This window comes from Piliocolobus tephrosceles, chromosome X (assembly GCF_002776525.5).
Source record: "Piliocolobus tephrosceles isolate RC106 chromosome X, ASM277652v3, whole genome shotgun sequence".
NCBI lineage: Eukaryota > Metazoa > Chordata > Mammalia > Primates > Cercopithecidae > Piliocolobus > Piliocolobus tephrosceles.
In genome coordinates, this window is record NC_045455.1 from 71,976,013 (window position 1) to 72,120,191 (window position 144,179).

At 40.6% G+C, this 144,179-nt stretch overlaps 2 protein-coding genes and 1 non-coding gene across 6 annotated transcripts; 2 read left to right on the top strand and 1 right to left on the bottom strand.

Moving 5' to 3' along the window:
• Positions 1-25,206: 25,206 nt before the first annotated feature.
• On the bottom strand, positions 25,207-67,386 carry GPALPP1 (GPALPP motifs containing 1). 4 transcript variants are annotated; one of them, XM_023187328.2, is made up of 10 exons: positions 67,174-67,349; positions 53,062-53,275; positions 50,553-50,685; positions 48,688-48,798; positions 46,098-46,182; positions 39,887-40,018; positions 39,398-39,562; positions 34,718-34,816; positions 27,526-27,744; positions 25,207-26,272 (listed from the first exon to the last, which is right to left on the bottom strand). In XM_023187328.2, the coding sequence occupies exons 2-9, from the start codon at positions 53,273-53,275 to the stop codon at positions 27,526-27,528; spliced, it is 1,158 nt and encodes a 385-aa protein (XP_023043096.1). In that variant the 5' UTR covers positions 67,174-67,349; the 3' UTR covers positions 25,207-26,272. The 4 variants fall into 4 exon arrangements, with proteins under 4 accessions (XP_023043096.1, XP_023043099.1, XP_023043097.1 ...); XM_023187331.1 differs by lacking the exon at positions 53,062-53,275 and having other exon boundaries at positions 67,174-67,386; XM_023187329.2 differs by lacking the exon at positions 48,688-48,798.
• Positions 67,387-67,432: 46 nt separating this feature from the next.
• On the top strand, positions 67,433-120,894 carry NUFIP1 (nuclear FMR1 interacting protein 1). Its single transcript, XM_023187332.1, has 10 exons — positions 67,433-67,892; positions 74,205-74,287; positions 75,562-75,660; positions 76,437-76,499; positions 77,132-77,208; positions 91,375-91,467; positions 100,937-101,130; positions 110,366-110,482; positions 116,193-116,425; positions 118,822-120,894. Exons 1-10 carry the CDS (start codon positions 67,481-67,483, stop codon positions 118,936-118,938), a joined length of 1,488 nt encoding a protein of 495 aa, XP_023043100.1. The 5' UTR covers positions 67,433-67,480; the 3' UTR covers positions 118,939-120,894.
• A 20,300-nt stretch (positions 120,895-141,194) lies between these two features.
• Positions 141,195-141,266, top strand: TRNAE-UUC. Its single transcript has one exon. It is a non-coding gene; the product is annotated as a tRNA-Glu (tRNA).
• The last annotated feature ends 2,913 nt before the right edge of the window (positions 141,267-144,179 follow it).

A 144,179-nucleotide genomic window follows, 5' to 3' on the forward strand; every position in this document is an offset into this window, starting at 1 on the left:
GAAAGCATATAACAGGGAGCCCTGATTCAGCCATAGGGGTGGGGGTGAGGAGGTTTAGGGAACTGACTTTTTCCAGAGGAAATGATTTTGAGTGGAGATCTGATGGAGGTCACTGAATGAAGCAAAGAGGGTTCCAGAAGGAGGAACACTGCACAAAGACCCCAAAATGGGAAAGACAGGGCATGTTTGAGGAATTGAAAAAGGTTTAATTTAAGAAGAAGCATAGATGGGGTTTCTTCCCAAGGAATGGCTAGTGAAAGATATTCCAGCATGAGCACCAGCTCTCACAGATACCATTTGTTTTCTGTGGCTTGGAAACATCCCACGGTGGTTTGTCTGGCAGCCCAGAGAAAGCTGACATTGGTTCGAGAAGGTCTAATTATTCCTCGTGTAAGACTTGGGTAAATGAGTCAAGTCTTTGTGTGGGTTGCTTTAGAAGAATTTGGCAAAGTTGTGTGCCTCGTTTGTGTTATTTATAATTTTAAGAAAGCTTAGGAAACAGTCTTAGCATCTTGTCTATAATATATTGAAATGCAGCGGCTTTGAAAATCATTTGCCTTTTTGAATTAAAGGAACAGATCGGCAATTGAGTAATGGATCCACCCTGGGACGTGGGAGGTGAGAGCAAAAGTAGTTGTTGACTCATCTCCATGTATGTGTGGTAACACATGAAAATCAGTTTCATTACTTTATAGCTTCACCTCCTATTAAACCCTGTAAAGTGTGAGTCACAGGAAACTTGAGGTACTAGAATTTGAGAGAGCCCAGTATAAAAATTCATTAAATCTTTCTGCAACACTTACTCTACCTTTACTTATTGCAACTGGATAATTGTTTTTTTAAATTTTAATGTGCTTCTCCTTCGCTTTCCCAAGGATACAACCTCTACTTTAGCTGGCTCCAGGCGTCTGTCTGATTGGAGAAGATGAACATCTGTTATGGGAGGAAAGCCGAGAGAGAGACTGGGTAATTTCGAATTTTTGGTACTCAAAACCAGGATCAGGCAGCTGGCTTTCATCTTGAAGGTGGATTTTGCACTTCAGCATCTTTATCACACCCAGAAACCAGGGCCTGGCTCAGTTTAGGAAAGGGCAGTGCAGCGTAGAGAAGATACTCCTAAGGCGAGCTGCCAGAGAAGATGCAGAATGCCCAGTTAGATGTGAATTTTAGATAAACAATGAATAATTTGTTAGAATAAATATGTTCCAAATATTGCATGGAACATAATTACACTAAAAATTTTGCTGTTTATTTAAATATAACTGGGCATCTTGTACTTTTTTTTTTTTTGATAGGGAGTCTCACTCTGTCACCGAGGCTGGAGTGCGGTGGCGTGATCTCAGCTCACTGCAACTTCCACCTCCTGGGTTCAAGCAATTCTCATGCCTTAGCCTCCCGAGTAGCTGGGACCACAGGTGTGTGCCACCACGCCTGGCTAATTTTTTGTATTTTTAGTAGAGATGGGGTTTCACCACATTGGCCAGGTTTGTCTCGAATTCCTGAGCTCAAGGAACCTGCCTGCCTTGGCCTCCCAAAGTGCTGGGATTACAGACATGAGCCACTGTGCCCGACCTGTATTTTTATTTGTAAACCTGGCAATCCCACCCTAAGGTGTAGGACAGCTAGATAGGTACCACTCTATCTGTAGTGGGAAAATAAACCAGGAGGGAAGAGTAGAGTGTGCTAGTCACACTGGCAGGCCAGCCTTGAAAGCCCCTTTCTCTATTTGAGCAGAATCCATTCCCACTAGAGAATCAGAAAGTACCAGATCTTGCTTTTCCAGCTCCTTGAGCACAACTGAAGGCACATGTCAGTCAGGGACATCTTCCCTAACCCTGATTTATAAGAAATCAGGGGTTTGAAGAAGCAGGTGCAGGGCAGAGCAGAATACGGCAGTGACCGTAGCCGCATTATTCGTCACACGTTGTCAGTGGTGGAACCTGTGGGATCCAGCAGCCGTAGCAACAGAAGTGTTTCTAAATCCTTCTCGTGGGCAATTATTCCTGGCTGCAGAGCCTCAGTGCCTGGCTCTGGGTGTCTCAGGTTCTCTGCAAACCATCCAATATCCTTTGGATAAATTCCTTTGCTCCTTAAGTCCAGCAGTGTTGGTTCTGTTCCTTGCACCTAAAAACTCAGTGATAAATGAAATAAAAGCCTTTTGAGGACTGAGGAACTGTGGAGATAACAAGAGGAGTGAGATGGGAGCACAGAGTGGGCAGAAAAGTGCCTGGAGAGCAGGTGGTATACAGTAAATCAGGGGAGGATAGGGGCCTTCTTACAGGACGCCCCTGTACCATTCTTCACTCACAGAGCCACTTGGGGAGCTTGCAGCCACTTTTGATTCATAAGGACCAGTTTCCATGCTGATTGTATGGTGCTTGTACTTTACTGGATTTTAAGTGTTTCGAATGACTCCTGGGTGCACACATTTCACCTTGGAGAGTCTCTGAGTGTTAGTTGTCTAAAGCCTCCCTTGATGCCAGTATGTTACAGGTAAAATCTAGAGTTTAGCTGAGGAGTTTGACATGGTGGAGGAGAGGTAGTTCCACAGCAAAGAACGGTGCAGTGAACAGCACTAAAGCCAGGCTTGAATGGGAAACACAGACAGACTTCACTGTGGTAGGGGGCCCTGTAAGGGTTCATAGTCCAGGCAGCGCCCCTGGGCCGGGTCAAGCTAAGTTAAACTAGGATAGCCATGGACTTTCAGCCTCAAATGCCAGCACGGCCAGCATTACTCTGGAGGAAAGAGATGCTGCCTATGTTCCTGAAGTCCCCAACTCTTTTTGGCCGTCATGAAGTTTTAAAAACCATAATCTTCCATGATCCCTTAGGGAGAGAAGCAGAGGGCAAGGTGGGTGTAAGACACATACATGGACGTAGGTGACCTACATGGATGACCAAATTATTGTATTAGATATTTAGTCACTTCTGTGGCCCATGCCTGTAATCTCAATACTTTGGGAGAGTGAAGTGGGAGGATCTCTTGAGGCTAGGAGTTCAAGACCAGCCTAGGTCACATAATGAGACCTCTGTCTCTACAAAAAATTCAAAACTAATTAGCTGGGTGTGGTGGCACATGCTTGTGGTGCAGCTGTTTGGGACGCTGAAGTGGGAGGATTCATTAAGCCCAGCAGTTTGAGGCTGCAGTGAGCTATGATCAAAACACTACACTCCAGCCCAGGTGACAGAGCAAGACCCTGTCTCAAAAACAGAAAAGAAAAAATAAAAGTTTTCTTTTTGCACACCTGAATAATGACATGTATTAACCTTGGTAACCCTGCTTTCTCCACTTGCGAACCCATATCTTTTGCCCCAGCCATCATTCTCCAGACCCTGCACACGTCGCCTGTAGGGCTCACGAAGCTGATGGTCTCATGTGGAATTCGGGGTAGTGGCTCAGCTGCTGCTGCTTGTGGCCTGGGAAAATCAATGGTTTCCAAGGTGCCTCAGCATCGGAGCCTATGACCTCCTTTTCATTCTGTTGCCTCGCTGTGGAACTCTCTCTTCTACACTTGAAAAAACCCATTAGTCCCTCAAGAGCCAGACTGAATGTCACGACTGAGAAATTTCTTAAGACCTGCATTCCCTTTCTAGACAGAATGAATTGCAGCCCTCTTTCGCTGCCCTTTGCATTTGAAGGCTGCGTGGCTGTCTGCCTTGCTGGGCCAGGAGCATACGGAGGGCAGAGACCACATGGCTTTCATTGTTCCACCCAGCTTCCGACATTGAGCCAGCAAAGAGCTGGTCCCTGACAAATGTCAGCTGAACTAATTGAATGAGTACTCTCCTTTGTCTTCTCCTATTTACCTACACAGTCTCATATTGAAATGGCCTTTAATTGTGTTTGTCTTTGATCTAAATATTGGTAAGTGTTCGTTCCTATCCATTTATTACAGCATTTAGCGCAATAGCTTGTGCGTCATAAGTGTGCACATGGTGGTTGATTTAATTGGATGTCTTGGTTTAATGCCTTCATTCACAGGATGTGACTTTGAAGAGACCTTAGAAGTCATCTAGTACTAGCCGGGCACTGTGGCTCATGCCTATAATCCCAGCACTTTGGGAGGCCGAGGCGGGTGATTCACCTGAGGTCAGGAGTTCAAGACCAGCCTGGCCACCATGTGAAACCCCATGTCTCCTAAAAATACAAAAATCACCTGGGCATGGTGGTATGCACCTGTAATCCCAGCGACTTGGGAGGCTGTACCAATGAGTGTACATCACACACGTGGGGATACTATCTCTACTAACTTGGTCTAAGTTACGACATGGTCAGGTCTCTGTTCAGTTACACAGGCATTTGGTGTGTGCTTTCTGATGTTGATGGTGGTGATGATGATGGAAGGTGTTAGCTGCCAAGGCAGTTTCACTCTTGTCTCCTTGATAACAATATTAATATATAATATTTATTAAACATCTACTGTTGTCAAGAAATTTTGTGGGGTACTGACGGGACCAAAAATACAAGGACAACAAAAAAGTAGTACTTGTCCTTGAAGAACTAGTAAGTCTAAGAAGGAAAATAGATGAGTCCAACAATTATAGTACAAGCAGAGAATTGTTGGGTGAGAGTTTGTAAAAGGCACAAGGAAAGCCAGGCCTGTAAGGGAACGGGCGGTGGCAAAGAGGAAGTAGAGAATACGGGCGAGGAGTCTGCTGGATGAACACCCTAGGGAAATAGTTCCAGAGAGAAGGAATGGATGTGCCAAGTGGGGAGGTGTGAGAGACATGCTTGGGGCCATTCCATCTGGCCCAGTACTGTAGCCACAGTGCTAGAAAGGCAGGGGTTAGGGAGGTGGCCAGACAACTGGTGAGGCTGGAGAGAGAGGTGGGAGTCAGGTCATATGCAAAAGAATTGGTTTTCATTATATTGGCATTAGGGATCTCTGGCAATTTCGTGGAATGGATTGAGATGTATATTAGAAGGACCTCACTGGCATCCTTATGGTTGAGGCTTAAGGAGAAGGGAGACTGGTAAGGAGGTGATTTTAATATATTAGGAGAGAAAGGGTGCCTAAGGCAGTGGTGGAGGGCTCAGGACAAGGAACAGAAAGCTACACATAAGGGGTCGTGGAGATGCCTGTCAGAGGGCTGAAGGGCTGGAGAATGACTTCAGGTATTGTGACTTGGGCTTCTGGGTGGATGCAGTGTTGAGCTGAGAATGGGGAGCTCACAGATCATCCAGCCGAGATAAGTCAATTGCCATTTTTATCTATTGATGTGAATTCAGAATGGAGGTTTCGCTGAAGATACAGACATGATACTGACAGTGCCCAGAGAGAGGAAGAGCAGGTTAAGGGTCCAGAGGTTGCCCCAAGGTAATGATAGGCCATGAGGGAGGAGCCAGTAAAGGAGACAGAGAAGGAAAATGCAGAGTGGAAGCACAGAAGAAGGTCAGGCCAAGGGAGGTGAAAGTTTTAAAGGGGAGAAAGAGATTAATAGAGTTAAATGCTACAGAAAGTAGTGGGACTGAGACTTTTAAAAGGCCGTTTATTTTAGCAACTTTGGGGGCCACCGGGAGAGCAACTGCAGTAAAGTGAGGAAGCCAGACCTCAGAGGGTGCAGCACCCATGGGAGATGAATGGGTGGAGACAAGCACAGACAACTTGAGCCAGGAGCTTGGCTGGGGAGAGGAGAGAGGATAACAAGCAGAGAGATTCAAGTGGTGTTGAAAAAAGTAAGGTAGGGGCTGGGCGTGGTGGCTCACACCTGTAATCCCAGAACTTTGGGAGGCCGAGGTGGGCAGATCACTTGAGGTCAGGTGTTCGAGACCAGGTTTCACATGGTGAAACCCCGTCTCCACTAAAAATACAAAAATTAGCCGTCCTGGTGGCAGGTGTCTGTAATGCTAGCTACTTGGGGGAGGCTGAGGCACGAGAATCGCTTGAACCTGGGAAGCGGAAGTTGCAGTGAGCTGCACTCTAGCCTGAGCGACAGAGTGAGACTCTGTCTCAAAATAAATAAATGAATAAATAAAATAAAATTTAAAAAGTAAGACAGGACACTTCAGCCAAGTTCAAGAATGGGGAAAAAATATACAAGGCAGGATGGGCTTGCACCTGCTGACGTACTGAGAGGAAGGTGTCGAGTGAGAGGAAGGATTGGGGACCAGAAACAAAGGGGTAACTGAGGGAGCAAGGAACTTGAAGTTGACGTGGGAGGATTAGAGGAAGGCTGTTTTTCTCTTCTGAAACATGGACTAGGGGCTGATGAAGATGCTGGTTAGTGCAGGCAGATGTTGACATTGAACAGGAGACATCTGAGGGAGTTCGTTCATACCCGTTGGACTCTTTATTCACAGTGAACAATATCACTGGAGAAAGCCTGACTATTGAACAGTGGCTGAAAGGGCAGACTTTGGAGGCATTACTAGGGTTCAAATGCTTTTTCTGCCATTCTGTAGCTTATGACCTTGGGAAATTTCCCTAAACACCATGTGCCTCAGTTTTCTCATCTGTAAAATGGAAACCACCATGTGCCTCAGTTTTCTCATCTGTAAAATGGAGATGACAATAATCCTCAATGGACTGTGGTAAGAATTAAGTGAGTTAAAATATGTGAAGTGCTTAGAACAGTGTCTAGTATAAAATAGGCCTCATATAACAACTGTGGTTGTCATCATTGTCTCCATCATTTTCTGCTGAGACAGATGGTTGTTTGTTTTATTGTTGTTTTGAGATAGGATCTTGCTCTGTCACCCAGGCTGGAGTGCAGAGGTGCAATCTTGGCTCACTGCAACCTCCACCTCCCAGGCTCAAGTGCTCCTCCCACCTCAGCCTCCTGAGTAGTTGGGATTACAGGCACACTCAGCTAATTTTAAAATTTGTTTTGTAGAGATGGGTTCTCAGTAGGTCTCACCCAGGCCATTCTCAAATTCCTAGGCTTGAGTGATCCTCCCACCTTGGCCGCTCAAAGTGCTGGGATTACACCCATGAGCCGCCATGCTCGGCTGGTTTTGAATGCGTTGTTGGAAGTTGTACAGATTTAGACCACCTGTTGAGTAAACTAGGAGAAAGGGCTAAGAACACGAAAGACTGCCGAGTGATATTGGGAAGCAAAGATAAAACCAGAAGATAAAATTCTGTAGCAGTCTAAAGTTTCACAGTTGTGTGAAGTTGTCACTGAATAACCTAAAGAGATTGGTTTTATTTCCCCTTTAGAGATGAGGAAACTTGAGGCTTAGGAAGGTTTAATAGCTTGTTTAGGGTAACACACGGGTCAGTGGCAGGCACAGGTGATTTGACACTGCACTCTACCTTTTCACCACACTGGTGTTCAAAACACACAACAAAGCAGTTCCCCCAATAAACTGTCATCAAGGCCTTTGAACCTGTGGTTGCTGGAGGAGTGATGGGGTTGTAATGCACACAGGGAAAGAAGAAAATAAGTGGGACGGAGAGAATGGTCTGACTTTGTGAAGGACTTCTATGACATTGGAATAACAAACATTTCCTTCAGAATAAAGAAGTCTAGTTCTCATCTCACTTGCTGAAACCACAAACCCAAATTCTGACAGATTCTGGTAAAGAAGACTTGTGATAAACGGACCCTTTTATTCAGGATTTGCCTGAGCATTAAAGCTGCTAGGACAGACAATGTATATGAACTGGGCTATATACAGATAATGTATATATCTGTATACACCATATTGTATAATGTGTGTGATAGGATCCAGTAGAGCCCAGCACATCAAGGTGATTACAAGGTAATTAGCATGTGTCTGCTGAGTGAGTGACTGATTAAGTCATGACTCTGGAGGTGTGGTAAGAGGGTTGGGGAGAAAGATGTGGAGGATCCTTGAGAAATTAGTCTGACATGGGAAGCCCCATGAAAAGGCTTTCTCTCCAACATTTTAAAGCATTGGCAGTACCCAGAAATTACTTAAATGTCTGTAAAACACTCACCTAAACAATTGACATCACTTGACCATATTAACTAGGGCTAACAGTCTTTCTAATTGCCACAGCCCCACCAGCTTCTAGATGGTAATGGCCCAGCCGGTTTCAATGGGTCTCCATGGTTACACTCATGCTCTGGTTTCCATGGTTACATTTCCCGGTCTCTCATAGGAGTTAGATATGTGTTTGAAATTTAAAAGGATTTTTTTGTCTTTCTTGTCAGCCTACACAGAAATCTAGGGTTCAGAGGTCCAGGATGAAAGTTTCAGTGACCTCTTGGGAGGTTACCAAGGAGGAAATGGTAATAATATTTGTGACAGCTGTGATCTATCACGGAATGAGCACTCAATTGGGAAATACTGTGGAGCTAGAATGATAACCCAGTATTTTATGAGCCTTAGTGTTTAGCTTAATTAGAGGAGGCGGAAAAACTGGGCTGAGAAAACAATATCCTATTGTTTGGATGGGTGGCTCCCAGCGCTAGGAGTAGGATGTTGTGCAGAGTTGGGGCTGGGGGGCTCTCTATTGAAGTCCCTTTAATATGATCATTTCTTTACCATAACAGTGTTGTGGCCTCCCTGCATTCATTCCTCCCTCCGTCCTTATTTCAAATCATCTTTCTTGGCTTACTCGGCTAAAGCAGGCATCTGCTAAAAGGTATCAGCCGAGGCAAGACTTAGTTGGCTCCGGCTGTTCTTGGCGGAGGGAGACAGGTGGAACTCTAGTGCCTCCTTGTGGAATCTCTAACATTTCCAGGTCTACCTCACCTAGAAAAGAACTCAAGTTTGTACTCTAAAGATTTTAAGAAGTCTTTCTCCATTTCTTTTAATGTATCCATCCCTGCCTCCCTCCTACAAACTTCACTGAGTATCTATTATATTTCAGCTAGGCCCTAGAAATAATACTAATAAAAAAGATAGAATATTGCCTTCACACAGTTCGTAATCCGTTGCAAAACAAGTAAACAGCTCATAACAGTCCCAAGAGCTAATGGAAGAATGACAGTGGGGTGACCTACTGGCTGGGAAAGCTGTATAAGCTATCGAGCTAGAGGACTTTTTTTTTTTTTTTTTCTGAGACGGAGTCGCGCTCTGTAGCCCAGGCTGGAGTGCAGTGTCACGATCTCGGCTCACTGCAAGCTCCGCCTCCCGGGTTCACGACATTTCCCGAATAGCTGGGACTACAGGTGCCCGCCACCGCGCCCGGCTAATTTTTTTGTATTTTTGGTAGAGACGGGATTTCACCGTGTTAGCCGGGATGGTCTCGATCTCCTGACCTCGTGATCCTCCCGCCTCGGCCTCCCAAGGTGCTAGGATTACAGGCATGAGCCACCGCACCCGGCGCTAGAGGACATTTTTGAGCTGGGTGTTCAAGGATTCTGTCCCTCAAGGTTGAAAGATGAAATAATGCAATGTTTTATCAGTAGGGGGACTTTGTCATCAAAATAAACCAGAGGATAACATGTAGTAATTCCTGCCTCTATTTGGGCTCATATGCTTGCTACCTTCCAAACAGCTCTTCAGGCAGAAGCAGGTACACAGACAGTGCTGGCGGAAAAACCGGAGAAGCAGCTATCAGTATTAGACCACATACCAAAGCCTCTTCGGGACGTTTGCTAGCATCCAGAGCAGAGATAGTAGGCACCTCCTTGCAGGAACAGGCTCTTCACTGGGCAGGGGGAGGGAGGGAAGGAGTGTGAGGAGCGGGGCAGAAATCAATGACTTTAAATAGGGGAGTAATGTCATCAAATTTGAATTTTACGGATTTGTTTCTATGGCATTACATTCATAACCAAGTTCCAGAATGACTCTCCGGCCCTGGATTGGGCGACTTCGTTGTCTGTGCTTCTGATTCATAGAAAGAGGGAATATTAGGGGAAGAGGCTGTAACATGACAGCTACACTTACTGGTTTATTGTGCCTTCTCCCAGAGATATTCTTTGCTTCTATAGGCAGATTTTGATTTAAAGCAAATATTGAATTTTCCTTTGGTCCTGTTGTATGTGTTTCAAGTGCTCGCGGATCATCCAAGTGGAGAGAGCAGCAGCAAGTAGGCCCTCTTTACCTTTATTTTTGGAAACACATGATTCTACACTTCAGTATTCTTACTATATCTTGGAGATGGATATACAGAACTGACTCATTCTTTTAAATAGCAGTGTAGAATAGAGGTAGAATGGAGGTAACAATGTATTTAACCAGGACCCTTTTAATGGGCTTTAAAAGGCCACACCGCAGGATGCGGTGGCTCACGCCTGTAACCCTAGCACTTTGGGAGGACAGGCAGATCACGAGGTCAGGAGTTCGAGACCAGCCTGGCCAGTGTGGTGAAACCCCGTGTCTACTAAAAATACAAAAATTAGCTGGGTGTGGCGGTGGGTGCCTGTACTCCCAGCTATATATTTATATATGTATTTATATATATTTTATATATAAAATACAAAAACTAATTCTTCTGTATTTTCTATCAGACTTTTATGGTTTCGCTTGCTGCATTTATAAATGTTTAATCTAGCCACTTGCGGTGGCTCCACAAACCCAGCACTTTGAGAGGCCAATGCAGGTGGATCACTTGAGGTCAGGAGTTTGAGACCAGCCTGGGCAACATGGTGAAACTCTGTCTCTACTAAAAATACAAACATTAGCCAGGTGTGGTGGTGTGCACCTGTAATTCCAACTACTGGGGAGGCTGAAGTAGGAGAATCGCTTGAACCCAGGAGGCGGTGGTTGCAGTGAGTTGATATGGCGCCACTGTACACTAGCCTGGGAGACAGCGAGACTCTGCCCCAGGGAAAAAAGGTTTAATCTATCTGGAGCTTATTTTGATTTACAGAGATCTAATGTATTTTCCCCCACGTGTCTACCCAGTAGTCTCAACACCATTTATTTGAAATGCTGTCTTTATATGTGTGTCTGTTTCAGAGTTTTCTATGGCAGATTAGCTTTTTTTTCTGGATGAAGTTTTGTTATTGTTGCCCAGACTGGAGTGCAATGGCGTGATCTTGGCTCATTGCAACCTCCACCTCCTGGATTCAAGTGATTCTCCTGCTTCAGCCTCCTGAATAGCTGGGATACAGGTGCCCGCCACCACGCCCGGCTAATTTTATATTTTTAGTAGAGATGGGGTTTCACCATGTTGGTCAGGCTGGTCTTGAACTCCTGACCTTAGGTGATCTGCCCACTTCTGCCTCCCAAAGTACTGGGATTACAGGCATGAGCTACTGCGCCTGACCAGCAGATGAGCTTTAATTCCGTCTAACCTTGTCCTTGAAGCAAGGTTCATTGTTTCTGTTGTTTTGTTTTTGATGTGGGAAAGCCTTAAGCATGTTTGTATGTGGAGGGAGAAGAGCAGGTGGTCAGGGAGAGGTGCGGAGGAGATCCAGATGCGACCATGAAGGGAAGATGGCTTATGACAATTAGTGACAGATCCAAACAGCTGACGGATGTGCCCACCTCAGCAAGGGAGGAAGTGCTCCACATTTTTCCAGGAGTTTTTGGTATAATGTGAGGCAGCACCCCTTCCAGGTAACAAAGCCCTCTCTCCCAGTTTGTCAGTCCCCTCCTGGGCTCTCTTCTTCCCTACCTGCTCTGGAATTCATGTTAATCACTTCAATCTTTCCTAATGGGCATTCTGCTCTCTTAAATTCCCAGCCTGGATCAATGCTGCCATTCACCTTGGCACAGTTGTGCGGACAGGCATGTCACACACTGTTTCTAACCCAGGCCAGGAACTTTAGCTCTGCCGTCCGCTTCTCTTTGTTTTGGTCCGTCTCATTTGGGCTGCAGTATTTATTCCAAACCTTTAAGCACCCTCTGTCCTCCCAAAACCTTACTCTCAGCAAATGACCTGTCTTACCTGGGTAGAATGCAGCTTCTCCACCTCGTGTCTGTGGTTGGATTCAGCAGGTTGAGAAACTAAAATTATATGTTAAAATTTGGGTAATGTGCCTTTTTTTTTTTTTTTTTGAGATGGGATCTTGCTCTGTTGTCCAGGTTGGAGTGCAGTAGTGTGATCTTGGCTCACTGCAGCCTCTGCTTCTAGGTCTCAAGTGATCCTTTCACCTCAGCTTCCCAAGTACCTGGAACCACAGGCATGTGCTGCTACCCTCAGCTAGTTTATTTTATTTTATATTTTTGTACAGAGGAGGTCTCACTATATTGCCCAGGCTGGTCTTGAACTCCCAGGCTCAAGCAATCCTCCTGTCTTGGCCTCCCAAAGTGCTGGGATTATAGGCGTGAGCCATGGCTCCCGGCCTAATATGCCTTTTTGAGAGAAAAACATGACCGGGCGCGGTGGCTCAAGCCTGTAATCCCAGCACTTTGGGAGGCTGAGACGGGTGGATCACGAGGTCAGGAGATTGAGACCATCCTGGCTAATACGGTGAAACCCCGTCTCTACTAAAAAAAAAATACAAAAAACTAGCCGGGCGAGGTGGCGGGCGCCTGTAGTCCCAGCTACTCAGGAGGCTGACGCAGGAGAATGGCGTAAACCCAGGGGGCGGAGCTTGCAGTGAGCTGAGATCCTGCCACTGCACTACAGCCTGGGTGACAGAGCAAGACTCCGTCTCAAAAAAAAAAAAAAAAAAAAAAAAGAGAGAGAAACATGTGTAGTTTTCATCAGATTCTCAACATCTGGAAAGGCTAAAAATCTCTACTCCAACAAATTGAATATGCCAGGTCTGATCTCCCTTAACTTTCTGGTCCTCTACCTCCAAGCTTGTCACTGCCCATAACCATCTTTATCTGCTCTTCTCTGGGTTTGGAGGAGGTTGGGCTCCTCTCCCTGTTTATTCCGGGCCAACCCATTATACATCATCTCGTAACTCTAGCCTTCCTGCTGGATCTGTTTTCTCTCTTAGTTACTCCAGCTCTCGCCTTCCATTGCTTCTTCTTTTCAAACTGGCTTCTCTCACTCCTAAATGTACACATAACAATAGCAGAAACAACATCCATAGGTCCCTTTGTATTCCTCTCTCGTTCTGTCTGTTTTCAGCTCATCCCTAGCCATTCCTGGTGCCTCGCCTCTGTGACCTCAATCAGTGTCCTGTGCATATCTCTGTTCTCTGCTCACCACATTGCATAATCAGAGCTATTTCTGTGTCTCTGTCTCTCCCATTAGACTGTGAAGCTGAAGACCATGTCTTTTTTATCTTCAGACCAGTCTCACACATTGTGGAAGCTCGATAAATATTTGTAGACAAGAACTACTAATCAATTTAGTTGTTCTTCTCTAGATCTTCTTTTCTTACCATGTTTTTTCTTGAGGTATCAAAACTAGAATAAGAAACAGGTTTTTGTTTTTGTTTTTTGAGATGGCTTCTCATTCTGTCGCCCAGGCTGGAGTGCAATGATGCGATCTCAGCTCACTGCAACCTCTGCCTCCTGAGTTCAAGTGATTCTCATGCTTCAGCCTCCTGAGTAGCTGGGATTTCAGGTGTGAGCCACCACGCCCAGCTAATTTTGTATTTTAGTAGAGATGATGGTTTCTCCATGTTGGCCAGGCTGGTCTCAAACTCCTGACCTCAGGTGATCCACCCACCTTGGCCTCCCAAGGTGCTGGGATTATAGGCATGAGCCACTGCACCAGGCCAAGAAACAGTTTTCTAGATAGACCCACCATAGGTTTGTCCAAGTGTAGCACAGTTTTCTTTTCTTTTGTATTTCTTTTCTCTCTTCTGTTATCCAATATTCTACTAGCTTTTTTTTGGCTATAGCTACATCCCCCCCGCCGGCTTTTTTTTTTTTTCATTATGACTGAGAACTCAAAGCTCACACTCTAATAGGTATAATTTGTATTATTATTATTATTATTATTATTATTATTATTTTTGAGATGAAGCCTCGCTTTGTCACCCAGGCTAGAGTGCAGTGGAGCCATCTCGGCTCACTGCAAGCTCCACCTCCCGGGTTCACACCATTCTCCTGCCTCAGCCTCCCGATTAGCTGGGACTACAGGTGCCCGCCACCATGCCCGGCCAATTTGTTTGTATTTTTAGTAGAGATGGGGTTTCACTGTGTTAGCCAGGATGGTCTGGATCTCCTGACCTCCTGATCCACCTGCCTCAGCCTCCCAAAGTGCTAGGATTACAGGCGTGAGCCACCACACCCGGCTATAATTTGTATTATTAAATGCCTTAAATTAATGTCATTATTGCTCACACTGAAGTTCAACTGCTTACTAGGCAGTATAAACAAAGCTCATTTAGGAATATTTACCTATGTAAGAAAAAAATACTTCCTTTTTTTTTTTTTCGAGTCAGAGTCTTGTTCTGTCACCCAGGCTGGAGTGCAGTGGCATGATCTTGGCTCACTGCAACCTCCGCCTCCCGGGTTCAAGTGATCCTCCTGCCTCAGTCTCCTGAGTATCTGGGACTACAGGCATGTGTCACCATGTTTGGTTAATTTTTGTAATTTTGGTAGAGATGGGGTTTTGCCTGTTGGCCAGGCTGGTCTTGAACTCCTGACCTCAGGTGATCCTCCCGCCTCTGTCTCCCAAAGTGCTGGGATTACAGATGGGAGCCACCACACCTGCCCTTCTATTCTCTTTAGAATAATACATTTACAAGTTATCTAATGGCCATGTATGAGAGGCCAGCAAGATTACAGCATATTTGATTGTTAATTATATTATAAAAACCATTTATTAAATATCTACCTCTCTATAATGCTTTAAGAAATCCTTTTCAAACTACTCTATGTCAGGCTTTTTACTGATTGTACTTTCCTTTTTCCTCTTTATGTTTTGCCTACCCAGAATACGTTATCTTCTTTTGGTAACAATACCTCCAGTTTCCTTTAGGGAAACATTATGGTGCACACAGGGTAGAGAACTGCTGAGCAAGCTGAGGAATCCAGTGGCCTACCAGTGGCCTCAACCAATGATAATGGTTAGCTGGGAGTTGCTAACTCTAGGCCCCTTGGGCTCGAAGTGACGGCGAATCTGGTTTCGACTTTGGCTAACCTCTCTCCAAGCCTCTTGTCATTGGACATCTCATATCCAAGAGACACGATTAATTGGCAGAGTCAGGCAGACTTACTTGCTATTGATTGGGATGGAGCTGGTCATCCTTCATATTTTTTTCATTTCCCTGTCTTCTTCTTCTTTTTTTTCTTAGATTGAAAGGCTAAATAAATCATTTTGAATTGTACTGTGATTTATAAATTGCAGCAGAATGTGGTGAATAAACTGTGATAGCTCATTTCTCATCTACCTTGTTTGTGCTAAATGTACTTCTTGATGTCAGAGGATGTGATGGAAGCAAATCAAGAGGGAGGAGCAGGCATTTTAGAAACAGTGCCATCTTACTGCGCAGCACCTACCCTGGCTGAGTCATCTCTGAAGCATGTCGATGTGTGCATGGGCCCCATCCCCTCTGCACATGAAAATTCATAACCATGAGCCAGGATTAGCAGATATCGAATGAAAAGGGGGTTCACAATGGCCAGATGCTAACACTGGTAAACCCAAGATGAATGGACAGGTTAGGTGGGTGAGACCCCAATTTGGTAAACACAATGTCGGCATTCTCATTAGAAAACTGGTGGGAATCAAAGGTTGAGATGGAGCCATAGCATCAGATGTGTTTATCTTTATAGTATGTGTAATCTTTGTTTCCAATAATAATATTTCCACTTCCTTTTAGGGAACTACCTTACCAAGTTTTTGTTCTAGGTGGTTTAGATAGAGTTTAACCCAGCCTTTGGCTCAATGGGTGGAGATAGGAACTAGCCTGGGCTACTGGGTGTTTTATCTCCTGTCCATGTGGTTGATTTAGGGTGAACAAGCGACCAAAGGTGAACCGATCAGCATCAGTTCTTGGATTTGGCAGGAACTACTGGGAAAGAGCAGCTTTCTTTTCACTGGTTGGTTAAACTGGCAGAACATCACTTTAGACATGTTGCTATCCAGCTTGTCACTGTCTAGGAAGCCCACCTGAGGATGAAGTCCACACAAAGGAAGGCAGGCCGAGGAAGAGAGACAGAATCCTGTGATGCATTTTGGGCACCCAGATCCAGTTGTACCTAAAGCCAGGGCTACAGTCTGGACTTTTCTTTACATGAGTGAATAAATCTTTATCTTATGTTTTCTTCCTTTTTTTGTTTCTTTTTTTTTTTTACTATTTTTACTTTAAAAAAATCTTTTATTTTTAATTAGTTTTTTGAGAAGGGGTCTCACTCTGTTGCCCAGGCTGGAGTCCAGTAGCGTGAACATGGCTCATTGCAGCCTCAACCTCCCATTTCAGTCTCCCAAGTAGCTGAGATTACAGGCACACACCACCGTGCCCAGCTAATTTTTGTTTTGTTTTTGTTTTTGTTTTTTTGAGACAGAGTCTTGCTCTGTCACCCAGGCTGGAGTGCAGTGGCACAATCTTGGCTCACTGTAACCTCCACCTCCCAGGTTCAAGTGGTTCTCCTGCCTCAGCCTCCCAAGTAGCTGGGACTACAGGCGCCCGCCACCACACCTGGCTAATTTTTTTTGTATTTTTAGTAGAGACGGGGTTTCACCGTGTTAGCCAGATGGTCTTGATCTCCTGACCTTGTGATCTGCCCGCTTCTGCCTCCCAAAGTGTTGGGATTACAGGTGTGAGCCACCGCACCTGGTGCCCAGCTAATTTTTAAAATTTTTTGTACAGACGTGGTCTCCTATGTTGCTAAGGCTGGTCTTGAACTCCTGGCCTCAAGTAGTCCTCCTGACTTGGCCTCCCAAAGTGCCGGAATTATAGGTGTGAGCCACTGTGCCTGGCCATATGAGTGAATAAACTATGTTTTTTTTTTGATTAAGCCAATTTAAGTTGAGTTGCTATCACTCGCTGCCAGGAGTCCCAATACAGGAATCTTCTGAGGTCATAAGAAATAAGTGAGCCGGTTTACCAAAGTTGTCTGAGTGCATCTATTAGCCAGGGGGCTACAATAACAGCAACCATCATTTATGCTGGATTTTGTGCTGTTTAAATATGTCATCTCATGTAATCCTGGTAACATCTTGTGAGTTATTATTGCCCCACTTAAGAGACAAAGAAATTACAGTTGAAATAGGTTAAGAAACTTTCTCAGGTTTACCTAGCTAGTGTTTCCATAGGAGTTGACTGCAGGCTGCTGTCTCCAAAGTTTATACCATGGTTAACTGGCATGGTATAACTTCCATATGTTAGTCAGGGCTTAGTTGCAAACAAAGGAGTAAACTCCAATTAGTTTAAGCCGACTCAGAAATTATATAAGCAGGAATGTGTCCACCCACACTGCAATGCTCCTCTAGAGAAGCCAGTCTCACAGTCACAGCAGTTGACATCACTGATGCTTGGGACTGGGTGCCAGACATGCCACCTCTGTTGCTGTTGAAGATCTGTCCATGTCCACTAACATGCCCATCAGAAGATGATTCTGGGAATGCCAGCTTCTTCCCTTTTCTCCCTTGGAATACCAATTGCACGTGGGTGCATCTGATTGGCAGAGGCCAGGCCACATACTTGTGCTCTAGCAGCAACGGAGCCTGGGAAAATGAGTTTTACCTTCTGTCTTTTGAATCAAGAGGCTCAGTGGCCACAATCTGACAACCATCTAACATCTTTGATTCTAGAAATCTTAACCTCGATTCTATTAATCTTAACGTGAGACTCTAAACTGTGGTTTGACTGCAAACATTTTAAACTTTAAGAACCTCTAGCAATGTCATGTTCAGACCAAAACAAGTTGGATTCTCATACTTCAGGGTACACAGAATCACCTGGGCAGCTTGCCCAAAATAGATGGCCAAACCATCTATTGGGTCCAACCCCAAACCTATAGATGGAATCAAAACTTCTGATTGGCTGGGCACGGTGGCTCACACCTGTAATGCCAGCACTTTGGGAGGCCGAGGTGGGCTGATCACTTAGGACCAGGAGTTTGAGACCAGCCTTGCCAACATGGTGAAACCCCCGTCTTTACTAAAAATACAAACAACAGCCTGGTGTGGTGGTGCATGCCTGTACTCCCAGCTACCCAGGAGGCTGAGGCATGAGAATCGCTTGAGCCTGGGAGGCAGAGGTTGCAGTGGGCCAAGATGTACACCACTGCACTCCGGTCTGGGCAACAGAGGGAGACTCTGTCCCCAAAAAACAAAACAAAACAACAACAAAAAACAAACAAAAAAACCCTCTGGTAAGGTTAGGGCATCCATGCTTGTAATAAGCTCCCAGGGGATTCTGATGAACATCAAAGTTGGAAAGACATCGGTTTTGCTGACTAAATTGGGCATCATTTTTGTTCAACTATCACCTTCCATTCGCCTAAGCCTAGATATTGCTCATTTCTGGTAAACACTCAATAAAGATGCAGCTCCACTGTGTGTTCACATATGCTCACTGGAAAGACTATAAATGTGATTTTAAAAAGCTCTTTATGATTTGCTGGTAGAAAGAAATACTCTGAAACCATCTTTTCATGTCATTTTCTTAGAGGCAACACAGTAGAATGGATTGATTAACATCTTACAAACTGACAGGTTAAAAGATAGTTTTAAATCTTTATTGATAAACTGTCATTTGACTGCAAACATTTTAAACTTTAAGAACCTCTGTTTTCAAATATGACAATTTTATTAGGCAATATACAAGGCTTTTAGGGAAAAACACTAATTTAAATTCAGTTAAAATGAAGACTAAAGAATAACCACAATTTCTAGATTTATTTGCTGGACGATATTAAATTAGTTATATCTGTATCTGTTAAAAAATGAGCAATCTTAGGCTGATGATAAATTGCTTTTGTTAAGTGTATATAGTATGAATTAGGTATTATAGTATTATTTATCCTTAGGTGAGCAAAATGTGTTGCTTTCAGCCATCACCTAAAAAGACAACAATCATCATGTTATATACGTCAGCAACTTCATTTGTTCTTTTGTACCTAGTGATAAGAAAGGAACAAGTTTATTTTCATCTCAGAGCTCTGATTATATGAAGACAAAACTCTTTAGAGACGGGGCTCTCTGTCTCCCTGACTGGAGTGCAGTGGCACGTTCATAGCTCACTGCAGCCTTCAACTCTTGGAAGTGATCCTCCTGCCTCAGTTTCCTGAGTAGCTGGGACTACAGATGTATGCCATGCCACCATGCCCAGATAATTTAAATTTTTTTTTTTTTGTAGAGACAAGGTCACGCCATGTTGCCCAGTTTGGTCTTGAACTTCTGGCCCTCAAGTGATCCTCCTGCCTTGGCCTCTTGAAGTGCTGGGATTACAGATGTGAGCCTCTGTGCCTGGCCTTTTCTTTCTTTTTAACATTCTTTTACCTACTGTTGTCTTTTGTCAGCAAATACAGAAACTGGTATCTAAAAGTAAACTCAGTTGCTTCTGAAGTTAATACCTTAGCTGCCAAAGCACAGTTATCTAAGACCTCAAAGTAACATTAACTGGTTAATTCCCCCAAGGAAAATAGTCACAAGGTAGAGAACACTCTTTGCAGATTATCTATAGCCTACCAGTACTCCCTTTTTGTGCTCCCTGCCTTTTCAACGTTCTGCATTTCTGAGGCATTCAGTCATCAGGCATCCCTGGCCTCAAGTCAGCCAGGGACAAGGACCTTACAATCTGACTATTCCTCTTAGGGACTTAACTATTTTAAAAGGTGCTGAAGAGAAGGTAAACTGCAATGAAACTGAATTATCATTGGCGTAGAATGTTGAGCACTGTAGCAGCTAGTTGGTAGATGTTTGAAGGGTGAATGCTTTTAGGCATTCACTCAGCAGAAGTGACAATCCATTCTTCAAGAGGCAAGTATTGCTGGTACTGGTGTTTGTTGCTATGCAACGTAAAGTGATTATGTATTTAGGAATATATAATGGGAAAACAGAACATGTAACAAGGGAGAGGGGATTGCTTTTAGGAACACATGTAAGTGCAGTGGTTCTTTTTTTTAAATTTGATTTCTTTTTAGAGACAGGGTTTCACCATATTGGCCAGGGTAGCCTTAAACTCCTGGCCTCAAGCAATCCTCCCGCCTTGGCCTTCCAAAGTACCGTATCTGCAAGTAAGTGCAGTGATTCTTAAACTTGAATTTACAAAGAATGGGCTGGAATAATTGTTAAAAATGAAGATTCTCTGATTCTAACCCCAAAGATTCCTATTCAATAGGTGTGGGCCTGGAGATCTGCATTTAAATGAACTCCTAGGTGATTCCGTTAGAAACAGTTTAAGGATTACAAATTAAGAGACAGACTGATCTACTGTATTTTTCAGTCCCTAAGTAAAAACATCCTGCTATGTCCAGAATTCTAAAGACTTGAGTAATAATTGTTGAATTCATCTGGTGCTATTCAGTTCTTAAAAAGAATATAAATAACCCTCAATAACCAGGCCCAGGAGGAAACAAGTAATTTACAACTTCTGAAAAAAAATCTATTCTTAAATATTTATAGTTTTGATGATAAAATATAGCCTCACTGTTCAGTTTAATGTATTAATGTTCTGATAACTAATGGCAGTTATTAGTGGAGTTACATACAGGGTGTTTGCAGAGCAAGGGCCTAAGAGTGAATTCTGACACATTTGGGGAATTCTGGAAGGCCAGCAAGGTAGACCTTTGGTGTAAGAACCATCTGGTCAATTCCAATGTCATGTTTATAACTTGGTTAAGAAGTATTTTCCATTGGAGGCCAGGGTGGTGGCTCACGCCTGTAATCCCGGCACTTTCGGAGGCCGAGGCAGGTGGATCACCTGAGGTCAGAAGCTCAAGACCAGCCTGGCCAACATGGTGAGACCCCGTCTCTACTAAAAATACAGAAATTAGCCAGGTGTGGTGGCAGGCACCTGTAATCCCAGTTATCAGGAGGCTGAGGCAGGAGAATCACTTGAACCTGGAAGGTGGAGGGTGCAGTGAGCTGAGATCGCGCCATTACACTCCAGTCTGGGCGACAGAGCGAGACTCGGTCTCAAAAAAAAAAAAAAAAAAAAAAAAAAGTATTCTCCATTAGGAAGCTTCCTTTCACTTCCCAGGACTGGATTAGATGCTCCTATATAGGCTTCATAGTATCATTAGATACTATGAAGACTCAACCCTGAGCCATCATATTTCTCACAATATACCCACTACACTGGTGCAGTTCTTCCAACACCAAAGAACTAAAGCTGCAGGGCATTTGCATATGTGATCAGTCACTTTTCACACTGCTAGCTTTTCATTTTTTTAGGTTTCAGCTTAAATGACACATCTTCAGAGACTTCTTCTCACCCTAACTCGATAGAATGCACATCCTCAACTACTTGTTCTAGTCTCTCACTACCCTGTTTTCTAACAGCTATCAACAATATGCAGTTGCTTGATCTTTTTTACTCAGATCGTTTTCTGCTCTCCCACTAGAATATAAAATCACAAATCAAAGAATCTGCTTTACTTATCTGTGAATACCCTATAAGTGACCAGCACAGAATCTTCTTCCAGGGAGGAAGATTAGGCCTGCCTGGTTCACCATCGTGTCCTTAGCACCTAGCATGCACTGAGGCATTTAATAAATGTTTATTGAATAAATGAACAAACATATAAGCTCCTCAAGAAATACTTATTATAGGGAAATGATCTGAGAAAGCAAAGGTTCTCTTTTTGACCCTACATGTTCAGATTCCTATCATTCAATGCTTAGCTTTTATGTTGCAAAGCATCTCTTTTAGTCACTTTCAATTTGGGAGGTAGAGAGACCAAACCAAACCAAAGAAACTCAAACTCAAACAATCCAGAAAAACCTACCCACTGTTACAGGTCCTGTGATAGGAAGAACAATGGAATATTGGTTATAACCCAGTGCCACAGTGCTCTCAAGAGCATTTCCAGTTTGTCTGTCTCGTGTTTCTAAATAAACAGACAATATCAGTATAGTTACATTAGGATAATGAAAACCTGGCAAACGAGTTGTCTAGAGTTAAAGTTGTTGTTGTTGTTTTTTACAATAGCTTACAATGATCTGGTTGGCCGGAATAAACCTTTACAGAATATTATCTTTACCAATACTGCCTGCTTCAGAAAAGCTAATAATGTTAAAACAAAACAAAAATAAAAACTACAACTTCTCAGATATAGATAAAACTTTATTTATACGTAAAAAATTACATTCAGGAATTCTGTTCCTAAAAACATTCTCTTAGTAAAGCTCAAAATGAAAAGGTTGAAAGGGGCAGTGAACAGCTTTTTAACTGTGTACATACTGCAGTCACAAGCAGTTTTTTAAGCTGCAAAAATCACCTCTCCCAAGTAGCATGAGCTTTTGAAACTGCAGACTTAAATCTCACGATGGCATCAAAAGCCAAAGCAAAATAAATCAATATTCTCAAACAGAAGACTTGGCTGTCAATGTTAATTGGGTGCTATCTCCAACCACTTTCCATCATGTTACTTCTTCCTCTTAGTTGTAACTCAACAAATAACTTTTTCTAATAATACCTATCACTGCATGGAAAAAATGAAAAGAGAAGTGATAAGGGCCTCCTATTAGTAGTTTAATATTAACATTATCTACCCTCAATAAGAAACAAAAAATGCCATAATGTTTTAGGATAAAATTATTTATATAATAACCATTGATCTATTCTAAAACATGTAAGCCTTGGTACCATGCAAATCTCAACCTCACTTCTTTTTTTTTTTTTTTTTTTGAGATGGAGTCTCGCTCTGTTGCCCAGGTTGGAGTGTAGTGGCGTGATCTCGGCTCACTGCAACCTCTGCCTCAGCCTCCCGAGTAGCTGGGATTACAGGCGCACGCTGCCACCACGCCCGGCTAATTTTTTATATTTTAGTAGAGACAGGGTTTCACTGTGTTGCCCAGGCTGGTCTCGAACTCCTCAGCTCAGGCAATCCGCCTGCCTTGGCCTCCCAAAGTGCTAAAATTACAGGCGTGAGCCACTGCACCTGGCCAATCTCAACTTCACTTCTAAATAAATCATTAATTCAAAGAATCATTCAGGCCAGGCGTGGTGGCTCATACCTGTAATCCCAGCACTTTGGGAGGCCAAGGTGGGCAGATCACCTGAGGTCAGGAGTTTGAGACCAGTCTGACTAACATGGTGAAACCCGTCTCTACTAAAAATACAAAAATTAGCCAGGCGCGGTGGTGGGCGCCTGTAGTCTCAGCTACTCGGGAGGCTGAGGCAGAAGAATCGCTTGAACCTGGGAGGTGGAGGTTGCAGTGAGCCGAGATCACGCCACTGCACTCCAGCCTAGGCAACAAGAGTGAGACTCCATCTCAAAAATGAAAACAAAACAAAGAATCATTCGATGTTAAAATGATAAATTAAATGTCAAGTGGTTGCTACTTCTAAACAAGATTAAAAACTCTTAGATCAGGGCTTTTCTTTTTTCTTTTTCTTTTCTTTCTTTTTTTTTTTTTTTAGAGCAAGACTTAATTTACTATGTTGTGCCCAATACAAAAAGGATTTCATTTATCTGGTAAGGCAGTCTTACTAGGGGTGTACCCACCACCTCCCGTGTTTTGTTACATCCCTCCTTACTTCCCCACCTGCTAAACCAAATAATCCCACTATTTACTTACCAGTAATGTGGTTACTATTTGAAGCATCTAAATCTATTGGAGATGACAATTTAGAGAGCTGGACAAAATCATATAATTTCAAGTATAACAAACTTAAATGGCACCTTCGCTGGTAAGAACATTAAAAGTATCTGCTCCATTATATGAACTTAGTGCTGCTCTTTTTTTCTTCTTCATTTTTAAATTTCAAAAGAGGTCACATTCCTATGATACTTGGCCAAAAAATGTAGGAAATTAAAAAGTCCTTATTAAAATGTCTTCTGCCAGATGGAAAGGAGACTTGATTCAATTAGGTCTTTTGCAGCTTCAGAAGTGGGGAGGGGTGAAATAAAAAACACCTTTCCATCCTGTGCAATAACTACTTTGTCGTTCAATATTCTTGTATTGGGATTAGTCTCTCTGTGGGGCAAAACAACCTCTGAAACTGGCCTTACATTTTGTTAAAATTATCCGCAGGTTGGCACAAAAGAGCATTAGCTCCAAAGCCAGTAAGGTAGTAACTTCTGGAAGCATTAGGCGGAAAGCAGAGGTTTCTCTCCTTTATGCCAAGGTCATGGTCACTCCAAAGTTGAGGGATGAAACAGGAAATACATAATACAGAAATATCCCTATTCTCTTTAAATGAGGAAAACAAAGAAAAGTAAGTATCCAAAGATAACACTTTTACTTTAAAAAATACAAATTTCTCAAAAATATGTTAAGAATTTACATAACGAAGAGGAGCTAGAAAATACTTTTTCCTTTCATTGGGAAAAAATTATAACAAAATTAAATTAATGCAATGGAGATAGTCTTGTACAAAATTTTGTGTTCAGAAAATACTGTTCATTAAAAATGACATTTTTAGTCAAAAGGTAGCTCTGTTCAATTTTGAGTACGTAAGAAAGTTTTTCAATTTGCTTAGGATAATAATTCATCTATTTATTTATTTATTTATTTATTTAGAGATTGAGCTTCGCTCTTGTTGCCCAGGCTGGAGTGCAGTGGTGCGATCTTGGCTCACTACAACCTCCGCCTCCCAGGTTCAAGTGATTCTCCTGCTTTAGCCTCCCGAGTAGCTGGGATTACAAGCGACTGCCACCACGCCCGACTAATTTTTATATTTTTAGTAGAGACGGGATTTCACTATGTTGGTCAGGCTGGTCTCGAACTCCTGACCTCAGGTGATCCACCCACCTCGGCCTCCCAAAGTGCTGGGATTACAGGTGTGAGCCACCGCGCCCAGCTAATTCATCTTTTTAATAGCAACGCTCCTTTAGTTTGCTATGGTTTACACTGATGCCATGGAAAAACTATATTGCACTGCTATTATTAGAGGAAGAATAATTTGTACCATCATATAAATAGTTTACTCAGTTTTCATAAAGCTTACATGAACTAGGAATCAGAATCTTTTTCCATTAAAAATTTGTGTCTCAGTCGGGCGTGGTGGCTCATGCCTGTAATTCCAGCACTTTGGGAGGCCGAGGCAGATGGATCACCTGAGGTCTGGAGTTCGAGACCAGCCTGGAACAATATACAGTGAAACCCCATCTATATTAAAAAATACAAAAATTAGCTGAGTATGGTGGCGCATGCCTGTAGTCCCAGCTACTTGGGACACTGAGGCAGGAGAATTGCTTGAACCCAGGAGGTGGAGGTTGCAGTGAGCTGAGATCACAGCATTCTACTCCAGCCTGGGTGACAGAGCAAGATTCTGTCTCTCAAAAAAACAAAAATAAACAACAATAAAAATTTGTGTCTCATCAAAACTAGAATACTAGTGGAACAATTGGGATTAATCTGCAAGAAAATATAACTTATAGAATTGCCATTTATTTAACAATAGTTTAATAGTTTAAATAAAAGTTATCATCTTATAAATTTACCATCGTAAGAGGCAGTGCTTAAAGCATTACAAACTTATAATACTCCCAATTAGGAGGGTTATGATTATAAATTTTCCATTTTCATTTTTGTATTTAGGGATTATTAATTTTTTTAAAAAGGCTATTCATGATTGATATGACCCCCGTAAATTAGCTAAAAAAAAGGTTATGACCCCATATATTAGCTACAAACTGCTAAGTACAGTATATAAATAGTAAAGTAAGATTGTCCCAAAGCAAAGTTCCAGGACTCAGAAAGCTTTGGTTGAGATCACAGAGATTGAGTCTTACAGATTTCACACTGCTAACAGTTAATGGCATATCTTGTCCTGATTGCCTCCCCTAGAAATACTAACTATTAAAGTTGGAAAAACCAAAATAGTTTTTCCTTAGCACATGAGATAACCCAGAGATCTTTCTGACTTAAAAACAATTAAAAAAATTAAACAACAAATAAAAAGCCCTGAGTACTAAAACAAAACTGATTACAAAACAGGCAAAACCCATACCCTCTATTTTCAAGTAAATTTGTATTCACTGGCTGCAGTTTAAAGGGAAATAACAACACATTTCAAAGTCATGGATTTACAGGAAGGACTTGACACACTGACTCTAGGGCAGGTTAGGTATATTTCACGAGGAGGTCCAGGCTGTGGTAGAGATTTGGCAGTCAGTCCTGACCAGACCTTAGAGGGTACTTGTGAGACACCACAAAAATCAGGGGGAATGGAAGCCTCTTAAAATAATTATTTGAAGAAAAGCCCAAAATTCCCCATACTTCCACAGAAGCTAAAGGCACATAGAATATTCTGTTCTACATAAGAAACATTCGTTTTATGTTTCCACATGACCTTAAAAGGACACAAAGAACAAAGTAAATCTGTATGTTTTTTAAGATTAAAATAATCTCTAATCTTAAGAAGCCAAAAACAAAGAAATAAAGATGGACAAAGAGTATTCTTCAACTTTTCTTCATTGCACAGGGAAATCCCCCTGAGGTAAGAATAAGAAAACTCAGTAAGTTGGAAAATATTTATAAATTTAACTATATTTCCCTCAAAAATCACATTTGAATGTTGATATAGGTTTCATACAATTAAAAATCATAAAGATTTTAAGAAGCAACCTCAGCTTTTATGTAATTTCTTTTCTTTTTCTCTTTTTCTTTCATTTTTGAGATGGAGTCTCTCGCTCCTGTCACCCAGGTTAGAGTGCAGTGGCACGATCTCGGCTCACTGTAACCTCTGCCTCCCGGGTTCAAGCAATTCTTCTGCCTCAGACTCCCAAGTAGCTGGGATTACAGGCGTGTGCCACCACACCTGGGTAATTTTTTTTTTTTAATATATTTTTATTAGAGATGGGGTTTCACCATGTTGTTCAGGCTGGTCTCAAACTCCCGACCTCAGGTGATCAACCTGCCTCAGCCTCCCAAAGTGCTAGGATTACAGGTGTGAGCCACTGGCCTCTTTTTTTTTTTTTTTTTTCTAAAAAGACGAGGTCTCACTTTGTTGCCCAGGCTGGAGTGCAATGGCACAATCACAGCTCACTGCTGCCTTGAATTCTTGGGGTCAAGGGATCCTCCTGCCTTAGCCTGCTGAGTAGCTGGGACCGTAGGTGTGCTCCACTGCACCTGGCTAGTTTTTTGTAGATATAGGGTCTCGCCATCTTAAGCAGGCTGGTCTCAAACTACTGGGCTCAAGTGATCCTCCCACACTGGCCTCCCAAAGTGTTGGGATTACAGGCGTGCGCCACTGCACCCAGCTTTATGTAATTTCTTAATCACCATTCTGAACCCTTGTCAGATTGGGCTACGGATGAATATTGGAATAGTTTTGAACCTTAACGTATAGGGGACCTTTCTAAGCAACAAACATTTCCTAGTTGGGATTTTGTTTAACATACAAACTACCAGCAAGCCTTTCTTCATCTTTAATAAAGTGTGCATATTTACTAAGTATCAAACCACACCTTCCTTTGCCATTTCTCATAAGCTGAATTTTTATTTTAACATTTTTAATAGCAATGCCCTATTAGGTTATTATGAAGGAAAGGCTATTTTTCCAGTAAGCCATATTTTTCATCCCACGAGGCTGACTTTTCAAAAATCACTGTTTACTTATAAAAATATATAATTTTTAATCTATTATAAAAGGAAATAGATTTGAGCACAATATTAAAGACAACAGAGTATTTATAAAAGTTCACATTGATCAGTATTAAAATACATCTCACTGAAATATACTTACTTATAAAAACATATTGCCTTTGCCATGTGAAAATCTGGTGTTTAGTTCTCTAGATTTTTTTATTAGGGCCTTTTTCTGAGCTTCATCAAACCGATTAACCTTCAGATCCTTATCACGGTCAAATGGTATTCTCTCTTGAGGCTTATTTTTGTCTTCAGCCGCCTTACTCTTTAACTTTTTATGATGTATGTCCATAAGAGATTCTGATCTTTTTGATTCCTGGAGAGAGCAGGAGAGCAGAAATAAAAACTAGAGTTTGTATAGATTATTGACAGAATATGATCATGAAATGGAATAATTAGATAGTAATGGTGCACATTCAGGAGGGTTATTTACAAACCCCAATAGTTGTTTTTTTTTTTTTTCCAAATCCAAGACAGCATTTATAAAGAAAATATGTAATGAAAAGCATTATGGTTACTTAAATACTAAACATCAGAGTACAAACCAAGAACAGGGGTGTGAAAGAAAGAGCAATCATATTGTCACTTCATAGATGTGCTGGTCTTTGAAGGCTAAATGGATGAACAGGAAGGGAAGGCACTGTCAGGCTGAAGCAAAAACAAAGGTAAAAGAAAAGTAGTAAGAGCATGGATGTGGCCAAATTCAAGGCCTGCGCAGCGTATGTTGGCATGTTCCATAAGCTAATTTTTGTTCCTTTCAGTTTTCTTTCTCTTTTTCCCTTAATTCCCTCATTTTTTGTTTTCTTCTTAGCTAGGGTAGGTGTTCACATTTTCAGATGTATCTAGTAAGACAAGGTCTCAGCAAAAACAATTGATTTAATAAACTAGAGATTGATTACAGACCTTTGAGTATTGACTAAGGTAAAGGACAGAACTGTCCTGGATGGAAGGAGCAGGGAGGGAGATGGAAAAGGAGATGCTGGTAGTACAGACCAGCAGCCTTCAAACTGGGGTATATGTATTCCTGGGGGCTACACAGAGTAGAGTCCATGGAGTATGAAGGCATGGGTAATTTTAAGGTTATTTTTCCACGGTTCTCTATTTCTTCATGTAGTCTTTCTTACAATTGATTTGGCCTAGACTACCTCTTGTGAAGATGCCATCCCTTTCATTATAGCCCTTTCTCATTTAACAAAGGAGACTATAGAATATTATTTAGGAAAGCAAAAGTCTTCAGGGTATGAGACAAAAAATCTGAAATACTGGTATGATTGAAACTTCCTTTAATCAAGAAACTGTAAACACAGGAGGGCTCTGTGTCCTTCTGTGTCTGAGACACATTTCTCCTAAGAGTGTAGGGTCCTTTAGAAATGGGTTTTTTACCTTTTATTGAAATGTTCTGAATTCAGATATATTGAAGAGTGGATAATGGAAGAAAAGACAATTTTTGCTTAACAACCACACCTTTTCCAGGCCCTTCCTACTGCCAAAGAATGTGCTTGAGGGGGAAGAAGTGAAGAAAGCTCAGTAAAAGCAAAATAACGAGGCACTAGTAAAAAATGCTGAAAGTGACAGTATCTTATTTTATCCAGAAGGTAAAATGGCACCTAGATCAGAATTCAAAGTATCACATGAATGGTCATTAACACATTTATTTGAATGGAAAAAGTGAATCAGAAAGTCTGGTCTGGCTGATCTGACAACCAGAAATGACTTTGTCAATCAGATTATGTGACAGACATGTCTCGTAAATTAACTGAACTCAATCTGGAGCCATAAGGTTTTAGTAGAATGTACAAAAGATAAATTAGTAAATATGTATTTAAATTGACATTATTTGCATTTTCCCATTTCTGCTCAATATACTGGGTTAAGCAAAGTACTCTTAATTATTTTTTAAATATTGATAAAGTCTTTAGAAACAAACTGATTAGCAAATCAAGTGCTTTCCAGTTCTTTATGTTCAATAAAATTGAAGGAGGTTAAAAAAAAATCATCAAATATTGCTAAGAAAAAATAGGTAATCAAGGTTGGGCGCAGTGGCTCACGCCTGTAATCCCAGCACTTTGGGAGGCCAAGGTGGGTGGATCACCTGAGGTCGGGAGTTCAAGACCAGTCTGACCAACATGGAGAAACCCCGTCTCTACTAAAAATACAAAATTAGCCGGGTATGGTGGCGTATGCCTGTAAACCCAGCTACTCAGAGGCAGAGGCTGAGGCAGGAGAATCGCTTGAACCCGGGAGGTAGAGGTTGTGGTAAGCTAAGAGCATGCCATTGCACTCCAGCCTGGGCAACAAGAGCAAAACTCTGTCTTAAAAAAAAAAAAAAAAAAGGTAATCAATACATGGAGCATGGAGAAATAAAACTTAAGTTCCAAATTCAGAAAAATCTGCATTGTAATGATGGTCCTGCTGCTTTCAACACTGGTAACAACGGGCAAGTAATTTAAGTCTCATTTCCCCAGCTATAAAATGGTAGTAGTCATAATGATAATTTCTAAATATTTGAGGGTAGTAGTCATAATGATAATTTCTAAATATTTGAGGGAAGAAGGGAGGAATTAAATGATCTAATGAATACAAAGGATTTAGTACAGTGTTGGCTATATAAGAAACAATAAATCAATGCTAAATGTTAGATTCATTGAGCATTTACTATATCCTCACAACGTATTTGTAAATTAAATGTTGTTATTCTCATTATACAGACTTGGAAAGAATGAGAAAACTTATTAATAGGATCAATGTCGAAAAAAATCAAAGGAGATCCTAATGACTTGACAGTTAAGAGACTATTAATAATAGTTTTTGTAAATAGATCAATATTAGGTTTAAGAGAATAACTCAAATTGTTCAAAGAACTGAATAACATCGCTATAATAAAATAGGTTCATTCTCATTCACTTCTTTATAAAAACCTGGTTCTTAACTCTTAGAAGTATAAAAAAATACAATTGATGGTAAAATCTGTCTTAATTTTTTTTTGTTTCTATTTTTATTTCAATAGCTTTAGGGGTACAAGTGGTTTTTGGTTACATGGATGAATTGTACAGTGGTGAAGTCTGAAGTTCCAGTGTACCAGTCAACCAAGTAGTATACATTGTATGAAACCTGTCTTATTCTGGCAATAAGTAACATTCATCCAAAGACTAGGAACTAACTAGAAAAAAAGTCTTTCATTAAAAGAATAGGCCAGGCGCGGTGGCTCAAGCCTGTAATCCCAGCACTTTGGGAGGCCAAGATGGGCGGATCACGAGGTCAGGAGATCGAGACCATCCTGGCTAACCCGGTGAAACCCCGTCTCTATCAAAAAATACAAAAACCTAGCCGGGTGAGGTGGTGGGTGCCTGTAGTCCCAGCTGCTCGGGAGGCTGAGGCAGGAGAACAGCGTGAACCCAGGAGGCGGAGCTTGCAGTTAGCTGAGATCCCGCCACTGCACTCCAGCCTGGATGACAGAGCGAGACTTCGTCTCAAAAAAAAACAAAAAAAAAGAATAAATTAAATTTACATTTTACTTTTTACAGAGTCTTGCTGTGTCTCCAGGCTGGAGGGCAATGGTGGGATCTCGGCTCACTGTAACCTCTGCCTCCTGAGTTCAAGTGATTCTCCTGCCTTAGCCTCCTGAATAGCTGGGATTACGGGTGCCCGCCAACATACCCAGCTAATTTTTGTATGTTTAGTAGAGAGGGGGTTCCAGCATGTTGGTCAGGCTGGTCTTGAACTCCTGACCTCATGATCTGCCCGCCTTGGCCTCCCAAAGTGCTGGGATTACAGGCATAATCCACCATGCCTGGCCCTTATGATGAAAAATTTTAGATGTCAAATTAAAAAATACACAGTTTTAGGGCCAGGTGTGGTGGTTCACACCTGTAATCCCAGCACTTTGGAAGGCCAAGGCAGGCAGATGACCTGAGGTCAGGAGTTCAAGATCAGCCTAGCCAACATAGTGAAACCCCATCTCTACTAAAAATACAAAAATTAGCCAGTATGGTGGTATGTGCCTGTAGTCCCAGCTATTTGGGAGTCTGAGGCAAGAGAATCGCTTAAACCCAGGAGGTGGAGATTGCAGTAAGCTGAGATCGCACCACTGCACTCCAGCCAGGGCAATGGAGCAGAGCAAGACTCAGTCTCAAAACACACACACACACACACACACACACACGCCAGGGCAATGAAGCAGAGTGAGACTCAGTCTCTCTCTCTCTCTCACACACACACACACACACACACACACACACACACACACACACGGCTTTAGGGGATACCAAGCAAAAACACTTGAAGATTGCTGGTCTCCAGCACAGCAAGACTCAGTCACACACACACACATACAGGATTTTAGGGGATACCAAGCAAAAACACTTGAAGATTGCTAGTCTCCAGCACTGACGGGTTGAAAAGAAATATAGATTGCCTGTCCTATCATAGATTTAGTGAATCAAAACTGCCAACTGTGGGTCTCAGAAACCTCGCTTTTACTGCCCAAGTTCTGATAGAGGTGATCCATGGGATGTGGAACCCACTTTTGGATCATTCTTTCTAGTCGTTTAGTATTAATAGGAGATAGGATGCCAATACAAAGGAGTGTAGTAAGGTGAATTTTAGGATGGAAAACCATATATGTAGCATTATATGTATGCATAAATGTAAAAAAGCTACACTATCAAAACTTGATCTTTTAGCTCCATTCCTCCACATTTCTCCTTTCTTCTTTGCTTTCACATCTTTCCTTGCTAATGAGATAACTCCTTAGTGAGGTGGTAAATCCAACTCCAGCCTCCCAAGTAGCTGGGACTTCGAGTGTGTGCCATCACATCTGGCTAATTTTTTACCTTTTTATTTTGGTAGAGATGGGGTCTTGCTATACTGCCCATCTCTTGGCCTCAGAAGATCCTCCCGTCTCAGTCTCCCCCAAAGTGCTGGGATTACATGTGCTATGGTTGGCCAACAGCAATTCATTTTTGAATAAGATGGGTTTGTAATGGCTTTTGAAAACTAATGCCAAACTTCTACTTGATTGGTTTTTGTCTTCATTAAAATATTTTAAAGACTGCTCGATTTATCAAAAGCTACGGTTTCTAGAGTGGCTTAGTCTTAAGACTATATTAATACTTTGAATAGAAAGTATCTGGAATTTCAGCTTTCAGGGTTCAGATTAGAACTCTAATTTTTTGGATGCATTTTAAAGTAAACTTTAAACATCACTACATGTCCCCCTAAATACCTAGGCATGCATTTGAGTTCAATATTTGTTTATATATATATATATTTTTAAGATGAATATACATATGACAAAATACATAAATATTAAGTGTATATTCAATGAGTTTTATAGCTCAAAATCCAATCAAGATCTGGAACCTTTCTATCACTTCAGGCATATGCTGTTTCCTAGTCAAATTCCATACCCCAATTCCAACTACTAGCATTCTGATTTTTTTCCCATCATAGATGCATTTTGCTTATTGTATAGCTCCATATAAACATAATAAGAAGTATGTACTTGCTTGTGTAAGATTTCTTTCACTCAACATGACTTTGAGATTCATCCATGTTGTATTTATTTGTAATGTGTTCCTTTTTATTGGTGAGTAGTTTCATTTATACTACGGTTTGGTTTTCTTTCTCTTACTGATCAACATTTGAGCTGCTTACAGTATTTAATTATTATGAGCAAAGTGTCTATGAACATTCTTGGATAAGTTTTTTTGAGGCTATTAAGAATAACACGTTCAACTCTTTGTGTGGATGTGTTTTCATTTGTCTTAGGTAAATACCCAGGAGGAAAATAGCAGGGTACGCGTCTGTTTAGTTTGATAAGAAATGCCAGTTTGGAAAAAGGCTTAGCTTATTTATCTTCAGCCATTGGTCTTTTCTTACATAACTCATTATGGCTCTAAATTTTCCCTCTAAACACCACTTCATATGGCATCCCACACATTGTGATATGTTGTATTTTTGTCATTCAGGTCTACATTTTTCTAATTTCCATTATCATTTTTTCTTTGATACAAAGTTTAAATTTTGAGTTTTTCTGATTTCCAGTTTTTTTTTTAAATTTTTATTTTTTTGAGACAAGGTCTTGCTCTGCCATCCAGATTGGAGTGCAGTTGCACAACCATGGCTTGACTCAACCAATCTGTCTGCCTCAGCATCCCAAAGTGCTGGGATTATAGACATGAGCCACTATAGCTGGCCATAGTGGGTTTTTAAGTTATTCTGAATCTAAACTTCAATTCTTTGTGGTCAGATAATTTGGGTTGAATGATAGTAATTCCTTCGATTTTGTTGATACTTGACTTCTGAGTTGGTCAGTTTTCATAAATACTTCAAGTGAGCTAAGTTTTTGGTCAATTTCCAAAATGTTTTAAGCATGCTTCACTGTGGTACTGGTCAACATATATACAATAAATCAAGCTAACTATATTTTAGAGCTTATGGAATTTTCTTTAATACACTGGGAACAGAAAATAATTTTCCTAAACACCTTTCAGGGACCAATGGGTTCAGTAATTTACATTTATTCTTTGAGCTGGGACATTTATCATTTTCCTTTTCTTTTGGTGCAGGCACCATCCAACATTTACCTTTTTTTTTTTTTTTGACAGAAGATAACAAAATAATATGCCAAATGAATACTGACTATTTAGTTTATAAATTTAGATTGAACTACATTCAAAAAACATTTTTTCTCCCATATTTAAATATTTACATCCAACATTCCAAATCTGTTTATAATTTGAACATTTATAAATGGAAGATGTCCATGAGTGAGTAGGGGTCTTCCTTTCTCTCATCAAGTGCTACCTATCTCTAATAATTAGATTTCTGCTAATTTAATATGTAAAATGTGAATTGGAAATATCCGTGAAAAACACAGAAGAATTTTATAAAAACATATATATATGCAACAGAGTTTATTTCAGGATAGATGTATAAAAAGTGCATGGTAAAGAGGTAGACATATAAAAGAAACAGAAATAAGCAAAAGAGAAAAAAATAAACAGAGAACTAAAAGATAGGGGAAAAAAGGCTATATATTTTGTTTCTGGCTTTTTTTTTTTTTTCTTTTTTTTTTTTTTTTGAGGCAGGGAGGCTTTCAAGTGATCCTTGCAACTCAGTTGGCTCATTAAAAAAAAATGTTTTTAGAAACAAGGTCTTGCTATGTTGCCCAAGCTGGTCTTGAACTCTTGGCCTCAAGTGATCCTCCTACCTCAGCCTCCCAAGTAGCTGGGATTATAGGCAAGAGTCATCACACCTGGCTCTATATATCTTATTTTCTTACTTACATTGTATGAAGATACCTGCTCAGCCAGTCTCTTATCTCTTCCTGATAATATATGTTCTTCATCTTTCTTACCGGATGACTTCCTTGCTTCTTGTGTTTCCTGAGGAATGAACACAGATAATACACTACTGAATCATAAAATTAGGATAAAACAAAAAATAAATATTATTTCTACTTAGATTAAGTGACAAGAGACACAACTAAGCCAGGTTTGTGAAATCCCTTCTGATTAGAAATGTTAACATACTTGGCCGGGCGTAGTGACTCATGCCTGTAATCCTAGCACTTTGGGAGGCTGAGGCAGGCGAATCACCTGAGGTGAGGAGTTCAAGACCAGCCTGGGCAACATGGTAAAACCTCATCTCTACTAAAAATATAAAAATTAGCTGGGCATGGTGGCGGGCACCTGTAATCCCACCTACTCGAGAGGCTGAGGCAGGAGAATTGCTTGAATCTGGGAAGCAGAGGTTGCAGTGAGCCGAAATCGTTCCACTGCACTCCAGCCTGGGAGACAGAGTGAGACTCGGTCTCATAAAAAAAAAAAAAAAATCAAAATATTAACATACTTGATAAGGGATCAGTTACTGCTCTAGTCTATGATTTTCTTGGAAACAAGGAAAAAAAAACCACCCCACTCAACCTATTTATTGAACTCAGGATGAGTTTGACTAACAGTGGTGAGAGGTGGAAGTGAAAATAAGGCTTAAAAAGATATCTTACATTACTGTTTTCAAAAATAATAAAATCACCCTGTAGGAAAACAAACGAACAAACAAACAAAAAACAAAGAAAAGGAAATAAAAGGTGTACATTTTGAAAAAAAAAAAGAAAGAAAAATTGTGTTTATTCACAGATCCTAGCTCTGTGTAGCAAACGCCAAAGAATTTACCAAAAAACTTCTGGAACTACTAAGCAAGTATAGCAAAATTGCAGGATACAAGATCAATATACAAAATATAGCAGCAAGAGGCTGGGCGTGGTAGCTCACGCCTGCAATCCTAGTAACTTGGGAGGCAGAGGCAGGCAGACTGCCTGAGCTCAGGAGTTGGAGACCACGCTGGGCAACATGGTGAAACCCCTGTCTCTACTAAAATACAAAAAATTAGCTGGGCGTGGTGGCGAGTGTTTGTGGTCCCAGCTATTTGGGAGGCTGAGACACAAGAATTGCTTGAACCTGGAAGGCAGAGGTTGCAGTGAGCTGAGATGGTGCCACTGCACTCCAGCCTGGGCGACAGAGTAAGATTCTGTCTCAAAAAAAAAAAAAAAAAAGGAAAAAAAAAAATATACATACGTATCAGCAAGAAACAACTAGAATTTGAAACAAAACTATCATTTATATTAGCGCGCACACACACACACACACGAAGTGTCTAGTCTAACACATTTTATTTAGAAAAAATGTTACAGTAATATTCTAGAGCATATGCTCCCAAGCAGGAACGGGGAAGGCCCATATAAAAACTACTGAAAACCACTTGTCTCTAAGCATATTCTTATTTTTATTTGCTTAGGAGGCCTCATGGACTAAAACAACACTGTATTTAATAAAGTAAGTTAAAAACATAGAAATAGTTCATTTCTACATTTTCCCAGAAAATAGATGTTTTACTTATAAAAAAAGAAAAGTGATGTTATGGTACAATGGAGATAAAAACCTAACCATTTAATATTAAGAGGTAGTAGATATTGTCAAGACTGGAAAGTGAGGACATAACTGATCTCATTCAATTAATGTATGTAAAACACTTTCATTACTTTCTAAAGAGCAATCATCTAAAGAGCAATCTTCTTTTTTTTTTTTAGACAGAGTCTCACTCTGTTGCCCAGGCTGGAGTACAGTGGCGCAATCTCGGCTCACTGCAAGATCTGCCTCCTGGGTTCACGCCATTCTCCTGCCTCAGCCTCCTGGGTAGCTGGGACTACAGGCGCCCGCCACCACACCTGGTTAATTTTTTGTATTTTTAGTAGAGACAGGGTTTCACCGTGTTAGCCAGGATGGTCTTGATCTCCTGACCTTGTGATCCACCCACCTCAGCCTCCCAAAGTGTTGGGATTACAGGTATGAGCCACTGTGCCCGGCCAAGAGCAATCTTCTTTTAGGCCATATTGGCTAAATTAATGTGAGAACAGTAGAAGTATGAGAGGTATGCTGGAAAATCAAATATAAGAAGTAGGATGGAGTGGAGGGAACCTATCAAGAAGGAAATATGGCTAAGATCTGTTATAAAAATTAGTCATGAACTTTACACAGGATCAAAGACAACAGAAAACAGTATCTGTGATACTATATAGTTTGTGACATAAATAATATGTCTGTGGTACTGTATTCTGTAATGTAGTGTTATATAAAATTTAAGACTTATTAATAATCCCTTTATGAGTCCACTGTAAATACTAAACAAAACATTTCAGCACAGAAAAGAATGACCAGGTCTAAAGAACTCAGTCATAGGGATTAAAATCTCTTAAGTTCAAACAATATAGCCTGGTTTCCATGTGTTCCATTATTCCATGATATTTTCCTCCAAGGAAGACTGCCTACATATCTGGTTGTAAGCTAGACATCTATTCATCTACAACGAGAAACAGGATATAAAAAAGAACAAATAAATAAGGACACAAATAAAAAGGCATGTAAGCAAGGGAATTAATTGTCTTTTTGGAGACAATCTTAAAGGCTAAATTATAAAAACTCCAATAAATAATTATTATTTCAAAACCAGCTAAGAAATAATAGGCATTCCAACACTAGCCTTTCAAGGTTTTTGTGGCTCTCTTGGATCCACATCCTTTGCTGCCTCTCCTGCCCCTGTGTGTGTTGGTTCGCCTCACCTTCCTACTATAACTCTCAGATTCTCTTTAATCTTAGGATAAAAAAGAAATTATGCATAATGTTGCCTACTATGCAGGCAGGGTGCTCAAGTGTGGAGACTGCAACATGCCCTCCACACTTTAAGGGTACCACTGTTTATTTCATAGGCAATTCTCCAGTAAAATGGAAAGTCCTTAAGGAGCTCTTGCCTCTTTCTATCACCTGCAACCAAATACAATTTCTGATAGAACAGGAAAATTGATGATTCCAGATTGAAAACAGAAATCCTGATAATTCTAGGTACTGATGAATAATATAAACAGAGCTAGTTCATTCCAGATTGAAAACAGAAATCCTGATAATTCTAGGTACTGATGAGTAATATAAACAGAGCTAGTGGAATGAACTAAGTGTGGAACTGCTTTAGTCAGAACTGATGAATTTATAATCATAAGGTGACAATTAGTCAAGCATTTGAGAATTGAATGGGATGTCTTACAGAAATTAAAACCTTCAGAGAGAGGCTGCGTATAGTGGCTCACGCCTGTAATCCCAGCACTTTGGGAGGATTGCTTGAGCCCAGGAGTTTGAGACTAGCCTGGACAACATAGCAAGGCCTTGTCTCTACAAAAATAAAAAATAAAAAAATTAGTTGTGTGCCTGCAGTCCCAGCTCCTCAGGAGGCTGAGGCAGAAGGATCACCTGAGCCCAGAAGTTTGAGGGCTGCAGTGAGCTATGACTGTGCCACTGCAGTCCAACCTGGGTGACAGAGACACCCTGTTTCTTAAAAAACAAACAAACAAACAAACAAACAAACAAACAAAACAAAAAGAAAAAACCAAAACCCAAAGATGGATTAAATTGAAGGAGTAGTACTGGGGATACTGGTTTAATTCCTAATATACAATGAAATATTTTGTAACAGAAAAAGATTCAAGAAGAGAAAATTAAAAATAATGTATTTTATGCATACAGACTTTTGGGTTTTTTTTTTTTTTTTTTTTTTTTGAGATGGAGTTTTGCTCTGTTGCCCAGGCTGGAGTGCAGTGGCACAATCTTGGCTCACTGTAGCCTCCGCCTCCTGGGTTCAAGTGATTCTCCTGCCTCAGCTTCCCAAGTAGTTGGGATTATACATGCAAGCCACCATGCCCGGCTAATTTTTTTTATTTTTAGTAGAGACAGGGTTTCACCATGTTGACCAGGCTGGTCTCGAACTCCTGACTTCAGGTGATCCGCCCGCCTTGGCCTCGGAAAGTGCTGGGATTACAGGCATGAGCCACTGCGGTCAGCTGGTATTTTTTGGATAACTGAATGTATTAATGACAGTGGTTCTTGTCTATCTTGACAGTAACATGAAGTTTAGTGCACCTGAGATATGGTCATTTTGAGAGAGATCCTCTAGGCACCATTCAATTTGCTTGGTTAATCTGTAGCTTTTTTTTTTTTTTTCTAAAATATTTTAAAAGATATATGATCATAAAGATAGTATGGTGTAAAAAGACCAGGGAATCTGGTCTTTTTGACCAAGTCTAAAATGAGATTATTTTTCATCACTTACTAGCTTTGTGACCCTAGAAACTTTGACTTCATAGAGGATAGTTTCTCCATCTATAAAATAAGGTCATTATACCTATGTCTCAGAGTTTTCTTGAGGTTTAAATGAGACCGTTTATTGGGAAATAGTAAGTAAACAGCAAGCAATTGGTGTCACTTTCCTTCCTCATAATCTTGCTCCAGAGGAAAATCTGTATTATCCTTTTGGAATCATAATTTTAAAAAATAGTACCCTTAAATAATTTTGCATCGTATCTTTTCAAAATCCAGCCAACATGAACAGAAATACATGAACAAACAAACAAAGCCTCTCACCTTAGCTTTCCTTTCCCTATCAGCTGGAGTATCTGTCCAGATTGATCGATCTCCAGATGTGTCATCAGCTCTTCTCTTAAAAGTCCTTGGCCCAAGACCAAAGTCTTTCATTTCTGGAGGAAGTTCAGTCATCCATGACTCTCTTACAATGGGTTTAGATGAATCCTTTAACAGAAAAAAAAATGTAGCATGGAAAGTATGTATCGTGTATAAGATGAGTACATACGTATGTACAAGCAACTATGTCATGCAATTGAAGTTTAAAAGTTACTTATGTTTTTGTCACATATGTTAGTCACATACGTTACAAAGACTTTCATCCAATTTGTTACTTTTCTTTTAGAGTTTCTGGGTTCTAACTCCTAAATTTAAAAAAAATGTTATACATAAAAACAAAATATATTAAAAGTTATATAGTTTAGTGTTTATTTCTAAAATTTAGATTTTTAATCTATTTAGTGTATTTCTTAAAGTGTTTTTAAAACTTACATCTTCTCCTTTGGTCAGTTTTTCTTTCATTCTCTCAGCCCTTTTTTCAAACTCTGTTGTTACGTTATAGTTAACTGGTCCTTTTGCAGGCATCGGTCCAATAATATCCTCATCTTCACTGCTGTCTGTTTCCTTTTAAAACAAGACATTATCTTTAAACCAAGAGCAGAGCTACAGGTATAAAAATAATTCTAAATTACTTGCATTTACCTGAAACTTCTTATCCATAAAAAATTAAAAAGTAAACAATGTATTGCTGGCTCATCACTGAACCACGAGGACTTTTTCCTCACCTTCCTCAAGTGCCTAGCACAGAGATGACAAATCCATGGCATGCAGACTCTCTCCCACCTCCCACCTCTCTTCCTGTGTCCATGACAGACCTCACTCTCTTCCTGAAGGACACAGATGTAGACTTAGAGCTCCTCTCAACATAGCACAATAATTAGACAGTTCAATTCTATACTGTGTTGTGGCTTACACACACACACACACACACACACACACACATATTCTTAATAACTATGGATTTTGGGATACACCTCATTTGATCCTTGTAACAAAACTATAAAATGGCACTATTTCTGGTTTCTTTTTTTTTTTTTGGAAGAGACTTAGGCTTAGAGTGTAATCAGAATAAACAACTTGTCTGATTTTATAAAACTATTATCTAAGAATCAAATATTCCAAGATCAAGGCCAGTATTTTTTCTATGTATATAACAGTGACCCTGCTATCATTTTATCTCAACTGTTAGTGATTTAGCTTTAAGTGTTTCTAGCTTATATCTACAATAGTAAGCTTTCTGATGTTACAGACATTATGTTAAACATATTTATAACCCACTACAGATAGAAATATTTGGTGATGCAAAATGTTCAGATATAAAAGCTATAATGAAATTTTAAAACTATGAGACATGAAAACAAAACAAAACACTAACTCTAAGAGTCACGGCACCAATACAGTATTAGTGGAATAAGCTAATGATAGTCTCACTTCCATCTTAATATGAGATGGTTTCATAAAGGTAGAATTTCAGCATGTCCTGGTAGGATGATGCCTGCAATTTTTAGAAATAAGTATCACTTATATTCAGGGGTAAATAAAAGCAGAGATGGAGAAGCAAACAGAAAATTAGGCCAAACACACTAAACTGAAAATCAGAAACAGAATAATATGCCCAATTTCTATCTATGGGTATTAAATTATTTTGGTGTCCTGGATGAGTTATTTCTTTTAATAAAAAAATGCTGCACATTTTATCCAGAATTACAATAGAAATTAGGTACCCTATTGATTTATACTTTGGGCTGATTTTGTTGAAGGTCTCATTTGCCATTGTACTAGCCCTGTGACTTCAGGCATGTTATTTAACCTTTCTAAGCCCTGGTTTTCTTGTCTTTGACAAGAGAATTATAACGGCTTCTACCAATAACTATTGCCAAGAGAACCCTGCATTTTGTTTATCCTCTTTAAAGCCACACCCTTCTCAGGGAACTGGGACCTTCTCTAACACCTGTGGAAAAATATTGATAATTCTAGGCCAGTCACAAAAAAAGTATAACTATTGTATGGATGTGTTTACAAAATATTACAAAGTAGTCACTTTGGTCTTCTTCTTGCTCAGCTGACTGGTTTAGGCACGGACACATGACACAATTCTTGTGAAATAAACACAAAAGGTCTACAGGAAACTGGTAGAGGTTTTCTTTCCTCTACAAAAGAGGCACAGGGAAAGGACCATTCCTCTTCTGTGTCTGGACACTGCCAGCTGCTTATAAGTCTTAGAACTTTGGCAGGCTTCTTAGTATGATGAAGGCAGTCAGCCTAAGTCTTAGTACTTTGGCAGGCTTCTTGGTACGATGAGTGCGGAATTAACATACTGTTGATTCTCTTATAGAGCAGGAAGGTAGAAAAACTGGAGCCTTTGACGATATCATGAGGCACATGAATTAATCAAGCTTGGAATCTTCTTACCTCTTGACCTCTTATTATGTATGAAACATATTTTCCTTATTTTGAGAATACAGAACATATATCACCAAGTAAATTAACCCATTTGCTAATTAAATAGGTTAAGATAAAGTTCCATTTTGAGTTGGATTTTCTGTTATTTGTAGCTGAAGGCATTCAGTTGACACACTACCTCCCTGGATTGTTGTTTGGATTAAGTTAGGTTTATACTGCTGTCGCAGTGTCTGGCTTGTGGTAAGTGCTCAAGAAATGTCAAACATTAGTATTATTATGTCTTAATTTGGGGGTATATGCCGGGAATGAGGCTAAGAGAAGCCTATCTTTGAGAAACGAAAATCTCAAAACTGAAAAAGAAAGGTCTTTTGAAAAAGGTTCAATTAAAGGGAAATTATAAGGCAAACAATCAGAGCGAGAGTATTTCACACATGGACCTACAGTGTAATCTCTCTCAGCCTGACCCTCGCCTTCCACCAAAAGAAGCTAGGGAATGTAGAATGTGTACCACTTAGGAAATGATGTAAGCTATGTATTTGCTAACTAGGTAGGTTAAGACAAAATTCCAAGGGTGAATAATGCTGAATTATGCTACTCTTTTGAAAATGTTTTCCCCAATTTTTTATTTCAAAAAATTTTGAACCTATAAAAAAGTGCTAAGATGAGTGCAATAAACACCAATATGTCCTCACTCAGATTTACCAACTGAGTGGCACATGTCATTTTAACACATTCATTCTTTTTGGTTTGTTTTCTGTCCCTCTCCCCATGAAATAGACACACACACATTTTTATTCAGAACCATTTGAAAGTAGGTTACAGATAGTATGACAAGGCTCTAGGCAGAAGCAAATTTCCTTGTCACCTTCCTAGGGACAGTGGGTTACATTTCTCTAGTCCTCTAGTCCCCTTGTCCTCCTTTTACAGACACAGCAGAACTTTGAGGCTGCAGGCTTTATGCAGGGGGTTCAATTCAATCTCCTCTGGCTGAGTGAGACAGAAGCCAAGGCTCCTGTTCCCAGATTCTCTGGGGTTTATGACTGGGTTCTCTAGAACGACTGTGGTTCCCTGCTGTGTAAACCTGTGTCTGGCTTTGAACTCCCTCAATGTTGTTAGTATGTGTGGATTTTCCTTTCTTCCTTTTGGACTTTGCTGTGTTTTGTTATTTTCTTTCTTCCCCTAGCACACTTTTGTGTTCATGGCAGGGAAAGCCTAGCCTGACGATGTCATCTCGGTCTTCCATATGGCTGGAAGTCCTTCCTCTGGTAATTTTTTCTTCAACACCCTTGTTAGAAAGGATTCCTCATACTTAGCCTAAATTCTTCAGTTATGCTCATGGCATCCATAGTGGAGGCAATAAGAACAATGGTAATAATGAGAGCTATTTTAAGTTGAATACCTACTGATATAGTTTGGCTGTGTCCCCACCCAAATCTCATCTTGAATTGCAGTTCCCATAATCCCCACGTGTCGTGGGAGGGACCTGGTGGAGATCAATGAATCATGGGGTGGTTTCCCCCATCCTGTTCTTGTGAGAGTGAGTTTGTTCTCACAAGATCTGATGGTTTCATCAGGGGCTTCCCCCTTCGCTGGGCACTCATTCTTCTCCTTGGTGCCGCCACGTGAAGACAGACATGTTTGCTTCCCCTTCCACCATGACTGTAGGTTTCCTGAGGCCTCCCCAGCCATGCTAAACTGTGAGTCAATTAAACCTCTTTCCTTATAAATTACCCAGTCTTGGGCATGTCTTTTTTAGCAGTGTGAAAACGGACTAATACAACTACTACTCTGATTTAATCCTTATAACAACCCTATGAGGTAAGTGTAATGACCTGCACGTTACTGATCATGAAGCTAAGCATACCCAAGCTAGGCTCAATGCAAAGCTTCAACAGCTCTTACCTACTTTCCTCACCTTCTCTCTCACCATTCTCCCTGCACCCTCCGTTCTAACCATATTGAACTTCTTTAACCCTAACTTTCATCCTCTCCACACTCTCTTTTGCCTTAAGCCATCTGCTCTCTCTGGAACAATGTTCCCTGCCTTCTTTGCTGAGCTAGCTCCAATTAATCAAACTTCAGGTTAGTAGACATTCACTCAGATAAAGACCTTTTTTTTTTTTTCCTTTTCGAGACAGGGTCTCGCTTTGTCACCCAGGCTGGAGTGCAGTGGCACGATCTCAGCTCACTGCAACCTCTACCTACTAGATTCAAGCCATCCTCCACCTCAGCTCCCAGGTAGCTGGCACCACAGGCATGTGCCACCGTGCCTTGCTAATTTTTTTTTATTTTTGGTAGAGATGCGGTTTTGCTATGTTGCCCCAGGTGGTCTTGAACTCCTGAGCTCAAGCAATCCACCCGCCTTGGCTTCCCAAAGTGCTGGGATTACAGGCATGAACCACTGCGCCTGGCTGAAAAAGACTTTTTCTCATTTTCAGATTAGAGTCCCCCATCATGGTTCCATTTATATTTTGTCTCATCTTTTGAATAATTCACAATGTTAGAAACTGATGTATGTATTCCCCACTACCTTGTAGGTGTGATGAGGGCAGGCACTGTGTTTGATTTATTCATTCATTCATTCAACAAATACTTCTGAATATCTACTATATATAAGGCACTGGTGATAAGATAAAAAAAAAATCTCTGTTCTTATGGAGCCACATTCTAGTGGAAAGAGGCCAACAATAAACAAAAAGAAGCAGTAAAATTAATGGTTTCTTTGGTGGCAATAAATACTATGGGGAAAATTAAAGAAGGGAAGAGGAGGTTAGCATATTTTAATTTGGAGGCCAGAGATGATTTATTGGAAAGATAATATTCCAGCAAAAAACCCGAAGGTCTAGGAGGTCAGCCACATAGATATGTAGGGGAAGACCATTTTGCACAGGCTTGGACAGTAGGCATAAAGGCTCAGGAGTAGGAGCTGGCCTGCTGTATTTGAGGAGGAACAGCAAGGAGCCCAGTGTGGTCACATCAAAGCAAAAGATAAAATCAGAGTACTAATGGAGGCCAGACTGTATAGGGCCCTAAAAGGACTTTGGCTTTGACTTAGGGAGAGGAGGAGTAATTTGGTGGTTTTGAGTGTTAGTGACATGATCTGACTTCGATCTGCCTTTGTTTCATCTGGACCCCTTCAACTGTTGTGTTGAGAAGGGGTAGTAGAGGAGAAATGGCTACATAAAGCAAGAAGACCAATAAAAGGGGTGAAATTTGATGGTCACTTGGACCAGGGTGGGAGCAGAAGTGGCTGAGTCCTGGATGTCTTATGAAGATAGGAACAAACTAATTTGTTGACAGATTCACTTCTGTGACTATGTGCCTGCCACACTGCAGGTGTTCTATAAGCATTTGTTGAAAGAATAAGTAAATGACTCTGAAATTAATAATTTTAACCACTGCATTATACATCCTTTGAGTAACAACCTCAGTGTAACTGTTGAATTCTTAGTGGAAATAAACAGGAGTCTCCGGAATATATGAATTCATATACAGGAAGGCACTGCAGTATAACAGACTGAACAAGTGATTTAAAGTCATAAGAACTGGGTTTGTGCCATGAGTTTAATCAGGAAGAATTGTGTAATCTTGGGTAAGGTACCCAATTTTTTTGGTCTTTAGCATTTGTAAGGTGCAGATAATATCTATTTCATGAAACTGTGGAGAAGATAAAATAAGGTCCACATATAGGGAAAACGCATTACAAATTATAAAGTACTCTACAAATCTCAACTCTTGTTAAGGAGAGAAACAGCCTTTATACTTTACTCCAAAGTCATTTGGTCTATCTTTTCCTAAAATTACTTATCCACCAGTGCATTTTTTAATACATAGTACTAGAGCTTGGTTAGGAGAAAGTAAATTTCAAGGTAAAGACCATTGTTAAAAAGCTCTTCAACTTTCTGTCCTCCAGCCCACATCACAATCATTCCTTAAACTTTTCTTCATGTTCCATTCTTCTAACACTTTAAAGCCCCCCTTCAAAGATAAGAAGCATGAATAGGTAACACCCCGTCAACCCTGTTATTTTCCTAACAGAATCTCAGGTTTGTGAACAGCTTTTTATTTCATCTACTTATGTTACAATCTTAAATTAATCTGAATATAACTGAGTCTTACATTACAGTTGAGTCCAGTGATTGTAGAAACAGTATGCATTAAGTTTAGAGTTTGTTACAATACATCTTATTCTTTCAATGAAAACTTTCCAGACCTTAAAGTTGAAATGGGATGATGATACCTGTTGTCCTGGATCATCTCTGCCCTTGTCACTTTTCTGTGTAGATTTAATGAAACCAGGTGGCAATGCAGGACCTATTATGGGCCTGAAAAATAAAATGTACTTTTGTCATTCTCCCTGACTTTAAAAAGCAGTTTTCAGAATAAAAGTTCACAAAAATAATAAAGCCAGATGGTAACAAATGTTGAAAATAAGAATTTTATTTAACACTTTATTTTTACTAGTATTACCTAGTATCTTTCTGCTAGATGTCTTTTAAAAACCTAATTTTCACATTTGAATTTTCTACTTGTTAGTCAATAATCAGAGACTAAGTCAGTAATTCTCAATCTTTGTGACACTGGCATATGCACACTTCCTAAAAAGAACTATATTAAATAAAAATGGCAATGTTTTAAAAAAATTGTACTAAAATCTGTGATGGTCTTTTTTTATTTTGTGCCTTGGCTTTCCTTCAGTTTTGAGATTCCCTTCCAGTGAAAGATACCTTAGGGGCATTATAATTATGGTCAGAACTGCCAAAGTAGAAATCGAGTTCCTCTAAGGACATATATAGCATGTGCAGACCATGTCAGCAATCTGTGGTCTATATAACATGGCAGTATTAAAAATCTATACATTGTTCTCACGTGATAGTACAGTAATGATGTGGAACTGTAGAAGTATGCAGCTAGTTCATTAAGATGCATAGAAAGGGAAAAAGGTACTGTGCTAACCACATTTCAAGCAGTGCATTGATTTCCTTAAAACAATCCTGGTCAGTGTAAGTCACTCCACTTTTAAGATGAGCAAAATCATGTCCAAGATTAACACAATTAGTAAGTGGCTGAGCTAGAGTTCAAACCCTGGTCTACTTGATGTCAAAGTGCATTTTCTTTCCAGCTGCCCTACTGCCACATAATGAGGCAATTGTCATCACTTCAGAAGAGAGACTTGCCTGAATACTGGGTCTTAAAAAGAGACAGCCTTACTTTATGAAGGAAAAAATTAAAAAGATAAAAATAATAAAAAAATACCCTCTTTCATACTTTTAAGATTCTTCATCCTTGCTTTTGTACCAATGTTTTTTCCATAGTTGTCACTGTGCCAGTGTTACCAACCCAGATGGTAATGAAGTCCTAAGCTAAAATTTCCAGGTTGCACCATGTTCTATTAGAACCCCACAGACAGGCATCCTGGCAGGGGAAAAAACAGTACTGACAGTCAGAAAGTCTGGGCTCCCATCCTGACCATTTAATAATCTCGTCTTGATTCATGAAACTTCTTTGAGCAGAACAATTTGCTTATGAAAGACAGGGAAGTTTGGCACTGTTAAAAAGATAAAATTAGGTATCATTTATAAGCTATGAGTACAGGATAGATTTTTTCTGAGTACAATTTTTAGCAATCTACAAATGCAATTAAAACTTAACTTTCTGGCCTCAGGGGATTGGTGGTAATAAAATTACCAGTATATAAAATCTTAAAACACAGTAAAGGAATATAACCATGGCATGTTATGATACTATCAAAGGTTTATAACTCCAATATGTAATACCAGCTGTTTATTTTACACATGTATTTTATTATTGCCAAAATAATACTCTCAAGAAAAAAAAAATTGCTATACATTTAAGTAATATGTTTTCTTAAAAGGAATGTTACATCCTAGGGGTCAGCAAACTTTCTATAAAGGGCTAGATAGTAACTCTTAGGCTTTGAGAGCCACACGTAGCTCTCTGTGGCATATCTGTTGTCGTTTTTTTAGCTACTCTCAAAAATGTAAAAATCATTTTTAGTTTGGGGTCTGTAGATTGCCTATCTCTGTATATCTAAGACAACCAAAGTTAATAGAAGTTAGAAGCTGCCAAATGTGATTATAAACTTTGAATATAAAATAAACAGCCTTTTCTGCTTGTTCTTGCATATTGGTATACAGTATTATGAAGTATAAACAATTCAACGTGCAATCTTATATTTGGCATTTAAAAATTTTACAATTCTGGGAAGAAGACAGGAATAAATATTTACTCTATACTTACTCTGTGCCAGGCTCCATATAAATTAAACACACACACACATACACACAAAGTCTAGGATACAACTATGAAACCTCAATCATCAGAACAATTCTGTAAAGTACATGCTGTTATCCTAGCTTACAGATAACAAATTTGACATTCAGAGAAGTTAGTCCAATTGTCTAATATGGCATATGGGGATGTTTCTTCCACTGATAAATAATTAAGAAAATAACTGAATTAAAAGTCAGAACATCAAGATTCTAGCCCCAGGTCTGCTACTATGTGTGTGTGACCTTATCTGTTTATAAAGTGGGGAGAGGGATGATCCACCCTGTTACCACAAAACACTTTTGTGAATATCAAATAACAGATGTGGAAGTTTTCTGTAAACTATGAAAGTGTCATAAACATGTAAATAATTATTTTTATTATAGGAAACAACTTCTTTTCCCTATGAATGACCCATTTCAAAATGTTATATAAATATTTCAGTTAAAACATAATTTCAGACAATTCTTTAATTCATTAAAGATTCCTTAGCTAAAATATTTAAAGAAAGACTAGCCTAAAATATTACACATTATCACCTTGGAGGAGAATCATCCTGCTTTTTAAATCCAGGAGGAAGGGCTGGTCCAAAAAACCCATCATCATCATCATCATCATCATCATCCTTATCCTGATTTTTCCTCTGTTTTCTGAAAGCACAGTAGTATAACTTTATGCATATATATCAAAATTTTTTTCACAAAAACACTTTAATTTTTTTATAAAAGCATTAAATCTAGTTGTATAAACACTGCAACAATAAATTAATCTTGCCAAATAAAAACTGGATACTATGATAGTTCTTTTTATTTTTATTTTTTATTTTTTGAGAGGAAGTCTTGCCCTGTTGGCCAGGCTGGAGTGCAGTGGCATGATATTGGCTCACTGGAACCTCCCACTCCTAGGTTCAAGCAATTCTCCTGCCTCAGCTTCCCAGGTAGCTGGGATTACAGGCAAGTACCACCACGCCCAGTTAATTTTTGTATCCTTTTAGTAGAGACGGGGTTTCACCATGTTGGCCAGGCTGGTCTCAAACTCCTGACCTCAAGTGAGCTGCGCATGTTGGCTTTCCAAAGTGTTGTGATTACAGGCGTGAGCCACTGCACCCGGCCTATGACAATAGTTCGTAACTAGTCTTTTCCTGGAATTTATTTTTGGCCTAAAATACAGATTGGTTATTTCTTTAGAGCAGTAATATATCACTATTCTATATTTTCTGTGGTATTAAAGATTCCCCTCAATGAAGTTTCAAAGTCTATTGGTCAGATGTTTCTAAGTAAAAAGTTTGTGACTGTGACTTTTATTCTCATTTAAGGAAGGGGTTTAAGTTGCTATTTCCACCTGATAATATTTAAAATGAATTTAAAAAAAGCTTGTTACTCAATAATAAATAAAGATTTGACTTCTCATTTACATAGACCCATATGTAAGGCTAGATTAGAAGAAAATCATTCAGCTGGGTGCGATGGCTCACGCCTGTAATCCCAGCACCTTGGGAGGCCGAGGCAGGCGGATCACTTGGGGTCAGGAGTTCAAGACTAGCCTGGCCAACATGGTGAAACTCTGTCTCTACTAAAAAATACAAAAATTAGCCAGGTATGGTGACACATGCCTGTAGTTCCAGCTGCTTGGAAGGCTGAGACAGGAGAATCACTTGAACTTAGGAGGCAGAGGCTACAGTGAGCCGAGATCATGCCACCGGATTCCAGTCTGGGCTACAGAGCGAGAGTTTGTCTCAAAAAAAAAAAAGAAAAAGAAGAAATCATTAGTTTATTTAAAGAAAACATATACCGCATATATAATTTGAAGAAGAAATTCTATGGTTTATGTAGCCTACTTCGTCACTTCAATGACATCTTAAGAAAAATCCTTTATGTAGGAATTTTATTGGCTGGTGTTTATAATGGCTCATGCTTATAATCCCAGCACTGTGAGGCTGAGGCAGGCAGATCACTTGAGTCCAGGAGTTTGAGACCAGCCTGAGCAACATGATGAAACCCCATCTCTACAAAAAATACCAAAAAAACTACAAAAAATACAAAAATTTGCTGGGCGCCTGTGGTCCCAGCTTCTCAGGAGACTGAGGTGGGAGGATCACTTGAGCTTGGAAGGCAGAGGCTGCAGTGAGCCAAGATCATGCCACTTCACCCCAGTGTGTGCTCCAGAGTGAGCCCCTCAGGGAAAAAAAATATATATATTGAAATTCTAGATATCTCTATAGCTGCACCCTACTAGAATAAATTTCTTTGTAAAAGGTACAGTTCAGGATGAAATGCCATACAAAATGATTTCCCCCTGTGCTGTATAAATGGAAATTTGATATCCCCTTATTAGTTATCTGTTCCAGCCAACTTATACTAGCTCTGAAGTTTGGTCTATCATTTAATTTAATTAAATGACTGACCTTGCAGTTGGAGCAGTGTCATCTTCTTCAGATTCTTGATTTCCTTCTTCGTACAAAGAACTACTGTCTTCATCGCTGTCTGATGAATCTGAACTACTGCTTTTATAATTAGGGGGCAGAGCTGGTCCTGCAACTAAAGAAGATTTGTTGTTTGTCATCACTAGCCACTGCTGTTTCAGTGAACCCTTCTAGCTGATATTTTCACTTTCTTTTCTGAAATAAACAGCACTGGCTGTCTATCATTTATTATTCGCTTTAATTTCACTTCCTGTTTTGTGTATGGTGGTTTTGTCTTTCCAGCTCTAGGAAGGCAGAAATTATGTCTTACACAATCTCTTTCATGAGATTCACAAAAGCTTTGTTAATATCTGAACTTATAAACCTGAACTTATAGCAATAGCATGTAATTTCCTTGATAATGTGCAGTTTTTGCATTGGTTGGTACACCTGCCAAAAACAAAAAACAAAAAAAACCGGCTTCATGATTTTTTTTTTCTTACAGACAGTTTAAGGTAGAATCACTACTTTAAAAAAAAAAAATCTTTCCTGGCATCCCCATATTTCTTGGTTAGTTTTCTTTTTGAGATGATTTTCCAAGCAGAAATAAAATTAGAGTCACTCTAAGTTTTACTGCTTGCCAACAGAAATACAGGGAAGAGAATGAGGCTGCACTGTAATGGGGATGTTTGGGAAAGTGGTAAGGATCTTCTTGGTCCACTTATCAGGATGACTTGCTCTCACTTTACATCTCAGCAAAATTACAAATTACTGCATGGTGTCACTGCAGTGTCATGATGTCACTGATGATGTCACATAGACATAACTGTCCAGGTTGATCCTAAATAGTGATGCTAAAAGGCTACTGTCATAGTTCCCAAGGTTGGATATTTATCAGATTCCCTAAAATATACATATATATTTTTAAAGATTCACGGGCCCTTTTCTCAGATATTCTGACCCAGTTGGCCCGGAGGAGGGCCTGGAAACATGACTTTCCAAAGAGTATTCTGGGTATGCCATTCATTCAATATTATAATAATAGTAATATTTGTTGCTACAAAAACTTAAGTGTAATAAATAAAAACCAAATAACATGGTTTGAGTTCTTAGGTGTTATGAATTGTTTTAAGAGACATAAACATTCTATTTAATTCCGATAACAATCCTATGAGGGAGGTATTATTTCTATTTTACAGATGAAGAAACTGAGGCAGAGAATTGGTAAGTGACTTGCCTAACTTCATACAACTAAAGAGTGGGACTGGGATATGAACCCAGGAATCTGATTTCAAAGCCTGTATCCTTAACCACTACACTAGCCAATATTCAATAGTCAGCAACCATCCATCCAACAGCAGTTATTAAGTAAATACTTACAAAGAAACAAACATTAAAAGAATTAAGATCAATTCAGATATTGTAAGTGCTGCTATGAAAATAGGAAAAAGGTGACACTGTATATGTGGGAGAGTAACTTTAAAGACAGTGGTAAGGCAAAAATCTCTCTGAGAAAAAGATATCTGAGTGGAGACTTAAATGATGAAATGACAGACGCTATGGACAGAGGAACAGCCAGTGCAAAACTCCTATGCAGGGAGCAAGCCTGATGTGCTTGAGGGAGAAAAAGGCCAGTGTGGCTTAAGAAAAGCAAAATGACAAGATTGAGTTGGATGGTATAGAGGGGCCAGACCCTATGCTTTGGAGTCAGACTCTGTGCTTTGAATTCCAGGTTGGCCACTTACTAGCTGTGTGATTTGGATAAGTTACTTAACCTTCCTATTACACTCTTGCTTTGTAAAATAAGGTTAATAATAGTGTCAACCTCACAGGACTGTTGTGAAGATTACATCAGTTAATATATGCAAAGCACATAACAAAGTCTTTGGCATACAGCAAGTGCTCAATAAATGCTAGTATAGGCTACAATAAGGAGTTTGGACTTCCTTTTCCCTTTCCATTTTCTGTTCCCTTTCCCTAAGAGGCAAGATCTCACTGTGTTGTCCAGGTTGGAGTGCAGCGGCTATTCATGGGTGCGATCCCATTGCTGACCAGCATGAGAGTTTTCACATGCTTTGTTTCCGACCCGGGCTGGTTCACCCTTCCTTAGGGCAATCTGGTGGTCCTTTACTCCCGGAGGTCACCATACAGATGTTGAACTTAGCGTGGACACCAGATGGCATAGCGTACTATAGCCCAGAACTCCTGGACTCAAGCGATCCTCCTGCCTCAGCTTCCTGAGTACCTGGGACTACAGGCATGCACCACCACATCCAGCAGGAGTTTGTTTTTTTAATTATAACAGGCAGTCATTGGGAGGTTGTGGGTCAGGAAAGACATGATACGAATTACCAAACAAACAAACAAAAAAACTGTCTGCTTATGGACAATAGACAAGAGAGATCAGCAACAGGGGATATGCATTAGAAAGCTGATAAAAAATGGTTTGGCCAGGTGTGGTGGCTCACGCCTGTAATCCCAGCACTTTGGGAGGCCGAGGTGGGTGGATCACCTGAGGTCAGGAGTTCGGGACCAGCCTGGGCAACATGGTGAAACCCTGTCTCTACTAAAAACACAAAATTAGCTGGGCGTGGTGGCGTGCGTCTGTAATCCCAGCTACTCGGGAGGCTGAGGCAGGTGAATTGCTTGAACCCCGGCAGTGGAGGTTGCAGTGAGCCGAGATCATGCCATTGCACAGCAGCCTGGGTGACAGAGCGAGACTCCATCTAAAAAAAAAAAAAAAGAAGAAAAAAAGGTTTGATTTGCAACATACTCTGATGGAAGGGCAAAGAGGACTGCTAATGGTTTGGATGTTAGAGGTGAGAAGAAAAAAAAAGGAACCAAGGATAGGTCTTAGGTTTTCTGCCTGACTAGCTAGGCAGGTGGATGGCATGCTATTCTCTAATATGGAGAAGGCTGGGAAGGGAGAGTTGAGAGTTTGTTTTTCACATTTTAAGTTTCATACAGCCTTAAAAATGTAGGTGGTGCTATCAGTGGTACTTGGGCATACTAGGGTGTATAGGGTGTGTAAGTCCGTTCTCACGCTGCTATGAAGAAATACCTGAGACTGAGTAATTTACAAAGGAAAGAGGTTTAATTGACCCACAGCTCAGGATGGTTGCGGAGGCCTCAGGAAACTTACAATTATGGTGGAAGGGGAAGCAAACACATCCTTCTTCACATGGTAGGAGGAAGGAGAAGTGTGGAGAGAAAGGGGGAAAACTTGTAAAACTATCAGATCTCATGAGAACTCACTCACTATCCCAAGAACAGCATGAGAGTAACCACCACAGTGATTCAATTACCTCCCACCAGGTCCCTCCCACAACATGTAGGAATTATGGAAACTACAATTCAAGATGAGATTTGGGTGGGGACACAGCCAAACATTATCACAGTATAAAGCTCAGGGGAGAAACTAAGGGTAGTTTTGGAATCACCAGCCTATTAAAAAATTTTTTTTCCTATCTCTCTTGGTGCATTACTATAGAACAGGTACATAACACGCTTTAGAAAAGAGTAACTAAGGCATGCTGCGTTACAGCAAAAAGAGGAAAACATCAAACATCATGGATGGGATTCCTGTCTCCAACTGCTGTTTAGGGTTTCCTGAAGAAGACTTAATGTCTTAGTATGTAAGTGTTCCCCAATTATAAATAGAGACTATATGTGACCTCTAACCTCAATGAATAATGTGGCCCCATAGGAGTGATTGTCTCTTTTCATCTTCTTGATTCTAAGTACATTAAAGAGGGAAGATATGTTTTTTCCTCTTCTGCTTCTTTCTCTTCTTATATGTGACTGCTATCAATGTAATGTATCAGTTGTATACTATTGGCCAATTTTGGATAGGTGTGTATCAAGAAAAAATTTTATTACTGTTTTATATATTTTAAGCAATTAGATGTGTAATATGGTCTAAATATGTGCTGTTCTTGGTATTATAACATACATACGTACATTTTATTTATTTATGTATTCATTCACTCATTTATTTATTTAGTGATGGGGTCTTGCTCTGTTTTCTGGGTTAGAAAGCAGTGATCTGATTATGGCTCACTGTAACCTTGAACTCCTGCACTCAAGCGATACTCCCATCTCAGCCTCCTGCATGGCTAGGACTACAGGTGTCTGCCACCATGTACAGATAATTTTTAAATTTTATTTTATTTATTTTTTTAAGACCAGGGTCTCACTATGTTGTCCAACTTAGTCTTGAACTCTTGGCCTCAAGTGATCTTTCTGCCTTGGCCTCCCAAAGCACTGGGATTACAGGCATGAGCCACCACACCTGGTGCTACTACAACTAAAAAATTGCCTTGGATTTTAAAGAAACAAATGGGTATGCATTTTTAAAAAAGATAATAAGGAGATGAAGATAAAACTCATCTAAGAAAACCTGGCCTTTTAAAAATAATCACAGGAAAAATAGTATAAAAAAGTAACATTTAGCACATAGTACCATTAATTTCTATTTGAGTTGTGTCAAAATAAACAACCATTTCATCATGAAATGACAGAATACTGAGATGGCGATATAAAAAAGAAAAAAGAGGCCAGGCACGGTGGCTCATGCCTGTAATCCCAGCACTTTGGGAGGCCGCGGCAGGCGGATCATAAGGTAAAGAGATCGAGACCATCCTGGCCAACATGGTGAAACCCTGTCGGTACTAAAAAAACAAAAATTAGCTGGGCATAGTGGTGCGTGTTTGTAGTCCCAGCTACTCAGAAGGCTGAGGCAGGAGAATCACTTGAACCCAGGAGGCGGAGGTTGCTGTGAGCCAAGATCATGCCACTGTACTCTAACCTGGTGACAGCAAGACTCTGTCTCAAAAAAAAAAAGAAAAAAAAGAGAAGAGTATTAAAAGTATCAGTCAGTATACACCACAATACAGACCTCCTAATAAAAGTAAGGACATGTCTGGCTTCACTTTTTTATAGATAAATATCCTTCTGAACTATGAATAATCTCAAAAAACTATTTTGGGAACATGTAATGAACTATTCCATATCTCTCCTAAAGCAGTGATGCTTGTCGTCATTAAGGAGGCTCTCCTATTGCAATGATAATTTTCCAAACAGATTATAAATTCCATGAGAACAGGAGTTACGCCTTCCTTATATTTCACTTTATTTCCCTTTTCATATCACACAGAATTACGCATACAAAAAAATGAAGTCAGTATAATACATAAAATCTCATTACAGATCAGCATTAACAGATGAACATCTGCAACTGATTTTGATGACTAGGAACGCTAACTTGAACCCCGATGAAATGATATGTTACTCCCCCAAAACCAATTCTATTCTTCTCATTAGTAGACCTGTATTACAAAAAAAATTATATGGGATTATGTTTTGGATTGCAACAATAAAATTTTGTGAAGTTTGCTTCCTTCTTGTTATACACATACTCTCACAATAATCTTGATTTTGCCTACTGACCTGCAAAGTCAAAAGTACAGTTGTCCCTTGGTATTCTCAGGAGATTGGTTCCAAGACCAGCTCCCCAGTTTGCAGCTACCAAAATCTGTGGCTATGGCCTTTGTTCCACATCCCTTGAATATCGTACTTTCAATCTAGAGTTGGTTGAACCTGAAGACTGAGAACCCACAGATCTACAGGGTCAACTGTATTTACTATCTGGTCCTTTACAAGAAAAGTTTGCTGACCCCATGACATGGTTAAGTCATGCAAATATAAAGAAGGGGCACCTAACCCATCTTTTATAGGCAGTAGGCAGTTAACATTAAAGAACGTTTCCTAGAAGCAGTGATGTAGGGGTGGGACCTGAGTTAGCTGGGCAAAGAAGGTGGAGACTGGAGGAAGAGTAGTCCGGGCAGAAAGAAAAGCATCTACAAAAGCCTGAAAGCAAAAGTCACCACATTTAGAAAATTGAAAGGTGTTCAGGATGGTTGGAACCAAGAGAGGATAGAAAGAGGGGCCAAATGTTGCTGTGAGGTTACGGAAGACTAGGACTGAAAAGGGAGCCTTGAATTGGTGAGAGTCTCAGTGGACTCCTGAGAGAAGAAATGCAATGGGTTAAGGAGAAAACAGAAGACCCAGAGACAGTAAGAAAGAAAAAGGAGCAGCTAGAGGGCGATATGAAGTAGAGTTTTCTTCAAAGGTGGGAAAGATTTGAATGTTATGGTTAAATGCTAAGTAAGGGCAGGCAGCCCTAAGGACAGGGAAGGGAGTCAGAGTAAAAATGGAAGAATTAGCTTTAGAAGGAAGCAGTATACCTCTTCCATTGTTACCAAAGGGCAGACAAAAAGCTTGGCATGGATTCAGGAAAGTTTTCAGCTATAGTAACAGAAAATTGAGGAAGTTCTCTTATGATAGCATTTACTTGTTCAATGAAGTAGACAGAAAAATACAATTTTAGAAGAAAGGGAAAGTTTTAAAAAGCCATGGTTGCAGACTGGGGAAGAGAAGGGAGGTGAAGCCTGTGAAGATTACTGGACAGACCTATGGACCCAGTTAGGGAACAGGCTAACTTTTAGCAGCATTAGTTTGTGGAGGCATGAGGTTTCTTCTAGCAGCACTAGGCAGCCTGGCTGTAGGCTCACAAGGGGTAAACACTTGGACTGATCCAGGGCTGGGCTTTCGTTAGATGGGTTTGGCAGAATACCCAATGGGATAAAGCAGTTGAGAGCACCAGCAAGAGAGTGGATGAATGGATGGACCATGGCATCTAACAGGAGTAGGGACGTAAGCACTCCTCTCAGATGGAAGTGCTTAAGGATAGAAATACTTAGGGATAAAAGGCTCAATGAGGTTAAAAAACATAAATAAAAAGCAAATGAAATAGGAGTAACTTGAGTGGGAACAATGAATGAATAAGGGGTTCTTGCTGAGAATGAGATTTCAATTTAAGTTTTTGGAGCTGGAGTAGGGTAGACTCCCTACTCCAGCTTCAAATGTAGGTGAAATTAATGGAAGTGAAGGTCACTGCAGATAAGGAGACTGGAGTTAGAGTCAAAATGGCCAAGGCTCCACTCAGCTTCCACAGAACAGAATATGGAGTGTGTGGACCACTCTTGAGAAAATATTTGCACCCCAGGGTTTCTAATGACATAACTTCAGGGTCATTTCCCAGCAGTCAATTTTCAGAGTATTCAAATGTAGTTAACTTGTTCCATCTCAGATCTGTGTGCTCCCTCTCTCCTCTTTACTCTGGTCATGCTTGTCAGATCTTTCTGGGACAGCAGAATGTGAGGAACACAGGGCAGATATCAGACTGGATTCAGGAATCCTCACTTGAAGGTAATCCTGACACCTGCTACAACATGGATGAACCTTAAGGACATTATGCTAAGCCAGTCCAAATAAAAGTCCAAATAAGCCAGTCCAAATAAGCCAGTCCAAAAAAATAAAGACAAATATTATATGATTCCACTCAAATGATGTACTTAGAGTAGTCAAATTCATAGAGATGGAAAATAGAACAGTGCTTGTCAGGAGCTGGAGGGGGGAATGAGGAGTTATTGCTTAATGAGTACAGAGTTTCTTTCTGTTTTATAAGATGAAAAGAGATGTGGATATGGTGGTAATAGTTGCTCAACCATCTGAATATATTTAATGCCACTGAACTGTACATTTAAAGATGGTTAATATGGTAAATTTCATGTTATGTGTATTTTATCACAATTTGTAAAAACTGAAAAAAAAAAAAAAGAGGCTGGGCACAGTGGCTCATGCCTGTAATCCCAGCACTTTGGGAGGCTGAGGCGGGTGGATCACTAGAGCCCAGGAGTTTGGGACCAGGCTGGCCAACATGGCGAAACCCCGTCTCTACTAAAAATACAAAAATTAGCCAGGTGTGGTGGCACATGCCTGTAATCTCAGCTAGTTGCGAGGCTGATGCAGGAGAATCACTTGAACCAGGAAGCAGAGGTTGCAGTGAGCTGAGATCATGCCACTGCACTCCAGCCTCGGTGACACTGAGACTCTGTTTACAAAAAAAAAAAAAAAAAAAAAAAAAAAAAAAAAGGCCAGGCAAGGTGGCTCAAGCCTGTAATCCCAGCACTTTGGGAGGCCACCAAGGCGGGCGGATCACCCAAGGTCAGGTATTCGAGACTAGCCTGGCTAACATGGTGAAACCCCATCTCTACTAAAAATGCAAAAATTAGCTGGGCATGGTGGCAGGCACCTGTAGTTCCAGCTACTCAGGAGGCTGGGGCAGGAGAATGGCATGAACCCGGGAGGCGGGCTTGCAATGAGCTGAGATAGTGTCACTGCACTCCAGCCTGGGTGACAAAGCAAAACTCTATCTCAAAACAAACAAACAAACAAACAAAATCCCCTTCCCCACCAGCCATTAGGCTTCTTCCAGACTCCATACAAAGGATTATGGTTAGCTGCATTCGTGTAGGTCCTGGCTTCCCCAACCCCCATAAATCCTGGGCCCCTCTTAAGGAATTTTTTTTTTTTTTTTTTCTGAGACAAGGTCTTGTTCTAACTCTCAAACTGGAGTGCAGTGGTGTCATCACAGCTCACTGCAACCTCAAACTCCTGGGCTCAAGCAATCCTCTTGCCTCAGCCCCCGGAGTAGTTGAGACTGCATGCGCATGCTACCACACCTGGCTAACTTTTAAATTTTTAGTAGAGATGAGGTCTTACTATGTTGCCTAGGCTGTTCTTGACATCCTGGGCTCAAGTGATCCTCCCACCTTAGCCTCCCAAAGTGCTGGGATTATAGGCATGAGCCACTGTGCCTGGCCAGGAATTTTTACTCTGTCCTCTAGTTGGCCAAAAGGAATCTACTGGGTACCCACTTTGTGCTGGGTACCCTGCTAGTATTGGGGATTACAGAGGCTTAGCACGTGGTTCCTTTCCTCATGGTTTAGTGGGCAAACCAGCAAACAATCCAGCATAATAACTGCAGATAAAGAAAGCCACATGTGCTCCCACCCCTCACCACAAACACTGTGGTCTTGGCAATAGCAGGACCAGCAGCAGCAGCAGCAGCTGGGAGCTTGTCAGAAATGCAGAATCTCAGGCCTCACCCAGATCACCTGAATCAGAGTTGGCATCTTAACAAGATCTCTGGGTAATCCATGTACACGTTCAAGTTTAAGGTGCACTGCTACAGAAGACAGAAATAGGGTGACCAACTGTGCTGGTTTGCTTGGGATTGAAAGGCTTCTTGGGATGTGGCATTTTTAGTGCTAAAATTGGGACAGTCCCAGGGACTGAGGGGGTAATTTAGTCTTTGCTCCTGAACTTGGAATACATTAAAATTCTGACGGGGGGGAAAGAAGAGACTGCCCAGGACATTGAAAGATTTGTTTTAGAAGTTCATATCCTTTTTTAAAGATTCTGATAGGAACTCTCATTGGGAATCATTAAACAAAGATGTCAGATAAGCATCTAAGTTCTTATATAAAAACCTTTACCCCATGAGTGGGAATATCATCACTTAAAAGAGAGAATAGAGTATATATATAAAAAAAGAGAGCTTAGGAGTCAGCTTTCAGAATCTTTAACACCTGAAGGTTTAATCAAAGATAAACTATTCGAGATGAAGAGGAGCTGCCCAAAGAGAAGATAAAAATGAGGGGAGTATGGTATCACAGAAACCGACAGAAGAGAAGGGGTGTGTGTGTGTGTGTGTGTGTGTGTGTGTGTGTGTGTTTAAAGATAGGGGCTTGCATCTGGGCGCTGTGGCTCATGCCTGTAATCCCAACACTTTGGGAGGCCAAGGCGGGTGGATCACCTGAGGTCGGGAGTTTGAGACCAGCCTGACCAACATGGAGAAACCCTGTCTCTACTAAAAATACAAAATCAGTCAGGCATGGTGGCGCAAGCCTGTAATCCCAGCTACTTGGGAGGGTGAGGCAGGAGAATAGCCTGAACCCGAGAGGCGGAGGTTGCGGTGAGCTGAGATTGCACCATTGCACTCCAGCCTGGGCAACAAGAGCAAAAAAAAAGGGGGTCTTGCTCTGTGGTCCAGATTGGAGTGCAGTGGCATGATCCTATCTTTCTGCAGCCTTGGCCTCCTGGGCTTAAGTGATCCTCCCACCTCAACCTCCCAAGTAGCTGGGACTACAGGTGTGCACCACCACACCTAGCTAATTTTTAAATTTTTTTAGTAGAGACGTGGTCTTGCTAGCCCAGGCTGGTCTCCAACTTCTGGGCTCAAGAGATGCTCCCACTTCAGTCTCCAAAAGTGCTAGGATTACAGGTGTGAGCTACCGTGCCCAGCCGCAAGAGAGTTTTAAGAGGAGTAGGTAATCTTAAAATACTGTTAAGTAATAAGAGAAAGACTGAAAAAGTTCCATTTAATTTAGCAGCATGGAAGGATCTATATACATATTACACTTGAGTAAATGTAAAAAAATAAAATAAAACTTCAATGACATCTGTTGCTCTTGGAATAGAGACCAAAGTCCTTCATGTGGTCTCTCCAGTCCCCATTTGCCTTCCTGCCAGAATGTGGCCATCCAGGCAGCAGCAGCAGCAGTGATTTCATCTACCCCTCGCTTTCTCTGCTTCTGTTACATGGTCTTCTCTGTTCCTGCTGCCCATCATGTCCCATCCTGCCTTAAAGTCTTCATACATGTTGTTCCCTCAGTGAGAGTGTTCCCTCCCATCCCTTAGTTTCATTCATTTTGCTAGTTTTCAGAGCTCGGTGCAAAACTTAATCTTGGGATTCAGGTGTTATGGGCCTCCTCATGTGATAAACACAGTCACACAGTTTTCTAAAATACATGGTTTTCTTCTTAATAAAAGTATTCTTGAAATTACTTATTCGTGTTTTTGTTGTTGTTGTTGACGTAGGGTCAGTGTTCAGAATATCACATCATATATATCGTTAGATAATTAGAAATGTGAGGCATTGGAGAGAGAGCATTTTTTTTTAGAAATTAGACTTTAAATTCAAGCTTCTTTCTTTTTTCCTTTTTTTTTTTTTTTTTTTTATTGAGACAGGGTCTCACTCTGTCATCCAGGCTGGAGTGCCGTGGCATGATCGTGGCTTACTACAACCTCCAACTCCTGGGCTCATGCGATCCTCCCACCTCAGCCTCCCAAGTAGCTGGGACTACAGGCATGCACTACCTGTATTTTTTGTAGAGATGGGGTTTTGCCATGTTGCCCAGGCTGGTCTTGAACTCATGGGATCAAGAATCTGTCTGCCTCAGCTTCCCAAAGTGCTGGGATTATAAGAGTTAAACAACCATACCTGGCCCAAGTTTCTTAAAACTAGATGCACAAGCCAATAAGCACATGAAAAGGTGCTCAACATCACTAACTGTTAAGGAAATGCCAATCAAAGCAATGAGATACCACTTCATACCCATTAGGATGACTATTACAAAAAAAAAAGACAAACAAATTAACAAGCAATGGGAGGGTGTGGAGAAACTGAGACCCTTGTACACTGCTAGTGGGAACATAAAATGGTGCAGCTGCTGTAGACAACAGTATGCTAGTTTCTCAAACTGTTGTTTTTTTTTTTTTTTTGAGACAGAGTCTCGCTCTGTCGCCTAGGCTGGAGTGCAGTGGCGTGATCTTGGCTCACTGCAATCTCTGCCTCCCAGGTACAAGTGATTCTCATGCCTTAGTCTCCCCAGGAGCTGGGACTACAGGTGCAAGCCATCACACTTGGCTAATTTTTGTATTTTTAGTACAGAGGAGCTTTCACCGTGTTGGCCAGGCTGGTCTTGACCTCCTGACCTCAGGTGATCCACCTGCCTCGGCCTCCCAAAGTGCTGGGATTACAGATATGAGTCACCATGCCCGGCCTCTCAAAATGTTGTAGAATTACCACATGGTCCAGCAATCTCATTTCTGGGTATACGACCAAAAGAAATGAAAGCAGGGACTTGAACAGATTATTTGTACACCCATGTTCATAACAGCATTATTCACAATAGCATACATAGCTACCCAAGGGTCCAGCAACAGAAGAATAAACAAAATGTAGTCTGTACAGTATATACTTATATGGAATATTGTTGAGTCTTAAAAAGAAATTCTAACGTGCTACAATAAGTGAAGCTCGAAGAAATCATGCTAAGTGAAATAAGCCAGTAACCAAAGGACAAGTACTGTATGATTCCATTAAAGGAAGTACCTAGAAGAGTCCAATTAACAGAAAAAGAAAGTAGATGGTGGTTACCAGGGACTAGGGGAGAGGGGAGAATGGAAAATTATTGTTTAATGGGTATAGGTTTTAGTTTTGAAGGTGAAAATAGTTCTAAGAGATGGATGGTGGTGATGACTGCACAACAATGTGACTGTACCTAAGTGCCACTGAACTATATGCTTACAAATGGCTAATATGATAGGTATGTATATTTTACCAGAATAAACGAGAAAAAAACTAGATGCATATATATGGTTGCCTGATGGAAGGTGATAGTGGAGAAAGGATGGTCTATTCAATAAATGGTGCCAGGATACCCTTACAGGGGCAAAAAATTTTCATCCCTATCTCACACCACACACAAACGTCAATTCCAGATGAATTGCAAATATAAATGTGAAAGCTGAAACAATAATGCTTTTAGAAAAAAACATAGAACAGCTTTATAACCTTGGGGTGGGCAAGATACCTTAAATAGGGTGCAAAAAATTCTACCATAAAAGAAGAAAATTAAAAGTCAGAATATATTAAAATTAAAAACTTACGTTAATCAAAACATATCAACATGAGTGAAAAAACAACCACAGAATTACATAAGATATTTCTGATACACCTATCTGGAAAATGACTCATATTCAGACTATGAAAAGAACTCTATAAATCAATATGAAGACAGACAACTCAATGGAAAAATAAGCAAAAGACCGAATACAGCATGTATCCATATGGTCAAATAACACATGAAAAGGTGGTCAATTTCATTTGTCACCAGGGAAATACAAATTAAAACTACCATGAGATATTGCTACAAACCACCGGATTTAAAAGAAAAAACTATTCGAATGTGGAACAACTAGAATTCTCATACATGCTGACAACTTTGGTGACTTTGGAAGGTAGGAGTATCTACCATAAGACATATACTACAACGCAGAGCAGCACGTTTTATAACAGCCTCCAAATGGAAATTACTCAAATGTCCATCCAATGTAAAATGGATAGATTGCAGAACATTCATCCAATGGATGACTATATAGCAATGTAAAGAAACAACCTATAATAATTCTATTTGTTTAAAGACCAGATTATGAACTTCAACAATCTATAATAATGTTAATCTACATCAATGAATCTCAAAAAGTAATACAGTACCAAGAAAGGAAGCCAGTTACCAAAGAGAAAACATGCAGTTACCCTTTGGTTGTAGGAGGGGTGGTGATGCCGGTAGTAACTGAAAGATGGTCCAAGTGCAGCTTCTATGGTGGGATACAGTGGATGTGAAAGCCATTGGTACTGGCAAACTTCTTAAAAATCCAGATAGATGAAATAAAAATGATATGTGAAGATTTTTTGGCAACTGTTTTAGGTTCAGCCATCTAGAAGGTTATGAAGGGAATGGAATTATAGCAGGGGGGATTATGCGTTAAAAATGACACTATGTGTAAGACACTGTGCTTGACGAAGAGCAGTCATTCAACAAATATATACGAAGAATTTTTTTTTTTTTTTGAGACGGAGTCTCACTCTGTCGCCAGGCTGGAGTGCAGTGGCGCAATCTCGGCTCACTGCAACCTCCGCCTCCTGGGTTCAAGTCATTCTCCTGCCTCAGCCTCCAGAGTAGCTGGGACTACAAGTACATGCCACCATGCCTGGCTAATTTTTGTATTTTTAGTAGAGACGGTGTTTCACCATGTTGGCCGGAATAATTTTGATCTCACCCCGAGATCCATCGGCGCTGGCCTCCCAAAGTGCTGGGATTACAGGTGTGAGCCACTGCGCCTGGCCCTAGAATCTTTTATGTGCTAGGCAGGTTGTAATGCAACTCCTTCAAGTAGAGGGCAATACAAATATTACACATGCACGGCATTAAGTGCTGGGGGAAGTGGAGAATTAACACACAAAAGAAACAGAAGAGAGCAGACAAAGAAAGATGTACTTGACATAAAAGCTGGGAGAATGATGGAAGTAAACCATAACAATTATCTATGCAGGAGTTGGTGGTTGCTTATCTGCAAATCCTGCCTTGGTTTAAAATCAGGGAATATGGGCCGGGTGTGGCAGCTCATGCCTATAATCCCAGCACTTTGGGAAGCTGGGGTGGGCGGATCGCCTGAGGTCAGGAGTTGGAGATCAGCTTGGCCAACATGGGGAAACCCCCTCTCTACTACAAATACAAAATTAGTTGGGCGCAGTGGCCTGCGCCTGTAATCTCAGGTACTCAGAAAGTTGAGGCAGGAGAATTGTTTGAACCCGGGAGGTGGAGGTTGCAGTGAGGTGGGATTGTGCCATTGCACTCCAGCCTGGGCAACAGAGTGAGCCCCCGTCTCAAAAAAAAAAAAAAAAAAAAATTTCAGGGAATGTGGTGAACCAGCAACAACATACACATAGGAACCCAACTAGCTAAATTGGTTGACCACACCTTTCTTCAACCTTGGTCGAATGGAACTTTTCTTGCTAAAATAAAATCATTATTTTTTATTTTATTTACTTTTTTTGAGACAGAGTCTCGCTCTGTTGCCCAGGCTGGAGTGCAATGGCATGATCTCAGCTCATTGCAACCTCTGCCTCCAGGTTCAAGCGATTCTCCTGCCTCAGCCTCCTGAGTAGCTGGGATTATAGGTGCATGCCACCACGCCCAGCTATGTCTAGTAGAGATGGGGTTTCACCATGTTGGCCATGTTGCCTCCCAGGTACAAGTGACACTCCTAACCTCATGATCCGCCCACCTCAGCCTCCCAAAGCGCTAGATCACAGGCGTTAGCCACTGAGCCTGGCCTTATTTTATTTTATTTTTAAAGCTATCTCCTACAGGAACGCATAATTTTTTATTTTTACTTTTATTTTTTTTTGAGACTCTCGTTCGGTCGCCCAGGCTGGAGTGCAGTGGCGCTCTTGGCTCACTGCAACCTCCGCCTCCTGGGTTCAAGCGATTCTCCTGCCTCAGCCTCCCGAGTAGCTGGGATTACAGGCGCCTGCCACCACGTCCGGCTAATGTTTGTACTTTTAGTAGAGATGGGGTTTCACCACGTTGGCCAGTCTGGTCTCGAACTCCTGAGTTCAAGTGATCCGCCCGCCTTGGCTTCCCAAAGTGCTGAGATTACAGGCTTGTGCCACCTCGCCGGGCTGGAAAGCATAATTTTCAAAATGGTTATAACAGAAATTAGATTGTAAAGGGGCCTGTAGTAGAAACATGACCTCTGGGAAGACCAAGAAGAAAAATTAGATTCAGAAATGGCAGGGCTACTCTTTCAGCTTTACTCTTCTCCAACTGGGTTGTGGTGCTAGTCCACAAATGTGAATAAACATTAAAGCAGATAGGTATGCATGGCGGAATCTGAGAAGCATTCGCTTCGTATATACAAAGTGCCTGTTGCGTGTTCGGGTAGAAGACCATAGTGTAGTGGTGAAGACAGATTATGTCGACAAATCATTCAAATATAGTGTACTAAATATGCAATGTAATTAGGAAAAAACCCGAGGGCAAAAAGAAAGGCGTGACAATGCTTTGGGGAATTTGGAAAGGTTTTATTGGTGTGACATTTAAGTTGGGCCTTGAAGGACAGGGAGATGTTTGTCAGTTATGTTTAGAAATGCGACCAGAGGGCCGGGCGCGGTGGCTCAAGCCTGTAATCCCAGCACTTTGGGAGGCCGAGACGGGTGGATCACGAGGTCAGGAGATCGAGACCATCCTGGCTAACGCGGTGAAACCCCGTCTCTACTAAAAAATACAAAAAAAAAAAAAAAAATAGCCGGGCGCGGTGGCGGGCGCCTGTAGTCCCAGCTACTGGGGAGGCTGAGGCAGGAGAATGGCGTGAACCCGGGAGGCGGAGCTTGCAGTGAGCTGAGATCGCGCCACTGCACTCCAGCCTGGGCGACAGAGCGAGACTCCGTCTCAAAAAACAAAAACAAAAAAAAAAAAACCGAGAGAGAAATGCGACCAGAGGAAGCCCAGAAGCCTAGAGCGTTAAGGAACTGCGCAGCAACTCAGGCTGGATTGAGTATTGGGCTGATGTGTCAGATGCAATAACAGAACGAGAGGAAAGGAAAGCAGGTCGGGGGCTGGAGAGAACAGGATCTACAAGGTTCTTGTAAATCAGAAGGCAATATGGCACAGAGGTTAGGAGAAACGCTTCCTTCTAAGTCGCGCTCCATCACTTGCTAGCAGTACGATCTAGACGCTGGCATGGGCTTGGGCGTACCCATTTGCAACATGGGAAAATAGTCTTTTCCTTATACGGCTTAAATGACTGAATGGGTATCAGTCAGTTAGGGCAGCCTGCAGCTCTTATTAAGCGCTAAATGAGAATGTATTATCATCACGAAGCCAAACCACGCAAAAGCTCGGTTTCTAGGAGGGTCCCCCAGCCTCCTCCCCACTGCTACCGTTTGAGAAGAAAAGTTCTCTCGGGTCGGGCCGCGCCCACTCCCCACTCCTCAGCCCTCCTAGGCCTCCGACTTTCTTCAGCTAGCAGGGCCGGGCCAGGGAGCGGGTAGATGGGCCTGGAGGGCAGCGGAGACGCCGCCGCTTACCAGGGCTCGGGTCCCGCTCTTCGTCCTCCGCTGTTCCACGGGCCTTGAAGCCGGGCGGCAGGGCCGGTCCGATTAGGTCTCTTGCCATCCGCGGTGGCTGACACTGGTCACAGATACGAGTCTATCCACGAACGTCAAACCTACCCAAATGGAATCCCGCGATCAGCAGCAAAGAATGGAAGGTTTCCCGACGCCGACCAATGACGTAAAGCCTGTGGTTGGCTGAGCTGCGTAGTACGCAGTAAAGGAAGTGACGCCTAATGCTTGCTCCACAGTAGCGTGCTAGACGCTGGACCCAGCGGGTGGTATGGCTGAGCCGGCTAGTGATTTCGTGACTCCAACCGGGTGGCGTGCGTCTCCCGAGCTGACTCCCACGTTAGGGCCCCTGAGCGACACTGCCCCGCCACGGGACAGCTGGGTGTTCTGGGCAATGCTGCCGCCTCCGCCACCACCAATTACGTCCTCGCTTCCCGCAGCCGGGTCAAAACCTTCCTCTGAGTCGCAGCCCCCCGTTGAGGCCCAGTCTCTTCCTGGGGCGCCGCCCCCCTTCGACGCCCAGATTCTTCCTGGGGCGCAACCCCCTTTCGACGCCCAGTCCCCTCTTGATTCTCAGCCTCAACCCAACGGCCAGCCTTGGAATTTCCACGCTTCGACATCATGGTATTGGAGACAGTCTTCTGATAGGTTTCCTCGGCCTCAGAAGTCCTTCAACCCTCCAGGTAGGCTATTTTTCCACGTGGGTCGACCCCTTTACTTTTTTTCCCCGTTCTTTCCTCTCCCCTCAGCCGTGCATACATCTCTCCGTTTGCTCTCTCCACTCTGCCTTGCCTCTGCGCTCTTGGAGTCTGGTCATTAGTATCTCAAAATATATCTGATTAGAATGTTTTCCTGTTGCCTGTTAATTCCATTTAGCAGTTGTTTATTGAATTCCAACTATGTACCAGAATTTAGGTATATAGCAGTGAGCAGAACATACAAAAAATATTATGGAGCTTAATATTAATATCTCTCTTGTGTAGGAAGACAAACAATAAACAAAATATTGTGCATTAGAAGGTTAAGAGTGCAGTGGAGAGAGATAAAACAAAGAAGAATGGTAAGTAGTGAAGGGTTTTCTTTTCTTTTTGTTTTCTTTTTTGGAGACAGAGTGCCTCTGTCGCCCGGGCTGGAGTGAAGAGTAGCGCGATCTACTTCACTCCAGCCTATGCAATCTCTGCAGAGACGCTCACTGCAACCTCTGCCGGGTTCAGGCAAGTCTCGGTGGACTACAGGCCCGCGCCACCACGCCTGGCTAATTTTTTATATTTTTAGTAGAGATGGGGTTGTGCCGTGTTGGCCAGGCCTGTCTCGAACTCCTGAGCTCAGGCATCCGCCCGTTTCGGCCTCCCAGAGTGTTGGGATTACAGGCGTGAGCCACCGCTCCCGGCCGGGTAGTGCAATTTTAAATATCATTGTTAGTCATAAGAAAGGTGACATATGAGCGAAGACTTCAGGGAGGTGAGGGATCACAGCCGTGCATACATCTGGGAGAATAGGGGTATAGGCAGAAGGAACTGCAAGTGCAAAGGCCTTGAGGCTTAGAAGCTATACATCAAAATGGGAACCAGCATGGCTACAGAGGACTGAGTCTGGAGTATAATTGTAGAAGATAGGGGAAGAGGGTAAGACCTGGTATGTCTTTATAGATCGTGGGACTTTGACTTTTACTGTTGTGAAGTGGGTAGTACAGGGGATTGACATGATCTGATTTACTTTAGAGGATTAATGTGTCTGTTGGTGGGAACTGACTGAAAGAGAAACCGGTTAGGAAGCTATTGTAATTACTTGTCTAAATGAGAGACACTGGAGACTTGGACCAAGGTGAAGCCCAAAGGATGGTGAGAAGTAGTTGGATTCTAGATCTAGGGATACCTTGGAGCTCTTGTGGGTTCAGTTACAGACCACTGCAGTAAAGCAAGTCACACAACTTTTTTTTTTTTTTTTGGTTTTCCAGTGCATGTAAAAGGTATGTTTTCCTGCAGATCATATGGGGCAAAAAAGTTATTTTTACATTATACCATAGTCTATTAAGTATGCAATACCATTATGTCTTAAAAAACAACTTACATACCATGATTAAAAAATACTTTAGGCTGAGCAGGGTAACTCACACCTATAATCTTGGCACTTTATTTATGTTTTTAAATTTGTTGAGACAGAGTCTCTTGCTCAGGCTGGAGTGCAATGGCGCAATCTTGGCTCACTGCAACCTCCACCTCCAAGGTTCAAGTGATTCTCCTGCCTCAGCCTCCCAAGTAGCTGTTATTACAGGTGCCCACCACCAAGCCTGGCTAATTTTTTATTTTTAGTAGAGACAAAGTTTCACCATGTTGACCAGGCTGATCTCAAACTCCTGACCTCAAGTGATCCACCCTCCTTGGCCTCTGAAAGTGCTGAGATTACAAGCGTGAGCCATTGCATCTAGCCTAATCTCAGCACTTTGAGAGGCAGAGACAAGAGGATTGCTTGAGCCCAGGAGTTTGAGACCTGCCTGGGCAACAAAATGAGACCCCCGTCTCTACAAAAAAAAATAAAATTAACCAGGCGTAGTGGCATGCCTGTGGTCCCAGGTGCATGGTAGACTGAGGTGGGAGGATTCCTTGAGCCCAGGAAGTCGAGGCTACTTTATCAACTAAGTTTGTATAATATTATAAATCCTTTGTTGTCATTTCAACAGTGTTCACCAGGAGTAGATTCCTCTCAAAAAAGCACTTTCTTTCCTCATCCATAAGAAGCCACTCGTCATCCATTAAAGTTTTACCACGAGATTGCAGCAAATCAGTCACATCTTGTGGCTCTACCTTTTTTTTTTTTTTTTTTTTTTTTGAGACAGAGTCTCGTTCTGTTGCCCAGGCTGGAGTGCAGTGGCGCGATCTTGGCTCACTGCAAGCTCCGCCTCCTGGGTTCACGTCATTCTCCTGCCTCAGCCTCCCAAGTAGCTGGGACTACAGGCGCTGGCCACCATGCCCGGCTAATTTTTTGTATTTTTATTAGAGGTGGGGTTTCACCGTGTTAGCCAGGATGGTCTCAATTGCCTGACCTCGTGATCCACCTGCCTAGGCCTCCCAGAGTGTTGGGATTATAGGCATGAGCCACTGTGCCCGGCCCCTCCACTTCTAATTCTAGTTCTCTTGCTGTTTCTACTGCATCTGAAGTAACTTCCTCCACTGAAGTCTTGAACTCCTCAAAATCATCTATGAGGGTTGGAATTTCTTCTTTCAAACTCCTGTTAATGTTGATCTTTTGACCTCCTTCCATAAATCATGAATGTTCTTAATGGTGTCTTGAATAGTGAATCAAAACCTCCTTTCTAGGTTTTTAATCTACTTTGCTCAGATCCATTGGAGGAATCACTATCTATGAATCACTGAATTTCTTTCAAGAACTTTTCAGCCAGGCACGGTGGCTCACAACTGTGATCCTAGCACTTCAGGAGGCCAGAACAGGAGGATCCCTTGAGCCCAGGAGTTTGAGGTTGCAATGAGCCATGACTGCACCTTTACATTCCAACCTGGCTGACAGAGTGAGACCCTTTCTCAGTAGTTGCATTCACAACTTAGCTAGCTGTTTGGCACAAGAGGCCTGGCTTTTGACTTGTATCAGCTTTCAACATGTCTTCCTCACTAAGCTTAATCATTTCTGGCTTTTGATTTAAAATGAGAGACATGCGACTCTTCCTTTTGCTTGAACACTTAGAGGCCATGATAGGGTTATTAATTGGCCTACTTTTGAATATTGTGTCTCAGAGGATAGGGAGTCCTGAGGAGAGGGAGAGGAGAACCACCGGTTGGTGGAGCAGTTAGAACATACACAGCATTTATAAAGTTCACCATCTTATATGGCCATGATTCATGGTGTCTCAAAACAATTACAGTAGTAGCATCAAAGTATAACAGATGTAATAAAAATGAAAAAGTTTGAAATATTGCGAGGATCATCAAAATGTGACACAGAGACAGCACATTGTTGTTGGAAAAATGGTGCCGATAGACCTGCTTGATGTTGGGTTGCCACAGACCCTTAGCTTGCAAAAAGCTCAGTAAAACGAAGTGCAGTGAAAAAACGAAGTGCTTTTATACCTTAAAGGTGCGGACAGCATGATTTACTGAAAGATAGGGTATATGGGATGCAAGATAAAGAGGAGAGAAGGATAATTTAAAGCTTTTTGCCAAATAATTGGAAGGGTGGAGTTGCTACTAACTGAGATAGGTAAGAATGTGGATGGAGAAGATTTGGAAGGAAGTCCAGGAATTGAAATTGGAATATATTTGTGTCAGATAGAGATTCTGAATAGGCTTTTAGTTATCAGTCTGTACTTTCAGGGGAGATTTGTGGCTGGAGCTATAAATTTGGGTGTTGACACCATATAGATCATATTTCAAGCTACAAGATTGTTCACTTAAAACCTTTCTCCAACTTTGCATAAAATTCAATTCTGCATTAAACGGAATCCAAACAATTAGTGTTTTATTTCTTTATTTATTTAATTTATTTTTTAAATAGAGTCTCTCTCTGTCACCCAGGCTGGACCAGTGGCACCATCTCAGCTCACTGCAACCTCCACCTCCTGGGTTCAAGGGATCCTTCTGCCTCCGCCTCCTGAGTAGCTGGGACTACAGGCATGCACTACCATGCTTGGATAATTTTTGTATTTTTAGTAGAGACTGGGTTTCACCATATTGGCCAGGCTGGTCTCGAGCTCCTGACTGCAAGTGATCTGCCTGCCTTGGCCTCCCGAAGCACTGGGAATACAGGAATGAGCCACCCTGCCTGGCCCTAACAGTTAGTGTTTATTGTATGGCAGATGCTGGAAATACGGACTTGGCTAAGTCAGATGAGATATGTTCATAAGTATGAACCAAAATACAATGTGACTGATGATAGAGGCATATAATAGCTGATTTCAGAATGTAGAGGAAATTGGGAAAAGCTTTTGGAAGAAATGTCTTAGGAGATGTATAGAATTTGGGAAGAGATGCTTCTTAGGTAGAGAAGGAGGTGTCAGTACAAGGCAAGTTCTGGAGATTGCAGGGTTCTGGTGTGACTGAAGCAGAGTATGTGAAAGGTATGGGGGGAAAGTAGGGTAAGAAAGTAAATTAGAATCTCATGGGAGGTCTCTAGGAAGCTGTCTTAGTCCCTATTGTGCCGCCATGACAGAGTATGACCTGTTGGGTAATATATAATGAACAGAAATTTATTTGGCTAATAGTTCTGGAGGTTAAGTCCAAGATCAAGTGGCTCTTGAGGACCTTCTTGCTGCATTGTAACATCAAGGAAGGCATCACACGATGAAAGAGAATGAGAGAAGGTCAAACTCCTCCTTTATTATTATTACTTTTTGAGACAGGGTCTTGTTCTGTCGCCCAGGCTGGAGTGCAGTGGCACATATACGGCTCACTGCAGCCTCGACCTGCTGGGCTCAAGTGTTTCTCCCATCTCAGCCTCACAAGTAGCTAGGACTACAGGCACACACCACCAAGCCTGGCTAATTTTTGTATTTTTTGTAGAGACAGAGTCTCGCCAGGCTACTCAGGTTGATCTCGAACTCCTGGGCTCAAGTGATCCGCCCACCTTGGCCTCCCAAAGTGTTGGAATTATAAGCGTGAGCCATCATGCCAGCCCCTCCCCCCACTTTTTTTTTTTTTTTTAAGAGACAGGGTGCCGGGTGCAGTGGCTCATGCCTGTAATCCCAGCACTTTGGGAGGCCGAGGCACGTGGATCACTTGAGGTCAGGAGTTTGAGACCAGTGTTCGAGACCAGTGTGGCCAACATGGTGAAACCCTGTCTCTACTAAAAAATAAAATAATTACCCAGGCGAGGTGGCACATGCCTGCAATCCCAGCTACTCGGGAGGCTGAGGCAGAAGAATCGCTTGAACCTGGGAAGCGGAGGTTGCAGTGAGCCAAGATTATGCCACTGCACTCTAGGCTGGGCAAGAAGAGCAAAACTCCATCTTCTCCCCCCACCAAAAAATGAATAAATAAATAAGAGACAGGGTCAGCTGGGCATGGTGGCTTATGCCTGTAGTCCCAGGACTTTGGGAGGCTGAGGCAGGCAGATCGGTTGAGGCCAAGAGTGTGAGATCAGCCTGGGTAATGTAGTGAGACCCCATCTCTATAAAAAGAATAATTTTAAAAAAAGAGACAGAAACAAGGTCTTGTGTTGTTGCCCAGGCTGGAGTGTAGTGACATGATCATGGCTTACTGCAGCCTCAAACTCCTGAGCTCAAGGGATCCTCCCACCTCAGCCTCCACTGCAGCTAGGACTACAGGTGCGTGCCATCATGCCAAGCTAATTTTTAAATTTTTTTGTAGAAATGGGGTCATGCGAGGTTACCTAGGCTGGTCCTGAAGTCCTGGCCTTGTGCAGTCCTCCTGCCTCAGCTTCCCAAAGTGCTAGGATTATAGGCATGAGCCACCATGCCTGGCCCATATGCAGATTTTTGAGTCAAGTTGTGACAGGATTGGAGATTTTTTTTTTTTTTTTGGTGTCAGTATGCAAGGTTTGTTGGAAGAGGGGGCTTAGGAACTGGAAGACAATCTAGGAGTAATCTGGTGGAAGATTAGAATTTCTGACTTGGGGCATGGTAATAATAATAGAAAAGTACAGTGGGATTTGAGAGGAGATATATTTCACAAGGTTCTGTTTTCCTGATGTGAAATTGATGCTGAAGGAGCTGTGGTGGGGATTTTACTGGTTACATTTCTGATATTTGAAATAACCGAAGGAATTTCATCAGGTTAGGTTGTCCATTTCTGAACTTTGACGCCTAAAGCATCTGTGGACATATCACACCAGTCTTTGTTTGAAAAGTAGTCATTTGGTAGACTAATCTTAATCTTTGTTATTTTGTTTGAACTACTATTCCTCCTAGAAGGGTAGTTTACCAGTGTTTTTACTGAAATACTTGTAACATGCTATAGTAGATAAAATTTAATTATAATTTAAATAATTATATTGTTTCAAACGTTTATGGATCTCTTTTTTTTTAGTTAAACATTCTTATTATCCACGAAAGAATGATGCAAAATTCACAGACTTCAGCTTACCTCCCAGTAGAAAACAGAAAAAAAAGGTATTTGAAAGATGTTCTTGAATTTGACCCCTTAGTCCCTATGTTACTGTTTTATATCTTGCATTTCTGTCATAACTGTCTTCAGTGTTTTGCTTCCATTATTGACACAGTGGAGCCTTGCTATAAAAAGGAATTTTATGGTTAAACATGAGTATAGCAAATTGGGATTCGAAAATAATATTTACCTAAATTTTTTTTTCTTTTCTGTGGTTTTAAAAATAGCTGTATATTTGGTACTTTCATTTTATTTATTTATTTATTTTTGAGATGGAGTTTCACTCTGTCGCCCAGGCTGGAGTGCAGTGGTACAATCTTGGCTCACTGCAACCTCCGCCTCCTGGGTTCAAGCAATTCTCCTGCCTCAGCCTCTCAGAGTAGGTGGGACTGCAGGCGCACACCACTATGCCTGGCTAATTTTTGTAGTTTTAGTAGAATTGGGGTTTCACTATGGCCAGGCTGGTCTCGAACTCCTGACCTCAAGTGATCCGCCTGCCTCTGCTTCCCAAAGTGCTGGGATTACTGGCGTGAGCCAACAAGCCTGGCCATATAGTTGATATTTGAACAACGCAACAGTTAGGGGTGCAGTCAGAAGTTTGTGTATAACTTTTGACTCCTCTAAAACTTAACTACTGATGGCCTACAGTTGACTGGAAGTCTTACCAATAACATAAATAGTTGGTTAATATATAAATAGAATGGTGTCCACATATATTTTATACTTTCCTAACATACTTAACTGTTTCTTTTTTTTTCTTTTTTTCTTTTTCTTTTTGATATTTCTAAGGCTATGTGGTTTATCTGTTTTTCCAAATTGTCACCAATCTCCAAAAAAATTTTTGCAATATATTTATTGAAAAAAATCCTTTTATAAGTGGACCCTTGCAGTTCAAACCTATGTTGTTCAAGGGTCAGCGGTAGTTATTTTTTTCTAAAAGATGAGCTGCTGTTTTTACTCTATTTTCAGGTCATTTCAGCATATTCTGTACTGAGTCTTAATTAGATAACCAATTTGCAATCTGCTCATAATTTATATTAGCACTATTTGGATTTTAAAAGTTTAAAATTATGCCTGGATTTTACTAATATATTTGTTAAAAACAAAATGAAAGAAAGAAACAGAATAATCTCTTCATTGGAAGTATACTCACAAGTTTCTCCCACATGAAAGGGTTATTGGAAACATCAAAGTGTGTATTACTAGAACAATAGTTACGTTTTTATTATTGATTAGAGATTTTTCACCAAAAGCCTAATTCCTCTCTTTTTGTTTGCAGAAAAGAAAGGAACCAGTTTTTCACTTTTTTTGTGATACTTGTGATCGTGGTTTTAAAAATCAAGAAAAGTACGACAAACACATGTCTGAACATACAAAAGTAGGTTTTCTTAGTTGTCCTGAAACTGATGTAGCAAAGTGGCCTTCTCCTATGTGTATATTTGGTAGAAATTCCAAGCTTGTTTTCCTTCGAAGTTTATAGTTTCCATAGAAATATAGTTTGATGAGTTGACAGATGGGGGCAGTGACCCTGGAGTTTGGAAGTGGGGATCCCACTGCTTCAGGGAGGAGGTAAGGTGGTAGCAAAGAAGGGAGCTCTGGCAGCTGTTTGTATTTGTGTACCTCTACTGCTTGGGAAGGGGCTGTCGTCCCCTCCAGTTACCTTGTGCATCTTGATGAGTTCTTTCCCCTTTAAGTCTGCCCTTGAACCATACTGTGTGATGTGGCCGTGCCTGTCACCCTCAAAGGCTGGTCCACACCTTGTCAAGTACTTTCTAGAAAACTTTCACCAAAATGTGTTAAAGGTTGAAAAGGAAGCCTTTGGTTTGGAAAAGTTCTTTTTCTGCTTTTGGGAATGCCCCTCAACTTTAGGATTAACATTTCACAGGCATTACTGATGTATGCCTTCACTGAAGTGGAGAAGTAAATAAGATACATTATTGTGCCATGTACTCTGAGACTGTCATTCCTTTGCCTAAAGGCAGCCCTGTTTTGGAGTCATTTTTGTTTTGATACTGACATAAGTATGCAGAGATAATACCATGTAGATGGGATAGCTATGTAATACAGCCAGAATATGTCTGTGTATGTATAGTGGGGTAAATTTAACATGCAAAACATTTATTAAATAGTGTTTTTTCTTTTTAACTCTTATAGTGCCCTGAAGTAGATTGCTCTTTTACTGCACATGAGAAGATTGTCCAGTTCCATTGGAGAAATGTAAGTTCTGGTTTTTTTAATCCTATTTTTAAATACATACTCTTTTTATTTTATTTATCTGTTATCTTCACAACTGTTCATTTATATACCTAATAATAAGTAACATTCATGGAGTACTTTGTAAGGATTTTGACATCATTTATTCAAGTTTTTCCTCACAAACAACTGTGGTTGTTTATATTGGCCCCATTTAAAATATTTTAAAAAACGAATTGCCCAAGGCCTGAGAACTGATTCTTGGACCTCAGTTTCTTGACTCCAAATTGTATACTGCTTTACTACACCATGCTGCTACAGATTGTAATGTCTACTCATGTCTCTAGTGATCCCTCTAGGTTTTGGTTGGTAAGTCATTCATTTGGGTGTTTAATGTGGTTTGAGAGAATGGGTGACATATCTACTATGTAATCAAAATTATGTTACCCCTTTTCCCTCTAGTAATAGCACTAATTAAATACATGATAGATTCTTCTTCTTCCTTTATAGAAAAAGTTATAGTACAGATAGATACAACCTCCTTACTTAGTTTTAAAATTGTATCCAACATAAGTTTACTTGTAGAAACAAAGTCTCCAAATTAGTCCAAAGCATATGATATTGCCTCCTGATGTTAGCAGGCTTTTTCCCCCTAGATGCATGCTCCTGGCATGAAGAAGATCAAGTTAGACACTCCAGAGGAAATTGCACGGTGGAGGGAAGAAAGAAGGAAGTGAGTAGAGTTCAAAACTGGTGAAATAACTATTTTACTGTGGCAAGGCTTATTAATATAGTTAAATTCATTGAATTCCCTTAGAATGTTGGAACTAGGGAACAGGACCATAAGGCATATTATGTAAGACTATTAGTGAATGTAGTTTTAGGAAGACCTAATAAGAACTCTTCATTTAAGTAGCGAATGTGTCATAATGGGACTGTATGTTGCTCTTTGAGGGGGGCAACTACATGTCACCTATTAGATGTTCAGTGGTTGAGGCAATAATGGGTGGGTACTCTTACCAAAAAGTGTATTATACAGAAGTGTATGATCACAGAACAGCACATCTGGCACATCACCACATATGTCAGTGGATTTAAACCAAAACCCTTAAGGTGAGCCAAGTACAAATGTAACCTGTTGCTCACAAGAGTTTGAAATATCTTTCTTGATCTTTAAGGATAGTTCTTCTTGTTTTCATCCCAGCCTTACCTCTAAATAAGATATACAGGTGCTTTTCCTTAACAATGAGAAGATCAGGAATTCATTCCTGTAATTAAAGAAATTTGAGCATCACCATGTAACTTGTGGTTTTACACTTACTAAGGAAGAAAGTTTAGTTGATGTCTAGCTGTCATATACTTAAAATTCCACTAGGGCCCTGTTATACTGCCTTCTCAGAAAAGACTAGAACACTTCTTCCTGAAGCAGAAGACTATGCAGAACTACTCTAATGATCAGTTCCACTTTTAAAGTCAACTGCTCTTTTCCTGGAATTAAAAAATAAAGAGAGCCTGGGATGAAAACAAGAAGAACTATCCTTAAAGGTCAAGAAAGATACTTCAGACTCTTGTGAGCAGCAGGTTACATTTGTACTTGGCTCACCTTAGTTTAAGGTTCAGTTTAAATACACTGACATGGGTGGTGATGTGCCAGATGTACTCTGCTGTGAAAAAGTTAGATGCCGCCCTTTACGGCTTTAGAGGTAATTCTGAGGGAGACCAGCAGAAGCATGAAGATTCAGAACTAACTGAAAATAAATATAATTCAACAAACGTGTATCAGGTATTAATACTATGTGCAAAGGGAAAGAGTTGGATGAGGGTGAAGGGACAATTAGAAATCAATTTTTTTTTTTTTTTCTTGAGACAGAGTCTCACTCTGTCACTCAGGCTGGAGTGCAGTGGCGCAATCTGGGCTCACTGCAACCTCCACCTCCTGAGTTCAAGTGATTCTCCTGCCTCAGCCTCCCAAGTAGTTGGGATTACAGGTGTGCGCCACCACACCTGGCTAAGTTTTGTATTTTTAGTAGAGACAGGGTTTCGCCATGTTGGCCAGGTGGGTCTCAAACTTCTGACCTCAAGTGATCCACCTGTATTGGCCTTCCAAAGTGCTGGGATTACAGGCGTGAGCCACCACGCCCAGCCGAGGAATTCAATTTTTAAACAAGTCGGGTCCAGCCAGTCAGCAGGGACTTGGTGGACGTAACATAGCATTTCAAGAGCATCTGTGGCTAACAAATGAAGGAATCTAGGCCACCTGGAGTAGAGTATATTAGAATACCTTTTAATTTTGCTCTCTTTGGCAAAATCTTATTTATCTTGTAGGCCTGTTTTAAAGGTTGCCTAACTTACTACTCTCTTCTTACTCTTCACTTCCTCTATGTCAGTGCTACCGGAGTGCCAGTCTATAACAAAAGAGCTTGTACCAGAATGTAAATCAGTATATTATTTCCTTTATTGATAAGAAAAAATGAAACAATGTCAGCTGAACTAAATATCATGCTTAGTGACATAGTTGATTTCTACTCTGGTGTGTGTGGATTGGCTGGTTGCCAGTCCCTGAAACACACTACCCTAAAGCATTAGTTACTACCTCCTTTGCAAATACATAGCTTATTTATACAACCATAGTACATTTGTCACATTACATTATAGTTGGCCCTGCTCTTACACTTCTTTGATTCTGCTGTGGTTTGCACAGTGCCTAGAATTTAGTATGTGAGAAATACATTTTGTTGACTGAAGTACTGTTAAATAGTGTAGAGTGGGAATACTTAACCGTGGTAGTGATAAGGGAGCCTTCGCCAATTGCAAGGTCAGACTTAGAAGTTGAAGGAGTTTGGACTATGCTGTGGTTTGAATGTGTTCCCCAAAAGTTCATTTCTTGGAAACTTGGTCCCCAGTGTGGCAGTGTTGAGAGATGGGACCTTTGGGAGGTAATTGGATCATGAAGGTAGAACCCTCATAAATGGATTAATTCATGCATGGATTGGTGGATTAATGGATTAAAGGATTCGTGAATTCTCAAGGGAGTGGGCTTATTATCATCAGACTGAGTCAATTATAAAGATCAGTTTGCCTGTCTCCTGTGAGCCCCCTTGCCATGCAATGCCCTCTGCTGCCTTGGGACTCCACAGAGAGTCCCCACCCAGCCACCAAAACTGTAAGAAATAAATTGTTTTCTTTATAAATTATCCAATCTCACGTATTCAGTTATAGCAACATAAAATGGACTGAGACCATGAAGTAGTTTGACTTAGGAATTTTGAAGCATGGGATCTGAAGCTCCTTGCCTTCTGTAGGTAGCTTCTTTGCAGATACAAGTTTTTCTCCTCATGACATCACTCCCCAAGTAGCTGGGCTTTTTTTTTTTTAATGTTTTGTTTGTTCTCCTTGTTTCTTTTCTATCTGTTGGTTGTTTCTTCTTCCTCCTCTTGTTCTTCCTCTTCTTTTTCTTCTTCCTCCTCCTCGTCCTCTTCCTCCTCTTCCTCCTCATCCTCTTCCTCCTCATCCTCTTCCTCCTCATCCTCTTCCTCCTTGTCCTCTTCCTCCTCCTTCTCTTCCTCCTCTTCCTCCTCCGTCTCTTCCTCCTCTTCCTCCTCCTCTTCCTTCTCCTCCTCTTCCTCCTCCTCCTCTTCTTCCTCCTCCTCCTTTCTTCTCCTTCTCTTTCCTTCTTCTTTCATTTTTTGCATAGAGCAGTAATCAAACAAGAAGTTAACTCCACTTCCTTTCTGACATGTACATTATAAAGAGCTGCTGCTGATGGTATGAAAGATTGTATCCTGCTAGATGGGATGGAAATGGCCTAACTGCTAAGACACTAGGTTTTTTCCCCTTGCTACTTAGCCTTGACTTTGATCAGTTAGAGGTTGGTTCAACTCGTTGGTGTCAGTCCCTTTTATAAATGTTTAATTCTCTTGAGGGGAATGGTAGCAGTTACTAGTCAGCACTGATTGTAAAACAACTCGAAAGTTATCTGACTAAACTTAAATTTCTGAAACTTTGAGTTTATTGAAGTGTATAGGGAAAGTCTGAAGTGACTTCTCGATTTGCCAACTTTGGTTCTTCTATCTTGTGGTTGTATAAATTAAATCATTTAAACTGGGAAATGTGGAACCACTATTAAATTAATGGTAACCAACTTTACTCTTTCTACTTTGTCTGTAGCACTTTCACTCTCCCATGACCCTCTACTATTCCCTCCCTCAGCATATAAGAGGAAGGGGACTTCTGTAATCCCAGCACTTTGGGAGGCCGAGGCGGTTGGATCACAAGGTCAGGAGATTGAGACCATCCTGGCTAACACGGTGAAACTCCATTTCTACTAAAAATACAAAAAAATTAGCCAGGCGTGGTGGCACGCACCTGTAGTCCCAGCTACTCGGGAGGCTGAGGCAGGAGAATGGCATGAACTCAGGAGGTGGAACTTGGAATGAGCAGAGATTGTGCCACTGCACTCCAGCCTGGGCGACAGAGCGAGACTCTGTCTCAAAACAAGAAAAAGAGGAAGGGGATTTCATCTAGTCTGGAAGATTAGGGTGTTTCATGACAAAGGGAGGGGTAGCTGAACTCAGAACTAACTAGGAAAAGATAAGGGGAGGCAGGGATTAGTGGTCAGACAGAGGTTAGCATGTTCAAGGAACTGTGAGTATAGGTAAGAAAAAAAGATGGAAGTTGTGGGGGTGGAGAGAACTAGGTGGATGTAGAACATTTGGGAGGTGAAAATGGACAGTGGGGATTAAATGATTATGAGGTTGAAGAGGAGAGAGGTTTTAGGAGACTTCCAGGTTTCTGGGCTGAGCACCTCTGTGAAAGGTGGTACCTCTTACTGAGGCAGGGAACACTGGAAGAGGATGGGGTTTGGCGGTATTGGTTTGGACGTTATTGAGTCTGAGCAGATCCTGAGGCATCTATTTGAAGATGTTGAGTAGACATTGGGACTTGGACCAGACTAGACTGGAGATAGTTTTCTGAGTCATGAAACTGAATATGGAAGAGATTCCCCACAGAGACAGGGTAGAGTGGAAAGAGAAGGTAGCCTAATGTTGAACCTTGAGCCCTTCCAACGTAAAGGTCTGATAAAGAATAAAATCCAACAAGCCTGCTGAGTGGGAACCAGAGAGGTCGAAGAAAACTTCCTCTGGAAGCCAGCGGAGGAGAGAATTTTGAGAAGGAAGATATGGTTAGCAGTGCAGATTGCGATGGAAAGGTCAAATAAAACAACAGAAAGTGACTGATGTTGTGACATACACAGGGCCTCCTTGATGAGGGTTCCAGGTGATTCCTCCTTGGCCCTTCTCCTTTGAGCTCTGTGCCATCTGTCTTCAATTCTCATACTCTCCCCAGGGATTGATTGCCTTTGTCACTCACCCTTGGCGTGTTAGATGCTGCAGTGGAATCGTATATATTTTGAATTTATTCAACACCTTTTCACTTTCAGATTTCTAACCGCCAAGCCTGGGCAATCAAGTGATACCCTGTATCTACAAAAATAAAAAATTAGCCAGGTGTAGTGATCTGTACCTGTAGTCTAAGCCACTCAGGAGACTGAGGCAGGAAGATCCCTTGAGCCCAGGAGTTTGAGGTTGCAGTGGGCTATGATCATGCCACTGTGCTGCAGCTTGGGTAACAGAGCGAGACCTTGTCTCAAACAAAACAAAACAAAATAAATTTCCAGTGCCCTTCACCTTCATGCAGTTTCAGCCACTTCCTTTACATCCTGGATTCTAAAGTTGGACATACTCCTCTTTCCATCTGTCCAGCTCACTGTCACCTCTACCAGGCTTGGAATAGTTGAGGCTTCCCATCCTCTTTACTTTGTTTTTCTGTCATATTCCTTCTTCCTTCACTTCCCTACCCAGCCTAGCTCACTTCAGCTGCTCCTGTCAGTATCTCAGCTTCCTTCTTCCATTGTCCTCCATTGCACTCATCTGGCAAAATCCCAGCTCTGGCTCAGTTGCTACATCCTGTTCAAGAAAACCCACACAATTGAAATGTAGTCTTCAAGTGAACACTTGGCAGTGCTATCTGATTTAAGAAGTTGGCTTGACCAAAGAGAAGTTTAGGGTATTTTCTTTGTGTTTGTTGTTTTGTGGTGCAAAATTAGATGTTCAATATGCATATGTTTCTTAGTTATATGGATGACTGTGTAGTGTAAAATTTAAACGTTTCTTAAACTGATTTTATTTTTAATCAACTAAAATGCCCATGAGAATAAAACTCCGTAGAACTAGCAACCGGAATCCTATAATGTGGGCTTAACTTGTCTTTTCTGGTTATTTCCACATTATTTGCTTATAGGGGCTTTTTGTCTCAGCCAAACTTGTTATTTATCATATCTCATACAGGGTTTGTGAACTTTTGCCCTTTTAATTTTGTTCATGGTGCTGCTTCTGGAAGATCTTACCTTCTCCATCTTTTCTTTTTTTTTTTTTTGAGACGGAGTCTCGCTCTGTCACCCAGGCTGGAGTGCAGTGTCATGATCTCGGCTCACTGCAAGCTCTGCCTCCTGGGTTCACATCATTCTCCTGCCTCAGCCTCCCGAGTAGCTGGAGCTACAGGCGTCTGCCACCACGCCCGGCTAATTTTTTTTGTATTTTTAGTAGAGATGGGGTTTCACCATGTTAGCCAGGATAGTCTCAATCTCCTGACCTCGTGATTGACCCGCCTCGGCCTCCCAAAGTGCTGGGATTACAGGTGTGAGCCACTGCGCCCCGCCTTACCTTCTCCATCTTTAAAATTCTGCTCATTGCTCTTAGCTCATCTGAAATCCATCCACTTTTGGGGATAGTTTTTCTCATCTACCTAGAGAAATGTCTTGCCCTTCTTTGAATATGGTATCTCCTTTCTGCCTGTTTAGCACAGATATCCTTTATTTTGACCCTGTTGGTGAACTTCTTTGCATATGTGTCTTTTATTCTTGAATTAAGTGTGAGCTCTGAAATGTAAGAATCAACTTTTACCTGGCTGTTTCTATCCCATAGTGCCACAGTTATAGGGAATGCTTGTAAATGTTATTGTGTGTAAATGGGGCTTGAAGATATTTTTATTATGGGTATAATTCTGTTTTGGTAAACACAAGTAAGTGGTTGGAGAAATCTTACTGAGACTTGTATTTATAAGTAATGTTTGAGCTGTACCTTTGTTGTTTTTAGAGAAATTGGGCAGAAATGTGTTGATATGATTAATAATTATGCTTGGAAATTATAGTGTAACTAATAATACTTAAATTGCTGTGGTTTTGAACATTAAATTCTCACTACATAGGGTAGACCATCACTGAGACAAACCAAATTGATCCGTATTTTACAGTATTAATGACTTTTCCCTACGTGAGTGTGAACTATGCCCCCTTATGGTTTTGTGTAACAAATGTTTAAAGGAAAAATTTTCCACTGGCTAGAGAAACTTGAGGAATATTAATATTTGAAGATGAAAACTAGCTTAGGCAGCATGTATTTATATAAAGTTCCTGTAGAAGACTAGTTTGACTTTCTAATGTTAGCAAGAAATCTCAGCAACCTTTCAATAAATGTTAATAGACATTTTGCTTATCTTTGAATAACTTCTTGACAGTAGTTTAGTTTGAAAATTAGAGGTGAACATTCAGTATTTGAAAGGACAGGGATTTTGCTATATGTGGCTGAGTTCACCAAAAACAGACACAAGTAACCTCTTGCCTTTAGGATTCTCACTGTAATATGAAATGAATAAACATACATTAGGTGGCCATAAGACCACAGGTAACTGAAGCATTAATTTTAGCTATGTAGGGATAATCCTGACTAGTCAAGGGATATTTGAGTTTTTGCAGGGGAGGGCCATCAATTTGTTTTTCAAGACTTCCTATAAGAGGTGATGTGCCTCCCTCCCCCAATTTATTTTAATGTATATTATACATATAGTGAAATTCACCCTTTTTAGTGGATAGTTCTGACAAATATATACTGTCATATAATTACCACCAGAATCATGATATAGAACAGTTTTTCTTCACCTGGAAAAATTGCCTTATGCCCTGATGGCAGCCTCCCCTCCACCCACTGGCAACCACTGATTTATTTTTTGTTCTTATATTCATACTTTTGCAGAAACATCACATAAATGGAATCATATATAGTATGTGGCCTTTATAGTCTAACTCACTTATTTTTAGTCTGCATTTGAGAGTTATCCATGTTGTTCCTTGTAGCAGTTGTTTGTTTTTTATTGCTGAGTATTACTCTTTTCCATTGTGTGGATGCATCACAGTTTGTTTATCCATTCCCAGTTGAGTGTTGTTTCCAGTAGTTAGCCATTATGTAAAGTCTTCATAAACATTCATGTGTAGGTTTTTGTTTTGAATATAGGGTTTTATTTGGCTTGGATAAATATCCAGGAGTGGGATTGGTTAGTCATATGGTAAGCATATGTTTAACTTTATGAGGAACTGCCGAATTGTTTAGGAGGATAGTTTTAAATCAAGATATGCCTATTTGAGCATGGAAAGTATTCAGATAAAAGGAGATGGTAGGGTGCAGTGGTGCTTGCGTCAGCTAGTCATGCTCTAGGAAATGAAATGGCAACCTTACTACCATGGCTTAGTGCAAAGAGGTGTCGTTTTCCCAAGGTTAAAAAAAAAAAAATTCAGGGCTGCTGTTGCTGCATGACAGTACCATGGACGTAGGCGGTCTCTTGTTGCACCGGAGTAGGTGGCTCTCCTCTTGCCTGTCACCAGAATGTTCTTGCATATGCAAATATTAAGCCACAGAATAGGCAGAAAGAAGAGAAAAGGCAAAAGGTATATGTAGCCTTATTTCCCCCCTTTTCATTGGGAAAACAGTAGCTTTGTTTTCAGTTCCAACCAGGAGATACTTACATGGATCTCATTGGCTAGAAGTGGGTTGCTTGACCCCCTTCAGTGGGAGTGGAGTTGATGGGATGCCCCAAAACAAAATTGTTAAGGAATGGGGGAGAATAGGCTATTAGCAGTGTTTGCTTTAGTTCTTAGTGGCACAGTGGAATTTCAGAACTGTGAGTTTCGGAAGCAGCTCTATCCTTCTGAATAAAGGATTGGCTTGAGCAAGTGTTTGATAGGCTTGCTGGTGATTCTTTTTATGTAGGACAGATGGGGGCAGAGGGGATAGAGTCTAGCTCTGGTTTCCAGAGGTATGCTATGATAGCAGGCAGAAGTGCCTTGGAAGAGGAATGGGCAAAATCTGTTGGCAATAAGTGAGGTTATAGGTTTGTGAAATTTAGAGGTGTTTAAAGAGAATGAGGAAATGGGGTGAAGATGACGGTTTTGGATGAAGTTTATTTGTACCTGTGATGTTGCTTTGTTAGTAAGTGCTCTGAAAATTCTTTGGGCACTGGCTGAGTTCATCTGAGGTTCTTCCATATTTTGTTTCTCAGGTTATTGCTCTTTAACATATTCTGAAGTTTATGTTATATATGTTTTTTCTATATGTATATTTTATTGGAAGATATGGGAAATACTGCTCTTCTTTTGGTATGTTTGATAGATTTCTCAAAAATACACAAATACTATCCCCACTAGCAATTTTTAAAAGACTTATTATGGGCCGGGTGTGGTGACTCACACCTCTAATCCCAGCACTTTGGGAGGCTGAGGCGGGCAGATCACTTGAGGTCAGGAGTTCGAGACCAGCCTGGCCAACATGGCGAAACCCTATCTCTACTAAAAATACAAAAATTAGCCGGGCATCGTGGCATGTGCCTGTAATCCCAGATACTTGGGAGGCTGAGGCAGGAGAATTGCTTGAACCTGGGGGGCGGAGGTTGCAGTGAGCCAAGATCGCGCCACTGTACGCCAGCCTGGGCAACAGAGTGAGACTGTCTCAATAAAAAAACAACAAACGGGGGGAAGGGGGAGGGATGGCATTGGGAATTATAAATGACAAGTTGATGGGTGCAGCATACAACATGGCACAAATATACATATGTAACAAACCTGCACGTTGTGCACATACATGTACCCTAGAACTTAAGGTATAATTTAAAAAAACAAACAAAAAACACCTATTACGAAAATATACTTACTTTCTACATTCCTGTCATTCTCAATTTTTAAAAAATATTACTTGAACTCCTAAAAAGAATAAGTTCCACATTGGTATGGCAGAATAGTTCTTATTTCATGAATTTAGTCTTTCTTTGAGAGCTACATTCTTTCTGATGAAGCCACTATATTCTTTGACATGCAGGAAAAATAAGGTCTTTATGTAATTGCTGTGTTAGGACAAGCTTGTGAAAGAGTTCACAGAGTAAGAATTTTAAAGCCTAAAGAAAACTCTGTGAAGATTTGCTTGGCATGCAGTTTCTTTATCTTTAACAAAAGTACATCTTTGTCTTTATTTCTTCATCTCTGTATTTTTCAGGTCAGACTCAGAGGTATCTAGTGTATTTCATTTGGTAACTTTTAAGGCTTTCCACTAATAACCTGCTTTCCCCTACCTCCCCAAAAAAGCCACCAAAAAAAGTGATTCTTAATTCCTGACCTATGCAGTACCAGTGCTGTATGATTTGGCTTTAGGGAAAATGAGTGGTAGAGGTTTGTTTCCAAAACCTTGCTTTTATTATAGAAACAGTGGAACATTTTTCACAGCAGACTGTGAGTCCACTAGGTGGAGTAATTTCACAATTTATTTCAACGCTTACTGTGACTGAGGAAATCCTTTTGTTTCCCTGGTTCATGCAGAATTCCAACACAGGAGATCTGCTCCTAAAGAATGCTACATCTTTTTGATGTTCAGAAAGAAATAAAAGTACAGTAGTGTAGCTTGTGTGGAAGTAGTTGTGGTTCAATGAGAGTGGGAAGAGTGACTATATTTTATAGAACAGGCAGAGGGGAAAAGCCAATAAATGGGTCGTGATTTGAGCATAGGAAAAAATTGGAGAGAATAATGTGACCAGAATGATCTGTGCTAAGATAATGGTTAGCATGCTTTGCCCATGTGTTGGCTCTGTAGTGCTTAAAGATTGTCACTGGAGGCATAAGGTATAGGCAATGGGGAAGGTGAAGAAGTGGTAAAAAATGAAAGAGAGAGAAGAGAGGAAGGAAAAAAGCATAGTTTCAGGGCCATTTCCTCTTAGTGAACTGGGGAAAGATAGAAGTATAGGGAGAAAATGATTTTAGTACATAAAAATATAGAGAAACCAACTGTGAAAATCTCCGTTGTCATAGTCTTTATAACTTCATATTATCCATTCTCTAACAGGAGATATTGAACTAAGCTTTACATGTATGTAACTGCAATGTAAGACATAATTTACGTTTTTTTCAATAGTCTTTGGGTTTGTTATTTCTTGTACTTCAGGAACCTGAACTCCTTCATCAGAGCTCCTTTTTTTTCCTTATTCATTTATGTCAGCTTCATGTTGGTGGAGTGTGGCTTCCTACTGTTGTTTATGTGTGTCACTAGGTCTTGTGTTTCTGATTTTTCTTTTTTGGGGTAATTTGCTTTCTAGCAACCTTTTCCCCCCTGTTTTAAATATCTGTATTCTGTGTAAATAAGAATGTAATAAATTTTGGAAGTGTATTTAATTTGGTAACTTTTTCTTTCCACTAATAACCTGCTTTCCCCTACCTCCCCAAAAAAGCCACCAAAAAAAGTGATTCTTTCTCAATTCCTGACCTATGCAGTACCAATGCTGTATGATATGGCTTTAGGGAAAATGATTTCAGCACCAAGAAAAATAAAATCTTACAACTTTTTAAAACTCTAATCTTACTTTTAGGAACATGATACTTAATTTTAGGAATACAAGTTTCCTTACCTTTAGGAACATGATACTTAACTTTAGGAAGATAAGTTTCTTTGCCTTTAGGAACATGATACTGCAGTCTGCCAGAAAGAGAAAATTCGCTGTTTTAGAAGGCTTCCATCAAAGGAGTTTCTACACATCACATCTTTGATGTTTCATTTAGGGAATTCTTTCTTATATCTTACCTAAAATTCACTTGCTATAACACGTTTGAATTCTTTACCATTGAAAAGCAGTTACCTAGCATCTACTCTCTGGTACATGGTACACTGTAGTGCCAAATTTTATCATGTAACATATAGCCCAGCATGGTAAGAGTCTGCAATACTCTGCAAAAATATTGAAGAAACTTAAGTAATAAGAAGTAAATTTGAAAGTTGTGGAGGATGTTGAGTAGCTGTGAGTTACATGTCTCACCCCTGTGAGGCCTGTGAAAGGCATCACTGGTTTTCTTATTTCTACTTCTGCATATTCTCTTCAGTTTCAGAACAACTGGACCATCCTCTCTGTAAAACTATTTTTATTGTCACTTCTCATCTTCTTTTGAAGGCTGCAAATAGTTCCTTTCATCTTTCTTTGGAGGTTTTATCTTTCATCCTATTAATCGTCTTTGAGTCTCTTCTGAATCCCTTCCAAGTCTTTTTTTTTTTTTTTTCCTCCGTGTTCCTTTAGTTTGGAAGTACAGAACTGGAAACAGTACCCTGAGAGGATCTGACTGCTTTTGAGTATCCTGGAGGAAGACTTCATACTCATACAAGTGCCAGAGTCTACTTCATATAACCTTAGATTATGTTTGCTTTCTAAAAATGTAGTCGTATATTGCTGACTGACTGTCAGATTTTTATCTTCTATGACCTTGATCGTTTCCTTTTATGTTTATTTATAGTTTGTACATTCATCATCTTTTTTTATTGAGTCTATTTTTCTTGACTGGATATATATTGCTTCACACTGTCCTCATTGAAATTCATTGCATTTTTTTCTGATTACTAAACTACTTACCCAATGTCATTTCCATTCCTGTCTTTCAGTATGCCCCACCCATAGGCTTTATATATTGTCTGTGCTATTCAAGTCAGTAATGAAATTATTAAAAATAGGAAGAAGGTAGAGAAGTGTCCTAGAAGCAATGGCAGAAAACATTTGTTGATCTTTCTCAAAACTTACTCTGATCAGCAGCCAGATTGAGTAGTAGAGAGCCGTTCCCCTCCTTCTGTGTTTTTGATACTCCTGGAATCTGTTGCCCTCACCCTGAAAGTTTGGTGTCTGCATCTCCACACAGCTGTGTAGAGAAACAAAGAAAGCAATTAATCTTGCACACTTCTGTCAGATTTCATCTTAATCACTGCCTTGTACATATCTCTCCCTGTTCGTAACTTTCTATGGCTCTCCATCACCTGCTGAATTAAACTTTCTAGTTTGGTATTCAAGGCATATTTTGGCCTGAGTCTTCCTTTCCAGTCTGATTGCCTATAACTGTGTTTCCTAGCGTATTAATTACTCGTCATTCTCCAGATATCTCTTTCACTTTTTTTTTTTTGAGACAGAATCTTGCTCTGTCACCCAGGCTGGAGTGCGGTAACGTGATCTCAGCTCACTGCAACCTCCACCTCCTGGTTCAAGCAATTCTCTTGTCTCAGCCTCCTGAGTAGCTGGGAATATAGGCATCTGCCACCATGCCCAGCTAAGTTTTTGTATTTTTAGTAGGGATGGGGTTTTACCATGTTGGCGAGGCTGGTCTCGAACTCCTGACCTCAAGTGACCCACCCACCTCGGCCTCCCAAAGTGCTGGGATTACAGGCATGAGCCACCATGCCCAGCCTCTTTCACTTTCTGAAGTCTTGGTTTGTTTGCATTGTTTGGCCGGTTTAGCACACTCTCATTTCTGTTACCATTTAAGACCAATTTCTTTCATTTCTTTTCTTTATGGATTTTTCCAATTAGATAGTCTTTCCATTCCACACCATCCCCCACACAAATCTTTATACCCTTTGGGGTACTTTTGTCTTATGTTATCGCTATTTGTGTGTTTTTCTTATCCTCCTGGTAGACTGTATATTTTTTATTTTATTTATTTATTTATTTATTGGGAGGGAGTCTTGCTCTGTCACCCAGGCTGGAGTGCAGTGGTGCGATGTCTGCTTGCTACAACCTCTACTTCCTGGGTTCAAGCGATTCTCCTGCCTCAGCCTCGCAAGTAGCTGGGATTACAGGCGCCCGTCACCACACCTGGCTAATTTTTGTATTTTAGTAGAGATGGTGTTTCACTATGTAGGTCAAGCTGGTCTCAAACTCCTGACCTCAAATGATCCGTCCACCTCAGCCTCCCAAAATGCTGGGATTAACAGGCGTGAGCCACCGTGCCTGGCCTGTAAATTTTTTGAGAACTGTCTCCTCGTCATCTTGGTAACTTCGATATACCTAGCATGTATTTGCGTAAGAAATTGAATAGACTTGGCCGGGCGTGGTGGCTCATGCCTGTAATCCCAGCATTTGGGGAGGCTGAGGTGGGTGGATCGCCTGAGGTCAGGAGTTCAAGACCAGCCTGGCCAACATGGTGAGACCCTGTCTTTACAAAAAAAATACAAAAATTAGCTGGACTTGATGGCAGGTGACTGTAATCCCAGCTTCTTGGGAGGGTGAGGCAGGAGAATTGCTTGAACCCGGGAGGCTGAGGTTGCAGTGAGCTGAGATTGTGCCATTACACTCCAACCTGGATGACAGAGCGAGATTCCAACTCAAAAATAAATAAATAAATAAGAAAGAAATAAAAGGTAGTGACTAGAATAAATTGAATAGACTTAAAATTTTTTTAAAGCAGTATTTATAGGTACATGCCATATAAATGAATTAGATCAGTTTGAGCACATTGTATGATATATTTGATTTAAATTCCAGTGTACCCTTTTTATCTAGTTGCAGACTGCTAGCAAAGTTTGTGGATCAGCAGCTGGTCCACACTTTGAGGAACATTGTCATAAGTACTTTTTTCCCTCTTAAAAAATTGTAGAAGCAGTTAAAGGTTTATAATTTGCTGTGTTAGTTGTTAAAGTTGCTAAACTCAGCAATTGCTTGATTGCTTATTTAAAGTTGTACTGTAAAAGCCATATTATAATTAACTTTTATTATTTTCTAGAAACTATCCAACTCTGGCCAATATTGAAAGAAAGAAGAAGTTAAAACTTGAAAAGGAAAAGAGAGGCGCGGTATTGACGACAACACAGTATGGGTGAGTTCTCGTGCTTATGAATAATAAAAAGGAGCACAAATCAAAATCTTAAAATCCTTAAGTACTCAATTCTGAAATCTTTGCTTTTATAACTTACTTACTTAAAAAAGATCAATTTATCTTTTTTTTAACGCCAACCTGATAGCACAAATAGTTATATCTTAAAGTAAGGATTACCCTATATTCATATGGTTTTCAAAGGATAGATAATTAATAAGACCTTTCAATCTTTGTCACCCAGCTAATTAGTTTCCTCCCAGAGGCGATCCATTTTATCCTTCCAGAGATACCTGATGTCTATACAGCAGGTAGATGATAGAGACAGTCTTTCCCCTCCTTTTTTTGATACTATATTTGCTTTGTTAGCCATGCAGTATACTTAGAGATTGTCCCACATTAATGTGTAACAAACCTCATTATTTAAGGATGTGGCTGGGCACAGTGGCTCACACCTGCAGTCTCAGAACTTTGGAAGGCTAAGGAGGGAGGATCACTTGATCCCAGGAGTTCAAGACCAGCCTGGGTAACATAGCAAGACCTTGTCTCTACAAAAATAAAAACAGAAAAATTAGCCGGGCATAGTGGCATGTGCCTGTAGTTCCAGCTAGTTGGGAGGCTGAGGCAGGAGGGTCGCTTGAGCCCAGAGATTGGAGATGGGTGCTGCTGTACTCCAGCCTGAATGACAGATCAAGACCCTGTCTCCTTTAAAAACAAAACAAAACAAAACAGAAACAAAAACAGGATGTGTAGGAAGCTTAAGGATGTCCCACAGTGTCGTTTTTTTAACAATTAGCTTCTTGTTGATGGATATTTAAGTTCTTACCAACCTTTTGCTAATAAAAAATGTTTTCATATTGCCCTTATACATAACAATATTTTACATATGAGTAAATATTTCTGAAGATAGATTACTAGAAATTGATTTGCTGAGTCAAAGAGTTATGTGTATCTGTAATATTCACATATACTACCGAATATCTGTTATGGAGCTAGACCAGTTTACTCTCCCACCAGCAATGTATGAGCTATGTTCCCCCCCAACTCCCTCACTTTCATAGAAGTTTTAAGAATTTTTTCCATTTCATTTTTTATTGAAGTACATTATAATATATGAAAAATATAGAAATCTTAAATGCGCTTGAGGAATTTTTATACACATACACACATACACCACTCCCATCCCATACATCCATATAACCTCCACACAGGTGAATGTACATAACTTCTTCACCTCATGAAGCTCTCTTAAGCCCTCTGCTGTTCAATGCTTCACCACAAAGGTAACCCCTTTTCTGATTTCTGTCATCATAGATTATATTACCTGTTCTGGGAACTGTAGATAAATGGAATTATATAGTATGTATTCTTAAGTGTATGAGTTCTGTGGCCCAAAATTATTTTGTGAGATTTATCCATGTTGTGTATAGTTGTAAAATGTTTTGTTTTTATTGCTGTATAGAACTTAATTGTGAGGATATATATGTATTGTACTGTTAATGGACATTTGGGTTATATGGGCTAACATAAATAAAGCTACTGTGAACATTCTTTTACCTGTCTTGTTTACATAGGGCTCATTTTCATTGGTCATATAAATATGCTAGGTCATAGGATATCCATATGTTTAGCTTTAATAGATATGGCCAGTTTTCCAAAGTGGTCGAACCCGTTTAAGACTTCTACTAAATGCATCTTACTGCTCTGTGTCCTGGTCAGTGCTTGGTAAGTTACACCTTTTCCTCTTGTCATAACATTTTCCTCCTGTCTTATGGTTTTAATCCCTTTTCATGTGCTTATTGACTATTTGAATATTCTCTTGTGCAGTACCAGTTCAAGCCTTTGACCAGTTTTTAATTGGGGTTGCTTTTCTGATTTGTAAAAGTCATTTACTCAGATACAAATCTTACTTTGGAGTATATATATTGCAGATACATCTCACAATATGTGGCTTGTCTTTTTATTGTCTTAATGGATATCCTTTTTCCTTTTTTTATACAACAATAACTGTTCATTGCTCAGATATTTGGGATCAGCTAGGAGTCAGGCATATCTGCTGATCTTGAGAAAGCTCTGTTAAAGCCGGGGATTGGTCAGTGATAGTTAGGATAGCTATGTAGTTACTATTTTTAGGGCTCTTCCTTCTTTTGTGTAGATCCATCTTTCCATCTGATGTCATTTTTCCTCTGTCTGAAGGACTTCCTTTAATATTTCTTGTAGTGAGAATTTGCTGGGAATTACTTCTTTCAGCTTTGTGTGTCTGAAAAAGTATTTTGACTTTTTGAAAGATACTTCTGCAGGATATGTAATCAGTTAACAGTTTTTCAAATGTGTAGTACTCTGAAGATGTTATTCCATTGTCTTCTCATTATCATTGTTTTCAATGAGAAATCTGTTGTCATTATTATCTTTTTTTATCTATGTAAATGTGTTTTATCTCTGGGTTCTTTTAAGATTTTTCTCTTTATCACCAGTTTTAAGCAATTTATGATGTGTCTTGGTATAGTTTTCTTTATGTTTCTTGTCCTTGACATTTGTTGAACTTCTTGGATTATAATTTTTATCAGATTTGGAAAAAATATTGGCCATTATTTCTGCAGATGTTTTTTCTCTACCTTCCTCTCCCTTTCAGACTCCAGTTGCAGGTATAATAGGCTGTTTAAAGTTGTCCTATCGCTTACTGATGCTCTTTTCATTTTTTAAAACTTTTTTTCTCTGTGTCTCATTTTAGATCATTTCTATTGCTATGCCTTCATGTTCATTAATCTTTCTTATGCAATGTCTAATCTTTCATTAGTCTCATGTATATGTATATTTTGTCTCAATGTAATTTTGCATTTTTTATCTCAGACATTGTAGTTTTTATTCTTAGACGTTTGATTTGGGCTGGCCATGGTAGCTCATGCCTGTAATCCTAGTGCTTTGGGGGGCCAACGTGGGAGGAGTGCTTGAGCCCAAGAGTTCAGGACAGGCCTGGGCAACATAGCAAGACTTTCTCTATGCAAAAAAATTTAAAAGTTAGCTGAGCATGGTGGTACACACCTGTAGTCCCAGCTTCTCGAGAGGCTGAGGCAGGAGGTCACTTGAGCCCGGGAGTTCAAGGCTACCGTGGTCTGTGATTGTGCCACTGCCCTCTAGCCTGATTGACAGAATGAGTCTCTGTCTCATTAACAAAAAGAAAGGTTGGTTTGGTTCTTTTCTTTCTCTACTTAACTTTTTAAACATAAAGAATACAGTTATAGTAACTTTTAATCTCTCCCTGCTAATTTTAATATTTGTGTTGGTTCTGAATCACCTTTTAATTGATATTTCTCTTTATTTTGTGTTATATTTTCCTGCTTTGTTGCATACGTGGTAATTTTTTTTCTTTTTTTGAGATGGAGTCTCGCTCTGTCCCTAGGCTGGAGTGCAGTGGCGTGATCTTGGCTCACTGCAACCTCTGACTCCTGGGTTCAAGCCATTCTCCTGCCTCAGCCTCCCGAGTAGCTGGGACTACAGGCATGCGCCACCACGCCCAGCTAATTTTTGTATTTTTAGCGGAGACAGGGTATCACCATGTTGGCCAGGATGGTCTCAATCTCTTGACCTCGTGATCTGCCCACCTTTGCCACTCCTGGCCCCATGCCTGGTAATTTTTTATTGGATACTTGACACTGGAAATTTTACATTATTGGGTGCTGTATTAGTCCATTTTCACCCTGCTGATAAAGAATACCCGAGACTGGGCAATTTACAAAAGAAAGAGGTTTAACTGGACTTACAGTTCCACGTGGCTGGGGAAGCCTCACAATTGTGGAGGAAGGCAAGGAGGGGCGAGTCACATTTTCTGGGAATGGCAGCAGGCAGAGAGAGGAGAGCTTGTGCAGGGAAACTCCCCTTTTTAAAACCATCAGACCTCATGAGACTCATTCACACACTCTCACAAGAACAGCACAGGAAAGACCCACCCCCATATTTCAATCACCTCCCACCGGGTTCCTCCTATGACATGTGGGACTGTGGGAGTTACAATTCAAGATGAGATTTGGGTGGGAACACAACCAAACCACATTAGGTGCTGTATATTTTTGTGTTTCTATAAATGTTGTTGAACTTTTTTCTGGGAACACAACTGAGTTACTTAGAAACAGTTTGATCCTTCTGGGTCTTGCTTTTAAGATTTGGTAGACAAAACCAGAGCAGTGTTTAGTCTGAACCTAACTACTCACTACTGATGTAAGATCTTACTGGGTATCTTACCCCATGCCCTATGAAATATGAGGTATAAATAGGACCTAGTTATGACTCCGAGTGAAGATAAGGTGCTGATAACTCTGATCTTTTTGGATGTTTTTTTCTCCCAACTTTGGGTAGTTTCCTGACAAATACATGCCGATCAGTCTTCTGCTAAATAGTCCAGAGGGTAAATCCTCTGCAAATCTCTAGAGTTCTCTCTCTCTCTGTAGTTTTTTCCTCTCAGGTACATCCTGCAAACTCTAGATGTATTGCTCTCTCTGGTGTCTCAACTCCAGTTCCTCAACTCAGGGATTCTACCAGGTCCCATCTGGATTCCTCTTCTCTGCAGTCTGGAGACTCTTAAGGCTGTAAGCAGGGGCAGTTGTGGGGTTCACTATTCATTTATTTTCCATCTTTCAGGGATCACTGCTCTTATTGCTTGATGTCCTATGTCATAGAGACCGTTGTTTCTTCATTTTGGCTAATTTTTTGGTTATTTCAGGTAGGAGGATAAATTCAGTCCCCGTTACTTTATTTTGGCCAGAAACAGAAGTTCTTAATATGGTGTCTTTTATAAATAAAAGTTGCAATTTTCATGAAGTCTGATTTATTAATCTTTTATTTTTGTGGTCAGTGCTGTGTGTATTCTGCCTTAAAAAATATTTACTTACTTGGAGATCATAAAGCTATTTCTTTATGTTTTCTTTTAGAAGATTTATTGCTTTGCCATTCTGGTATATGGCTAGAATTAATTATTGTACATAGTGTAGGGGTTAAGGACCTTTAAAATTTTTTTCACATATGAATTACAGTTGATCCAGTACTAATTGTTATACCATGCAGACCCCAACCAAAAGTAACCTGGTACAACAGTATTAATATCAGACCAAATAGATTTAAAGCAAGATGTGTTATTAGGGATAAATAGGAATATTTTATAATGTTAAAAGAGTCAGTGCAACGACAAGAAGACATACCAATTCTAAATCTGTATGTGTCTAGTAATATAGTTTTAAAATATGTAAAGTGAAAATTTTGAAACAAACACAACTCTTGAGCAGAGAGACAAAAATCCTATACAAAATGTTAGCAAATTAAATCTGGCAGTATGTAAAAAGGATAAACATCATGACTAAATGGGACTTATTCCAGGAACATGTTTATTTATCACACTAACACAGTGAAGGAGGAAAATGCTATTAACTTAATGAGTAGGGAAAACAGTTTGATAAAATGTACTACCTGTTCATAAAAAAAGACATAGCAGCAAACTAGTAGTAGAAAATAATTTCTTTAATCTAATAAAGGATATCTATCAATACTCTATAGCTATATCATACTTAATGGTGCAGTAGTGATCACTCCCCCACCTCCCGTAAGATTAGAAGCAAGATAAAGATGTCCAGTGTTACCACTTTTATAAATGAATTTAGCAAGGTTGCCAAATACATGTAAAATCAATATTTTAAAAATCAACTCTATTTCTGTAAAGTAGCAACAAACAATTAAAAAGTGAAAACTTAAAAGATACCATTTAGAATAGTATCAAATGCCTAGGAATAAACCTAACAAAAGATTTGCAAGACTCTACACTCAAAACTACAAAACATTGCTCAGAAAAATTCAAGGCCTGCATAATGGAGCAATATATCATATACATGGACTGGAAAACAATATAATTATCTTAATTCTCCCCCAAATCCAATTGATTATAGTCAAAATTCCAGCAAGTTTTTATTTTTATTTTTATTTATTTATTTAGGTGGAGGAGGGATGGGGGAGATTGATAAGCTTTAAAATTACAGTGTGTCACTTAATGACAGGGATACATTCTGAGAAACGGGTTAGGCAATTTTGTCGTTATGAACATCATAGAGTATACTTACACAAACTAAGATAATACAGCCTACTACATACCTAGGCTGTGCAGTAAAGCCTATTGCTCTTAGGCTACATCCCCATACCATGTGTTACTGTATCCAGTTGTAACACAATGCTAAGTATTTGTGTATCTAAATATAGAAGAGTTTCAGTAAAAATACACCATTAAAGGTAAAAAATGATATACCTGAATGGCACACTTACCATGAATAGAACTTGTAGGACTGGAAGTTGCCCCGGGTGAGTCAGTGAGTGAGTGGTGAGTGAATGTGAAGGCCCAGGACGTTACTATACACTAAGACATTACAAACATTGTACACGTAGGCTACACTAAATTGTTTTGTAAAAGTGATTTTTTACTTTATGATGTTATGACATTACTGGGAATTACTTAGCTCTGCTATAATCTTACAGGACTGCTGTCATATATGTGGTCCATTGTTGATCAAAATGTCATTATGTGGCACATGATTGCATATGAAAATACAAAGGATCTAGAACAGCAACTAAGAAAGCTAGAGTAATGAAGATAGTGTCATGTCATCCAAGGATAAATAGATAAATAGAGCAGAATAGAGCCCACAAACAGATCCACTGAGAAACAATCACCTAACTTACGATAAATCTGGCAGTATAATGCAGTGGAGAAAGGATCGTGTTTTCAACAACCTATTCCTTTTAAACTTTTTGTGTCTCTATATTTAAAGTGTGTCTCCTATATATTATATAATTTTGTCTTCTTAGTGATCCAAACTGAAAATCTTTGCCTTTTAACTAGTGCTTAGTTCATTTACATTTAATGTAATTCCAAATATAGTTAGTTGGGTTTTTAATTTGTTCTTTGTTCCTTTCTTGCCTTCTTTTGGATGGAATCTTTTTTTATTCCTTAATCTCTCCATTTTATGTACATCTACATTTTTATTTACATTATACCTTTTATAACTATTTTTAGATGGTTGATTAAATAAACTTTTCCTTTCAAATGATTGTCAAGTGGTATAACAGAACTACTACCTCGAAGGTGAAATAGAGTGCAAATAACAGATACACTACTTTCTCAGTTAAGTCTTATAGATGTCATTAGTGAAGGATCTTTTTAACTCATTACTTATTAGTGAATACCTTGATGATCATTCAAGCTAGCTGTGGTCAGATGCTATAAGAGAAAAGATACAGGGAAGGCATCTGTGAATGGGAACTTAAGGAAAGTGGCATCTCTTCATTATCCTTATGGGGCCAGTGAGCCAGAGGCAGAAACTAGACCTGTTTTCTTTGCACTGACACTGTCAGGTTCTTAGCCTGACATCTGTGGATGGACACTGGAGATTGGTCCATGGCGTTCTGCAAAATTTGAACTATACCTATATATTAATTTTTATAATGAGATTCTCCAAGGGTTATTATGACCCTAAAGGGATTAAAAATCTCTGGGTTGCAGATTTGCAGACATAAATTAAACATGTTGGTTTAACAAATTATTTCAAAAATGTTATGATAGTAAACTCCTATTAGGCTTAATGTGTTATCTTGCTCTAACTGTGAAGTACTGTATTATCTTAATTCTATGTCCCTATGATTCCCATTGTGTTTAAAGGAATAAACAGGCTTAGGCATACAAATATTTGTGCCGCAGACACAGCCTATAAGTGACAAAATTGAGATTTAGATGCAGATTTCTAATTAATCTGTTTACTGCATCCTCCATTATTAATGAAAAATGAATTTTGCCCAATAAATGACAAACTGTCAAAAACCTATCTTTGTGAAAACTCAGTTCCACCACAGAATACCTTGTGTTACTGTCTACTATGAAGGAACCTTTTTTTAACTGTCTTTCCCGCCCCTGCACACACACACATAGTTTAAGTTAGAAGATGCTCACATAAATACTTGCTTTCTTTTTTGTTTCTTTTTTTTCTGGAGACAGTCTTGCTTTGCTCAGGCTGGAGTACAGTGGCACAATCTCGGCTCACTGTGACTTCCACGTCCCAAGTTTAAGCAATTCTCGTGCCTTAGCCTCCCGAGGAGCTGGGACTGCAGGCGCCTGCTACCACGCCCAGGTTATTTTTTATTTTAGTAGAGACAAAGTTGCCCAGGGTAATGTCGAACTCCTGAGCTCAAGTGATCCGCCCACCTTGGCCTCCCAAAGTGCTGAAATTAAAGGCGTGAACCACCGCACCCAGCCAATACTTGCTTTCTTTCTAAAAGTAGTTGTGGCTGTTGCAAGGGCACTTGATTTGAGCTGGCTGTGAAATTGCAATAGCTTATGTGTTGTGATAGGCTTATAAAGTAGAGAAAATAGTACCTGTCTTACCTATTTCAGAGGGTTCATGAAGGTCAAACAAGGCATATTTGTAAATGCTTCAGAAACTTTAACTCCTTAAAAATGAGTAGATAAGGCTGGTGTACTCATGCCTGTAATCCCAGCACTGTGGGAGGCCGAGGTGGGTGGGTCACCTGAGGTCAGGAGTTCGAGACCATCCTGGCCAACACAGTGAAACCTTGTCTCTACAAAAATACAAAAATTAGCCAGGCTGATGGTGGGTGCCTGTAATCCCAGCTACTTGGGAGGCTGAGGCAGGAGAATCACTTGAAACTGGGAGGTGGAAGTTGCAGTGAGCCAGGATCATGCCATTGCACTCCAGCCTGGGCGACAGAGCAAGACTCCGTCTCAAAAGAAAATAAAATGAGTAGACAAGAGTGAACATACTTTATAAACTCTAAGAAACACTTTCAGCTGGGGGCGGTGGCTCACATCTGTAACCCCAGCACTTTGTGAGGCAGAGGTGGGCAGATCATGAGGTCAGAAGATCGAGACCATCCTGGCCAACATGGTGAAACCTTGTCTCTACTAAAAATACAAAAATTAGCTGGGTGTGGTGGCACATGCCTGTAATCTCAGCTACTTGGGAAGCTAAGGCAGGCAAATCGCTTGAACCTGGGAGGTGGAGGTGGCAGTCAGCCGAGATAATGCCACTGCAGTCCAGCCTGGCGATAGAGCGAGACTTTAAAAAAAAAAAAAAAAAAAACACTTTCATGTACAATAGAAGAATGAAAGAATGCTGCCAGTTAAATTGGCCTTTAATGATGATACTATGCAGCCCAATTTCAGAAGGATAACAATATGGGTAGAAATTTGCAGCATAGAATCAATAAGGTGTGGTATATTGTGGGTTGCTGTCCTTCTAAAGTTCTATCATAGGCTTCCCTGTCTTTGCAAGTCACTGGAATTTCTTTTATTTTGGTCTATTTAATGTACTAGGCTACAAATGATCAATTTTACAACTAAGTTTCTTTTGTATCTAGTAGTCTTTTTCAAAATTTTCTTGGAAGGTCGGTGCCTTTTATGTTAAAAATTGCAATTTTCTTACTCCAGAAAGATGAAGGGGATGTCCAGACATTCACAAATGGCAAAGATCAGAAGTCCTGGCAAGAATCACAAATGGAAAAACGACAATGCTAGACAGAGAGCAGTCACTGGATCAGGCAGTCACTTGTGTAATTTGAAGCCAGAAGGTCCACCTCAGGCAAATGCAGATCCTCTTGGTGTTTTGATAAACAGTGATTCTGGTAAGCTAAACAGGAAGATAACATTTATAAGTGTATAGACAATGATGCTGAAGTTGATTATTCACAGCCTTGTTTGTGGAAGGTTTAATATCAAGTGTATAACAATGCAGAATGATGCTTTTGTTTTGTTTTTAATGGGAGCATCTTGTTTAAAACGTCATTTCAGAACATCTTTTCTGAGTCTTGGGTGGGTACATGGGGAAGGGAGGCTATAGGAGAATGTTGTTGCTGGATAATTTTCATTAGTATGATGTAACCTTAGAAATTTCTTAAGATTGTTTTGAATGTATTAATGCTGTACATTCAAGTTTGCTCAAATATGTGGATTTTCCCTTTACCTATAAAGCAGCAATTCTAATGGAAGTCAGTATACTTTATGCTACTGAGCATGAACATGATCTCTGGGCAAAAAGTACTAATTCATTATGTTTGATTAGTACTGTTCTTCTTCAGAGCATAGGTTATATTTATATATATTTGTCCTTGAATTTCCTTTAAAACGTATAGGGCAAGTTACCTTGCTTATTAGTTGAAAAATAAAAGCATTAAAATGCTGCTATCACATACAGATATCATTTAGCCTTTGAGACTCCATTTCTCTTCCTGAAAAATGAAATGTATATGTAAATATTTATACTATGTTTTCCTCCAGTAACATTGTGATACTTTATCTAATTGCATATGCTTTGTACTGCAAAGGAATACCCAAAGATTATTAGTGAGTAAACTGACATTACTGACATTGTAGATTTGATTGTAGCCTGTTTAACTTGGATGATGTTGGCTTCTATGATAATCACATGGCAAGTTTTTGAACTTATGAATGGCAAGAAAAGAAAGGATAACTAATTCACTGACTGAATTAGGATGGAAAAAGATCATTGCATAAGGGAACATTAGACTAAGTAGAAGATAAAATTTAGTAAAAACATTAATGATAGGTTAATACCAACTAACACTTATTGAATAAGGCACTTACTGAGTTCTATATGCTTTATATAGATGAAGTCTTCTCATGACAACCTTTTACACATATACCACTATTGTTTCCATTTTAGAAATGAGGAACATAGAGACTAACATGTTTATGCCATTGAAAGTAATAGTAAAAAATGCAGTTACTTTTGCATCAACCTAATAGTTTACCTGAGTCATTCTGCTCATTAGTGGCAGAATGAGAATTTGAACGTATGAGTCTCACTCCGTCAGTACACTGCACATCCTTTAAATGTGAAGTCTGAATTGGTTTAAAATACTGTTTGAGTCTAGGATAGTTGAGATGTGAGAGACAGCAAGAAAAAGGCAGATGGTATTTTGAGCCAGTGCTGAGTTTACTCTTGGGCACTGATTTTTTGTTGTTGTTGTTTTCTTTCAAAAACTTTTAGAGAGAGATCACTTGCTTCTTCAGACTTGTAATGTGTGGCCTTGATGACAAAAGACCATCTGTACTCAAATATAAGCTTTTATGTCATTAAAACACTTAAAACACAAATGTGAAGACTACCATTATAATCAGTAAGTTACTAATTTGAAAATTATGTAATTTTTTTACGTCGTGCAATTTTCTAAATGAACACTTGAAGGACTAAGACTCTGATATTGGATAATCTTTGTTGTCTTCATTTTGTTAACTTAGCTTTGGTAGATGGTTAATACTGTTTTCCCTTTTTTTAAAAAAAGAAAGTATTTCAGTATGTACTCATCTAGTAAAACACCAACTAAAAGACGATTGTATCTTGCTTCTATTTAAGCTTGTCTTAGTCCTCAATAGATGCCTTAGACATGAGAAACAGTGGTAAATCCTCTCATCCTTATTGGTAGAAATAACTCAGTTGGATTCTGAGAAGCAGTTGAAAGAGAGATCTCAGGCCGGGCGTGGTGGCTCACGCCTGTAATCCCAGCACTTTGGGAAGCTGAGGCAAGTGGATCAACTGAAGTCAGGAGTTCGAGACCAGTTTGGCCAACATGATGAAACCCCGTCTCTACTAAAAATACAAAAATTAGCTGGGCGTGATGGTGCATGCCTGTAATCCCAGCTACTTGGGAGGCTGAGGCAGGAGAATCACTTGAACCCACGAGGTGGAGGTTGCAGTGAGCTGAGATCGCACCATTGCACTCCAGCCTGGGCGACAGAGCGAGACCCGGTCTCAAAAAAAAAAAAAAAAGAGAGAGAGATCTCAAATAATTTTGTTTTGGTTTAAATGTTGAAACCCTTACCTATAATGAGGGTCAAGGATGGGAACATGCCTGTTTCGAGTGTCAAAGATGAGAACATGTATCTTGAATATAAAAGTTACCCATATAAGCTACAAATTTATACTTTTGAATATTTAAAATTTTTTTAATTTTTATAATATTGTATTATAACCAAGGAAATCACAATGCCAATGATCAAATTATGGTAGCTTAATTTTGTAGGAAAGCTGTCATTTAAATTCACCTTATCTTTTACCTGGGATTTCCTCTGGACTTTGATATTTTCCAAATCTGTTTTAGACCAGGGGTACAGTTCCTTGGCCTATTAGGAACTCCAGCAGGGAGCGGGGATGGGGAGGCGGGGAGCAGCGAGCAAGCATGGCTTCATCTCTATTTACACCCATTCCCTGTTGCCTGCCTTACTACCTGTGAGCTCCGCCTCCTGTTAGATCAGCGGCAGCATTAGATTCTCATAGGGGCGTGAACCCTGTTGTGAACTGCACACGAGGGATTTAGGTTGTGTGCTCCTTATGAGAATCTGATGCCTGATTATCTGTCAGTGTCTCCCATCGTCCCAAGACGGGACCGTCTAGTTGCAGGAAAACAAGCTCAGGGCTCCCACTGATTCTACATTATGGTGCATTGTACAATTATTTTATTATATATTACACTGTAATAATAATAGAAATAAAGTACACAGTAAATGTAATGTGCTGAATCATCCCAAAACCATCCCCAATCTGCCACCCACCCTCTGTCCTTGGAAAAATTGTCTTCCACAAAACTGGTCCCTCGTGCCAAAAAGGCTGGGGACCGTTGTTTTAAGCCATAGGTTCTTTAACTTTTCACTGCAGGTATAGCTACAGATAATCCATCCCCCTGTTTTCATATGTCCTAAGTCAGGCTTGTCCAAACCATGGCCCAGAGGCTCATGCCGCCAAGGATGGCTTTGAATGCAGCCCAACAAAAATTTGTAAACTTCCTTAAAATATGAGATTCTTTTGTGTGATTTTTGTTTTTTTAAAGCTCATCAGCTGTTAGTGTATTTTATGTGTGGCCCAAGACAATTCTTCCAGTGTGGCCCAGGGAAGCCAAAAGATTGGACACCGCTGCCCTAAATATTCTCCACTCTCCAAATATATTTTTTCCACTTGTTTGGAGGCAGCTTCTCTTACCTTGGGCCAGAACCAGCCAACCTTAAAAGCTGGTTATTCAAGTTGTCAGTGGCAGGCCAGCGGCCAGCATTGTGATAACATGACCCACTGTTCTCATATGGCAGTTGACACTTTTTAGCACCAAGCTCACTTTAATAATAAAGTTCTCCCAATTGCTTCAATTTTTTGCCTTTTTCTGGCTCAGAACTTAATCCAGACATCAGCACTCACATTTTAAACAAGACTCAAGTTCTAGAAGATTTTCAAAAATTTCAGATCATGCTTGGAAAATCATTGCCTGGGCTTACCTTTTCTTTATTGTATTTGGTGCTATGTGTACTCTCAGTAATTGTGCAGCTACTTTGAATTGAGAATTGACATTGTTTTGATGGGAAAGCCTTTTATTTAAAGGAGTCTCCCAATTTATCAGTTTTGAGTGTGGTTTATTGTCTGTCATTAGATTTCCTTACTAGCATATTTTTTATTTCGTTGTGTATTCTGCTGACTGGCCTAACTTAAGGATTGTTTTTTCTTTGTTTGATTTGGTATCTCATTAGTTAGCATCCAGTTCATTTTGTTGCCATTGGTTAAACACATATGCAACAAGTTTATGGCTTTCCTGGCCTGTAGTTTTAAACAATAAGTCAGTTGTCTGAGCTAGAAAGAAAGCGGGTCAGTAAGGTGGCATTGAGCATCTATGACTGAGGTGCCTCAGTATCCACAAGACAAAGGCAACCCAACTTATTAGTCATTTGTTAAAATATAGCTGTTGTCATAGAACACTGGGACATAAGTCTAACTGCACACTCACATAACCTAGGTTGTTTTAAAGGTAGGCATTAACATAAGAAAATAAGCTGGCCCAGCACATCAGGTGTCATGGATACCCATTGTTAACTGCCTTCTTTGAGAGTTGGAGACTATAAAGCAAAGTCCATATTTTTGAGGGTGACTTTGAAACATTTAAGCATTTTTATTATTGTTATTAAACATTTTAAACTTTTAAGCATTTTTTAAAGAATACTTAATTACAAATCTTGGGCTAGAGGATATAATTGCGCTGTGCTCCATAAAGGCAATAGGAAATAGTGGGATGGGGGTTGGTGGGCAGGGGGTACGGATAAGTAAGTAAAGAAATAAGTTACAGAAAGAAGCCAGATAGGAAGTTTTACAGCTGGTGTTTAGAGTGGACAAGACATTCAAAGGGCAATGTTATTTTGCTACTTTCCTTTTGGTGGGTATTTATAGGTCCTGTGTTTGGCTTACCCAGCACTGTAATTCACTATAATGCCGAGGATTTCAAAGGAGTCTCCCTGCCTTCCAGAAACTCATAGTCTAAGGATAATTTTTAAGATGATTGCATTAGCTTATTTTTTTGGGATGGTGGGAACATGATGTGTATATATGAGAGAGGTGAGATTTACCTTAAGAAAAGTATCGCTAATGTTTTAATGGTAAGAGAAATTGTTTGAGCTCGTATTTTATAAAAATGCTGAAGTCTGGTTTTATCAGATCAATTGCTGCTATCTCGATACTAGTATTTTCAGTTTAGAAAGATGTTTTAGCAGCATTTTAAAAATGAATTTTCTTGAGTATTATCTTGTCAGCCAGTACAATGCCTTCAGCATAGTCTTTACAGATAGGTGCTAAAAATGCCTGCATTAGAGCTGCTAGGTAGATCCCAGGGACTTTTTTTTTTTTTTTTTTTTAAGATGAAAAGTCACTGTAGAGGATGTTCTGATAGTGCCAAAAGGACAGTATTTTTCAAAGTGTTATTACATGTGGTTTGTCCCTTAAACATTTAACTGAGTGGAGAAGAAAACATAGGGAAAGAGTTATTTTGTGAATTTGTAACTTACCCTTTGGGTAAGTCAAGTATACTGAACTTTGACACTCCTAGGAAAAAGTACACCTAGGTCTCTAATTGTAGTTTCCAAATGCTATTCTACAGGTAAAGGAACCAGAGCCTCTTGGAGAAATGGCTGATTCTGGGGTTGGGACAGAGAAAATATAAACTGAACCTAGAGCATCTCATAGTGCCAGAAAGTAAGAAAATACTCAAAAAATGTGAAGGTGTGGGCATGTCAGAAGGATACTAGAAAGAGTTCTCAAGGGCCAAAGTTGGAACAATTGGTGCCACAAAATAAATAATAATAAATTATAACCCTCAGAATAGAATAAATATCCATGAGTCTATACTGATATCAATGCCTAAATAAATAAATAAATGTGGGGGAGGAGGGACAGATCTTTCTTACAAAAGAATTCTAATTATTAAATGTAGAAGAAATGAGAGAAATAGCAAGTCAGCTTTAGAGCACCAATAATTGTTTTGGGCAAGATCCACTGATGAATGGTAAAATTAGTGGTGAAACGTTAAAATGAAACAATATTTACTATGGCCTCAAAATATCTCCCCCCAAAATATTTATTTATTAATTATTAATTACCGTGGTTTTAACATATGTCCAAAATTCTTTGATATTCCTTACTTTAGCTGAAACTTAATTCTTCTTCCCAGGAGTGTGAGCTAAACTTAGTAACTCATTTCAAAAAATATAATAATGAAAGAGAAAAATTGTAACTTTGTAGCAGAGAAAGCAGGCAGACCATCAAGCGGTCAAAGTCAGCATTACCAGTAATAAGTCCTACTGATACCATGGACCTGGGATGTGATGAGAAGGGCACATCTCTGTGGTATTCCTCCCCAAAATCCATAGTCTCAGTCTAATCTTCAAAAATGTCAGACAGACCCAAACTGAGGGACATTCTAAAAATACCTGACAATAATCTTCAAAGTGTCAAGTTCGTAGAAAACAAGGAAAGACTGAGAAACTGTCACAGATTTAGAAAAGATTAAGGAGTCATGACAACCGAATGCAGTGTAGTATAGCAGATTGTATCCTGGAACAGAAAAAAGACGTTAGTGGAAAAGCTGGTGAAATTACATTACAGTCTGTAGTTTAAATACTAGTGTGGTACCAGTGTTAACTTCTTAGCTATAATAAGGTACTTTAGTTATGTAAGATGGTAACATTAGGGAAGCTGCATGAAGGGTATATGGAGACTCTGTACTATCTTTGCAACATTTGTATAAATCCAAAATTGTTTCAAAATACAAAGTTTGAAAAAGAAGCGAGGAGGGAAAGGACATTAAAGCCTTGCCCTCTGCTTCATGAATTGGATTGTGAGGAATACAGTTTTCCAGAGTCAGTTTCCCTTTGTTTTTTTTTCTGTTATTTTCTGATTATAAAAGTAATACAGAAAATGTGGGAGCTGGGCATAGTGGCTCACGCCTGTAATCCCAGCACTTTGGGAGGCCAAGGGGGGCAGATCACTTGAGGTAAGGAGTTCGAGACCAGCCTGGCCAACATGGTGAAACTCTGTCTCTACTAAAACTACAAAAATTAGCCCGGCGTGGTGGCAAGTGCCTGTAATTCCAGCTACTCAGGTGGCTAAGAGGAGAATCGCTTGAACTCAGGAGGTGGAGTGCACTGCACTCCAGCCTGGGTAGCAGAGTGAAACTCCATCTCGAAAAAAACAAAAACAAACAAACAAAAGACAGAATTATAAAGATGAGTGAAGCTGAGTAAAATAATAGAGAATAGTGGTCAGAGAAGGAGATATGCTCTTTTATCTGAAGTGATCAGTAAAGGCATCTCTGATAAGGTGACATTAAGACATCTGAATGAAATGTGGGGCCGATACCTAAAGGAATAGCAGTCAAGGCAGAGAGACTGTCATAGTCACCCCAGCCTTTAGTGACCACAACCCTGATCAGTCAGCAGCCAGCAACATCAAGGCAAGACCCTCCGTCAGCAAAAATATCACAACTTCCTGAAGTCTCAGATGAGTTTTAGCATTTTTTAGCAATGAAATATTTTTAAATTAAGGTACAAACATTATTTTTTAAGACATAATGCTATTGCACATTTCATGTGCTACAGTGTAGTGTAAACATAACTTTTATATGCACTGAGAAACCAGAAAATGTGTATGACTTGCTTTATTGCCATATTCACTTGATTCCAGTGGTCTGGAACCAAATCCACAGTATCTCCAAGGTATGACTGCGTATCAAATAACTGTTTGGAGTTTTACTATAAAAGGGAAGAAAGAAATGGAGCTATAGCTAGGAGGCATTGTTAGCATTATTGTGGACCATAAAAACACTTTGATAGGATGGCTTCATTTTAAGAAGACTTTATATGTCTGTGGGAAGCATTGTAGCTCACTGATAACAATTTGGATTTGGAGTCAGATAGCCAGGCTTTAAATTTGACCCAACTGATTTGTAGTTATCTTAAGGAAAAGTTACTCAAATTCTCTGGATTTTTGTTTCATCACTCATCACATACCTCATAAGGATTAGGTCAGATCATGCTTTTGAAGAACATAATATTCAACTATTACTGTAATTTTTGTTACCTCTCTTTGAGTCTTGGAAATAAATGCTACAGTTTGGTCTTCCATCATTCAACCAATGAATGGAAAGTCTGCATACTAACACTGTGGTAGATTTCTGCTTAATCTCCTCGTAATTCGCATAAACTACACACTTTCCTTTCCCTTTATTAATCAAGGAGAAAAGGTAATTTAGCTTAAAATTGACAAGGAGTACTTTTATAGGTATGATGGTGGGTAGTGAGGAGAGAGGATTTAGCTTCATCCAGCAGAAGGTGGCAGTTGAACATTCACATAGAAAGATACTCCCATTTCCTACTGGCATGCTTTGGTTTCCCCTAGACCGGCTTGGTGAACATTAAATGCTTAGTCTTGAAACATTTTATCTTGGTTTTGGGTTGAGTTGGTTAATTAAATAGACAAATTACTTATTGTCTTCAGTGAGGCCTTATTTTTATTGGTTGTCTAGAATAGAGTTAATAGATTGTTAGAGCTGCCAAAAAGAAATGTAATAGGTGGTGTCCTGGGGCTACAACTACGCTTGCTGGGCCTGGATCAAACACTTTACATTTGGCAGGCACTTTAGTATTATGCTTGGTAAATTATCATGGTTGCCTTGTTTATTTAAGTTCTTGTTTATTTAAGTTTTAAATAATAAAAACTCTGGGTGGGCTGGTCACAGTGGCTCACACCTGTAATCCCAGCACTTTGGGAGGCCAAGGCAAGTGGATCACCTTGGGGCCAGGAGTTTGAGACCAGCCTGGCCAACATGGTGAAACCCCATCTCTACTAAAAATACAAAAAATTAGCCGGGCATAGTGGTACACACCTGTAATCCCAGCTGCTCAGAAGGCTGAGGTAAGATAATTGCTTGGGCCTGGCAGGCAGAGGTTGTGGTGAGCTGAGATTATGCCACTGCACTCCAACCTGTGTGACAGAGCAAGACTCTGTCTCTAAAAAAACTTTGGGTGGATTAATTTCAGCATTACTGTTTGACTAAGCCTATAGAAATGCTTTGAATATTATTTGGATCCCAAAAAAACAGTCTTAAAAACAGTTAAAAGCATAGGTATGTTAATATTTCATTTATTTCTAAACCTAATTTTCAGAGGCAGTGATCCCAATCCAGTGAAGTTAAATAAAGTTTGGGCCTTCCTACTACTTGTAAATGAACAGCAAAGACTATGTAATTAAGTTAATTTAGAGTATGCTCAGATTGTATAACCTGTGAAGCATGCTGAGTAACTGAGCTCTATATAGTTTCCTTTTCCCCCACTGTCTCCTCTGGGGCAAATGGTTTCTTGGCCCATGAAGATGTGTAAACCAGGGGGAGGTGTTCCTGGCCTCCTAGAATTCGTTTTTTGGAAAGATTAAGGAAATGATCAGAAATTACTTGATTTTCACTAACAAATGTGGGAGTGGGGGATGATCAGCTTTTTTATAGTGGTAGATGTTTTGAATCTGAGTTCTTTTCCCTTCAGAGTCTGATAAGGAGGAGAAACCACAACGTTCTGTGATACCCAAGGAAGTGACACCAGCCCTATGCTCACTAATGAGTAGCTATGGCAGTCTTTCAGGGTCAGAGAGTGAGCCAGAAGGTAAGTCATGGTGTATGTTGTTACAGGGTTTTGTTTTGTTGCTTTTTGCCTTTGGTGCGTGCTGCACATTAATAACATCCAGGATGTGCATTCTTTATTTGGTCTTCAAATTCCTTTTTCATTTGAATCTGAAGTAAAGTTAACTTGGGTTAAAGGAACTCTGGAGTAATAAAGAAATGTGTTACTACTCTGGGAATAAAAAAGCAAAAAATACGATATAATGAAAGAATTGGAAGGAAAAGAGAAAATATCCACTAATGGAACTGAAGAAAATTCTAAAAGAAATGGCAAAAAGAAAATTTTTTTCTCTTTGCTCTCAGGAACCCTTATTATAACATGTTTATAGCATCATTGGTAGGTAGAGAGAGATCCTTTATGACAAAGAGTGCGATACAATTTTTTTAATGCATATAGGGCATTTTTCTTCCTAGAGCATATTTACATAAATGATCTCACTTGAAATACACAACAACCTTATACTTGTGGTTGCATTAGCTTGTGCATTTTAAAGGTCAGAAGAAATTGAATCTTTTCAAGAGTCTTTCTGAGAAGTCAGTAACATTCAGGATACATGTCTTACCTTTAAAGATGATGTTACAGATGGTAACGTGTGAGCCTTCATTGTGAAATTTAGTTGTGATAAACCAGTTTAATTTCCTACCGCATCTCTTTCAGAGCTACTGTGAGTAGGCTCTTGATCTGATGCAGTGTAGCAGTTTTTAATCCAAGGTTTATATCAATAATCCAGCATATGTTTAATGAATAAATCTGTGTCCTACTGTTGTGGATACCTGGCTCTGTGTGGTAATTTTATTTAGACTTTACTGGCCGTGAGAGAATTCATGTGTATGTCTCAGGACAAGATGTGTAATCAGAGTAAGAGCTGTACTGAGGATAAGAATACAGGTCTGTAAGTGTTTATATAGAATGAAGAGAAGATTCAAATGTAATTGGATGGGCGGGGCACAGTGGCTCAACACCTGTAATCCCAGCACTTTGGGAGGCCGAAGAGGGTGGATTTTCTGAGGTCAGGTGTTCGAGACCAGCCTGGCCAACATGGTGAAACCCCTTCTCTACAAAAAATACAAAAGCTAGCCGGGCATGGCAGTGCGTGCCTGTAGTCCCAGTACCCAGGAGGCTGAGGCAGAAGAATTGCTTGAACCCAGGAGGCAGAGGTTGCAGTGAGGCGAGATCGTGCCATTGCACTCCAGCCTGGGTGACAGTGAGACTCTGGCTCAAAAAGAAAAAAAAAAAAAAAGGAAATGTAGTTTGATGGAGATGGCAGCACTTTTAATGTTGACTAGGCTAGAGATAATCAATGTTTATGTATTTGGAAGATGTTGAATAAGGAGCCATTAGGCTTTAATATGAAAAATGATGTTTATATGTATCTGTAACATGGGAAGTTTTTTCTTTTTTAAGTGGGCCATGGCTTACTATGGTAGCTTCTTAATAGCTACTTGAATTTTGAAATATAAGCTACTTTGGCTTTATCAGAGTATTCCTTAACAGATGGTTGCCTCATTTTAATTTTAAGAAAAACGGCAATTTTTTGTAGTCTTGTTTCTCATACACTGGTATGAAGATGGAGTTATTCTTTAAACACATATTACATTTCCTGCTTATCAGTTGTATTCATAACAGGTGATAACAAAGAAAACTATTACCAGAATTACAGAATCCCATAACAACAGGCTGGACTAATGCTTGCTTCTCTGTTTCTTAAGATGGAACAGTATTTTTATACTCATACCTTCATTTTGAGACTGCCATCATTTTAAATTGAAAGAAAAGAAACTGGAAGGGATCTTTGAGATCACCTCTTTATTTTATAGAACCTTAAGCATAGAAAGGATAAGCTTGGTTGGGCACGGTGGCTCATGCCTGCAATCCCAGCACTTGGGGCGACTGAAGCGGGCGGATCACCTGAGGTTAGGAGTTCAAGACCAGTCTGGTCAACATGATGAAACCCCGTCTCTACTAAAAATACAAAAATTAGCCTGGCGTGGTTGTAATCCCAGCTACTCGGGAGGCTGAGACAGGGAATTGCTTGAACCCAGAAGGCGGAGGTTGCAGTGAGCCGAGATCACACCACTGCACTCCAGCCTGGGCAACAGAGTGAAACTCCATCTCAAAATAAATAAATTAATTAATTAAATAAAATTAAAAAATGGAAAAAGCTTGGCAAGCTATTATGTAGCAGACCTGACATATAGGCTTGGAGACTTAAAAGTCCAAAGAAACCAACTTACCTTGCCTTTCATTATAGTCTTTCTCTCTTTGGCATTTACTGTCATCTTGCACAGTTATGCGTGGACTTTTATAGATAACAGAGGATATTATCTGTTAAATGATATATATGATTTTGTATGAATTTATTTTGACTAATTGTTAAAATGTCCTGCTTTAAGGAAAAAACCCTTGCTTCACATTCCTAAGTCTTAAGAATTATTTTATGTAGTTTGAATTCAGCTTTATTAAGCCATCCAGGTCACTAGCAAATTTCTAGCTTTCAGTATTAATTCTGGGATCTAGGATGGGATATTGACACATAGGGAGTTTTAAATTAATAAACCAAGGAAACAAAGTGGTCTTTTAACTGTGGCATAGTATCTAGAAGACTGCTTATTTACCTGGATTCTAAATGTATAGGAACAATCTGTTTCTTCCTAACAGAGTTTAACAATTGTGTCTTCATAATTAAGATCTGTCTTAAGAATTAGCATAAAAGTGTTTAGAATCTTAAACATGAATAGCATTTTTCTGGAAAGATATTTAAACAAGGAAAGGGTCCCTCAAGTAAGACTGAAGCAAAGAAAGAGGTAATACATCTGGGACTGTAAGAATCACTAAGATATAAATTTAATAAGAAATGCTTCCAAATGGGTTGGTTTAATATCTGTTCTGCATGTTAGCATTTTAGCATTTTTTTTAACTGTATTAGAATTTAAGCACAGTTTTACAACTTCCCAGAATTATGTTTCCTTAAACTGATTTGACTATGATGGGGAGATTTCCAAATTAAAGACTATTTCAGAAGGCCACAAACCAAAAAGTGTGTTAAGCGTTTGATAGAACTGAACGGGCTATATTTAAAATTTAATTGGTCAACATTACATTAATATATGACACTTAGCTGGGAAATGTTGTAAATCTCAAGAAAGAGAAAAATATAAATGTTAGTCCCTGTCCTCATTTCTTAGCAGAAAATTGGCAGTTATGAGCTCTGATTCATTTGACTTTGTGTTCCTAAATTGAGTGATTGATACTTGAGGGGAAAGGAAATAATAGAAAACAGTGTCCTGGTTTTTCTTATTTATCATCTCTTATTTTACAGATGAAGAGATTTAGGTAGAGATAAGTAGCTTGCCCAAAGGTCACACAGCTAGTAAATGATGGAACTAGGACTTGAACCTAACAGTCTGGCATCAGAGTCTGTTTTTAACACTTGTCCCTATACTTCTTTTCAAATATAATTTCTACATTCAGTCGTATGTAATGTTGGAGTATTACGGGTTTTGCCACTCTTGTCTAGGCAATTGAACCCTGTCTCCCAACTTCTAGAATAGAATTCTTTATCTCATATCACATTCACTTATAGTAAGTAAATAGTATAACCATTGGAGAAGGGGGAGAGGTGAAGATTCTGAGCTTAAAATTTGTGAATTTTCAACTGTTCATGTGGTTTTTCTCCTTTATTCTGTTAATAATGGTGAAATGTCCATTGATTTTCAAATGTCAAACCAGCCTGTATTCCCAGGATAAAATCTATTTGGTCATGGTCTATTACCCTTTTAATACATTGATGGATTTGATTTGGTAATATTTTATTAAGGAGTTTTGCATACATGTTCATGAGGGATATTGGTCTTTGGTTTTCTTTTATTATAATAGATTTGGTATGAGTAGGGATCTGTTTCCTTCTCTTTTTTAAGGTTTTTTTTAGGATTTCTACCAGTTTTTCTTTTTATTTCTTGTTTGTAGAATTCAGTAGTGAAGCCATTTTGTTTTTGGGAAGGTTTTAAATTATGAATTAAATTTCCTTAATAGGTACAGAACTATTCATATTTTCCTATTTCTTCTTGAGTGGGTTTTGGTAATTTGTGTTTTTCAAAAGAATTTACTTTACCTAAGTTGTTAATTTATTGGTATATAGTTCATAATATTTCCTGTAATATCTGTAGGATCTATGATGATGTCCTCCTCTTTTATTTCTGAAGTTGTTCATTGATTTTTTCTCAAAAAATCTTGGTGCGTTTATTAATTTTATTAATCTTTTCAAGGAACCAACTTCTGACTTTGTTGGTTTTTCTCTGTTGTCATTGATTTTCACTACAATCCACTGTTTTCACTTTTTAGTATTTCCTCTTTCCTCAGACCCTACCACATTATAATAGAAGCTTAGATAATTGATTTTAGACTTTTCTCATTTCTAATTTGAGCATTGAAAGTCATAAATGTAATTTCATGAACTGCTTTAGCTGTAGTCCACAAATATGATACATTATGTTTTCATTTTTATTTATTTCAAAATACTTCCTAATCTCTCTTACAATTTGTTCTTTAACTCATGGTTTATTTAGAAGTGTGTTGTTTAGTTTCTAAATATTTGTTTTGTTTTGTTTTTCTAGCTAGTTTTCTGCTAATGATTTTAGTTTAATTCTGTTACGGTCAGAGAACATACCTCTATCCTTTCAATTTCTTCAATTTACTGATACTTATTTTATGGCCCAACACAAGGTGAATGGTCATATGAGCTTGACAAGAAAATGTATTAGGTCAGGTGTTCTTTGTCAATTTGAGTTAATTCTTTGTGGTATTCTGTATCCATACGAATTTTTTGTCCAATTTTTCTTTAATTACTGAGATTGGAGTGTTCAAGTATTCAATCATAATAATGGGTTTGTCTATTTCTCTTCTCAGTTCCATCAGTTTTTGCTGCATGTATATTGAAAATCTGTTTTTAGGTGTTATTGTTTTGTCTTACTGATGAATTGACCCCTTTAGCATTATGAACTCTTCCTCTTTATCCCTGGTGATGTTCACTATTCTGAAGTCTTTTTTGTCTGACATTAATACAGCCTTTCCAGCTTTCATGTGATTGGTATATGCTTGCTATCGTCTTTCATCCTTTTAACTTCTTTGTTTTACTTTTTGGGAGTTGGTCTGCAGTTTATAGTGTGCAGCTTAACTTTTCATAGTGTACTTTCAAATGGTATTATCTACTTCACATGTAATTTAAGAATTTTATAGCAGTATGCTACTTAAATATTCCTTCTCCCTTCCTTTTTACTATTGTCTTAGATTTTATTTCTATAGATGTATATTCCACATACACTTAATATTTTTGCTTTAGTTTTAAAAATTTTCCAATGAGGAAAAAAAAGTCTTATATTTATTCACATATTTACTGTTTCCAGCGCTTATCATTCCTTTGTATAGATCCAAGTTTCCATCTGGCATTATTTCCTTCATAGAAATCACTTTCTGTAGCTCTTCATGGTAGTCTCCTCAATTTTTGGTAGTTTAGCTTCCAATTTGAAAAATACTAGAATACATTTTAAATGCCTTGCAAAAATCTTTCATAGTTTTAAGTTATTAAGTGGACAGTATTATGGCTAGGAGGATTATTATGGATTTTTTGGTTGCTTTTGAAAGGTCTACCTGTTTTGTTTTGCGTATTTTTGTGTTTGTTTTTCATCACACTTAGAAACTCCCATCAAGACTGAAGCAGACGTTCTGGCAGAAAACCAGGTTCTTGATAGCAGTGCTCCTAAGAGTCCAAGTCAAGATGTTAAAGCAACTGTTAGAAATTTTTCAGAAGCCAAGAGTGAGAACCGAAAGAAAAGTTTTAAAAAGACAAACCCTAAGAGGAAAAAAGATTATCACAACTATCAAACATTATTCGAACCAAGAACACACCATCCATATCTCTTGGAAATGGTAAATTATTTTTCTTTTGGTTCTAATCTTTGTGTTCTCATGTCATAAAGATAGAGCCACTGGGATGTGTGTGTGTGTGTGTGTGTGTGTGTGTGTGTTTTAAGGTTACCAGAGACACATTGTCCTTGGAGACTTTGTATCTTAATTCTGCAACTACATTTGGCATATAGCTGGTATGTTCAGTGAATGTGGAATAATGTAATTTTTACAACCACTTAAAATAAAAGAATTTAGATTTCACTAGTTGGTAAGGAAGTATCTATTGAAGTTTATTGACTTTCTTTTAAGTTTCCAGCAAGGCCGGGCGTGGTGGCTCAAGCCTGTAATCTCAGCACTTTGGGAGGCCGAGACGGGCGGATCATGAGGTCAGGAGATCGAGACCATCCTGGCTAACACGGTGAAACCCCGTCTCTACTAAAAATTACAAAAAACTAGCCGGGCGAGGTGGCGGGCGCCTGTAGTCCCAGCTACTCGGGAGGCTGAGGCAGGAGAATGGCATAAACCCGGGAGGTGGAGCTTGCAGTGAGCTGAGATCTGGCCACTGCACCCCAGCCTGGGCGATAGAGCGAGACTCCGTCTCAAAAAAAAAAAAAAGTTTCCGGTGAAAGCACAGCTAAAAGTACAATGGCAAGCTGAAGGGAAAAAAAGATTTTTAATACAAATGTCTATGGAGAACCAAAAGTAACAAAAAGGAAAGGCCTAGGGTTTTCTGACAGTTCTCACTTGTTGTCTTCTGGGATTGTCTTCCTTCCCTCCCTAACCATTTTTTTTTTTTTTTAAGAGTTGGGGTCTTGCTTTGTCACCCAAGCTGGAGTTCAGCAGCGTGATCATAGCTCACTGCCACCTCGAATTCCTGGGCTCAAGTGATCCTACTGCCCCAGCGTCCCAAGTAGCTGCCACTATGGGCATGCACTACCATGCTAATTTTTTTTCTTTGTACACCTTTATTTATTTGTGTTTATTCCGTGCATTCTTGGCTTTACTGTCAGCATTATGTGCTCAAAAATCTAACAGCTTTCTTCAAATTATCAAGGGGAAGCAATGCATCTTTTGAGTTCTCAGTAGTGGACATGAGGCTGTTCAAAGATCAAAGATTTTCATGTCTAAGCAATGGAAGTATTCCACATTTTTTAGTTGACATTCTGTGAAAAGTCTGGTTTTGACTTACAAGATAAGTACTTATTTTGTAGCTAAAGTGTTCAGTGGCTACACTCTTGAGGTGCTATGTGTAAACACAGTTGCTTCCTATTAAAATGGATCCGAAATATACGCTCCATTTTGTATAGATAGTAAATGACATTTAAAAAGTTACCTTATAGGCCAGGCGTGGTGGCTCATGCCTGTAATCCCAGCACTTTGGGAGGCCGAGGCGGGCGGATCACGAGGTCAGGAGATCGAGACCACCCTGGCGAACATGGTGAAACCCTGTCTCTACTAAAAATACAAAAAATTAGCTGGGCATGGTGGCGGCACCTGTAGTCCCAGCTACTCGGGAGGCTGAGGAAGGAGAATGGCGTGAACCCGGGAGGCGGAGCTTGCAGTGAGCTGAGATTTGGCCACTGCACTCTACCCTGGGTAGTAGAGCGAGACTCCATCTCAAAAAAAAAAAAAAAAGTTACCTTATAATTGGTAAATTAAGTAAACTTTCCACTGAAAGTTTCTGTATGATGTTTCTGAACTCTATCAATAACATCAGAAAATAAAATCCTTTTTGGCAAATTACATATGATTCCTTGATTATGTACTTATTCTAAATACCAGGGATTTTTAGCTTTTTTAAAATACAATAAGCACAAAAATGGAAAATCATAAAAGTCAAGGAATGTTGGAATTTTTTACTGCTATTTTCATTGTTACATGTAAATAGATATACTTATCAGTTTCTAGACTGCTTATGAATTTGAGTTTCGACAATCCTCTTTTGACATTTTAGATTAAAGAATTGCAGACTTTTTAGCCAGATGTGGTGGCACATGCCTGTAATCCCAGCTACTTGGGAGGCTGAGGCAGGAGAATCGCTTGAACCCTGGAGGCAGTGGTTGCGGTGAGCCGAGATCGCACCATTGCACTCCAGCCTGGGTGACAAGAGCGGAATTCTGTCTCAAAAAAAAAAAAAAAAAAAAAGGAATTGCAGACTATTAAATACTTGCATGTCCTATGCTAGATACTCTTAGAGAGGACTCCAAATATAAGCATTAGTACTGTTTAAAAAGCTAGATAGTCTTTATGTAACTTAAAAGGACATGTTCTTGCATTGTTTTTTAGCAAAATAGTAAATATAATACATATTTCTTATTGTTCTGTCTTTATGAAGAGAGGGTACATGCAGTATTTTAGATTGTATTTCCCAGATATAATTTATTTACCAGCTAATCTTTTTTCAAATTGTCTTTTAGCTTCTAGCTCCGGACATTCGACATGAAAGAAATGTGATTTTGCAGTGTGTTCGGTACATCATCAAAAAAGACTTTTTTGGACTGGATACTAATTTTGCAAAAAGTAAAGATGTATAGGCGTCTGATGTTTCAGCATGCATAACTGAAGCATGTGAAACAGTATCATCCTCGTTAGTAGAGGAAAACCAAAACCCTTTTTTCCCTCAAAACTGGATTTGTAATTAAATTGTAAGCCTCATAGGGTATATGTTGGAATTTTAAGTCTTTCCTTTGGTTCTATGCAAATAAATACATAACTGATTTTTAAGACTATGTCCATATTGTTGGGATTGAATCTAGTATTTGCTGGGAGAATTTTTTCTTTGTATTTATTTTAATGTATTGTTCTCATGTAAGAATGACTGATGTGTCAGTTAAGAATTGAAGATAGGTTTGGCAGTAAAGAAGAAAACTTTTAAAAGGATTGATTCAGCTAAGCAAAGTTGGGCAGAGAAGTACAGCCATTTTGTTTTTAATGCAGAAAAGGAAGATGTTCTGTAGCAAGGGGGAATATTTTAAAAATAAACCAGATCAAATTAATGCAGTCAGAAAGTTTCAAAATGTCAAAATTCCCTGTTTAAGACATGTTTAAATTCACCTACTAGCACGACTTACATAGCTCAAATATTGAATGTTTAAAATATTAATACAGATGGGGCCTCTGTTTATGTTTAGATACAACTGGAGTACTTAATTGAAGCTTTTTGAAAATTGTAAAGTAAATGAAAGCTACTGAGATCTCTTTGTCTCCTATAATACCAGGGAATTTGAGCTTGTGCTCTAGTCATTGTACTAGCTGTAGCTATTGGTCTGCCCTTTTGACATACAGCTAAAAGGGACTAAATTTGTTTTTAAAAATTAGTCTGTTATAGTTGAAGATTAATTTTTTCTAACGTTGTGATTATTGAAGTTCATGAATCTTGCTGTCAAGGAAGAAAGGTAAGAAATCTGATAGTTCCTCCATGTTGGTAAAATCCTCTCCAGAATCCTGGAACACCTGGCATGTGACCCTAGTGACGTCACAGACCTGGGGTGAAGATTCATGTTTAGCCAGTGTTTTCCCAGCCTTGTACCCACCATACAGATCTGTTTATTCTGTTTCACCCTACTCCTCCAGTGAGCCCCATATTTTGGGAAATTATCTGCCTCATATGTTAATTAATTCAATTCATATAACACTGTTGAGGGCTTACTCCAGGTACCTCTATTGCGCCTATATTAAAGGTATACAAAATGAGGCCATGTCTGACTTCAAGGAACTCAGTTTAATTTTGATATATTCAAAAGTGTGATTCCCAACCATCTCATCAGGATGAAGTAACTAGTGTTACAACTGAGTTGATACTCTAAAATACAGCACAGTTTGCACTTTTATTACTAGTTAGCATATACATTTTACAGGCTTATGGTTAATAAATGAATTCACGGACTCCTGGACTACTTTCATTGATGACCATATCTCCAGGGATGTTGTTGATCCCCACATTGCCTTAAGGTGTATTATATAAACAGTTTTCTTTTCTGTTTTTCTTGTTTCCTGATAATACCTGTATTTAGGACTGAAAATACTCCTTTGAGTACTCCGTTGGCTCTATGTCTTTAGCTATGGTGACTATTGTTTATTTTTAATGGGTATTTAAGATTCAAAGTGTATTTAAAATTTCTAAGCAGATACAATATAACCTGTATGGCTTCTACCTTATGGAATTATATGGTCAATATTTGTAAATATTCTGTGAGTTTTGGGTGGGTAGAGGGGTGCTTTGCCTGTTTTGGGTACAGATTTTTTTGGATTTAGCTTGTTAATTGTTCAAACTTTCTGCATTCTACATTCTTACCTTATTGTTCATTTAATCAGTTTCTGAAATGTAAGCATTACATGACTATTGGTGAGTTGTGCCTTTTATAACTGAAATACTTTACTTTTTCTCATATCCTCTATAATTGACTTCTATTTTCCTTGATTAGTCAAACCAGCTCTGGGAAATTTAATCCATTTATATTAATTGAGGTTATTAAAACATTTGGACTATTCCTGGCTGTCTTATTTTGTATTTTCTGTATATCATGCTTTCTTGTTTTTATTTTATCATCTTATTGGCTTGATTGTTATTTTTTTCCTCCTTGTTTTTCCTCCAGTGGTTTGGAAGTAATTAAACCTATTGCTATTTCTTTAGTGATTACCTTTTTTTCTTTACGTTTAGAGTTAATTAGTAGCCATATCTTCCACCCATCTTCCAATTAAGTCAGTAACCTTAGCATTGTTTCACTTCCCCACCTCAGCCTTTTCTTGTGATGTAATCAGATTCCATTTTAGTTTTAGATTAATCTCTAGGATCTCGGCCTGTATGTGTAAATAGTTATTAGACCACTATGAGTTTTACTGTTTTCTTCTGATTGCTTTCTCTTGCATCCCAGGATTAGTTTTCTGGTGTGCTGCTGCGTATCTTCAAGTAATTAAATGTTGAATCTTCAATTTAAAAATTTTTAAATTGAGTTACGGTTTTAGACTCAAAATCATTTTCCTTCAGAATTTTGAAGCTATAACAATCGTATGCTATTATCCAGTATTGCTGATTAAAGTCAGACACCAATCTGATTACCTCTCTTTATTTATTGATAAAGAACCTACTTTTTCCTCATGAAAAACTTTTAGGGTTTTCTTTTTATGCTTGGAGTCCTAAAATTTCACCAATTTGTGTCTAGATCTCTGGGACATTTGTCATTCATGGTGCTTACCCTGCAGTCCTTTCATCTGAGTCATTGTACCATTCTTGTACTAAAGGCAATTTTAAATATGATTTTTAAAAATAGTTTTCTTAGGTGGATATCAGACCTACTAACTTACCCTCTTCACTATACTTCTGTATTTTGTCTTCATCTATTTATTCTGAAAGATTTCTTCAAATATCGCCTTCCAGACCACTAATTCACCCTTTGAACACATCCATTACCTTATTATTCGTCTCTTCTATTTCATTTTAAATTTAGTAATTCTTTATTTTTTAGAGACAGGGTCTCACTCTGTTGTCCAGACTAGAGTGCAGTGGCATGGCCATAGCTCACTGTAATCTGAAATTCTGGTGCTCAAGTGATCCTCTGACCTCAGCCTCCTGATTAGCTGGGACCACAGGCACGCACACCACTATTAGCCTGGCTATTTTTTTAATTTTAGTTTTAATTTTTTGTGGAGATGGAGTCTCTGTGTTGCCCAGGCTGGTCTCGAATTCCTGGCCCCAAGTGATCCTCCTGCCTTGGCCTCCCAAAGTGCTGGGATTACAGGTGTGAGCCACCTCGCCTGGCTATTGCTGTCTCTAATTCTTTCTTTTCTTTTCTTTTTTTTTGAGACAGTTTCACTCTTGTTGCCCAGGCTGGAGTGCAATGGCTCGATCTCAGCTCACCGCAACCTCTACCTCCTGGGTTCAAGCGATTCTCCTACCTCAGCCTCCTGAGTAGCTGGGATTACAGGCATGCACCACCATGCCTGACTAATTTTGTATTTTTAGTAGAGATGGGGTTTCTCCATGTTGGTTAGGCTGGTGTCGAACTCCAGACCTCAGGTGATCCGCTTGCCTCGGTACTGGGATTACAGGCGTGAACCACCATGCCCAGCCCCACCCCGCCCCCCCCCCCTTTTTTTTTTTTTTTTTTTTTTGAGACAGGGTCTTGCCCTGTCACCTAGGCTGGAGTGCAGTGGCACTATCTCGGCTCACTGCAACCTCCACCTCCCGGGTTCAGGTGATTCTTCTGCCTCAGCCTGCAGAATAGCTGGAATTACAGGTGTGCACTACCACGCCCAGCTAATTTTTGTATTTTTAGTAGAGATGGGCTTTCACCATATTGGCCAGGCTGGTCTCAAACTCCCGACCTCAGGTAATCCGCATGCCTCAGCTTCCCAAAGTGCCGGGATTACAGACATGAGCCACCACGCCCAGTCTCTAATTCTTGTTTCATACAGTACCCTTTCATCTCAGAAGAGATCAATCAGAATTTTCACATTTTCTGTTCCTTGTTTTCCCCTTGGATGATCAGTGGCTCTGTGTGCTATCTGTTGTCCTTAAATGTTCCCTCTTAGCTAGGAAAGAGGGATTCCCTCTTGGTAGTTGGTGTGTGTTTTCCCTGCATTTGTATAAGTTGTCTTTCTGCATTTACCTTGATTGAGAAAGGATCTTGTTAACTGGCCGAAGATTTAAAGCAGTGGTCCCCAACCTCTTTGGCAGCAGGGACCAGCTTCATAGAAGACAATTTTTCCTTGTAAGGGGATGGTTTTGGAATGAAACTGTTCAACTTCAGATCATCAGGCATTAGATTATCATGAGGAGTGCACCTAGATTCCTCGCATGCACAGTTCATAATAGGGTTTGCACTCCTATGAGAATCTAATGCTGCACTTAGATTCATGTACAGTCTAATGGCAAAACCCTGTCTTTACTAAAAATAGAAAAGTTAGCTGGGCATCGTGGTGCATGCCTGTAATCCCAGCTATGCGGGAGGCTGAGGTATGGTAACCACTTGAACCCACGAGGCAGAGGTTTCAATGAGCTAACATTGCACCACTGCACTCTAGCCTGGGTGACAGAGTGAGTCTCTGTCTCAAAAAAAAAAAAAAAAATTAACAATAAAAAAGTTTGAGAAACAGTATACTAGACCATTGTCAAACAAATCCACCTAGTGGGTAATTACAATATTGTGACTATGATTTACTGTCGATTCGGGCCCAGACTCTAGAGCTAGATGTTAACTTGTACAACATTGGTAAGCTGCAAACGATGATCTGGTAGAGCGGTATGTTGTTTTTCTGTGATAGAAAAGAGGTTACAGTTTTTTTAGCCTTGTAGAACATTAACCACATTAGCATTTAACGATCAGATCTTATAGCATTCTTCTGTGGCATTCTCTTTTGTCATCTTGTGGGGTCCTTTGGTAATAAGGTCCTTTGGTTAATAAGTCTTTTGACCTGTGCTTACTTTGTTATGTTTTTTACTTTCTGAAAACTATTATTTGACTAGTACATGAGAATTTCTTTTTATCCATGTTCTTACCAATGCATTACAAATCTTTTTACTGGTTTTGCCAATGCATGAAATGTGCCAGTGTGTAAGATGTATCCTAATTTAGAAAATAAAAATTAAATATTTCCTCAAGAGTTCAGTTGGGGTTTATCATTCAGGCACTTCAGGAGAATGTGAGACTGGAAGAAGGACCAGGTAGTGTCCAGGCCTCCTTTTTTCATACCCCACATGGCTTTTGACTGGGGAGTTGTGCCTTGCCTTCCGGAGCTTCCGGAGTACCCTGAGGACTGATCCAGTCAGTCAGCAGCCCCCAGTTCAGAACAGCAGTGCAGGGATCCCTGTGTTGAACTTTTCAAATGCAAAACAGGTTACATTTAGATGACCTTAACTGAGAGACAAGAACATCTCCGGAGGCTGAGGCAGGAGAATGGTGTAAACCCGGGAGCGGAGCTTGCAGTGAGCTGAGATCTGGCCACTGCACTCCAGGCTGGGCGACAGAGGGAGACTCCATCTCAAAAAAAAAAAAAAAAGTTCTGAATTGGGTGCCTATTTGTATTACAAGGCTGGATGATTTTGATATTTTGGAATACATTTTCCAGAACAGATCTTTAGACTGCAGCTAAAAGCATAATGCTTGAATTTGGTAAGCACTAAGTCTCATACAGTGTGTGGTGGCTGTGATGATACAAGACTGAGAGACAAGCATAAATTTCTCAATAAATGTCAAAATTGGAAGTGTCTTACATTGTTTTAAAATGGGGAAGAGTTAAGTGATTTGTTTTTTCTAAGACCAGCCGAGCGGGCACCAAAGAACCAGCGACCAGGCAAGGGTAGAAGCAAAACTGCAAGTTTATTTTTGGTCACCTAAGGTGTGGGGGAGAAGTCTGTCAGCCTCCGGCAAAGGAGGCCGGCAGAGTCCCCCGGTGGGGCTCTCGGACAGACTTCCCACAGTCCCGACATCCCGACTGGAGTGAGAGACTCAGGAAGGCCTTGAGAAGACGCATGGCTCACTGGCGGAGAGCGGCTTTTCTAGGAGTGGGAGGGCAATAGGTGGGGCATGGGCGTGTCAGGGGCGTTCCGCAGGTGCGAGCCGGTAAATCTTGGTCTCTTCGGGTTGACGTCACCTGGCGCATGCCCAGTTGGTCTGCACCCTCCCCAGTCGCCGGCTGCATTTTCGGGCGCGCGGGAAAAGTTGGGGGGGGGGGGGATGAAGAACCCGGAAGTGCACCATCTTGCCTCCATTCGTCCAAACATTAAGGAGATGGAAGATATCAATCAAATAATGTAGTGAGTTGGAGTGGCAGAGCCTGAGGTACTTACTACCCTTAATTACTTGGCAAAGACAAATGACACTTGAAATTAATTGCTCACCATGTCAGACGCTGTTACTTTGATACAGACCAATGGTTCTCAAACCAGGGTGATCATCTCAATATAGATTCCCAAGCCTTGCCCTGAGATTTCAATTTTTGTAGGTTTTGGGATGTAGCCCAGGAGTAGTTTAATAAGCTCCCAGTTGCTTCAGATGATCAGACAGGTTTGGGAAGCACTGATTGAGACTATTGTCTGTGCAACAGAAGCCCTTTTTTGTGGGGCTTTTTGCTTGTTAAAATTCAGATTGCTGAGCCCCACCTCCCGTATTTCTGATTCATAGGTTTTGAGTGGGGCCTGTGAATTTGCATTTCTAATAAGTGTTCAGGAGATGCTGATGTGGCTGGTCCTGGGACCACACTTTGAATACCACTGACATAGACCATCCCCAAGACTCCTGGGCACACTAAAAAAAGAAAAATTCCATAGCAAGGTCTTCAGTTTTTGTGGCTTAAGTTTTTGCATTTCTTTTTTATGTTCTACTTTGTGATTTCTTTTTTACTGTGGAATGAGCATTAACGGATGGACCTCTGTCCCAGGGGAAGGTTTGGAGAGGAAAGAAAATGATGTCTGTTGACTAGGAAGGTGGTAGTATAAGGAAAGTATCCCAGAAGTTGTGTAGCTGTGGGCAAAATCCTCGTTCTGTGACCTTGGTTTTACTGTTATTTGGCAGGTCTCCTCATCTTCCTGAGCTCCAGCCATGCTTCCTCAGTGTCCTGCCTGCCAGGAGGTGTTTGCTCTTCTCTAAGTCTGGAAAGCTCTTCCCATTTCCCTATTGTCTTATTGCTTGCTTAGACTTGGGTGTCTGCTTGCTCATCGCTTCCTCAGGAAAGTCTTTGCTGACCTCCCTCAGTGGGTCAGGCAGGTCCTCCTTTTATACACACTCAGCACCATGTACTTGCCTGTCTCAGCAGTTACCACAGTGGCAGTTTTTTATTTCCTTGCATGATAATTTGATTTGTCTCTCTCCACTAGACTGTAACCTCTGTGCTTTACGATGTAAAAAACCGTGTCTGTTTGTGTTTCCTATTGTGTTCCGGCCTCAGGCACTGTGCCTGGCACATAGTAGCTGAATGAGCAGCAATGAATGGGGTCATACTGTACAAACAGAGTGGCAAGGGCAGGGTAGATATTCCAAACTTGGCTGCATTTCTGCCTGCAGGTTTCTAGAAGATACTGTTATTCTTATAATTTCCTATTTTTTGCCCAGAATTATTTCCCTTATTTTCCAGAGTCCTGACAGTACGACTACTATTTATTGAGTGCTGACTACATAGGCCAGGCATTAGCTATGATCTCACATTTGACACTGATTTAGGAGGTCAAGAATCTTAGTCTACTAACATTTAAGGTAGCATTTTTTCCCTGAGATTCTAAAAATCACAATGTGTGTTGTAAAGATATAATCTATAGATAGAAGTATTTTTTTTTTTAGTTTTATATTAAGGAAAAACAGCAGAAAGCAATTTTAGTTTTTAAACTAAGTCTTTTTATGGAATTGGGGATAGGTGGTGCTAAAGGATAGATAGTAAGGTAATTTCCAGCAACTTGGAAATAGGACTGCACTCTAAATCTCATGATTGGTAATGTCCAGAAAACGCACTCACTTTTATAGAGACAGGGTAGTTTAGTTACTGGTCAGAACAAGACTTGACTAACAATAATTACATATCCAAACCATATCTATGTCAATAAGAAAGGGATTGGGGCGTGGTGGCTCATGCCTGTAATCCCAGCACTTTGGGAAGCCGAGGGTTGGGCAGATCACCTGAGGTCAGGAGTTCGAGACTAGCCTGGCCAACATGGTGAAACCGCCTCTCTACTGAAAATACAAAAGTTAGCCAGGTGTGGTGGTGCGCACTTGTAATCCCTAGGGAGGCTAGGCCAGGAGAATCGCTTGAACTTGGGAGGTGGAGATTACAATGAGCCAGGATCACACCACTGCACTCCAGCCTGGGCAAAAGAGCAAGACTGTCTCAAAAGAAAAAAAAAAGGGAGGTGGGGAGGGTAGTTGATATGCTGTGATTAAAAAAAAAATCTAGATTCAGAGAGTCCCAATGGCACTAAATAAGAAAGGATCAGGGGGACCCTGACCCAAAGACTCAACTGCTCTAGTTCCTGTAGATAGATCTTTGCTATGGAAACCAACTGAATTATCCAACTAATTACCCTCACCGGAAGTTCACGTTTACATGCAAGCCTTAGATGAGTGTTGGGAGATAGTTCTCCAAGGGTCCCTCATGCTTCCTTGGTGCTGGACTGTCTTTTCAAGGATGTTTGTGTAGCACACAGCCTTGGAAAAGAGACGTAGTGGCTCTCTGTGGAGTACAGGGCAGGCAAGCCTACTGCCCATTATAAAAATATATGAGTTTTCTAAGACCAGGGTTCCCTATGGAACACGATCCACTGCATATGCACATGTCACCTAGTCCTTTTCACTGTGTCATGTGGCAATTGGGACTTGAGGAACCAGTACAAATACACTCTGGCTACTGCTGTGGCCATGAATAGAAAGCCCTTTGTTTCTGACTCAGAGGTTTTGTGCCTTCCAGCATCCATGAAATTGTGGCAGGCTAATTGTGGTCATGCTGGCCCAGATATCTCTTTCCTCATGACAGTGACTTGAGGGACAGATTTCCTTTTGTTTTTTGCTAACACAGCCAATTTCTGAGCCTAACAAGTTGAGGACCAGTCCCTGGAACAGGAATTAATAAAGCAAAAGACCTCCTGGGAGACTGCAACAGCAGCTGTGTTCTTAATTGCTCACATGAAAGCAGATGGAAAGAGTTCCTATAAGGGACGTGTATCAGTCTGAGTCCAGTCAGGAGACAGAAACCACGACAGGAATTTCATCAGATAACTTAATAGAAGGGATTGTTAGCCAGGTATTAGGGAAGAGAAAGGCAAGCGGGGATACTTAGGTATCACAGAGGTAAGAATAATAGGAAACAGGCTGGGTGCGGTGGCTCACACCTGTAATCCCAGCACTTTGTGGGGTGGAGGTGGGCAGATCACTTGAGCCTAGGAGTTCAAGATCAGACTGGCCGGCAAGGTGAAACCCCATCTCTACTAGAAATACAAAATTTATCTGGGTCTGCTGGTGCCCATCTGTAATCCCAGCTACTTGGGAGGCTGAGGCAGGAGAATCGCTAGAACTCGAGAGGCGGAGGTTGCAGTGAGCCGAGATGACACCCCTGCACCCCAGCCAGAGCAACAGTGTGAGACTCTGTTGAAGAAGAAGAAGAAAAAGAAGAAGGAGGAGGAGGAGGAGGAAAAAGGAGGAAGGAGAGGAGGAAGAGGAAGGGGAGGAAGAAGGGGAAAAAGAAGAAGGAGGAAAAGGAGAAGGAGAAGAAGAAACAGCAATCACCCTTGAGGCTGGGTGAACAAAAGTCAGAGACCAAGATTTTTTTAGACTTAGGGGCTTGGAGCAGGGCCCTGCAGGGTGAGGACTCAGCCCTCTGGGCTAGGAAGGTCCCCCTTGGCTGGCCCCGATGCCTCATACTGAGAAGGGGATGCCAGCCAGTAGGTGCTGGTGTCTGAGTGGAACGAGGTGGTGAGGCTGATTCTGGAAATACTGAAAAAACTGGAAGCAACTGCTGCTGCCAGGATGAGGTGTTTTGATCATGGTCACTCTTAGGAACAGGAAACCAACAGCTCCCTTCCTCTAGTACCCCTCCTGGCAGAGCCAAACAGAGAGAGCCAGCTGCCCAAAGGAGCCTGGGCTGCAGGGTCCCAGTCCCAGCATCCCAAAGGATAAAACATAATCAGCACAGGATTTTAAAAGGTTATTTGACTACAGGTTAGAAAGTGGGAGGAGGAAATGGCCTGGGAGGGAGTTGGGCATTTGCCTAGGGGTCTCCAGCATTAACTTGAACTTGAATCTTTCCTTAGGTCAGGGAAGGGAACAACCATGGACAGCTGACTTGGTAACAGGGGCGATTACCGGGACTATTTTGTAGAGCATGCTGGAAGGAGGCAGAAAGAAACATGTTTATATGCTGCAGGGAAGATGACCCCATTGGTTACTTTTTAAGATTGCATACAATTTTATGGGCTTTGCAGAGAACTGTGCAAATTCCTGTGTCTGTCCCCTACCCTGCTAATGACTGCTATCTTGTAAGAGAACTCGGCAGATGTTTGATTATGCCTCACCCACCATTTGTGGCCCACATGACTTTCACGTGAACTGGTTTGTAAACTATAAAGCAGGATGCAAATCAGAAGTGGTATTTATTATTTGTATCTTTTCAGGCCATTGGCTGAGTTCCAGGTAGATGATGGGTTTCTGTCTTCAACAGAGAATTTCAGAGGAGATCAAGATTACAGAGAATAAACACCAGAACTTATAAATTTGTTTGTTGTTGTTTTGTTTTTTGATTTGTTTGAGATGGAGTCTTGCTCTGTCGCCCAGGCTGGAGTGCAGTGGTGTGATCTTGGCTCACTGCAACCTCCACCTCCCGGGTTCAAGTGATTCTCCAGCCTCAGCCTCCCGAGTAGCTGCAATTACAGGTGCCTGCCACCACGCCCAGCTAATTTTTGTATTTTTAGTAGAGACGGGGTTTCACTGTGTTGGCCAGCTTGTCTCGAACTCCTAACCTTGTGATCTGCCTGCCTTGGCCTCCCAAAGTACTGGGATGATTACAAGTGTGAGCCACTGCGCCCGGCCAGAACTTACAAAATTAACAGGATAGTTTTACACTCTTCGGATTCGTTGTTTACACATAATGGCCCTCCTGACTATTCTTTTGAATCTAGAATTTGAACCCAGATAAAATGGGTGAATATCTTAAAAGAGATCAGTAGTGCATGTATTGTTGCAGTTTTTAAATAGCTGTGAACTGATCTTGACCATATATGTATTTGAAAGTTTTATAATGGACGGTTTAAAAATTTATTTATTTTACTTTAAAAAAATTTTTTTTATTGTTTGAGATGGAGTTTCGCTCTTGTCACCCAGGCTGGAGTGCAGTGGCACCATCTCGGCTCACTGCAACCTCCACCTCCTGGGTTCAAGCGATAGTCCTGCCTCAGCCTCCCGAGTAGCTGGGATTACAGGCACGCGCCACTATGCCTGGCTAAGTTTTGTATTTTTAGTAGAGGTGGGGTTTTGCCATGTTGGCCGGGCTGGTCTTGAATTCCTGAACTCAGGTGATCTGCCTGCCTCAGCCTCCCAAAGTGCTGGGATTACAGATGTGAGCCATCATGCCCAGCCATATATTTATTTTAATTGAATAGAACTTATGATAGTGCTGGTACTGAGTATTGGACAAAAGCTCAGGCCACATCAGGCTTTCCTAGTGGATAATTCAAGGTGTTTCAGGGGCCAATCTGAATCTAGGTAAAGGGCATTGTCATATTGCGATGCTGTTATGTTCGTCTTTATTATACTTTCTCAATTTATTTTGTAGTTCTGATTGTGAATGTGGAAGGCTGATTTAATTCCTGTTATTGCCATGTGGCTTTAGTTTAATAGCTATCATAGGTGAAAATTTAATTAAATCAGTACCTGGATTTCATTTACAGATCCAGATACTGATTTAATTAAATCCTCACCTATGATAGCTATTAAATGTTATTTAATATTTATATACATATAACATCGGGTGTTATATATAATTTTACCACTCCCCAAACAGAGCTGGGAAACTGTTTTTCCAAATGTAGAGGATGCACACAGTTCTGAAATGCCTCTGGTGTGCTTCTAAATTTAAAGTAAAAGAAGGTCTGAGGAGAAGAGCTATCACCCAGGGTCAAGCAGATGACGTGAAACTCTTCGGCCTGGTTGACTGGCATTGCTCTTGGTTTTTCCAAGGCATAGCTCTGTCTTTTATCCTTCAGAACCATTTACTAAGCACTTCTGTGCATGTGGCACTATCCCAGGCTCTGAGCAGTCTTGGGAAACAACATAGCCACTGTTATTTATGTTAATACCCCATGATAAGTATGTGTACCTGTAATTAAGTAATAGACCCATAAACACTGTAGAGAGAAAAGGGGAACCGGAGTTTTTTGGGAGGGGGCTGGTGTCGGAGACTGCATGAAGGTGATTTTCCTTCTTTCTTTTATTTCTTCTCTCTCTCTCTTTCTCTCTTTCTTTGTTTTTGAGATAGAGTGTTGCTCTGTTGCCAGGCTGGAGTGCAGTGGCATGATCCAGCTTACTGCAACCTCCACCTCCCAGGGTTCAAGCGATTCTCCTGCCTCAGCCTCCCTTGTAGCTGGGATTAGAGGCACCCGCCACCACACCTGACTAACTTCGTATTTTTAGTAGAGACAGGATTTCACCATGTTAGCCAGGCTGGTCTCGAACTGCAGACCTCAGGTGATTCGCCCACCTCGGCCTCCCAAAGTGCTGGGATTACAGGTGTGAGCCACTGCGCCCAGCTGAAGGTGATTTTCAAAAGGATTTTAAATATAAAAGAGATCTCTTGCTCAAATAGGTGAGGTAGGAGGGATGCTACAGTGAGGAAAAAATGAAGGGAAGATTTAGCATTGTTGGGCCTTAGGAGAGGGGCATGGGTTGGCAAGTGGAAGGAAGAAGTGAGGGGACGCTGGATTATGTCTTGTCGTGCAGAGGAGTTTTGAAGCTGCAGGGAGACTGCTGACCCTCTTGGAAATAAGAGACTGTGTACACATATGGGTAATGGCTGGACCACATGTAAAAATGGAGCTCTGGCCCGCAACCTGCAGCAAGCTGCCCAGGAAACAGCCCCGTCTCCATAATAAACAGCCCAGGAAACCAGCCTGCTCTAAGTCAGACTTGGAGTCACACTGCTATCTCTAGAACAATCCAGGAAGCTAAACAGTAGCTTCTGTAATAAGAAGCCCCAAGACTTGATTAATAACTTACAGCCTCTTTAATTTTTTGAAATAGGGTTTTTTTTTTTTTGAGACAAGGTCTCCCTCTGTCACCCAGGCTGGAGTGCAGTGGTGCGATATCAGTTCACTGCAAACTCTGCCTCCCGGGTTCAAGCGATTCTCCTGCCTCAGCCTCCTGAATACAGGTGCCGCCACAGCCAGGCTAATTTTTGTATTTTTAGTAGAGACGGGGTTTCACCATATTGGTCAGGCTGGTCTCAAACACCTGACCTCAGGTGATCTGCCCACCTCAGCCTCCTAAGTGCTGGAATTACAGGCGTGAGCCACCGCGCCCGGCCTGAGATAGGGTCTTGCTCTGTCACCCAGGCTGGAGTGCAGTGGCACAATCTCGGCTCACTGCAGCCTACACCTCCCGGGTTAAAGCCATTCTTGTGCCTCAGCCTCCCGAGTAGCTGGAACTATAGGCATGCGCCACTGCGCCCAGCTATTTACATGTTTAGTAGAGATGGGGTTTCGTCATGTTGGCAAGGCTGGTTTTGAACTCCTGGCCTCAAATGATCTTCCCGCCTCGGCCTCCCAAAGTGCTGGGATTACAGGGCGTGAGCTACCGTGCCCAGCCTCTAATTTTTGTTCTTACTTTTAATTTAGGACCAACCAGAGAAAGCCAGATATGCCCCCACTAACTAATCCCTTAAGATGTTCCTCTTCTAGTTAGCCTGCCCTCATGCAGACAGCCTCCAATCAGGGCATACCTGAAACCTTCCCTTTTTCTCACTTTAAAGCTTTCCTGCTCCTTTGCCTGCCTTGAAGTCTCACCAAAACACAAGCGATGGTGGCTGGCTCCCTCGCTATGGCAAATTCTGAATAAACCGCTTTTAACTTTTCTCATTTAGTTGTCTTTGTTTATTTCCATAGGAATATTGCTGCTGGTGGTTCTCATTCATCTGCTCCATAGCTTCTCTCTTGCATTTCTGCTTCTACTTTGACAGGCACTGTTCCTTGCTCAATGTTTTGTCCAGAGAAATAGGGGAAAAGATTAACAGCAATGCGGATGGGTGTTTTCAGGATCACTAGGAAATGCTGTTGATTAAACGTTTACTTGTAGGTAGAGTGGAAAGACCCTGAGCTTTAACAGAACAGGAAATGGGAGACAATGCTGTTCTGATGTAGTCTGAAGAGCCTTTTCATTTTAAAGGATTGCTAAGAGGAGATTCAGCTCTTGTGCCAGTAATCAGCAGCTGACTTAATCTGTACTCAGTAGTATATCCCAGTCCCCTTTATAAAATTATTATCCTCAGAAGAGCTCCAAAGAGAGATATTGTTGTTCGACAGTTTCTCATGGTAGGGAACTGTCTATCAACTGCTTGGAAATTAATGACATATTCTAATGAATGGCCCCTCTGCAAACTGCTTCCGAGTTATGCTCATGCTACGCTCCATGTGCTAGGTTCTGTCCACCACCTGGAGTCCTATCCTCTTTTTGACATTTCTGTGACAGCCCTCAGCAGAAGTGATCTTAATTCTCTTGGTGAGAATTAAGAATTAATGCCTCTTAATTCTCATGGTGGTCATTATCACTCAGCATACCCTTGAATGCTGTCATCTGTGTTACTGTCCTCATTCATTCATTTGTTCAACAAATATTTATCGAATGTCTATGAAATTTCAAGTTTTGTTCCAGGCAGGGGATACAGTAGTGAACCAAACAGCAAAAATGTTTGTGCCATGGTAAAAAAGACAGACAACAAGCAAGATAAGTGTAGTGCACACACAGTATGTCAAATACCAGTACGCACTAGTGAGAAAGTGAGAAGCAGGAAAAATGCAGAACATTTACTGAAACTTCAGATAGGGTAAACAGAGAAGATCTCACTGAGAAGATAATTTCTAAAGGACCTGGGGAAGATGAGGGAGCGAGCCATGCAGGTGGCTGGAAAGCTCTTTCCTCCCCAAACAGGTGCAAAAACCTTGAGGTAAGGACATAGCTAGAGGATTAGAAGAATGGCAAGTGGAGCCTCGGTGCATGGGGAGGGAGGAGAATGAATGGGAGGGGGTGGTTGTCATGCAGAACCTTGTAGATTATAGTCAGGATTTTGGTTTTTATTCTGAATGAGATGGAAAGCCACTGGAGGATTTTGAGAAGTGGCATAAGCTGATTTGTTTTAAGATTCCTTCTGCTTGCGTTGTTGAGGATAGGCTGCAGAGGTGGGGAAGTGGTGCACAGTCTAACCCAGGTGAGAAAGGATGGTGGCTCAGGGGAATGGGAGAAGTGATCCAATTCTGGGTCTATGTTCATGACGGAGCCAATAGGATTTTCTGAGGGGTTGGAGGTAGGCTGAGAATAGAATCAAGGGTGATTCCAGGGTTCTGGATTGGAACAACGGCAAGAATAAAGCTGCTATTAACTGGAATGGAGAAGATGCAGAGGGAGCTGGTTGGGGAGTGGGGTTGGGGGTGGACTCTCAGGAGCTCAGCTTTAGCTATGTGAATCCTGAGGTCCTCATTAATTGCCCATGTGTGGATGCCAAGAAGGTGGCAGCTTTAGAGGGATAGGATGTTTTATGCCTCGTGAATCTTCCAGCCTGCTTTGTTGATTTCATGAATCAATCAATTAACCAATCAGTGAACAACAGTGAAGTTCTTTCTGAGTAGAGGTTGCGGGGGGAAATGATGAGATTTCTATCTCTAGACCGGGTTGAGAGAAACATTAGTTTATTTTTGAACAGCCATAAATGAGGTGATATTTCTGAAAATGGGTAGGTGAGGAGGAAGAAGGAACCAAGGGACAGACATCTTCTCTGTTCCAATGTTAGCATCTACGAAGTCTTAGATCACAAAATGTTTATTTTTATTGGTTTAAGAAGAGCCCATAACCTCTTCCTCATTCTCCTTTGAAGATGCCTTCAGGCTTCAGACTGTATGCTGCCATTGTTGCTGAAGGCATTATGATGATTATTTATGACAGTGCCCTGTTTTGGGCATTATGCTTATAATAGTAGGGGTAGGTTTATTAAGGTATATGAAGATACATGAAGACTCCAGAGATGAAATGCCTGTGTTTGAATCCTGCGTCTACTATTTATAAGTTGTCAGACTTTGGGAAAGTTACTTAACCTCCCTATGTTTCAGTTTTCTAATCTGTAAAATGGGAATAATATTGGTACCTATCTCATTGGGTCATTGTGAGAATTAAATTGTTAATTATTAAAGTGTTTAGAATTATCTGGCACATAGTGAATCCTATATGTGATAGCTATTGTTTTTATATCAAGCACTGTCAAATATATATCAGGTGTCATGATGAACATTAAACTTGGCATAATCCCTGGCCATGGACCTACTGAAGATTATTCGGATAGATCATCTCAAGAGGAACGAAGAAAATGAGTTTAGAACGCTCACTCCACTCTGAACTACTGCTGAGAAGTCCAGAAATTAACCAGAAATACCTTTAACCTCCAATACAAGGTCCAATTTGATTTCTACCTAGCACCTAAGGAGCAAAGCAAATTAACTGAGGGTCTCAGTGGGCCATAATTTCAATATTTGAGCAACTGCAACATGGAACATGAAACTACAACAGTGGGCAAGTTTCCTGGATGCCAAGCCATGAAGTGCTTGGACTCACAATTCCTAAGTGTGTTCTTGAAGGAAAACATGAAAAGCACATGTCATCCCAGGTCTGAGCTCTGGTAGGAGCACACAGATGAGGGTGAGTATGATGATGGGCTGGTAAAGTTCTTCCTGTCTTGTGCTATCAGATCAGGTGAAGGGAAGGTAGGGGAAGAAAGAGAGTGTGTGTCAGCGATATTAGGAGACAGGGATGTAGTTTCTTGTTCTATGTTGTTGTTACTTAAATATTAAAATTATGGCCTTCTGAGACTCTCAATTAGTTTGCTTTGCCACTTAGGTGCTAGATAGAAACCAAGACGATTTCTCTGAGATGGATTGACTCATTATTGCATGAATGAATGAAGCAAGCGATCAATCATGCAAACATGCACTGAGTGCTGATGATGTGTAAAGAAAGATGCCGTGGAGATATTTTTACCTAGCTGAGGAATAGTTCTCTCTCGTTATATGCTGATTCAAGGGAAAAAGTTACTTTTATAGGAGGGTCCCCAAAGAAACCAAGATATTTTAAGAGACTCATTAAGTTGGTGCAGGAAGTCTTACATGAAAAAAATATATATATTAAAAAATACTAATTAAGTAATTATGCCCAGATGAAATGCCTGGATTTGAATCCTGCTTCTGTAACTTACTTACTGTCCTATGTTTCCGTTTTCTAATTTATAAAATGGGAATAATATTGGTACCTATCTCATTGGGCCATTGTGATAATTAAATTGTTACTATATTAAAATGCTGATTCATTAAGTCATTATGTGTGCCAAGCACTGTGCTGGAAGCTGGGAATACAACAGAATAAGACCCAGACTCTGCCATGAGGGAGCTTACTGTCTACCACAGGGAGGGGAACGGGGAACTCCATCCAGACTAATGATAATCCAGAATGAGCACCTCACCCAGCACTGAGAGTTCAAGGATGTTTGCCCCGAGTCATAGAACAAGTAGGAGTTGCTAGATTTGGCACAGAGGGGAGGGGCAGAATTCTATGATCTAAACAAGCCCTCGAGGAAGCTCTGTCATTCCAGTGACCTCCTGAGATCAAACCCTGTTTCACACTGGTCAGCAGGGGCAGGTGCTATTACTCAAGAGAGCTTTGAGGTTAACCTTGTGCCATAGGCTGAGTTTGTGCTGGCCAGAGCTGTTCTTGGGAGAGTGGAATTTAATTGGTGCTTATTTGTGATGGCCTTATAAAGGATGACTCCTGGGCCTACTAAAGTGGAAACCAGTCTAACTCCTAAATGACTGGCAAACGCAGACCTGAATCACACCCCAGATTGCTTTGGCTAATGGAGGTGCCTGGCAAGTACAATGTGTTTGGGGCTTTTTTCCAGTATCAAATGGTGGATAAAATGGGACAGTTGCCTAGTGAAAATCAGGCCTAGATGCATGGGAACAGGAATAACTGTTTCTTGTGTCAACAAGAAGGCTTTTTGTGTGTGTGTGCGGAACTAAAGAAATGCAGCGCACTTACTGGTCTGGCCACACTTCAAAAATTCATTTTTTTCCCCCCTCCTCCGAGGAATATTTTGTTCCTGCTGGTGGTTAAAAGGTGGCAGCTTTCATATAGAAGTACAGCAGGAAGTATTTAAGTTAGATAAAAGGAAGGAGTATGTGACAGAATGATTGAGTGTAGGACTGGGTTCCCAGGGGGATTACAAAATCTGATTTTTATTCATGGACTTTCCTGCTAAATAACTGAAATAACAAGGGTGGTAAGACGTAAGCTTATATCACCATTTTTTAAAGGTCTGTGCTTTGGGATTCAGAGGAAGCGGGAGGGAGTGACTTGTGAACAAGAGGACCTGAGGTGACTTCAGAGGCTGAGCTGGCCTTGGGATTGAGGTCGGGCTTGGAAAGAAGAGTGGGAGGGTGGTGTGGAGCAAGGTGGAACAAAGGGAAGGCCAGAGCAGGTGGGGAGATGTAGAATGTGGCCCCTCTGAAGAGGGCTGTGGTGGGATAGTATTAGCAGGCTATGTCAGGGCTGGATTATGGAGAGCCTGGAAAGCTTGCCCAGAGAATTTAGATTTTACTCAACCAGCAACGAGATGCCATTCTTCCAGGCTTTTGAGCAGGAACAGGAAATGACAGAAACTCAGGCATCATGGGCTTTCAGCGACTGAAGGGGATTTATTGTCATGTGGTTCAGTGTTTCTCAAACTCTACTGGCATCAGAATCATTTGGAGGGGGAAGTCCTTGTGAAAATGCAGATTCTCATTTGTAAGTCCTGGGTGGGTGGGGCTGGGGATCTGCAGGTGAACAAAGCCACTGACGATCCTAATACCAGTGATCTGAGGCCCACACTGGGCAAAACACTGCTACCCGCTTCCGTGAGGCCCTGTCCAAGAGGCCCAGGGAAGCCTTTGAGAGACCCATGGAGTACCACTGAGAAAAGGAGTCAGCCCTAAAACAAGTTTAGGCCCAGAGAGCTGGAAGCTGACATTGGACAATGCCAGTTGAGTAGGAACTTCTGTGCCCCACACTTACGTTTTTTTTTTTTTAAGGCAAGGTCTTACTCTGTCGCCCAGGCTGGAGTGCAGTGGCGTGATCTCGGCTCACTGCAACCTCCACCTCCCTGGTTCAAGCAATTCTCCTGCCTCAGCCTCCCAACTAGTTGGGATTACAGGCACCTGCCACTGTGCCCGGCTAAGTTTTGTATTTTTAGTAGAGACGGCGTTTCACCATGTTGGCCAGGCTGGTCTTGAACTGCTGATCTCAGGTGATCCACCCGCCTCGGCCTCCCAAAGTGCTGGGATTACAGGCTTGAGCCACCGTGCCTGGCCCTGTGCCCCTTTTCCTTCCCTTCCCCACACTCCAATCTTGGAGGACCCCAGAGCCTCGAATGGTGGAAGGCCAAAGAAAGAAAGAAGTAGATCACACCTGGTGTGAATTTAACCAGCACATCGCTATTTTTTGACCAGCACACTGGCTTTTCGAGGAAAAAGCCCTGCCTAGTAGCATTTACCTGTTTCCACGGGGTAAATACTCCCAGTGTGGCCATCTATGGCTATCAATGTGATGTCACTGAACACGGAGTTAGGAAGAAAAGCCGACCATGAGCTCCTGTGAGGCAGTAGAAGCCTGCTCCAGCAAACCACCGCTTTGAGCTGGAAATCATGCCCAAGTGGGGCTGGGGCGAACTGTTTGAGAATGAGGACTGAGCCGTTAAACAGTGTATTGTGCTGGATTGTGTTGTATTACTTAAAGTGACCATAGGGCTCCCAGCATTTTGGGAGGCCAAAGTGGGCCTCTTGAGTCCGGGAGTTTGATATCAGCCTTGGCAACACGGTGGAACCCCGTCTCTACAAAAAGGACAGGAATTAGCTGGGCTTGGTGGTGAGTGCCACCAGCAGTCCCAGCTACTTGGGAGGCTGAGATGGGAGGATCACTTGAGCCTGGGAGGTCAAGGTTGCAGTAAGACAAGATTGAGCCACTGCACTCCAGCCTGGGCCACTGAGTGAGACCCTGTCTCAACATAAACAATAAAAATAAAGTGACCATAGGACTTTCTGCTACTGCTCGAGTTTTCATCCATTGGTAAAGAGAAAAAGGGAACAAATTTCAGTTTAGGGATCGTGAGAAACCAAAAGTAAATTCACATTTTGGTTACATCCTAAGGATGGTGCCCGTCCAATGAATGGGTTACTGTGAGAAATTAGATCCTGAAAACCAGTAAGATGTCTTTTTTAAAAAAGAATTCTCATCAAAGGGAAATATAAAACTGAAAAGTATTTATGAAATCTGAGCCCCTAAATTGAGAACCACAGATGTCAGGTATTCTGTAGTTGAAGGCGTTTGTTTTGGAGAGTTTCCTTTGGTGTTCCAAAGCAGATATCCTCAAAAGGAAAGCAGCTGTCTGATTAAGAAATTATGTACTCTGTTCAAAGATAGTACAGGAAGAACCAACTAAAATGTGGGTAAGACCTACTTCATAGGTACACTATGAGGATTAAATAAACACATTTGCATGTGTCTGATACACAGAGTAGGTTTGCTGTCAATGCTTCTGGTTTTTTTCAGAGCCACATTCCTCTTTTTCTTTTAGACAGCCTTACTTTGTCACCCAGGCTGGGGTGCAGTGGCATGATCTCAGCTCACTACAACCTCCACCTCCCCGGTTCAAGCGATTTTCCCTGCCTCCGCCTCCCCAGTAGCTGAGATTACAAGCGTACGCCACCATGCCTGGCTAATTTTTGTATTTTTAAGAGAGATGGGTTTTGCCATGTTGGCCAGGATGGTCTCGAATTCCTGACCTCAGATGTGAGTCACTCTCCTCAGCCTCCCAAGGTGTTGGAATAACAGGCGTGAGCCACCGCGCCGGCCCAAATTCACTTTTAATTATGTTGGGTTATGTTCATTCCCTGGTGGGGAGCTTCATCGTGGTAATGAGTGCAAGGCAGAACAGTTTCTATTTCCAGTTTTTTCCCGCCCCTCCTCTGTTGAGGATGAATGTCACAGACGAACCTTACCCTCAGAGGGAGAAGGAGGACCTTCTAAGTCCCTGGGCAGTTGGGGGAGTGAGGAGTGATCTTAGCTTTTAAATGGGCTTCAAAGTATCCTCTGCTAGTTGAACTCTTTGAAACTTCCACAGTTTGTCCCCAGACTTCCATTAACAGTGTTTCTGCTAATCAACACAACTTATCTGTAGCTTAAGCCACTGAGGACACCACAGCCACAGCTGCCCTCCGCCGGCTATCCCCAATGGCTGGCTGACTGCATTTCCCTAACTCAAACAGTAGACTGCTAAGGCATCAACCGCTCCCTTGAAATGCTTCAAATCGAAAAGGGCCTTGGAAACCACTAGGAGTTTCCATCTATCATGAACGCCTGCAGTAAGAGACTTTCTCCACTTTTCTAAGCTACATTTACAGACCGCCACTGGCTGCTTTCGGTGACACAAATCCTGCCTTTAGCCGTTGGGTCATCAGAACCTGGAATGTTCCAGGCTTCCGGGCAGTCCTCGTTCCTGTTTTTTCAGAGGAAAAAGATCCACTTTCAGGGACGGGGTGGTGCCTGTGGCCAGCCTGGACCAGCGCTGAGGGGAGGGACAGATTCAGGCAAGGCATTGCGCGTCTGTGGGACACACCCTGTCGGGGGACACTGGCCAGTGCAGCGTGGCCTCCACTGCGCGGTGTTACATCGCCCCGCAGTCCTCACTTCTTTACCAGCCTCTAACGTTCAAACCCCAGTTCTTTCGGGCTTTGCAGGAGCTCTTGCGAGGAATTGTGAACAATGACTCATCCAATCTAGTGTCTACATTGGTGTCGACATGGTACCTAGTACCAGGAGACTGGATGAGATCACCAAAGACGCGAGTATAGATTGAAGAAAGATTCAAAGGCCCCTGCAAGGAGAGAATACGAACCGGAGCAGTTTAAACAGCTGTAGACTCCGCGCAGGCTTAGGAGGAGGTTTGACGCGTAGCTACGGATGAACGTGATGGAGCAGGCGGAAGCCGACCGAGAAGACTCAATTTGTCTAGATTTGGCAGGCTTCTTGTCGTTTCCCACATGGTCTAGCGGTTAGGATTCCTGGTTTTCACCCAGGCGGCCCGGGTTCGACTCCCGGTGTGGGAACGCCAGAGTTTCAGAACGTGTGTTTAGTCAATTTAGATTCTCATTATTGCGGAGAAGGCAAGTTTTTAGCCAAAACTATAAATCCATTTCAAAGCACACGGGACGCATCGTGGTTGAAAGGAACCAAGGACCTCTCCCTGGTGCGGGTGTGAAGGTCAAACCTCCTCAGACCCCAGCCACCTGCAGCAGGTGGCGGAAGGGACATAGCTGACAACAGCGTGAAGTCAGTTTTTGAAATGAGAGATTAGGGCTGAGGTGAAGGAAAGCCGGGGAACCAAGCGGTCGCATGCCGAAATACACCCGCTGTGTTTTCTCCAGTATTTTCTCCTTGTACTGTGGAGATGAGCAAATGACCAAAAGAGTGCTATTTTTTGAAAGAAAAAGGAAAGATGCAATTTTAGAACATTATAGGGTTTTTTGTTGTTGTTAGAGAGCAGGATGCCGGGAGAGGGAGGGAAGCATTACAGGGCTTTTAAGTTACCTAAAGTCATTCTAGGACAGCAAGATTTCTAGAAAATGCATATTATTAAAGACAGAGTAGTTCAACGAACAATCTATTGTGTTTGGGATGCAGAGAGCTAACTAAACCAGTTTGGAAGGTGGGAAAGAAAATTAGGTTATAACAAATACTGAGGCTCCAGTCGATGGCAAAACACAAAACAAAACAAAACCAACACATTTTCCTCTTAATACATTTATTTGACACATTGTGTTTTTAAAAAACTTTAAGAATTTGTGACATGCTAGATTAGAATTAGAAGTGTTAGTATTGACGTGTGACAGTTTCCAATTGTCATGCAAATAAATGCATCCCTTTGTTATTAGATGAGATGTTATTACCTAAAATGAAGACTATATTTAAAGACTAAAATAAAGACTAAAACCTTTTTTTTTTTTTTAAGAAGGAGTCTTGCTCTGTCGCCCAGGCTGGAGTGCAGTGGCGCGATCCTGGCTCACTGCAAGCTCTGCCTCCCGGGTTCACGCCATTCTCCTGCCTCAGCCTCCGGAGTAGCTGGGACTACGGGCGCCCACTACCAAGTCTGGCTAATTTTTTGAATTTTTTAGTAGAGATGGGATTTCACCGTGTTAGCCAGGATGGTCTCGATCTCCTGACCTCGTGATCTGCCCGCCTGGCCTCCCAAAGTGCTGGGATTACAGGCGTGAGCCACTGCACCCAGCCCACTATAATCTTATCTAATAATAAAATTATTTTATTTTTATTATTTATTTAGGCTTCCAAAAGTGCTGGGATTGCAGGCTTGAGCCACCACACCTGGCCTATTTTTATTTTTTGATTATTATTTTAGATTATTTTACTCTGATGATATTACAGAGTGCTTAATCAGGGATGATTTAAGTTTTTCTTAGGGTTTAGGTAAACAAGAAGGGGTTAGGCAGCTCTCACAGCTCCTGAGTCTAAGGGGCAAGGCCAGGGAGGGTAGCTGATGCCGGGGGCTGCCAGGCAGAAGCTGTGTGTTTGTTTTAAACTTGTTTTCAGGCCACGTGCCGGGACTCATGGCTATAATCCCAACACTTTGTGAGGCCGAGGTGGGCGTATCGTTTGAGCGGGAATTGGAGACCAAGACCAGCCTGCACAGCATAAGGAGACACAGTCTCAAAAAAAAAAAAAAAAAGTAATAATTAGCCGGGCAGTGGTGCCTGCCTGTGGTCCCAGTTGCTCAGGAGGCTGAGGTGGGAGGATCGCTTGAGCCCAGGAGTTCAAGGCTACAGTGAGCTATGATTGCTGCTGCACTCTATTCTGGGCTAGTGAGATCCTGTCTCCAAAAAGCAAGACAAAACTGCTTTCAGATGGCAGGTGAATTCCATTTATATGAAGGCTGTCATGTCTACTCATCCTATTAATCATTCATTTTCATAAAATAGAGTTTTGACCTCATGGATTTGACAGAAGCTTTCTTGAGATGCCTGTCATATTTAGTGGACTCAGAGCTTAGTAGATATTTCTGAAGACAGGTACTTAATGATATGAAAAGGTTTAACTTTGTGGGGAGATGGTTACTTAAGTTATATTTGGCATTTTTATAGCTTTGTATTTTTGTAAAATCTTTTGCCATAACTTCCGTTCATCATCCTCATAGTCAGTCTTTAGATTCATAGACTATTTAAGCTGGAAAGGCCCTTAGCAGTCGTTTAACTGAGACCCTCGTTTTACCCGTGAAACATCTATTCTGAGATTTTATTTCTTTGATTCACTAGTATTGGACTTTAGATTGTATCCACAAAAGATTGAATTCCTGCATAGTGCTCTAGCCAGACACCACTCCCTCCAAATCCGGGCTTCAAGGAGGGGGGCTTAGGGGGAACTGAGTGCAGAGAAGATTCATTTAATTTTTTTTTTTTTGAGACAAAGTCTTGCTCTGTCGCCCAGACTGGAGTGCAGTGGCGTGATCTCAGCTCACTGCAGTCTCTGCCTCCTGGGTTTGAGCGATTCTCAGGTCTCAGCCTCCTGAGTAGCTGGGATTTTAGGTGTGCACCACCGCGCCCGGCTAATTTTTATGTTTTTAATAGAGATGGGATTTCACCGTGTTGGCCAGGCTGATCTTGAATTCCTGACCTCAAGTGATCCGCCTGCCTCAGCCTCCCAAAGTGCTGGGGTTACAGATGTGAGCCACCGTGCCTGGCCAAAAAATATTCTCTTGTATTTTTGTCAGGATTCACAGTATAGCTACATAAACACAGTAGCAATTTTTCTACTTGAAGTTTTTTTTAAAAAAAAATTCATCATATATAGTCATTTCTAGAAAGTGATGAGCTTAACCTGTTTGGGGTATTTGAACTAACCATGTGTTCCTGTATGCTTTCATTTTTGCATATAGTCATCAACTCTGAGGGATTCCGCATGAAAATTGCCTTGTGCCTCTCAACAAATGTGTTTATAGTCATGCAGATTCA

Bases quoted from the DNA above. Each gene is read 5' to 3' on its own strand.
- GPALPP1 (XM_023187328.2), bottom strand. From the start codon at position 53,275: ATGGAGTCTCGCTCTGTCACCCAGGCTGCTGTGCAATGGCATGATCTC. The intron at 40,019-46,097 runs GTATCATCATCC...TTGTTTTAAAAG, and splicing joins GAGATGATCCAGGACAACAG to GAAACAGACAGCAGTGAAGA. The intron at 34,817-39,397 runs GTGAGAGGCTTT...TTCATTCCTCAG, and splicing joins ATAGGGAAAGGAAAGCTAAG to GAAACACAAGAAGCAAGGAA.
- NUFIP1 (XM_023187332.1), top strand. From the start codon at position 67,481: ATGGCTGAGCCGGCTAGTGATTTCGTGACTCCAACCGGGTGGCGTGCG. The intron at 77,209-91,374 runs GTGAGTAGAGTT...ATTATTTTCTAG, and splicing joins TGGAGGGAAGAAAGAAGGAA to AAACTATCCAACTCTGGCCA. The intron at 116,426-118,821 runs GTAAATTATTTT...ATTGTCTTTTAG, and splicing joins ATCCATATCTCTTGGAAATG to CTTCTAGCTCCGGACATTCG.